This window comes from Streptopelia decaocto (assembly GCF_964273445.1).
Source record: "Streptopelia decaocto genome assembly, chromosome: 1".
NCBI classification, from domain to species: Eukaryota; Metazoa; Chordata; class Aves; order Columbiformes; family Columbidae; genus Streptopelia; species Streptopelia decaocto.
Genome location: NC_138663.1, coordinates 5,003,895 through 5,143,639, shown reverse-complemented (window position 1 = coordinate 5,143,639; position 139,745 = coordinate 5,003,895). Strand labels below are relative to the sequence as shown.

General features: G+C 43.9%; 1 protein-coding gene across 1 annotated transcript; it reads left to right on the top strand.

Annotated features, from left to right (window-relative positions):
* Positions 1 to 28,842: 28,842 nt before the first annotated feature.
* On the top strand, positions 28,843 to 136,682 carry SFMBT2 (Scm like with four mbt domains 2; the record flags this gene model as incomplete). Its single annotated transcript, XM_082076069.1, has 20 exons — positions 28,843 to 28,948; positions 36,651 to 36,745; positions 40,037 to 40,277; positions 71,369 to 71,457; positions 74,549 to 74,795; positions 80,980 to 81,077; positions 93,247 to 93,348; positions 94,012 to 94,159; positions 99,380 to 99,462; positions 102,904 to 103,030; positions 110,709 to 110,822; positions 112,080 to 112,122; positions 112,699 to 112,769; positions 113,950 to 114,089; positions 122,607 to 122,716; positions 130,939 to 131,114; positions 132,614 to 132,786; positions 134,571 to 134,819; positions 134,969 to 135,097; positions 136,512 to 136,682. 20 exons carry the CDS (start codon positions 28,843 to 28,845, stop codon positions 136,650 to 136,652), a joined length of 2,682 nt encoding a protein of 893 aa, XP_081932195.1. The 3' UTR covers positions 136,653 to 136,682.
* Between the last annotated feature and the right edge of the window lie 3,063 nt (positions 136,683 to 139,745).

Genomic DNA, 139,745 nt, shown 5'->3' with positions numbered 1-139,745 from the left:
AAAAAATGCATCTTAGGAAACAGTAAGAAGAGGAACTTGTTCATCACAATGGAACTGAAATACCATTGGCTTTTCTTCTCCTGGCTCACACCTTTTGGCAATCTTGGGCTCACAGATACATGACAAAGGGTTGCAGCACCAGGATGGTTGGGCTTGAGTCCACTTCAAGACTAAACCTAACCAGATAGGCACTGCAAGGACATGGGTGGACTCTTCCTGAGATTTAGCCAGGAGAAGCTGGGCATCTACCTTGAACTTGTTGTCTAGACTGCTCTTCCAGGCAAAGACATACACACCTCCAGCATGTAATTCCTCCTGTGTGGGACAAATATCTACAAGTGCTTGGGATCACTCTCTGAAGCTGCTTGTTTAACCATAATGCCATCTGAATAACCTAGATCAGGCAATTATATACCAGTAGAAGGCTCCAGTGGTGAATTTAGGGTGTAAGCTTGTGTGTGAAATGGTCCTAAATAATCAGGGAGTCTTTACATCACTGAGTGTCATTTCAGAAAACAACGGTTACCAAATACATTTCCACCCTTCAGCCTAGAGTGAAGACACGCCAGCTAGCTTGGTTACAGGAACCAGTCTTGCTGTAGCGGAAATAAATGTCCACATGGGCTCATTTTACTCTGCTTTCAACAGGGAACATATTACAGCTGCTAGATTTTTTTCTGGACAGGTGTGTACGCATTGAGGTGCAGCATGAATGCAAGTGTGAATTTGGAACCTGTACCAAACCTAAGACATGAAATGCAAAGGGGTGGCTCAGGGATGTAGAGCATGAAAAAAGGAGATGTAGCAGCAGAGATGAGTCCCACAGGGAGATCTGAGTGGCACAAGTGTCACCTTTCCTGGGGAAGCCAGTATGGCCACCTTCAAGAAAAGCGTAAAGTTTGTCTCTCCAATAAGCTGCTATTTTATCTCTCTGTAAATAAATAGCATGCCATTCTCTTGCTGTGTCTATACTGAACTCCACAAGAAAACATCCTGTTTGTTTAAGCAGGATCCTGTCAGCTAAGGCAAAAATCATTCCAAAACCGATTTATTTATTCAGAAAGTGCAGGAGTGCTTGTCCCTGCTGCTGTCAGCTCCCATCCATCCCTTTTATTGGGCAGCACCAACACGTGCTCTTCCAGCGAGGACTGTTCAACGGCATACAATAAAATTGATTCATTACTCATTTTCTTCTTATTATCTTTCAATTGCTCCAGCTCTTGATACCACTTAAAGTGGACATTAGCTCTTTGTAGCCAGTGTGTGCCGCTAATGCAATAACACTCCTAGGAGAGAAATGCTTTTCCTCCAAGATTTCATTACGTATATTTTCATTTAGACTCATTACACCACGTGTCTTTCTCACAAACTTCTTACAAAGCTTTTATACAAGTTTGCTTTGCCTGGAGGTAGACCACCATGGTAAGGAGTGAGAACATAAATGCATCATTGGAAAAGCTGGCCCAGGTGCTCCGTGGGTGTAAATAAGAAGCTTTTAGTGATGGGAAGTGGTTTTATTCATAGGAGCTGGCTCTCGAGCTCTTTGGAAAGCAAAAAGGCTTAAACCACTAAAGGTGAAACTCAACTTTTCTGCTCTGCTTTGGCATGGGAGCGAAACTGTTTAAACTCCAGGAGAAGAAACACTTTCTGTTTATAATCAGCCTTGAAAAATGAGGGTGGGAGTTGATAGCTTTGTTTTGGGATAGGAAACAGGATGATTTGAACTTCTGTATGCACTGGGAAGGATTACAGCAACACTGAATTTAAGGTAGTTTTACAGACTCTAGTTTGACTTCCGTAAGGAAAACTCCTCCTAGTTACCAAACTCATTTAGAGTTTAATTCAAACTGGTTCAAAGCGGTGTAGGTCCAGTGCAGCAAAATTCATAAGTACATGCATAATTTTGTCGTATGAGTAGTGACCCTGTGGGGAATCTCTGCTCTTTACTCAAGTCTGTGGGACCAGGATTTTTCCTTGACTTTTGGTTGGATTTAGGACTCTTTTCGCCTGAAGGTCCAGACCAAGGAACTTCACAGGCTGCTTTGGTCCTAGGACCAAAGCATGACCAAAGTGAATATTCAAATGTGGGAGTCAGGAAGTCTCAAGTATAGGTATAACATTGCTAATTACCCAAGGGTGATATGGGTTTCTTATCCAGGGTCTCTATAGTGATTTTAACCACCAGTTACAAAGGGGATTAATACTTCAGATGCAGTCACCTCAAAATACCCTAGTTCAGACAGATGAATAAAATTGTAAACATTCTATCAGATTTCTTTTTAATTAAAGGATCTGTTCTTTTTACAGTAAGAGTTTTATTTATCATCACATTCTTTAGGAGTCTCTCAGGGAAATAATTTCCTGCTACTGTTTTTACTCAGTCTTTGGATCTCCTGTATCTTGTCACCTGTAACAAAGTGCTGTGGGAAGAAGTGTTGCTGTATTTTGCTATCATGTTCTCCATCAACTCTGATGTGGGTGGTTGTTATAAAGCTTCATATATAATATATGCCATATCTTAAAGCAGCCCTGTAAACGTTTGCATGTTTTCTTAACTCAACTAGCCTCCAGCTAACAGCTATAAATAGGCATTTAAACAGATTAACGTTAAAGCTACCTGGTGAGATGAAAAATGGGGAGGTAGAATGGCCTCATGATGGATCACTGGGCTGTGACCAGTCACATGGGAAAGTCACCTTTCTGTGCCTCCAATATGTAAGTGCTGGCGTTAATATTTTCCAGAAATAGGTCTTAAAAGTGCATGGTTTTCCCTCACAGGGGCCACCTTTCTGAGCACACACAGGGAGGATTTTCCAAGCAGCCCAAAGGAAATATTGACCCTCTCCCATTGAGTCTAAATTTGCTCTGGCTCTTTTGAAAATTCTGCCTTTGCTGTACAGATGCCTTTGAATGGCTTTACATGCTGCTTTTAGTGCCTTTTTGCTGTAGCAGAGTGCTCTGAAACAGTTGGAGAAATGCCTTCGGAGGTTGTTCTGCCAGGAGATGGGGTCCCATCCATTCCTGGAAAGCTACTTCTAGTGGCATTTGAGCTGAAAATCAAGTACATTTTAAAGCTTGTCACGAGGAAAATCATATTCCTTCCCTACCTTGCCTTCTCCTGTCAATCAGCAGAGGCGGAACATTAATTCCCTGCCCTGTGCTGTCACATCGATCAGATCAGGATCTCCATGGACATAGCTCTCTACTCCCATCCTACCTCTGGGCTGGAAACAAGTCGTTTTATAAAAGCAGAAGAACATGGAAGTTGTCAAACCAAAGGCCCCAGATACTTCAGTTTCCTGATTTTCCGTAGTGCTCATAATAAATTATGACAATTTGCCCAAATTACTGACATTTCCCCCAAACAGAATCCCAGTTCTTTATTCTGGGATGTGGTCTTGGGTGCCCCAGAAGCTCTCAAAGGTGTTATTGAAGTATATAAGGAGTGAGATTAATCTGAAGAATCAGCCTGAGATGTCTTCGTATGACCTGGGTGCCTGAGCTCCTATTATATTATAACTGGTAGATGCAGCCAGTCAAGTCTAGAGAGCAGTTCAGCTCACCCCTAAGTTGGGTACATATATTTGCTCAGCATTGTTGTTCTACAGATCCCACTGACCAACTGGCTGCTGTATCTGCATTGACTTTGAGCTTGGACACATGGGGAAGGTTTCGATGACCTGAACTAGAAGACTTCCTAGCAGATGTGGCAGAAGACATGTGAGAGATCCAGTCCTTTCATAGCAGTAGTTGGAGACCAGGTGGGACACCCTGAGACAAATCAAATGGCACTGGGTGTCTCCACTGAGGTGTTTGAATCCATCTGCTGACCCACATGGAGGTGCCTACATTGGTGACATACAATTTTGGGTGTGCTAATCTAGAGCTGCACCTAAGGAAACTAGTCAGACTCATTGTCCAGACTCTACAGCCAAACACTGGAGGTAGACAGGCAATGTAGAACAACCTGACCACATCCAGCATCTCCCCCTCTTAGGCACTGCCTGCTCTGCCTTGGTCTCCAGGTGTTCCTAGGACAATTTGGGCTGGTCACGCTAAGAGAAAAGACTTCCTTCCCTGGTTATAAACATGTGAAGCTCGTTTGCTGCTTATCACAGAATGATGCTTGGAGAAACCTTGTTAAAAGGCATCATTATAAACATTGGCAGGTTTTGTAGACGTGTTTCTTGTAAAGCCAAATATGAGTCAAGAGTCCTGGCTGTGAAGCTTGTGTTTGTGCTGATGGAGGGAAGTGAAACCCACCCAAATAAACCTTTCAAACACAGCCATTGACACATCCCAATTATGCGACAGTGACATTACACTTGCCAGTTTAAGAAGGCATCATCACATGAGCTTTCATCCCTGACATTTCTAACTGCTTGCTTTTCAAACAGAAAATATTTGCCCTGGCCCTGCCTTGTTGGCACCTCTTCCAAAGTCCCCCTTTGCCATGCCTTGTGCTTTGTACTTCTGGTTTATGTTAATGTAATGAGCTGCCTTTTGTGGATCCTGGATAAATAGGATATTTCATAGACAGTAACGTAATCAATTAATGCTAGGCTGCGAGCATGATTTGTTTACCTAAACACTACTTTAAGCTCAATGCTTTTCAGCAAGTGGTTCCTCTTGACAGGACTGGGCAACATCCTTTTGTTTAAGGACATTGAGACAAGTACTAAGAAGATTTGTCAGAGCAAAACCTCTCATTTTAGAATGTGAAATTGTACATGTGAACAAGAAAGCCAAAGTTGTTTGCACTGAGCAAAGAAAAGATGTGATTCCCCTGCGTAAAGATACATGTTCTTTCAAACAAAAATTTTTCAGAGTACTAAAACCTATTCATTTCTCAAAACACTATGCCAGGAAGGTTTTACATTTATACCTCATATTTATAATGCGATGTGGTCAAAAAATGGGGAGAGAGGAGAAATTTCTCTTATCTGTTGGTAACACCCGGTGAAGATCCCAAACGAGCCACCTGATGCTGGTGAAATCTCCACCGTAACTTGTACCCTGCTTGTGTCATAGAATCATAGAATGGAATCATAGAATGGCCTGGGTTGGAAGGGACCTTCAAAGCTCCCCCAGTGCCACCCCTGCCATGAGCAGGGACATCTTCACCAGCTCAGGTTGCTCAGAGCCCCGTCCAGCCTGGCCTGGGATGTCTCCAGGGATGGTTCATCCACCACCTCTCTGGCCAACCTGGGACAGGCTCTCATCACCTTCAGTGTCAAAAATGTCTTCCTCATGTCTGGCCTGAATCTCCCCTATTAGTTTAAAATCATTACCCCTTGTCCTGTCACAACAGGCCCTGCTAAAAAGTCTGTCCACATCTTTTTATCAGCCCCTTTTAAGTATGGAAAGGCCACAATAAGGTCTCCCTCCTGTATTTGGAGGTGAAGAAGTATCTCTAAAAGAGGTTGTCCAGGGTGTGAAGTTGGTGCTCATCCCCTTTACAGGTATTTCTAGGCAGCCGGGTTGGGTGTTACAGGCTTTCACCTTCCTGGCTGCCTGACTCTACATGTGGCAGCAGCTACAATTTTTTTTCAAGCTTGGATTTTTTGGGTTTGGCTGCAAATTTGTGACAGACGTAGGAGCTGAGTGTCTCTGTGTGATTTCAGAGCGAGTGCAAATTTCAAATAGAGCAGACGCTGCTGTCAGACCAAATCTTACTAAGGCTCCGTACAAGCCTGAGGGTGCTTGAATGTAACCAGGCGTGTCCTGGGCACGTTTATTGAGTCCAGAAGTGGAGAAAAGGTTATCAATGTCATAATAAAAATAGGCAACTGCCTGGTTACAGCCTTTCATGTTTCTTAAAAATGTTTCTACATTCTTAATACCTATTGTTTACAAAAGGATTTAAACTCTTAAATACCTCTATGGACCCAGCTTTAATTCACCTAGGTTTCCATCTCGCTCAAGATCCTTCAAAATCATCGAGTCCATTAGTTAACCGAACAATTACACTAAACCATGACCCTAAGAACTTCATCTCCGTGTCTTTTAAACCCCTCCAGGGATGGTGACTCCACCACTGCCCTGGGCAGCCTGTTCCAATGCCCAACAACCTTTTCTGTGACAATTTTTTTCCTAATATCCAGTCTGGACCTCTCCTGGCACAACTTGAGGCCATTTCCTCTCATCCATTCTGCTGTGTGTCCTCTAGCTTCAAGTGAGAATGAGAAAGCATCTCATTTAACAGGGATGCACTTTATTTTCTGTTAAAAAAAAAAAAAAAGAAAAGATATATCTACAGGGGCTGAAAGTCGATGTGGGTCATCATAAGGGATTTGAACACAAGCCCTATGGGGAGAGGCTGAGGGAGCTGGGCTTGTTTAGTCTGGAGAAGAGGAGGCTTAGAGGTGAGCTCAGCACTCTCTAGAACTACCTGAAGGGCAGTTCTAGACAGGTGGGGATTGGTCTCTTCTCCCAGGCAGTCAGCAATAGGACAAGGGGGCATGGGCTTCAACTCTGCCAGGGGAAATTGAGGCTGGAGATTAGAAAGCAATTCTGTGCAGAGAGAGTGGTCAGGCATTGGAATGGCTGCCCAGGGAGGTGCTGGACTCACCGGCCCTGGAGGTTTTGAAACTGAGATTGGACATGGCACTTAGTGCCATGATCTAGTCAATGGACTGGAGTTCGACCAAGGGTCGGACTCGATGATTTCTAAGGTCTTTTCCAACTCAGTTGATTCTGTGATAACTGCTGCCTTCCTCATCCTCACTGCCCTCCCTGGCCCTGCACACCTTGGTGAGCTGCCCAGCAGCAAACTTTAGCTAAGGTTGAGGAAAAGCTGGAGAGCAGAAATCACCGTGTTGCAGCTGGGGATTATCGGTGCGTGCAAGTTGGACAGGAATATTATTTTTAAAAATCTTCCTTTTCAAGAAACTGTATTTTTAAGGCTTGTAGGTTGTCAGACGCGCAGGTCACAACGTGAGCACATGACGTTTTTAAAAGCACGTGGCTTCAGGAATATTATATTATTATACTATATTATATATATAATATATAATATATAATATATAATATATAATATATAATATATAATATATAATATATAATATATCATATATCATATATCATATATCATATATCATATATCATATATCATATATCATATATCATATATTTTATAGATATGATATATTGTATAATATAGTATTTTTATATTATATTATATTATATTATATTATATTATATTATATTATATTATATTATATTATATTATATTATGTTATGTTATGTTATGTTATGTTATGTTACGTTACGTTACGTTACGTTACGTTACGTTACGTTACGTTACGTTACGTTACGTTACGTTACGTTACGTTACGTTACGTTATATTATTGTAATTAATATTATTATTATCTCAGGAGGGAGCGGCATGGCCACAGCTCTGGAGAGCAGAGCAAAGGGATGTAACAGGAGAGGGGCTGCAGGATTTGCTTTGGAGTAAAAGGCTCACTGGGCTGACAAAGCTCAATCGCACGATACCAGCATTTTTCAGCAGTAAATCTCCAAACACTTTATAAAGTGGCACTACTCCTCTCCAGTTTAGAGAATGGGAAACTGAGGCACAGAGGCCATCACTTGTCAAAGGTCAGCCAGGGTCTGGTGTCAGTCTAGTGTAAACCTGCAGGTAGGACATGAACTATCAAAGGGACATGGTCTGAAATGAGATTGAAAAATTGACTTCATGAGAAAAACTCCATTTCCTCCTTTATTTATTAACCCACAACCGTATCTTGCTCAACAGAGTCCTAGTAAGGAAAGTATTTATACACCTTCTTTCCTGATCCCTGGACTGAAATACTCAGTCCTGAGCTCATTAAGACCTTAAATATGTTACCTATTACCTTTAATGGCATATTGTAGACTCCTCCGCTTGTACATGTTCTTATTAAATGTGCTTAGCAACCTGGCAGTGAAGAAATAGAAGTGTCAGCTTCTTCAAATTAAAATAAAAAATCAATTATGCTCTTAGGGGCAGATGGAGATTAAGCGGAATACAATGTACATTTACACTATTGTGGGAGCTGGGGCCTTTATGTGCAATTAGTGGCATTTCATTCTTAATCTTCCTCCTTAACACAGAAGGAGCTGTTAAGAAGAGCAAAAGCCATCCACAAGCCTGTTTCACAGCCAGCTTCAGAGAGATGCTTCCAAATGCATCATTTTCACCTTGTTTTTGTCAATTAAAAAATTTCCTTATATGCCCATTTTATTCTTCACTGTTATTTTGGGGGTGCCAGTGAGCCTGGGCTGGAAGGAAGGAGGAGAAAGACAAGCGTATAATTGCAAGATTAGTTGTTTTTGTTGCAACAGGAGATGTTTTCCAGAGAAACTTGAGCACAAAGCGTGTTGTGGATGAACTTTCGGGCAGTTGTATCAATGTACCAGGGCATTTCTCCACACAACCGCTCAGCTCATAAATCAGATGACGTACCAAACCGTGCAAGTGCCTGGTTCGGCTTTCGAGTCTGCTCCTCAAGCAGGGCACATGGAGAGCCAGAACGACCCAATATTTTGCATTGCTGTGATGCAGAATTCACCCAACTGCTCCGATCCCCCATCAGGATCATTTCTCAGTTATGAGAAATGCAGATGTGAGGCAGAATTTACATTTTCTTAATAAGCCATGAGCTCCTGGTTATCCTTGTTGGTCAGAAATTTTAGCCTTGTTATACCATTGGGGAGACTACTGTACTAAGGGGTGAGAGGGGAAATGACCAAATTATTTATTTAGCATCACAGAGTTGGGTAGAAACACGCCTGTAAGTTGAAAGCTATAATATTACCACTCTGCTGTGCTGCACTGCTTCAGAGCTCTGCACCCCTTTCCATTACTGCAGCCTTTCCTTAGGATTGCATGTGTGTGAGCTCAGCCCCTCCTGCCTCCGTTTCCCTAGCCTCCCTTCCCAAAACCAGCTCTTAGAAGCTAAACAACCCAGGAGCTGTTTTCTTGCTGAGAAAAAGCCTGTAAATACTCAAAATAAATAAGGAAGCTGTTAATAGCTGGTAGAAAAGAGCAAGTTTTGGATACGGGAGCGGATCTCTTCCTTAGTGCAGGCGTGATCAATAAGACTCATAGCTCTGTGCCTCAGTATTGACCCTCAGCGCTGTGATTTATTGGACATAACATGTGCTTCCTTTTCATTTATTGCTAAGGTGGAAAAGCTATTGTTTAGCACTGAGAACACACTTTCTAGGCTTTCCTGAGCTGCGGACGTGATGCACTGGTTCAGATTTTCCAGTTCATGTTAAAGCCAGTCATTGCCCCTCTGCTGAATAGTCCTAAGCCCTACACAGCAATTTCTAATCAACAGGCAATGAAAATAAATAAAATTTGGTGAGCAAGCTGCAATGAAGACTGCTTTGGGCTATGGAATTGACATGTGGGTCTCCACATGCTGTGTGGTCAGGGGTCTGCAGGGCAGCTGCTGCTGGATGCTGTGGGGGTGCCTGGCCCTGAGACCCCCCATTCAAGAGGTGATGACGATCCCTTTGCCACGGTGTCCTTTGAGCTGTTGCAGGAGAAGGGGTAAAACAAGGGACCATATTTTTGCCTCTGCAACCTCCGGTGCTGTCAAGGAAGATGTACAAAGAGATGTGAGACTACATCCTGGTGGGCATTTTATAAATCCCAAACCAGTCATATCATTCCTGTTCACAACATTTAAGAAGCACGACTTTTACTGCAAAGTGCAACAAGACAGTTTAAACTTTGGATTAACGTCACTTATGCTAATGTCTTCTTTAGGTCATGCCTTAAACACCTGCCTTTGAAGTGCCTGACACACAATGATAAATCAGATGAAAAAAGGTATCATCTCCAAAATGCAGCCTAAATGTGGTTTCTCTTTCCAGGAGATGGCACTGTGAAACTAGTCTTTCAGCATCTCAAGGCCAGCTTCCAGGGAACAACTTCTCTCTGAATTCGGGTTTATGAATAAAAAGAAGACAAAGGTGTAAGTAAGTGATAACTCTGGCCCAAGACACAATGCCAGCATCAACTGGAATGAAATAAGAGCCTTATGGTGTCTTTTCCTCTCGTAAAGATTGAGTATGAGGTGGGTTGAATACTGTAAGACTTAGAAGCTCAAGGCCACATTTTGCTGCATGGAGGGGAGAAAATGCAGAGTAGCTTCGCTATGTCATAGAATCATAAAGTCATTTTGGTTGATCAAGATCATTGAATCCAGCCATTAACCCAACACTGGCACTAACCCATGTCCCTAAGAACCTCATCTACGCAACTTTTAAACCCCTCCAGGGATGGTGACCTCTTCCCCGGGCAGCCTGTTCCAATGCTTGACAACCTTCTCCATGAACAAATTTTTCCTAATATCCAATCTAAACCTCCCCTGGGTCTCCTCCTGACACCAAGCTCCTGTTAGACAGTGTCTCTGCTTCAGCTCACTCAGCTTTGATACCTCAAACCATCCCCAATAACTCACTAGTGCCAGCTCCACAGCCTTGCTCCTTCTTGCAGTGCCATGCGACTTGATGGCAGCATCTCAAAGCCAGTAACTATCTCCCCAAAGTGGAGCTCCTCTGGGTGTCAGCCTGGCTGCTGCCAAATCACTCCTCCCAGTCTGAGACTGTTTATCACAGGTGAACCTCCAGAGCCTGAATTTTGCCATTTTACCTGTGAAAAGGTTGGCTCAGACCTCACCGTTTGCGCTGCACACAAAGCTAGTGCCTTGTACTCATGTTCATGAACATGTCTAGACACCGTGTACAAATACGGACCTTATCCCAGAGCCGGGTTAAGCTTTTGGGGTACTCTGACTAAATTTGGGCCAGAAACAGATGCCCAAGTGCACATCCATTTACAAATTCTATGGTGTCCCCCAGGGAATTTATCTTTTTGGGCCAGCAGAGAGAAATTCGTCGTGTTCATGTTGTAACGTTTTTCTGTGCATGCTAGTGTCTCTCTATGTAAAGGATCTTTTTACATCCCCACCTCTCCTCCAAAAACCTGAACCTGCTGAAGATGGGAAAATAGAAAGGGTTTTGTGTAGTGAAAATCTATCCCAGAGATCAGGAACTGTTGATATAGGATTGTCCTGGTTTTGTTTGAAACAAGACCAGTTCTCTTTCAGTGAATTTTCCTTTCAGCTACGTTCTTCTGAGGGCGGGTGACACCTATCTAAAGTAATAGGACTGTCTGTTCAGCTATGGAAAACCTGGGATGTGAACAGTTATACTCTTTGGGTGTGATCACTGGAGGCAAGGGCAGATAGACCATCATTACAACTTGGGTACTTGGTGCACAGACAAATCCAGTTTTTTAATCAGTGCTATTTGCATGAAAATATTTTTGTTAAAAACAACAACAAAAAATTCAGATGTGAAACTTCTGTTCCCAACTTGAAACACAATTTTGGGTGTCACGTAGCTGCCAACAGATGTGGCATTAAACAGCATGGATAGCAGTAAAATTAATAGAGACGAGTTGCTTTTAATGGATTGAAGATACATCCTGAGAACACAACGTCACTGGGACTAAAACTGGAGGTAACGGTGGGGTTTTTTTTCCATCACAAGGATTCAATCGATGTTATATCTTGGGATACTGTCCTGGGATAATTCAGTGTTCCTCTGAGTGCTTTCTTTTTTCACAGTGATGCTCTGAAAGGTAATGTTAAAATCAAATCTCTCAGCTATTACTGCAGTTCATGTCCACTAAACCAATTTGTATTCTCAGCTACGAGCAAGATCCAAAGCCTTTGCTGCCAAGAGCTGTTACAGTCATCTTCAGATCAGACCTGATATAAATCCACACCTTTTCATTCATATCTGAAAGTCTTTTTGTAGCAGCCACTCAGGAAAAATTCCAAAGGGATTTTCTTCCTCAGCCTCAAATATTATTATTATTTCTTTTTTTTAATCCACCTCTTTGGACACCATCCACAGAGCTAATTCAGATCTCTTTCTTCTACCTCTCTATGTACAGGGCCAAATGAACTGTCGGTGCTTCAGAATAGTCTCTAAATGAAAACAAAAGAGGACAGGACAGAGAAAACAGAAGCCAGGAGGGAGGAAGAAGCTCCAGAGAGGTGAGTGAAACCAAAGCTCCTGCGAAGAGCACTTAAGTGTGAATGGAAATAAAGCACAAAGGTGTCCGGTGTTAATGGAAAAGCGACGGAGACATATCTGAACTGCTGTGAGAGCCGCTGTGGCTGTGTCCCTAAGCTGGATGACAGCAGTGTCACCCGCCACCAGCTTTAGATCAAAATATGCTGCAGAGGGAGGAATCCCAGTGTAACCTAATTCAGAGCAGGTTAAAAGGAGTGGGAACACAGATATCGTGTTTGCAGAGAGTCTCCTTTTCAAAAGTGTGTTGAAAATCTGAAATGTCACCATGCTGAAAATGTCACCCACTTCCGTGATCATCTGGAGAAATGGGACTTCAGCACTTCCCTGGCACCTGTTGTGTTTTTGGACTTATTTTGAAGTTCTGACAATGTTCCCTTGCTTTTTGGAAATCCCACCCAACCCAAAGCCTTGAAAAATATAAACTGCTTGATTTGTATGATTTATAGGACCCCGGCTGGAACAGGAGGGGCTGAACCCATCTCCATGACCTTTCAGAGATGGACTGGGAACAGCAAGAAGGTGGATTGTGGTGAAGAAATGCGACATCTGCAGTGTTTGCTCTTCTCTTAATTCTTCAGTGTCTTCTCCATAACTGTATCCCAGAAAAAAAAGTCATACCTTTCTTCATCTCTATTGCACTCCTCACTTACCTTCTTGCACAAACTCCCTGTGGTCTGCTAATGTGTCTGTGAGAGGCTGGTAGAAAATAAAGGGTATGAGGAAAGTGGAAAAGAAGGGGACTGGGGAGGTTCAGTAATGAATCCCCAGCAGGAACCAGTGCAAATGGTGCTGGAAACTTCAAACTGTGTCTCAGAAATGACCGGAGAAAAGCAAGTGGAGGCAGCGGTTGCATCTTTGAGATGAAAACTTGACCGCTCAGGCATGGGAGGAGACACACACGAGCACTTGGGGGTGAATTTTACAGGTGGAAAAGACAAAGCCCAGGACTGGTTGTTGCCCTGAAGCACGGATGCCCCTTCCCTCCACTCTCCTCCCCACCTGTTGAATATGCGTGCGCTGCGCCATCCCTCATCCCAGAGGATGCTCCGAACGCACCCGCCCGCATCCTCAGACTTATCAGGGATGCAGCCCCTGCGAGAAGGGATTTGGGGCTCCAAAAATCCACAGTAAATAGTATTATGCAGCCCCTGGGCAGGGCTTTGAGGGAGGGAGCAAAATCCCTGCAAAATACACTCACTGAGCAAACCCGGGTGGGAAAGCCCCAGAGCCGACGGGGCACCCCTGGTTGGAGCATCCTGAATAATCCCGGCTACAGGGGGGACTTTTAACCCCATTCTGCCCCAGGGGATTTTTTTGTGGCATCCCCAGGGGTAGCAACAGTCGGTGCGGGGGGCATAGGAGATGGTGTCTGGCCAGATTTTCCAGCTCTGCATCGGGGCCGATTTTCTCGAAAGGAGAATAAAAACAAATCAGAAAAATCCCGCAGTGTGGTTGTACGTGCGAACACCCCCACACGAGCACAGCCGACGTGCAGCGCAACTCTGCCGTGAATCCCCTGCAACCGCTAAATAAAGAAATAACAACAAAAAAAAACCCCTTCAAACGTGCAAACGACAGAAAGTTGTGCGGGAGGGGCGGAGGGTGCGCACCAGTTGATTTTGCATCTTGCTTTGTGCCTTGCCTTGCTTGTTTTTAAGATTTATTTTATGCAACAGGGAGTAAACAGGTAATGCAGGAGCCTGGCGAAGCGGGGGGGACGGGCGGAGACGCGCTGCATTTTTGTTCTCCCTTCTTCCTCCATCTCCCTCCCTGGAAGTTTCTTCGCGAACACGAAATAAGGGGAGAAACCGAAAAAAAAAAAGAGGTTGGGGAGAACGGTGGGGAGGGGAAGATGGGAGGCAAAGCTCCCACTTTGCCGGCGGTATAAAATGCTTTATGGTATTTCATGGTATTTAACGCGCGGACGGCGAGACCGCGTTACCGCTGCGCAGCGCGCAGCGCGGCGGAACCGCATCGATTTCACGAGTGAATTTCAATATCCCCCGCGGTTATTTAAGTCCATTTCCCGGGCGGAGGCAAAGCTCCGTGCGCGGAGGCGCCGCGGATGCGGAGAGCGGCGGAATCGACGCGATGGTGGTTGGGATGTGTATGTGATTTTTTACGTTTTTATGAAACTGCTGAAAAAGGTCACTGAAGGAGTTGGCTGCTTGAAAAAAAAAAGCCCTAAAAAGAGTGGCAGGCATGCGCACTGCGCGGATGCCATATTGGAATGAGTCTGCCGCGAGTGCGGGCGGAGGGACGGGTCGGCTCCGCGCAGCGCCGCGCACCGCGGGGATCTCTGCGCCGAGGCGCGGAAAATTAAAAATAAATATATTAAAAAACAGCCAAAAAAAGGCAAACTTACCCAGGTAAGGTACCGCGCCCGGCAGCCCCCCCTTTCCCCCAACCCTCCCGGCTGGCGTTTCCCTTTATTTTATTTATTGGGTTCTGCACCGCTTGGGTGGAGAGAGTCGCTTTTCGTCTTCCGAGATTTATCAGAAAGCGCTTTTTTTTCTTTTTCCTTTTTTTTTTCCTGTTTTTTTTCCCCCTTTTTTCTTTTTCCTTTTTTTTTTTTTCTGGTTCCTTTTTTTTTTTTTTTAATTTATTTTCTTTTAATTTTTTTAAGCGGAGGAACTTGAGTGTGGGCGTCGTGTTTTTGTTTTTTTTTTTTCTCTTTTCTTTTTCTCCCCTCTCCAAAGGGAAGAAAAGGCGGTGGGAGTTGTTCCGAAGTGTTGCCGTGCGGGTTGTCGGGGCTGCTCGGGCAGATCCCCCGGCGGGAGCCGCCGGTACCTGCGCTCGGGTCCGGGGGTCCCGCTCCCCCCGCGGTGCCTTCCCGGAGTTACCACGGGCAGGGTTTGCAGTGCCTGTGCAATTAATCCCAAGCGTGCGAGGGTCTTCTTCTTATCTCAGCGTATCGCATTTTAGATGCTCACATTTTTTAAAGTAGTATGTATCGTTTCGGTACTTTCCTAAGAAATGCTTGCGCGACCTCTTTTCACATTTGCTCGGGTGATGCACGTCTCGGAAAGAGTTATTTTGGGTGTGCGGGTGGGTTTCTTCTGAATCTGCAGGGGAGAGTGGGAGAAAAAAGCAAAGCTGCTGCAAAAGGCGGAGGGGGAGAAAAAGAGAAAAGAAAGCAATCAGCTGTGCCAAAATGTGCAGCCCCGATCTGTACATATTTTTCCCGTAGCGCTCCCGAACTGCGGTAAATGAATATTTATAAAGCTTGTCAGTTCAACATGGCGGGTTAAGGTGTCTTTAAAAACTGAAAATAAACATTTTGCGAGGAGAAGAGGGGGAAAGCCGCCGTGCCACACGTTTGGTTCAACTCTCTTTTGTCGCTCGGAGAGGTGCGCTGGTGGATTTAATGTGGAGGGAGAAGGATGGGATCCGTCCTTGGGGTCCCCCCCCGGCAGGACTCGCTGGTGGGAAAAGTGTAGGACATTTGTGTGTGCTGGGAAGGAACCATGAGAAGGGGCATGTGGACTTGGGGGCTCGTCTGATTTGCCTTTGAATGCCAAAATTGCAAACATGCCATGAGAAAGGAGGGGAAAAAAAAAAGTAATAAAATGCCGAGACACACAGCGATGATTTATCTTGCATTAACTGTAGACATGTCGTGGGATGAGATGTCCTGTTGGAGCTGTCAAGCCTTCCCTGCTCGCCTCGGTGCAGTCAACCGGGGATGTGGGTTGTTTTGTTTTAGGGTTTTTTTTCCTGTTGTTTAGCAAAAAAGCTCTGAAATTGCATGGGAATTTGGGCTGCCAAACAAGTGACTTTACCAATGTGTGTCGCAATCAGCGTCTCTTGCAGAGAGACCCTAAAAAGCCCACAGCGATGGAGGCGAATCGCAGTTTTTGCAAAGCAAGCAAATAGGAGTTTGCGAGGAGTTTGCAGGGAGTTGTTTGTGCCCTTCCCAGCTGCTTTTTGCAAATGTGTTTTCCAGGGGAGTGGAGGAGTGAGGCTGTCTCAGAAGCAGGAGAAACTTCCCTTGTTCCCATGCAGGGGGCAACTTCATAGCTGCTGTTTTGGGATTGTTTCTTCATGGTTGCAAGATGTTAGCTTTGGAATGTCTGTGTTTTGTAGCCATGGGAGGTGATGGGAAGCTCCAGCATCGCAGGCTGTCGGTGCCTGGGTGCGGATGGAGGAACCAGAGGGGATCCTGGGGTGATAAGAGAGCTGATGTGCCAACCCAATTCCCTGCACCTCTTGGAGATGCTCTCCAGAAACCCACCATGCTTTTATTTAGCAGGAGAGGTTGGAGATGCTGTTTGCACACCTTGTCACGCAGGTTGAAGTTTCCCCTTCCAAAAGGGCTATATTCCATCTTCCCACCCTATTTCCCCAGCTCCAAGTCCTCGCCAGGACCAAGTTTTGCCACTCAGGGAACCAGCAAACTTGCACCACAGGGTATGGTGGTGGAGAGGGGGGTAGAGGAGAACACCAGGCTGCGGAGCATTGTGATTTCTTATCAAAATATCAGAAAACAGCATTAATTATAAGCAGAGCATCTTGGAAGGCAGCTGTCAAACAGTGGTGGGACTTGGGTGGCAAAATATATCAACCTGTGGGGGTGAGAAGGGATGGAGCCATTGCAAAATAGAAGCAATCCCTCTCCGTACATCTCTCTGTCCCCAAGTTTGCTGCTCCTTGGACAGGACAGCTTTTAAAATCAGTTTGCTCTTGGGGAAGAAGACGTTCTAGAAGATAAACTTGGTGCCTGAGCAGAGGGGCAGCTTTGCCTGGTTGCGTGATGTGGACATGGGGATGGAGGGTGCAAAGGTCCCTGGAGATCCGCCTGTACCTGGGATCTTGCCCATCTTCCCTTGCTTCACTTGTTTTTCTTTGCTGTGGAGGGATCTGCTTAAAAACGGAAACAAACAAAACAGCCTAAAATGGCTCTTTCCTTGCAAACTGCGCTTTCTGACAGGAACACCTCACTTTGCGTCAGCATTGCCTGTATCAGACTCTACAACCGACACCCCACGCAAGATGGGGTGACCCCCCCTTCCCCAAGTCTCCCCCAGCCTTGGCTCTTTGCCAGCCTGGGGACACCCACATCAGCCAAAGGGGCTGTGTTTATGGGACCACTTTGCTCCCCTCATCTTTGCTCTTATTTCTGTCGAAGAATGGGGTCCCGTTGCGGCACGAAGCCGGTGCACACCCCTGCTGATGCACCAGCAGGGCTTCATTAGGCTTAGCTCTGGTCCCACCTGCTGAGGACTTTTTTCCTGCAGTGACAGGGAATTGCTGGCCAGGATTTAGTGCAATTTGCTTCTCGTCACGAGAAATTTAGATACAAACAAATTTGATTTCCTTTGCTGGGGGCGAAGGAGGAGCAGGTGAGGCAGGTTTTCTTTCCAGGGTTGGGACTGTTGCTTGGGTGAGCAGGGATGCGAGTGGCTTTTTATTCCTCTTTTTTTTTCTTTTTCTTTCCAACAGATTATTTATGTAAGGGAAGAAAATATTCTCGCAAGTCTAATAACTTTAGTGCTTATAAAGGATTAGGTCCTAATAACTCCTGTGATAAGATGGAGGTTTGGTGTAATCTGTTACTAAGTGAAAACCTAAAAGCTGTTTAAATAGATATGGCAAAGAGCTATCAGCGACTAGTACATTGTAAACAACAAGGAAATACCTTTTTAATTATTTAAGGGCGTGCACAGGGCAGTACATTCATTATAAGCAAGACAGCATAATTTCAGTTATATATTGAGAAAACATTTACAGATATCCAACAGATGTCATAAGGATGTTGCAGAGGTGGAGTGTTTCACACAGATGTAAGAACATCTGTGGGAGAAAGTATATAGCTGTGAGTATGAGCGATAATTGACTGGCTGGACAGAAAGTTGATGTTTTAATGTAGCATTTATGAAAACTTTATGGTAGTGTTACTAGAAACAGAATAAACGCTGTGACTGTCAACTCTTTAAACTAGGGTTGCTTTTCCCCACACCCTGGGCTTGTGCTGCTGGCCTGTTAAATATGTAGAAGTATTTTGGATCACTGTTTCTGGCCTGTTTGCAGCCATGGGGTTGCTGGGATGATATAATGACAGCATCAGTGAGGGGACGTGACATTTCCTTGCTGAAGGACAGGGCATGATAGAGAAGGTGCTGTCTTGGTTCTTTAAGGACCTTTTGCTAAATTCAGGTTGGTGTGGGGTAAAGGGAGGTGTGGAAAGCAGCTTTGGGGGGTTCAAGGGTGGTGGTGGTTGAAGGAGGTGGCTGGTCCCTGACTGTGTCCACATGACAATGTCAAAGAGTTGTGGAAAGCCCCAAAACCTGGGATAAACAGCCCACACTTGAAGCAAAAGCCAAAGCTTTTGGAGATGCACAGAGAAAATTAATGTGGTGACCAGCGGGACCACATTTTAGGTGACCTAAAGGTGATAGAGGTATCAGAGGTCCTTGCTCATTGACACATACAGAGTATATTAGCTGGTGCAGCAGGGTCCTTAGTGCTGAAAATGAATGTTAATAGTGATGCTGTTTGCAAATACTGACTTGGTTCTGTCACTGTAATGTGCCGGTCTTCAGGAGCAAGTTTTTTTAGGATTAGAGTAGCTGATGGTGCCTTGTCAATATTTAAATCTCACAATTTGAAACTGTTGATCTTTGCACAATAGTCATCTCTGATGAAACCAGTCAAATCCATCTTATGGGTTTTCTGCCAGATTTCTCTTGGCTTTTTGTGTATCTCAGGTGATTAAAAATGTATCTACAGTGATTAAAAATGTTTGAGTTTCAAAACAGGGAAATAGAGAAATAGGAGTAAAGACTCTGTCACTGGCATTAAAAAAACTCCTGAAAAAGTTTATTTTGGCATTGGCCTTTTGCAAGACCTAAACAAAGCATTCTTGAGAGGCCTGGTTTGGAAAGTGTTCTCACAGTTATTCCATTTTTATGAATCAGAAGCATTTGCTCTAGAATGAAATATTAATAATAAAGAAATAGAAACAAAACAGAACAAAACCCAAGCAGGTTTTGACGGCTGACTGAGAGATCATTTCTGAGTAGCTGTGAGGCTTAAAAAAAGGCATGTGTAGGATCCTTGCTATTTTTACTATCAACCACAATTTCTTTCATGATTAATACCTTTAACATCTCTGGGCTGGCTTGTGCAAAGGGAGTCCTATTTTCCTGGGTAAAGTCCTGAGACCCAGTTTGAATGTAAGTTATTGAGAAGTTTTGTGTTTAGTTGCTTAGCAAGGAAGACAGATTCCCTCCACTAAAATCCGGGAGGTGACATTATTGTCTGCCCTTGCCACGTAGGAGATCAGGCAAGATGACCATGGGCTGAGGATCCTTAAAGTCTAAGGAGTCGTAAGTCTCTTGCGGAGACTTTTGGGTGGAAAGCAATAGCTTTCCTGGATGCATTAAAATTATCCCTTTAAAGAAAGAACACAAAGATATAATATTTAACTGTTTCTTGGATGATATTTTGAGCAGGGTCCAGGGTGGGAGCTCAGTGCAGGTGTAGGACCAGGCTCCATGATGTACCATTGTATAAGTGGTGGTGGGACATTAAAACCTGGATGTCCTGGAGCAGCTCACATGTGCACCATGGCACCTCTTAGAGGCCACTTGTGGAACGAAAGGGAGTCCAATTTGTCTTGTCTTAGAGAAACAGGGTGGAATTAACACCATGAATGTGACTTGCAGGGCTCTGGGTTCAGATGTCTTGTGGAATTTGCTTCTGGATGGACCTTGGCAGGGGTCTCCTGGCTGCCCTCATGTGCCCTTGGTAAAGTGAAGGGTCCTTCTCTTTCTGCTGATGTACCAAGGGGTGGCAGGAGGTGGCTGTGAGGGCTGGATATCTTTTTTTTTTGGCATATCCTGCCAGTCGGCGAAGCTGCTTCTGGATGAAAAGTGCTGAGAGGGATGTAAATGTATGTAGGACTAAGCCCAAATGCTGATCAACTGTGCTGCTTAAATGAAGCAAACAGTGCCAAGACCTAAAATGTCATTTTTTTCCTAAAAAGTGTTGGTATCAGATGGCAGATGTTTCCTGGATTCTGGTCTGCATGTTGTGTGTTTTTTTTGGAAAACAGCTCCGACTACAGCAAAACGCCGCAACATAGAAGGCAGAACTGATTGCCCCAGGAGATGGGAGTTTTGGCTGATGAGGGACTTCTGAATTGGGCCCTAAATTAAGTCCATGAAAATAGTGTTTTATGTTTCCCAGTGGGCGACTTCTATCACTTGGCTGATTGGTCCCATTCAGGGGGCCTGAATGATTTTTTTTTTGATTCACATGGCTGGTGTTTGGAGATGAAGAGCATCACATGAGATGTGTAGGGATGATACGTAGCCGTGCATGTTTGTGTTACCCATCTAAGGCTTCCTCATATCAGCTCTGTTTCAAGCATGGAGGTGGGAGAAGACAAGGCATTGCAGATGGTTGATGTTGCCACTGTGCAAACCTGCACATTTTTTGGTCTGTTTTAGAGAGCACTGGGGATATTGATTCATTCTTCGTGCCCTTGATCATATTAATAGAATCACAGAATAGTTTGGGTTGGAAGGGACCTTCAAAGCTCATCTGGTGCCACCCCAGCCATGAGCAGGGACATCGTCACCAGCTCAAGTTGCTCAGAGCCCCGTCCAGCCTGGCCTGGGATGTCTCCAGGGATGGTTCATCCACCACCTCTCTGGGAACCTGGGACAGGCTCTCACCACCTTTGGTGTCAAAAATGTCTTCCTCATGTCTGGCCTGAATCTCCCCTCCTTTAGTTTAAAACCATCACCCCTTGTCCTATCACAATAGGCCCCATCTTTCTTATCGGCCTCTTTTAAGTACAGAAAGGCTGCAATAAAGTCTCCCTGGAGCTTTTCTTCTCCAGGCTGAACACCCCAACTCTCTCAACCTGTCCTTATAGGAGGATTCATCTGAGAGCTTTAGAAGATGCCTAATCTTAAACATGCCATATTCCCAAAGTGGTTGTTGTACGTTCGATCCTTAGCAGAGGTAGAAGTGCTTTGCCAACGCAGAGCTACATCATGGAAATAGCCTGTTGAATCATGGAGAAGGTGACAGCCACCTAGGAGGTGACAGAACAGCTGGAACTGAGACAGTTTAGTACCTGTCGACCTCCCTCTCCCCGGCCTGGCACCTTATGCTGACATTTATATCTGTGCACAGAGGATGTAAAACATCCGTGCTGTGACAGGCAGGGATTTTACAGCTACTTGGATGAGCATCAGTAACACAAGCGCAGGGCAAGGGAGAGGCACCCGCTCGCCTGGCCTGGCAGTCTGTGGCAGCACCAGAGGGTGGTTTTGGGCCAGATCCTGCTGTTGGCATCTGAATCTGGGAGCTTTTCCCAGCCAGGTGATGTGGGAACGGAGGACAAGATTGCGCCATGCACATGTGCTGCATGGGATGCTCGCGGTGGGGACGTGGAGGGTTAGAAGGGGCGATGACGGGGTACAGGTGTGGCAGCAATGCCTTATTGCATTGCTGTATAGAAGGGAAATTGAATGAAAAAGTATTTTTAATTTTAGAGGTTTGATCTAGTCCTTGGTGAAGTTTTTGGCAGCTTTTTGCTTTAAGTCCAACTCTAGATCCTCAGGTTGTATTTAGACATAGGGCAGCTAAGAGTGGGATGTGTACCTCAGTCAGACATCTGTGTGCCTGCCTGTCATCTCTCTCATTTTTTTTTCTTCCCTAACTCTGCAGGGATTTTCACTGCAAACAAGTTACTTTCTGTAATTAGGTGCATTTTACTTTCTGTTATCTTATTTTACTGCTGCTTATCTCTGTGTGTATCCTGGACTCTGGGGTGTGCCAGGTAGGGAGGATGAGAAAATTGCCTTGTGCAGCAGGTCTGTCTCTGTCGGTGTAAAAAGCATGAGGCATTCGGTACCAGTGCAAGAAGAGAGCAGAGCAAGGACCTGCTGAGTTACAAAAGAGCTGTCACCATCTCACATAAACCCTTATCCATCATGTGTCTTCAGAGGAGTTTGGTTCCTGTCTTTCTTCCCCTTAGGGGTGGACCAGACCATCCAGACCTTCCTTTCTCTGATTGTTCCCTAGTTTCCCATTTTTGCAAGTTTTCCCTCCAGGCTTAGTCATTTACATTATGTGCTGCTGCACAAATGAAACTGATGCTTGACTTCAGGAGCAGAAAGAGTGGCTGGAGCAGGAGGGCTGGAAGTGACCTCCGTGGCTTGTATAGACCATCTCTTAACTCAGGGCAGGATTAACTGTGCCGAGATCTGTTCTGGACAGATCAGCTTCCTAACCCCTCCAAAAAGCAAGGCTCTGTGCCCTTCCCACAGTCTGTCCCACTTCTTCACCAGATCCATTATGAGTGATTTCTTCTCATGCCCAAATCAAATATCCCCTCCTTCAGTTTAAATCCAAGCCTTCCTCTTTGATCCACTGAGAACATGGAAAAGAGATTATACTCTTTCCCCGTTCAGCTGTGTTTTACATCATAGAATGGTTTGGGTTGGAAGCGACCTTAAAGATCATCTATTTCCAACCCCCTTGCTGTGGGCAGGGACACCTTCCACTAGAACGGGTTGCTCAAAGCCCCATCCAGCCTAGCCTAGTGGAATATATATTTGAATATTTTGAAGACTCTTGGTTCTCTGGATTAGACGGGATTTGTTTCTTCCACCCCGGAGTACATCTGAACCAACACAGCCCTGTGCAAAGCAGTAATTTGCTCCTAATGAAATCCTGCGGGGGTGTTCAATATAAAAGAAATTGTGACTTGATATAAGTGAAAACATTTGGTGAGGGAAAGTCTCCAATAAATAATAATAAAGAAGGACTGGAATTTGGAAGAAGTGATCCTTAAAAAGTTTCCAACTGGTACTTTGTCTGCAAAGAGAGACAGGCTCTTTCTCTAGGAGGTGAAATTGTTTGTTGATGTGTTCAATAGCCCTTCCAAATGAGCCTCCGTTTGCATTGTGCAGATGCTCAGGGGGTGTAAATATTGTGGCAGACTGCCACCAGCAATCCTGCGTGAAATATTGTTGTATTTAGGGACCTCTGTCTAGGGGACAGGACTTCCTTCTAGCCACAGTGTTAGTCCCGTGCATCCTCGTGTTAAATGCAGTGAGATGATTTGCAGCATTGCCCAGGAAGTAGCTTTTTTGGGGAGCTGGAGACTACATTTATGGCTTTACATTGCCTGCATGCTCTTGGAGGTGGTCTCTGAGCATTGGCAAAGGTTACCTTAATTGCTTAAAGCAAACGATGGACTTTGAGACTCGGCACCACTGTTGACTTGCTTTGAGCTGTAAAAATCAGAGGTTGTGTGTGTTATGATTTGCAATGTGGCTGTTGGGAAGACTGATCTCAGTCTTTACTGGGATCCACTGGGACATGAGTATCTCCAGGCTATGCCAGTGGAGGCAAACAGAGACTGAAAGAGCACAACATTGGGTCAGGCCCTCCTGATGGAGGTTGGAGTCTCAAAAGAGAAAGGAGATGCCATGGAGAAGAACGCTTGAGGGTGGGCAGGATATCAAGTTGGTGTTTTTTGCCTTGACTCTTAGATGATGCCTGATCTCGTATTGTGTCCCATGGGTGAGAAGATGCCTTGGTGGGTCAACTGAGGAGGGAGAGGATGATTCAGTCTTGTGGTGGCCAACTCATGCATCCTAGCTCTAGTTCCAGAGGTCTGAGTTCCCCTTCACCCTGCTCCACATACAGGGTCAGTAACATACGGCATCTGAGCATCTCACTTCTTCAGTTTGTTTGCTGGCAAATTTGGGTATCTAAAATCTTAACAGGTGCTGTGCAAGCCCAGGCACTCCCTGAGGGTCATTCATCTCATCTGAATTTTGGGTGTCTGACTTAGACCACGAAAATCGTCCTTTGGAAGTGCTTTCTCTAGGTTAGCTAGGTGACGCAAATCCCACCTGAGGTGGGTATGTTTGGTGGGCATTGTTTCTTGTAGTGCTGTTCCATGGGGATTTGCTGTGCTGGAAAACCCCGAGGTGAAGTCAACAATGGAGTCAGGACCTGGTCTGGTATCATCTGTGTCCCGTCTAGGCTTTTGCTCCATCTGCTCAGGCCTAGGTGCCTCTGTTTTACCTCATGTAAAGCCATTTGGCCAGATGGGGGGTGTTAGCAGGGACATAAAAAAAGTCACGTTCTGGAAGTAGGATGGAAGAGGAGACAACTGGAATGACCATCTCATCTCTGGGATCAGGTTGAGGCAGGGCAGGTCTCAGCATGGTCCTGTCCTGCTTCCTGAGAGCCTCAGCACCATTTCCTGCAATTTCCTAATTGTTCAGGCTGGTAGATCTGGTCCCGTTTTTTCAAAATGGTTTCACTGGTCGCTTTGCAGTGGCTTTTTCACTCATGGTCCTGCAAAAGGCTTGAAGATGGTAAAGACTACGTGAAATCGCTTGTGGTTGCTCCTGGCTTTGGGGGGGTTGGGTGAAACTAGCAGATTCATTCACCACAAAGGTCTGCTGGGGCCACCCCTACTCAGCTTCCGTCCAACTTGGCGGAAGAAATAAATGCAGAGTCCTGATATCCCAACATAACTTAGGGTTGAGCTCTGGAACCGCGGTGAGCCCTGGAGCTGCCCATGGGCCCACCTTCCCATCAACCACGTCCTTGGTAGGGGCTCTTCACCAAGGACATGGGGTCATGCTGGCAGCCCTGCTGTACTCATCAAGTGGCTCCTTATTGAGAGGTGGGATCATCTCAAATCAATGAATGTTACTAAATATTGGAGGCAGGGGCCAGATCATTGGGAACACGGGGGGATTTCTCCTTCTCTACCATTCAGGACTCAGTGGTACAATGGCACAACTGATGCACTATCCAGACAGGAGCTTTCAAGGATGTAGGAATATTTTTGCATCTTCTCTTCCCGCATCTTGTCTTTTTAATGTCAATCCCAATTAACCAAGCATGCGTTGGAGGGAGAAAGTAAGTTTTTCAGGAATAACAATAAGGGAGATCCCTGTGGTGCTGAATTTTGTGTGTGGGTAGGGGACCTCTCCAAAGGACTGACTTACAAAGGGGACTTACTCCAAAGGAAGGAAAACCAGGATGAAGTCGACAGTAGACGAGAAATGTAAAATGGTGCGAGGAAGCCAACGCCGGCACTTACACAAAGAGCCAATATTGATAGAGATGACAAGGCAGCATGTTTGAGATAATGGTGCGGCTGAGACTGACAGCCATGGGAAGAAGGAAATAAAAGAGGTTTTTAAATTTTTTTAATATTGGCTGGCTTTTTCTGCTTGTGAATTAAGAGTCTGGATCTGAATTAAATACCAGGGGAGTGGGAGCTGCGTGGGGGAAGAATGGGATGGGTTTGAACCACCACTGTGCAGAAAGAATGAACAAGGGATCTGAAAACAGGGAATTTTCCCCCTCCCTGCTCTTTCAAATGCATTTCATAATATTATTTCTTTGTGTTCCTGCCTAGTGTAGTGTCACCTTGAGCCTCTCTTGCTGCTTTTTCCCCTCCCTTAGCTTAGAGGCTGGTAATGTGTCTTGTGGTCCTTCATTTGGTTTCCAGTGGACATACATTTCTTCAGATTGACAGAGAAATCCAAGTACAGTGGTGTGTGTTGCTGGTTTAACGTTGATGATTGTAGGCCAGTCGGCATGCTACTGTTAACAGTAGGGCTGGGGACTCTGTTTGAAGTGTTAATTAGCAGCAATTAATAAGAAATGAAAAATTAATACCGTATGTCAGCTTTCTTTACTAGTTAGTTATACCAACACCAAGACTCAGAGCTATCTTGAAGCTTATGTTTGCATTGGAGTTTTGTCTCGTTGTCACATAGTATTAGGAAAATGCTTAACTAGTTTACAATTTATGATAGGAGGTCATTTATTTCCAAAATAAGAAGATAAGCTATAGCCTCTGACAGATCCAGTTTTCTTGGGATGACATTTCAAAAACAGTAAGTTGTCCACAGCTCAAGCAAAAAAGACATTAAAATAGAGTTAAACAAACCTCAGTTGCCATCCCTGGAGGTGTTTAAAAGACAGGCAGATGAGGTTCTTAGGGACATGGTTTAGAGGTGGACTTGGCGGTGTTGGACTCCATGATCTTAAAGGTCTTTTCCAACCAAAATGATTTGATGAATTCTGTGATTCTGTTAAACAAAAATGTTGATGACATTGCTGAATCTGGCTAGGAGAGTCTGCATTGCCCCCTTCGAATCAAAGTGGGGTCAAGCCCAGCCCAGACGTGGCCACTGAGGATGGATTCCAGCCATGTTGTGAATACCTCAGGTGGTTTTTCCATCCATTTTCTATTTCTGATGAGAAATTCTTTGACCCAGGGGAACGGGCTGTTCTCATGGGCCTGGTAGCGGATTTGGGGCTTGACTGTGTAAGAAACAGCAGATACTGTTGTTGTCTGATTGGACACGTTCAGCTTTTTATCAGTTCATAACTTTGTCTTATCAACATCACAGGAGCATCACAAGATTTAACTACGCTACCAAATAACTTATCTTTCTTCTTGGTGTTTATATTGTTACCCCTGAGTTCTGTTTAAGATTATTATTTGTTGTGTTTAAATTGATCTCTCAGTTTCTATCTGATTTTTGAATTTTTTTTTAAATAGATCAAGATTACCTTCCAACATTGTCATGTCCTAGGCAAAAGTGAAAACAGCTGAATCCACCCGAGGTTTAACTTCTGCTAAAACCTCCCCTCCTCTCACATTTAACGAGCTTCATGTAAGATCCTGATACTTAACCAATTTATTATTAATGATATTTACACAAGTTTTCACTACCAAAGGAGAAGTGGGTTTTTTTTTTTGACTTTCCGTAGACTGATTGCTTCTAGTTTCATAGTTAATTGAAACTTAATATACACTGGGGATGAATGAGATATATGTTCTGAGGTTAGCGGCACTCAAAATACTCATAGTATATAATACACATTAATTCATTAGTAAGGCTTACGACAAAAAAGAATAAAGATGAAGTGCTGTAGTGGCCATTGCAGTGGGGAAATGATTGTTATTATTTATGGAATGCTTCAAGTATACTAAGCATTTTGCAAAGAGAGCAGAAAGCATGTTGCACTGAATTGCTTTACAGTCTCTGTTGTATCACTGGCCTTGGTAATTTGCTTTTACCAGTGATGATTTGTGAAACACCCATGGTTTTAGCGTGGTTTAATTGCAGTCGCTGTGATGCTGTTGTTATCACTCCAGCAAACAGTCCCACCATGGTTCAGTTAGTGGATATTCCACTTACACTTGACATGCTCCTCATCTTTTTCAGTCTCTCCTGTAACCGCTCGCACATGTTCATTTCTTCCTTGCTGTTTTCATTGGAACAGCCTTAAAATCTGTGCTATGACAGAGCAAATTTCCCTCTTTCTATTTTATAACTGTCATATCTAGTCATCCTGAATATGCTTCCCGAGTAGTAAAAGTTGAAAAAACCTCATAATATTTTTACAGTCTTGTTACCTCCTGCTTAGCCTGGCCTCTGGCAGTAAAACTTTTTTCCTGCTTTTACTCACGCTTCTTGCAGGGCATTTGGTGCCGATGCTGCTGGAATAGTCGTCTCTGTCATGCAAGTGGGATTCACTCACTAATAAGCAGTGCCAGTCCTGCACATCATATATTCTGGACACACACCTCCCCTACTATGTGTCTTTGCTTTAGCGTATATTGTGAGAATAGCTTGTTCCCTCCGTGCCCATAACCCGAGCTCTTGGTTTCTCTTTTTCAGTCCTCCTTTGACACCTCATAATTCATCACCAACTCAAAGAGCTTTACTGAAAAGCTCACTTTGGAGTTCTTTTTAATCTACTCCTAAGAGTGTATCTCTGGGCATTGCTTGTCTTGGTGGCTTACTGTAGCTAGAAATATAGTTCTCATTTACCCTGGTGTCTGATTCAGGGTCTAGTCAGTCTGTATTCCCTTTCTCATATCATTTTTCATCTCCGTGTGTTTTTATTCCACTTTGTATTTACTGTGCTCACTCCTTCTAGAAGAATCGCCTCTGGCAACATAACCCAACATGACATAATCTACACCTGAGCTAATATTTGCTACCCTGCATGGTGCTGCCTGGTGCAGTTACCTTAGGTCAGTCATCATTAGAAAAACAGTTGCAACCCATGCTATTTCATGGGGTTATCTGCATTTTGCATGCTAAACTGTTATTTTCTAGAGTTATTCTTGTTTATATCAAGTATTCTTCCTTCAGTGTTTCCTCTGTTTCGTTGTCACAAATATATCCCCTTTGGGAAGCTTGAATATTTATGGAGTGAGATATAAGTCACACAGTGTTAGCCATCGAAAAGTTGGATGCCAAGAGCTGGACTTGCTGGAGGGTGGTTGAGTTGGCCTTTCATGGAATAGGTTGTACCATCTTATGGGCTGGTCCTTCCCTCTGTGTTGGTGATACAGGGAGAAGGACTGAGCTTTGAGATGTGAATCGTTTGTGTTGAATACTGTGGCTTTAGTTTATTACCTCATTATCTTGTTTGTTGTTATTGTTGTTACTGCTGCTTTCATATAATTACTGCTAAGGGGGGATGTCCTTTGTTGTAGTTCCTCATGCAACACTAGCTTCACCTTGGAGGAGAGAGCAGGATCAAAGGGTTATAATTGACATGGGATAATTTGAAAACTGTTAGAAAAGGCCGAGGGAATGAGTTGGTGTGGGTAGAAAAAAATCACTCGTTTTTTTTCTTTCTCTTTTAGCTTGTCCTCTAGGTGCTCGCTGCTGCAGGATGAATTAGGAGGGCAAAGACTCTTCCTCTGAACCATGGAGACAAGGGCGTCTTTCATCGCCACCATGCAAGAGACCCAGCATCTGTCCCCAGAGAAAGGCCAGAGCCCGGCCAATGGTGACATGGAGCAGTTTGATTCAGGTGAGCTCTCTGTCACTGCTGTGGGTGGTCTTCACTGGTACAGCCCTCCAACTGGTCACTGGTAGGGGTGGGAACATCTGTGTTGCCAGAGGAGCGTTGGGAATGGTTGTACAGCTTGACGGCCTTTTTTGGGTCTTATGCATTAGACTGTCCCTTGGTTGATGAGTTGGGAAATTTGAGCTTTTCTTCTGCTGGATATCTTCTACATCTATTCAAAATTTAACTAAAAAGCAATGGAAACCCTCTCCCAGAACATTCCTCCGGAATTTTTTTGAGTGCTTCATGTGAGAGGGCTTCACAAACACTAGACCAGCCAACTGAGAGCTGGTCGCAAGTTGTCCTTCTGCTCGTGGGTTTGACTGGATGCTCTGTAACGCTCTGGGATGGGCACTTAGAGGTGAAGATTCACTGCACTAAATTTGGCCATCATCATGGTAGATACAGAAAAATAAATGCTAACTTTTGGTGATTTCTTCTGGAATTAGGTGCTTTAACTTGTCATGTTTAGCCTTAACAGAAGAAGTCTGTGTCTTATGGTGAAGTTGCACATTAGGGCTAGACCCATTTTACCTCCTTTGTGATGCCAAAATGGGAGACTTGTCTTTATACCATCTCTTCTCTTGCACCACCTCTGCTACCCATCACACCCTGGGCTGAGTCAGTCAACTCTCTAACCCAGCAGGAAGCTAATCCAGAAAACAAAGGTCAATAATTTCTGCTGGCTTTGTGAGTTGAACTGGCTGGAGGAAGAGGAGTGACCAAGAGCACTGCGTTAGTAATTGGGCTCAGCTATAACTTGTAACTTCATCCTTGCTCTGTGTTTGCGTGGGAGAGCTCAACTCATGAATTTGTGGAGAGCAACACTGAGCTATCAGTCAATCTGTACAAAAGGGTTTGGTTTTGCATTATAGTACTTGTGTTTGTGCTCAGATACTTGAATGCTTTTCCAGAACTCACATTTCTGTAAGAGCTATTCTTGACAAAAGGGTCCAGAGTTGTAAATGGCAGATTAAATTCTGTGCTTGCAGGTGGACCTCCTGAAGGGGTGCCTTGAGTCTACTTCCATGGAAATAGGTACCCTCAGCAGTGGTGAATCACTGATTCATCACTCCTCAAACACAACTGTAGCATTGTTGGGGTGACAGCTTTAAAACTCTTAATACTTTGCCTTCAGTGTATTTTGCATCTTTTGTCTTCAGTGATATTCTTTGTGCTTTATTGGTCAGTGCTGTGCTGAAGTCCTTTGAAAAGCTATGGTTTTAATTTAATTTTTACTGTTTTTTCCTCAGCACCTCAGAAATTCGGCCACCCAGCCTTGGGTTTCTTTACTTCTTGTAGTGACTCGGTGATTTTCCAGTCTCCTTGCACACCACCCATTGGAAAGCTGTGGCTGGTCTTTGAATCATTGCCATGTTAACTAGTGAGTTGGGGGACTGGGGCAGAGACTCACAGCAATGGGATACCATGCCTGTTAAACTATAAAGTACTTAAAAGGGGCCTATAAGAAAGATGGGGACAGACGTTTTAGCAGGACCTGTTACAACAGGACAAGGGGTGATGGTTTTAAACTAGAAGAGGAGAGATCCAGGCTAGAAAGGAGGAAGAAATTTTTTACAGTGAGGGTGGTGAAACACTGTCCCAGGTTGGCCAGAGAGGTGGTGGATGAACCATCCCTGGAGACATCCCAGGCCAGGCTGGACGGGGCTCTGAGCAACCTGAGCTGGTGAAGATGTCCCTGCTCATGGCAGGGGTGGCACTGGGGGAGCTGGGAAGGTCCCTCCCAACCCACACTATTGTATGACTCTATGACAAGCTGTGGTTCTTGAGGTGACCGTGGGCTTTTTAGAGTGAGGATGAGCTGTCTTGCACAGCCTCTTGTGCAATACAGCCATCTTCTGCAAATTTTACCATGAAGATAATAAACAGAAGTGGGATACTTGACCTGCAGGTTCCCAGTGATCACCTGGGCAGCTGTTAGCAATCAACTGCATTATGCTTGTGCAGTTGAGATGGAAATGCGGGTGGGTTTCAAGATGTCAGCACAGGTAGGGAAAAATGACAGGGATGTCCTGTAAGTAATGCAGACTACCTGTATTGCAGTGAAGACGTGCTTGAAACGTGGGGTAGTCCATTTCTTCTTACTATGATGCTTATAGGTTCAGCTGGGCTCTTGAGCTCTGCGTGTTAGTTGGGACACAGGCGGAAACTTTCCTGTGTTGTGGGGTTGTTAGCCCAGCCAAAATTTTGGGTTTTTTTCCATTCTATTTAAAGCAGTTCGGGTTGTTTCAAATGGCTTCAAATGGAAATTGGACATGCTCATGGAAGAGATATGCAGTGTACTAACTGCTTAGAAACCGTATTTCTCTCAAGGGAACCCCTGAACCAGAAATAGATGATAGGAACTTACCTGGTGGGGATCACAGATGGTTGCCCTCATCTAATGAATGTCTCTAGACACGCAGGAGTAGGAAAAGCATACAGGAAAAGTGCACTGTCTCTGTGTGAAGGGGAGGATGTGCAGGTGTGGAGGGGTTGTGATGAGAAACCTAGATTCATCCTGGCTAAAGAAAGCAGGACACTCTTGTGTTACCTTATGTAAGAATATAAATATTACCCTGGATTCTCCCATAGACATGAAAGAACCTTCCTTCTATAGTGTGACTCATAGAGATGACCACTGAGGGTCACACAGAATCACAGAATGTTAGGGATTGGAAGGGACCTGGAAAGCTCATCGAGTCCAATCCCCCTGCTGGAGCAGGAACACCCAGATGAGGTTACACAGGAAGGTGTCCAGGCGGGTTGGAATGTCTGCAGAGAAGGAGACTCCACAGCCCCCCTGGGCAGCCTGTTCAGGCTGTGTTACCCTCACTGAGAAGAAGTTTCTTCTCAGGTTTAAGTGGAACCTCTTGTGTTCCAGTTTGAACCCATTGCCCCTTGTCCTACCATTGGTTGTCATCTAGAGTTAAACATCTGAATCTGGAGCTGCAGTGTCTTAAAGCACCTTATAAAACCTGGTCATCTGATGGTGCCTGTATCACCAGTGAAGGAAAAGATACAGCTGCAGGAAGCAGGTCATGCCATTTTAACCAAGGTACTGGGTCGCCTTTGGGTTGAGTTGCCATCTGGAGCTGCCTGTTTCTCCCCACTGAGGATGGAGAAAGCACATCCTGGCTGGAGCAGAGGGGAACATCTCAATTCTTGTTGCTCATGTGATGCAGACCCTCTCTCGATTCATGTCCTCTAATTCAGACGTTTCCAGAGTGGACACCTGCAGCCTCATCCTAGTCACCATTGATCCATTTATATCTATGGGAGAGAGCTAGGAGCCTCTAGGATGAGATTCAGTTGTTTCAACCGTAGACATTGTTTTTGGAATGAGAAGAACTGGCCTGCGGTGCCTACATTTCTATGGATCTGGGTGACCCTCCCAATGCCATACCAGAGGTTTGTGTTTGAACAGATTCCACCCATAGGCTTACTTGGTGTGTCAGCTGCTAAAGCATTACAGTTCTCTGTTCAGTCAAAAAGTCATCACTATATATGGCATTATAGGACAGCTGAGCAATTTTCCACAAATATGTTCCCTTTTAGTGAGCCTGGGAAAAATCTGTGTTTCCAGAGCTACAGGTTTTAGGTATTTTATCCCCTTTATTTCCCATAGCCAAGTGTCCTGGGGGGCTGTTAACAGCTAAAACAGTTGCAATTTTATAGTGTCAATGCACAAGCACTTTAAAGCCATTGAGAGGCTCACAGTTAATGACTTGTTGATTTTATTTGCCATCCTGGGTTTGTTTATACATCACCATATTGCAGGCTGGCCAGCCTTGACTCTTTCATTAAGAAAGAGCACTGGGCCTAAGTGCTAATAAATGGAAAGGGAGCTGATAAGTAAAACACACCTAATGCCAAATTTGTCATCTCACAGGGTGCTCAGTGAAATTTTGGCACCTGGGGTTTTGCAGCTCTCCAGCGGAGCCAGGGCTTTTCTCTTGGAGATGTGACTTGAGGAGCAGCAAACAGATCAGCTTTGTGATAACCACTTCTCAAGTGGACACAACCTTTGTTATTGTATATTAAGAGAGACTTTGCATTTCTCTGTCTGCATTTTAAACAGGGAATCTCCAGGCAATTGAGAGAGATCATCAAGAGGTGTCATCGTCAACAGTAGGGCTTTTTTGATGGATAAGGAGATTTGTGTACAGCCCCATTGCATGCATGGATGGGCTTGGTTCCCTTGGGCTGGTATCATCCCTGGGCCTTGCTGACTCTGCTCTGGATGCCAGATTTCTAGAAATCAACAAAGTCCATGAAAAACATTTTGGAAACTTACAGTCCCTTCAGAATCTTTTGTGATAAAACGAAGCAAATAAAACACTGATACCATGATAAATGAGTGCTCTGACATGATTTTTACAGACCTTGTAAAAGTAATTTCCTGATAAAGTCTGCAGATAAAACACAGTAAAGGAGTCAGACTTGTGATGTGTCAGGGACAAAGGAACTGAAGGGAAGGCTGCAACTCTCATGCCTCTGCCTTCTGGGGTCTTAAGGCCTCTCTGTTTGGGTTTAGAAAGGAAAGATCTGGGTGATATTTTTTTTTAAACAGGTGCTGTTTTGAGTTTTGCTGTGCTGCATGTGGATCAACCTGCTGGTGGGGCTTTGGGAACAGTGGGGCCAGTGAGTGTCTCTGTCAGCATGTGGCCAAGTAGGTCACGGGTAATAAGATTATGAAGAACAGGAGGACTTGTTGCATCCATAACTAGCATCTGTAATGCTAACTTAATTAATGTGCTGTTATAGAATCACAGAATCATCTTGGTGGGAAAAGACGCTCAACATCATCGAGTTAATCCAACACTGACACTAAACCATGTCCCTAAGAACCTCATCACATCTTTTAAAACCCTCCAGGGATGGTGACTCCATCACTGCCCTGGGCAGCCTGTTACAATGCTTGACAACCCTTTCCCATAAGAAATTTTTCCTAATATCCAATGTAAACCTCCCCTGCCACAACATGAGGCTGTTTCCTCTCATCGTATCACTTGTTACTTGGTAGAAGAGACCAACCCCCTCCATGCTCCAAGCTCCTTTCAGGCAGTTCAGAGATCAGAAGGTCTCCCCTCAGCTCCTGTTCTCCAGCTGAACCCCCCAGGTCCCTCAGCCGCTCCCATCACACTTGTGCTCCAGCCCCTTCCCCAGCTCTGTTCCCTTCTCTCAACTCGCTCCAGCACCAAAAGGTCTTTCTTGTTGTGAGGGGCCCAAAACTGACCCCAGGATTTGAGGTTTGGCGTCCCCAGTGCCCAGTATAGAACATTTCTCCCTGGAAAGGCTGGAGGTTGTATTCTTAACTGCCCAAATTCTCTGCTTCTGCTGATCTGTGGAATGACTGTTTCCCATAAGACTACCGAGGAAGGCTGGAGAAAAGGAGACAACTTGCCTGGATTCACCCAGCCAGGTTAAAGCTGAAATCAGGAGTAAAAACTGAAAATATACAGAGAGCAGTGTGGTCTGAGGGAAATACCTGAAATGGATGTATCTGAGCAGAAGAGGGCCCAGGGCTGATGTGGAGATGTCCTGTCCATGTCAGCTGTCCCAAGGTGAAGATGCCCTTGGGGTTGTTGAGCATCTCATCCCAAAACCACAAGCGCAGAAGGCTGCAGAAGCAGGGTGCAACCAGGCAGAGGGGATGCACTTTTAGCTTTTCATGTCAGATGCTTCTGACTTTTAGTGGGACGGGGATTGGTTGTGCTCAGGCTAAAAAGTTACTTAAGCATTGGAGTAATTTTAAACCTGGGATGGATAACCATGTCTGCTCATCTCATCACAGCCTAACATACTTTATTTTTGAGTTACAGCCTTTGAAATCTCTGGACCTGGCTCTTCTCTGAAATGTCAGCTCCACAGGCTTGCAGACATTAAGGCTGAAAAATTTCCCTCATCTTCTAAGTTGCCTGTGTGGATGATACAGATGAGTGAAACTCTTAGCAATTTTTGCACTAAGCTCCTACCTCGTGGTTAAGCTGTGGCTTATCTTCAGTCAAGAATGAACAAACCCCTCGTTGTGGGTCAAATATCTCAAGTAGAGCCAGCCTTTGTGCCTGGAGGTTTTTGCAGTGATTGCAAGAAACAAAACAAAGCCCATCCCTTATTCTACATTGAATTTGTCTATTTTCAGGTCGTAATCATAAGGCTGGGTTATTTCTTGTCTTGCTGAGTTAAAAAGTCATCTGGTAGCCACTGTATTGCAGGAGTAAACATTGATTTACACCTTCATATTTGAGCAGGTTATTTGAGTTTAATGCAAGGAACCATGAACAGTGTTGACAGCTCCGTGTTCCACTTTGAACTTCCAGACAGATCTTTACCCTCCACCAGCTCTGTCTCAAAAACCCTCTTCTTCTCCACTTTTTTGCCCTCACCTACATGTGTCTGACCCTATAGGCAGCAAACAAAACCAATGTCTTCCCCTTTTAATGATGAAAGATTCCCATTGCACAACATAATTTTCTGATCCTGAAAACCGGAGACCTGTAGCAATAATTGCAATAAATTAACCCTGCCTTTTTCTTCATAAAATTGTCTGGGGAGCTTTCTTAATTCAGTTTGTCATGAGTCACTTTAATTACATCATGCCCACGCTGATAAATGTTTGGGCAGGTAAGGGTCTTGCAGAGTTTGCCTGATAAATGCTTATTGCAAAGAGCTCATTGCTAGACTGTAAATATTTTTGCTCTGGGGATGAAACTGGGTTTGCAAGATTACTTGGGAACAGAATGAAAACAATCAGATTTGGCTGATTTTCTGTAAGTAAAAGAAGATTTATTTTTAATTATTGCTGTGTGTGTTTCAGCGATGGTTTGAGGCCTCAGCTCCACTCAAGTCAGCATGGTTATAAAAAAAAAAAACAACAAAACTGAATAAAAGAAAGCATAGTAATGCCAAAAGTCCTTCACTGCGGGGAAGGATTGTGTGGGGGAGTGATGTACATGGGGTAGGTGGGATGCAGAGACCCAAATCTGAAATGGGGCAAGAACAAGTGCAGGGAGCAAGAAGGCAACAGTGGTCTGGTGAGGGGTGCTGAGGGATTTGGGTGGAAAGCAGCAGTAGTCTTGGAGGAGGAGGGGGATGTGAGGACCTCAGCTGAGATTTCTAGGTGGAGGCATGCTAAGGAAGAAGGGGAAGGGTGGCTGGATTGAAAATGGGGTTTCTCATCCCCCAGTGTTGGGGTTTTTGTTCTACACACTGCTGAGCCAACAGAAGGAACTTCTAATATTACCACTAGGACACTGCGGTGATTAACAGTGCTGGGTGACCCACTTTTGGGGCATGAGCGAGGCCTTGTGATAGTGCACAGGCAGCCACCTCCCTTGCAGCAAGAGAGTCATCAAATGCAAAATAAAAGACCACAAGTGCCTGTTGCTGTGTGACGGGTTTGTTCCTCCACTGCCATGAAAGCAGAGTAATTTCTGATCTCAAAATATTGACTGTTGAAGTCCCAAAGCCTGCTGAAAACATAGTAAGAGTTGCTCAAAACAGATAAGCACAGATCTTTAAAACAAGCTGTCTGTTTTCCATTGTGTTGATGTTTATACTGGTTGCTATTCTCACCCTGAACTCTTTGACACAACTTTTGCCTTCTTTGGCTGTGTTTTAGGCTGCTTTTCTTTCTCTCTCTTTTTTTTTTTTTTTGGAATAGATGAGGGCTCCAGCTTTGAGGACGCAGACTTCAACTGGGATGAGTTCCTGGAGGAAACAGGAGCCAGCGCTGCTCCCCACACCTCCTTCAAACACGTACGTGCTTCGTCTGAGCCTTGTGGGCATTGCACACATTCCCTCTTCTGGTTTTCAGGGGGTCCCTGGAGAACTGACATGGGGCCTGATCGTTTTGGGGAGAAATCATCTCTCTGTGCATGCTGCACCCTGCTTAGGAATGATCCCTGATCTGGTGTTAGGTGAACTCTATGTATTTGCATCATCTACAGTTGTAGCTCAGAGTACTGTCTATGCCACTGCCTTGTCCTCTGCCTTGGGTTCAAATTTTTCATTTTTGAGGGTTTCTGTTTCTCACCTTTTGCTTATAATGCACTCATGGTTGGTTTTTTTTTTCCTCTTCATCTGTTTTTTCTTCTCTATTCATTGCTGTCCGTCCCAGCCTGTAGAGATTCATCTCACAGAGTGCCTTATTTCTCCAAAGTTGTCCTCTTAATGCATGATTTACTGACTAGCAGGGCCCATAGGAAGCCATCTCTCAGCCTCCAGCCTGGAGATCTTGTCTCAGGAGCATGAGAACCAAGTATTTGGGTGGGTAATACCCTTGCAAAATGAATGTGGCTCATATAGGCAGCCATGGTAGTGACAGCATGGTCTGTGGCTCTGGTCCATGTTAGCAAAAGTAGCGTCTGAAATCTTGACTGATGAAGATCAGAGCATCGCGTGAAGAAAGGACTCTGTCTCCATGTAGAGTCCATCACAGTCAATGATACTGTTGTTTGGGACCAGCTTCTCCATCCACCACCAGCTGTTTAACCTCTTCTATTCAGCTACATGTGTGTGATGTCACATAGGACATGGGACAGAAATGTAGTTGATGTATGAGTTCTTCATCACAGTCAAGGGCGTGCACATGTGACCACATCAGTAGATTTTTCCAGGACATCTTTTGTCATTCAGCCACAAGACGGTGTTGTGAGAGATGTTGGGGCCTAATGGGGAGATATGATGATGCCTTCATCTGTGTCAAGCCGTGACAAGTCATGCTGGTTCTCCGTCCTGAGCTGCAAGTTCCATGAGGATAGTGCTACTCATCCTCCTACCTGCCCCATCAGATGTAGCAAGGAGCCTGTTCTGATCAGCTGTGCCGGCTCTTTTCCCAGCTTCACTTGGCTGGTCTGCGTGCTCCAGAGGATGTGGACATCTTTGTCATGAAGAGAGGAGTTTTAGCTGTGGTGCTCTGGGTTGCTCTACATCAAGTCTGTTTGCTGGCAAAGATATCCTTTGGGAACAGTGTGGTTGTGCTGCAGTGAGAAAGCTTCCTGAAGAATCTGTTGCTACTTCAGGTCTTTATTTGCATGCTTGCTTTCATGCCAATAAACTACCACTGTCTCCAGGTGATTTCTTGGCTTGTTTTGAAGGGGTGAGGAGCTGCAGTGATGAAAATTCTCTCTTCCATCTGCATCCAAAAAAATAATAAAATCCTTCATTCCCTATTTTGCTTCCATTTTAACAGCAGTGGAGTATTGCAGGATGAAGGACCATAATTCTCTATACTGGAGAATTACAGGGCAGTACTTATTGTAGAGTGTATCCTTGATCCAGCAGCTCTCTGCAGAGAACATCTTGTCCCAGGTTTCTGCTCCAGGCCTGAACTGAAATACACGTGAAAATTTTGTGCTTCATGAAGCCCTGAAGGATGCCTTTAGGTGTGTGGAGATGCCCATCTCATCCTGCTGATCCTGCTGACTGTGGTGTCTCACAGACCCTCAATCCTGGGACTACTGATGTGACACAAGTTAGTGCTGGGAGCGGTCTTTAGTGACTATGCTTTTTGATCCTCAAAAAACCCTGGGTTGGCCAGGAACCTGAAAGCCGTCGGAGAAGATAATGTTATCTGTCTGATTCCACTCTTCATGTGATTTTCAGTCACGAGTCCCTTGCCACTAGAATACCACTTTGATCCACTAGAATACCACTTTAATCTTTACTTATGCTGAGTGTGAGGAGAAAAACTACGAGTGAACATGTATCCTGGGTTATTTATGAGGACCTTAGCATCGCAAGGGCTAAGACCCTATCTTATGACTAAGTAGTAAATGTCACAGATCTTCAGTCTTAGACGATCTTCAAAGGTCTCTTCCAACGTCAAGTGTTCTGTGGCTCCGGGCGTTGATACTGATTGTGTCATGCCCTGGAGTGAGATGAGTGAGGGACTGCTGCTGACACACCAGAAGAGTGTTTTCTCTCGAACCTGGCAGCCCCAAGTCTGTGCAGTCATCAGGTTGGCCAAAAAGACCACATTGTATTAATCTTTGTGAGTAAAAGAGTAATTTTAACCTGCCATTTAAATGAGAAGTTAATCATAGAAAGGCTTAAACCAGGCTTTGCAATCTCTCTGGTTTCAGTAGGAGATAAGGTACTAAGAAACCTTTAAGAACCCATCCATAAGCATCTCATAGGAAGTACAGGCTAAGTTTTGGATGGTCTTCTGAAAACAAGTCTGGCAGCTGAAACAGTAGACTGGCATCCACCTCTTCTTCATCAACAGCGGCTAGAGACATCCCACTGGCCCTTGGAAGACATCAGATGATGTGCCCACAGCAGGCCCTAGTGTTTAGCAACAGTCCTTGCCATGTCCTAGAAGAGCATCACTGGCATCTCCAGTGTCCTGAGAAGGCAAGTTACATGTGACCTGTCACTGGTGAGATAGACGGATGTGACATCTCCATCAGATGGCAAGACAGTGACTAGGACCATTTTTCTTCTTTCAGCGATGGATAATTATACCTTATTTACTGGGGCGCTCGAGGCTCTTGAGCTGCTGGGTATGGATTTAGTGTATATGCTCTCCTTGGTCTGCTTGGTACAGCGTTCAGCCTTTGGTGCTTGTCAGGCCTCAAGAAGTGCTTCACTGTTGTTATATGACTAATAATTGTGGTTGAGCTTAACTCCTAGAGGTACTTAGTACCTGCTTTTCTACCTTGCATGTGTCCTGTGATTTACGTGATGGAGCTGTGCAGTGGGAAATGCAACTTCACTTGAGTTATAGTGCCTTTTCCAAGGCATTAGTGAGATTTATGATGCTAAGATGGGTACTAAACCTCTCTCAGATGTAGTGCAGCTGCGGTTACTGCTGCTGGAGGGGTTCTGTAGAGCATACAGGACCTTGCATGATAGAGTATATTCCAGTGAGGTAGGAATGGTCCTCTCCAGACAGATTGTGAAGGAGGTAGTTGGATTAAGGAACACCATCATGTCCTATCCTAGAGCTGCAATTAAGGGCAGCATTATCTTGCTCCTCTGGGGAGGTGTGGGGGGGTCTCCCTGCAAAGAAGAAAAGGTAACACCATGCCTTTCTCATTTTGTAAGGTTGAAATCAGCCTTCAAAGCAGTTTCCAACCAGGGATGAAATTAGAAGTGGCCAACAAGAGCAATCCGGACACATATTGGGTGGCTACGATCATTACAACGTGTGGACAGCTCTTACTGCTTCGTTACTGTGGCTATGGAGACGACCGGAGGGCAGATTTCTGGTGTGACGTGATGACAGCAGATCTTCACCCCGTTGGCTGGTGTACGCAGAATAACAAGGTCCTGATGCCTCCAGATGGTGAGTTGTGTGTGTTTTATTAAGGTCATGCTCTAGTGTTGGGCTGGTGGTTCGTCTCCAGACTCCCAGTCGATCTGGAATGGATGCTCCAGATCCTCAAGTGGTGTTGGGTGGTGCAGTCAGGGTCAGGTACCCACAGGTCAATGGGTGATTCAGTTTGCCAGTCAGCCTCTAGAAAAGATGTTTTTGCCCTAGTTGGTAACAACAGAAGGCGCTTCTATAGGAAGCTGTCTTAACAAGGAAGCGTACTGCTAAATTGTAAAGCTGTGATTTTCAGTTAGGGGAGAAAATTGTCCTATTCTTGTAGGAAGGAAGGATGAAATTCAGAGTGAGAACAAACTGAAATAAGCAAGATCAGCTTGGGTGTAACCAAACTCGGAAGTTGGCTGTGCACTCAAGTGTTTTGCCCTGAAAGTTTAAAACCTTCCATTGCCAGATTCTTGCAGCTTTTGACTCCGATGGTAGATACACGTGATTAAAGGCAAGAAAACTTGGTCATTATAGGTTAGGGCACGTACTGATTATCAGCTTTTAGGTGCATAAAAGCTAAATGCAAGAGCAGTAAGTTACGGAGTTGCCCATGTGGAACAGGTTGTTAATACAATTTGATCGTCAGTGTGTAAGAAAAATGTGTGGGGTTGTTTTCTTTTGTTTATTTGTGGGTTTTTTTTCAGCTGTAAACAACAACAGAACAGCTGTGTATCCTTACCACTACGTAGCTCCAAGCAGAGCTATGATTGTCACTCTTACTTATGTGCATTCCTGACTTATATCCTATTTATTCTGAATGAAGGGAAGAAGAGATGAACATTTAGCCTTCAGCTTGTGCACGCATTTAAGAAAAGTCTCATTTAAGGATTCTGCTGCTGAAGTTATTCTTCTACTTTCTGTTACATGTGACCATTGATAAACGTATATGTGCCAGAGTGTGCCATGTGTGATTTCTCCTGGTGCAGGTGTTGCCTTATTTCCCAGTGAACTGTAGACAGGGTCTTTGAGTCAGAACTGATATTCCTGCCCTGCATAAGCCAAACTCTGAGCTAAGCTTATCTTTTTGTTCTGGTCTGTGTATTTTGAATAAACAGGATTGTTTGCTTAAAATAAAAAAAGTTGTCTTGAAGACAAATATGTCTAAGAAATCTGTTGCTTTAACACTAGTAAATCAAGCTGATGTGAGAGAGGTTAAGTATTTTATTTTATTGGTCTCTTAAACTACATTTTACTATGTGGATTATAATCAATATTACCAGTAAGGTGTACAGTGCTGTAAATGAAGTCTCAAAATGCCAGGGTCAAGGGGTAAGAGATCTTATCAACCATTGTAATAGAAAATAACGATTGTCTTATAACCGGAGGCAAGTGCTTTTCATGGAAATGTTGGAATCTGCTCTTTAGGTTATGGCGACTTTGTCTGAATCGTCTTGCTTGAGTGACTGCAAATGTGCAGTGCATCGTACCTCCTTTTTTCTTTTGCTGAGTAATATAACTATACACCAGGGTGTTAAATTTGATCAACTGCCTTTTTTAAAAATTTAATTTAATTTAATTTTATTTTTGTTTGGTTTTGGTTTGTTTGTTTGTTTTTTTTTTCCCCACTCTCATTGTTTAAGTCCTTCTAAGGAGCCAACGCTCAGATCCTTCAGTGAAAGCTGTTCATCCACTTGTGAAAGATCTGCACGTTTAGGTTATATAACTAAAGAAAGTTCTGGTTTGGTTTTGACTGTTTGCTCTCTTCTTCACTGAGGAAATAATTCATTTTGAGGTGAACTGATTATCTGTGAAATTTCATAACCAAAGGGCAAAAATTCAGGTTTATAAATAAGGAATTTGAGAGCCAGATTTTCCAGAGTATTCATTTCTAGCTGCAGTTAGTTTCTCAGAGTTTTGAGTAGCCAGTCCCAAAACCTATCTGCTGAACTGTGGGGTTGTCATATGCAGGGACAAGAGTTGGACTCGATGATCCTTGTGGGTCCCCTCCAACTCAGGTCTTTCTATGATTCTATGATTCTCAGTGAATAAACTCTGCTGAATATGTTTTAGCGTAGTTTTCAGAAAGAATAAACTAAATGCGTAGGTTGTAATTTGAAAATATATTTAAGCATTTAAGAGCTTGAGCTGTATTTTGAAATGAGGCATCTAAAATGCCCAGGAGGATTTGACTCTTCAGGACTTTTCTCACCTGGAAAAGAGAGAGGTCCTAAGCGTGCTCATAAATCACAGAGCTCCTCTGGGTGTTTGCCCACAGGGTTCAGCCTGTGGTCAGAGGTGGGTTTTCTCATAGCTCCCATTGGGACCCCACAGGGTAGAAGCTGCATTTTCAAGAGTGCCCTTTGTCTTCTATAGCAAGAACTGAGCTCTGACCAGCTTTAAAAAGTATCTTGTGAATGCTAGACTTACTGTACACAGATATCTGGATTTATCCTGTGCTTAATTGCTTTGCTGATCAGTGAAGGAGTCAAATTTATTGTAGTGCTGAGAGTTTTAGCTTGTGAAGGCTGCAGGATCAGACTTTACATTGGTTGTACAGAAAGTGATCTTCAGTATGAATCATAGAATAGTTTGGGTTGAAGGGACCTTCAAAGCTCATCCAGTGCCACCCCTGCCATGAGCAGGGACATCTTCACCAGCTCAGGTTGCTCAGAGCCCCGTCCAGCCTGGTCTGGGATGTCTCCAGGGATGGTTCATCCACCACCTCTCTGGGCAACCTGGGACAGGCTCTCACCACCCTCAGTGTACCTCATATCCCGCCTGAATCTCCCCTTCTTTAGCTTAAAACCATCTTGTCCTGTTGTAACATGCCCTGCTAAAAAGTCTGTCCCCATCTTTCTTATTGGCCCCATTTAAGTACAGAAAGGCCATAATCAGGTCTCCCCAGAGCTTCTCTTCTCCAGGCTGAACACCTGCAACTCCCTGAGCCTTTACTCATGGGTGTAGGAACTCCGTGGAGGTTTTTTGCCGTTTTAGCATTGCACACTATTTTGTTGTCAAACCTTTGGAAGAAATGAAAAGCCAGCTCCAAATTGCACGAACCCATTTTCTAAGGGCCTTAGTTACGTGCAAACAGCGTGACCAGAGCCAGTTATCTGTCGTCAGGATTTGAAGGCTTTGGTTAAAAAGCAGATAGGCCAAGAAAGACTTGTTTAATGGGCAGAATACCAGCACTGAGACAATGCTCTGTTTCTGCTTACGAATCATATTGCACTGATCGACGCTTGTCTTGTAACTGTAATGCCAGACAAGAATGGCACAGAGTGATAGGATGAAGAATTTCATTAGATGGGAGAGAAGTGCAAAAAAATTTGGTGGTTCAGTTTAGCTAATCAATAGAGCTTGATTTAATGTTCAGCAGACACAGAGCTTTCAAGGGGCAGCTGCCAAATAGTTATTGTTTATGATCCCAATAGAAGGAAGTAACTTAATTTACAGTGTTGCATGATTATTAATTGGGTGACGTTAGTATTGCATCACGGTGCCTGTGAGTATAATGTCAAGTCATGTTACGTCCTCCCATGCCATTATGGTGCTATGCACTAGAATAGGACTGCTCAAGCCAAATAGTTGAGTTTGCAATATAATGTATTGGCTGATGAAAGAACGGTGTAAGTGCGTGTGTGTTGGTGAGTTTCACCCTCCGCTCCCTCCTTCCCTGCAGGAAATCAAAGGAATAAAATTGTAGTTACTTCAAGCTTTGCCATTAATTATATTTTTCTCATTACAAATCGGTGTGTAATTTGAATTGCAAACTCAACACTATGCTGGCAGAATAGATCTGTTTACCATTCAAAGCAAAATGAAAATTATTTAAATGAGTTAATATAGAACTCGTTTGAATGAGTTGGATGTTTATTCATGAACTAGCTGAAGCAAGTGTGAAACTGTCCTTATGGTCTGTAGCTTTGGCACTGATCAGCTCTAAAGTCACGTCCTGGGACAGAAATTTGTATTTTATTGCATATTAGCTGTGGTGTAGACCTGTGGGTAACTACTGTCTGATGTAGCTCAGTGTGAAATTTTCATCCTTATTGACAAGGCCCCTCAGCAGCTGTAATTCATATGAGGAAGGACAACTTGCTTCAGAGTTCCTTGACAGTGGCCAGGCTGTGGTGGTGTAGTAGGATTTGTTTTCTGCACTATATGGATGGGATGTAGCATTAATGTTTACAGATATATAAAGGGTGTGTGTCAGGAGGATGGAGCCAGGCTCTTCTCGGTGACAACCACTGATAGGACAAGGGGTAATGGGTTCAAACTGGAACACAAAAGGTTCCACTTAAATTTGAGAAGAAACTTCTTCTCAGTGAGGGTGGCAGAGCCTGGACCAGGCTGCCCAGGGGGGTTGTGGAGTCTCCTACTCTGGAGACATTCAAACCCACCTGGACACCTTCCTGTGTAACCTCCTGCTCCGGTGGGGGGATTGGACTGGATGAGCTTTCGAGGTCCCTTCCAACCCCTGACATTCTGTGATTCTGTGATAGACTTCCCATCAGTTAGTTAAAATTTCCCCATTATATTAGCCTGCCTGGAAACAGGGACAACCTTAATCTCCTCCTATGTCTTACCCGAGTGCTGTCCTCCTCCTCAGCACAGAGCTGATGGGGCTGTTTTTTCAACATCCTCCATCCCTTGGGATGTTTTACTCATTGAGCATTAAAAATTAAAGTCTGACTTAACTTTCCCTTACCAGCAATTCCTTTAACTGTGAAAGAAAAAGAGGTCTCTTGCCTCCTTTAGCCTGTTATTTCCATGTGCTGTTTTCCTTTGTTGATGACAGTTGGGTCCAGGAACACGTTTACCATCGAGTAGAAGAGCAGCGTGGAGAACCTGACAAGTGTAGTAGCTAAATTATGCATTGTGAACCACGCGGAGAGCAGGAACGTCTTTCGATTGACACTTGGGTGTTTTTTTGTACAGATTGCGAATTTACAGCTGAGCCAACAGAGCCGAATCTCTCCTGGCACTATCTTAATGCAGTCTGGGATGCGCTAAAGACACTGGACGACAAGATTATTGTGTACACTTGTAATTGCCGCGGTGGTCCTGCTTTAATGTTATTGACAGATGGAAATTCAAATAGGGCATTTCTGTGTGCAGATCTGCATGGTGAGCTAGAAATACAACAAGGAGAGAGCCAGGTCCGTATTTTGATTTTACAATGAACTGATACAGATGGGAAAACCTCTGAACACCTTTACATTTGGTGATCAAGATGATCAATTGTACTGTGATTATGTGTAGGAAAGCAGTCTTCTCTGTTACACTGATATAAGGAGGGTTAAAGCTGAAAAGTCTGATCCTGGGCTGGTGAGAATCCCTCTTGAATGGAGCTGACCTTCATCAAGTGAAATATGCCATTGGGAGTGGTGGACATAAAGCATTTTCTTGCCCAAACTTTCTGCGCATATCATCATTTGATCACCATTTGAAACAGGTTTTTGTGTTTTGCTCAGGTCAGGTTAACTTTTAACCTAGATCTAGGCCAAAGGAGGGGAATTCCACTCAGATTCAAAGTACTCTGTCTGATTCTGGGCAGCATATGGATGAGAAAGGAGATAAAGCTTGTGCCATAGCAAGCTGGGTTGCCTTCAAATGACAACATGTGTTTTTGTTGTTGTTTGTTTTTGGTTTTAAAATATAATTATCTGAATATATCACCGAGCCAAATCCTGCTCTATTGAGATCCCTGGTGTAAAGCCGGGGAGAAGTGGATCTGGTTGGCCATGCCAAAACTTTTAGCATCAGGACTCACCAGATTCTGCATAGTCAATAGATGGTCAGTTGCATTACACAGCCTATTTGTGTGTCAGACAGATTGATAGGTAGACTGAAGGAATAAGTTAACTTTGAGACAATTTTTCCATTTTGTTAGTGCTCAGGTGAACTCATCCGTGGGTGTAGTAGTTAGAACAGAGGCTGGGGTTGAGCTACAGCAGAATGCAGTGGGATTGAGACAAAATACAGCACAGGGGATGGGAACAGGAGCATTAAGGGAAGATGGAGAGACAGGAGCGAAGAGAAGAGCAAGCCTTGGCCTTCAAGATTCAAGATTTGCCTTTCAGCATCATTCCTGGAGATCACTTGTGTCTGCAAAGCTTGTCCACAGGTTCGTCAGAGAGTGACACAGAGGTAATGTTTCTGAGAATAGATGAGGGCCTCCAGAGCTTCTCAGGAAATATGATCATGGCTTTATTTTATTTTATTTATTTATTTATTTTTAATTTAACCAAAGCCAACTTTCCCCAGGTAATTTAATCCCAGAGGAAATAAAACTATGCCTGCAGGTCTGTGGTTACAGTGCAGGTAGAGGGATCACATGGGCAGGGTGGGCTTCTTTTGTCCTTGTATGGAGTTGGCTCGCCTTCACCAACTTAGATCTGAGATGAGTTTGCTTTTCTACTGGTATAATTGAGAGCAAGTCTGGCCCCGGTTTAGCTGTTTCACTGAAGGCTCACCTGAAATATTACTTCCTAAGAGCTTGAGGCTGGAGAAAATCAGTAGACATTCACTGAGCTTATGGTGTTTTACATCAGCTAAGAACTGGGCCCTCGAGCCAAGTAAAATGAAACTCGGAAATCTTCTTTGGCACGTTGTACTATCAAGCACTGTGGATATTTCTAAAGTAGTATATAGATTTTTTTTAATGTATCTTCTTTGCTCAATCTGTATCCTCTTATTCGATCAAAACCAAGTTTAGACTAACCTAATGTAAATAGATTGCAGGATTTCTTCATTTCAAATACTGTGAATGACTCCTAGTGCAGTGTTTTGTGTGCTTTTCAAGTCGACTTTAGCAGAGTATTAATTATGCAGGGGTGACGTTAGCATAAATAACTAGTCAGCAAATAAATGTCAATTAAATATTCTATTAGCATAGTAGGCAGCTTTATGCATTGGCGTAGAACATTTAGCAGATTATACTTAACGAGCACATAAAAAATAGCTTTATTTTTTCTTTGCTCTCCTAGTGATGGCAGAGAAGGGGAGAGAGGAAGGTAAAAATAATGTCCTAGTTTGGCTGAAGTGCCTGGGGCGTTTGGGCTGAAATTTGCCCTAGTAGGAGCTGTGCCAGTTGACTTGTCTCTGGGGAGCTGGCAGAGCTGAAAGCACTGGAGCACATCGTGGCTCAGCATCCCCACCAGCCCATATAACCCCTTGCAGACTCGCTCCTGAGAAGAACGTATTTTCCTTACAAAACCCACAGTAGTTTTTCCTCCCCTTCCTTGACGTGACTCAGAATTAGTTCATTGCTTGTGTGGCATCGGTGTAATGCTTTCTTGATAGGGAAAATGTTTTTTTCACTATTGTGTGAAACTGCAGATCTTTTGCATGTGCTGCTGGCTTTAGTTACTTACAAAAGACTTAGTATTGCTAAGTGAGGCCCTTTGGGGGTAAACTGAGTGTACCAGGCCACCACGTGTCTTTCAGGAGTGTGAGTAATTTTTGAACTACTGTCCAAATGTGGCACAGCCTGGCCAGTGGGACATGCTTTGCAAAAGGTTTTTGAGTTGTAGACTATCAAATGCAGACTTTTTGAGGATCTCGAGGTCTGCTGGGCTTGAAGTCAAGCTTTTCCGTTTTGATTTTCCTTTTAATACAGTTTTTCAGGTCTAGAGGCATAGTTGCAGGGGGCCTTGCAGGGCTGGGATGCTGGCAGGTTTGTCAGGTGGGCTTGGGAGTAAGTGATTTATCTCGGTGTTCCTGTTGTGAAACTCGTACGAAGAAACACTGTGTGAGTGGGAAATTCTGGATGTGTGCTGCTCCGACTTTATCTGGAACCACCATGAGTAATGGAGGCTATTGAGGGGAAAAATCAATGTTTGGTTAAACATAGGTCCTTTTGCTTCAAGCCTTTCAGGAGTGCGGTAGAGGTGGTCCTTAGGGAACGTATCTATCACGAGGCTGCCAGCTTTGGCTCTGCAATGTCCCCATGGTTTAGGTACATGGCCATGGGTGCTGTCAGGCTCTCTGCTAAGGGGAAGATTTCCCCTGAGGTGAAGGGGTCACTCTTTGTGCTTCTCTATTGAGTTTTTGGTGGAACTGGCTTAGAAAAGGTGTTGTTCCCCTTCACAAAAACCATACATGTGAATCCGCTGCTTGTTCTCATCAGTGTTTTCCTTTGGAATAAAGTCATTGTTTTTCCCCTCAAAAATGTCAGGACAGTTGTTTCGGGGATTAAATACTCAAAACATTGACTTGAGTTGCAGCACTGCCTTGTGGGATTCATACCTGGGTGCTGGTGCCTCCTTGCTCTTTTGCCTGGGTTAGACTTCATCTCATGAGGGTCTGGTTTCTCCTTGTGGAGTCATCATGAGGTGATAGAATCGTTTGGGTTTGAAGGGACCTTCAAAGCTCATCCAGTGCCACCCCTGCCATGAGCAGGGACATCTTCAGCAGCTCAGGTTGCTCAGAGCCCCGTCCAGCCTGGCCTGGGATGTCTCCAGGAATGGTTCATCCACCACCTCTCTGGCCAACCTGGGCCAGGCTCTCACCACCCTCATTGCAAAAAATGTCTCCTTGATGCCCTCCAGGGTGCTCTTGTGCCTGGGGAACCCAGCCCTTTCTGAGGATTTGAAAAAAACAAAGCCATGTAAGATAGTTTAGGTTTCCAGGCAAAAGAAAATAAAGGCCCAAAGCTTTCACATGAAGTAGGCTCTGTTTATTAAAAGCAAGAAAAGTACACACTTTAATCAAAACCTAATTTTCCAGTAAGAAGCCGTTTCAGCAGAAACATACCCAGCAAGCCTAGTTTCCAGGGACAACGACATCTGCTTATGCTGTATTTATATTTATTTATTCTTGCAAACAAACAGAACAAGGGAAACAGGAGCAGGGCTGGCCAGACAGCCCATGCTCCAATGAGAAGGGGATGCACGCAGTGGCTGTGGCCACCAAAACTGCACAGGACCCCGCATTGCACCTGAAGTGCCTGGTCAGCATCTGTTTTGAGGTGCTTCTTTTATTACTGAGGATTATTTGGGGAAATTAGATTTGGCCTGCACCCAGAAGGGGCATTAGTGCAACTTCTTAGAGACGTGACAGTTTCACTGATGCAATTGTCCCCACACAGTCCTAATGCAGATCCTATATTTTCGCACACTTATGGGCGGAAAGTGCTTTCATTTGTATTTCTAGGTATAACCACTCCTCATCCCTGTACTGGACTGAGCTATAAAACTAGCGAAACAAAATTACATATGCTGAGGATAATATAGCACGGTTTACACTAGTGTGTTATTAACCCAACGTGGAGTGTGGGTTTAATCTGCAGGTTGGCTGATGGCCAAGGAGGGGTTCAAGACGGGGTTTCACTAATGGAGTGAGTTTTGATAACAAATGACTCGGACATACCGATACTGAAATAAATGCACTTTCTGACTGCTTTTCCCCTGCTTGGGTGGACTGTGTGTCCTGACTTTTCTTTCCATGTATTGCTACCGGTGCATGGTGCCTTCCTCCATAGATGAATGATGTTGCCATTCCCTTGGCAGGAACACACAAAGCAGCAGTATGGTTTATAGCACTGTAACAGTCCCTTTTGGGTGGTACAAGGAAGGCTGAACTATTTTAACTACAACTGTCTTGTTGTGATTGAAGAAGCAGCACCTTGTGTACAAGCAAGAGTGGAGCTGAGGATCAGGCTTATTGCAATGAAAACTGAAAGCCTAATCCTTTTATAAACAGTCTGGAGGGGGTTGGAGGTGGGGGAAAGAAAAACAGTGTGTTTGTTTTTTTTTTTTTGTGGACTTTGACAAGTTATAAATATATCCTGAGTGAAACCAATAGTGTGGAGCTTTATGAAAGATTTAATGAATAAATATTTCATGCCCACATGGTGCTTCTTTGGCAACGCATGCTGTTGGTAAAAAGCAATAAACAAAGAACCTCCTTCAGGGTTTGTTTGGGCTTTTAAATTAAACTAATTTAATCAACTTTTTCAGTCAAGCTTGATATTAGTTCATTTCTGTACACAGCACTGTACTCGAATCTGTTTGTTTTCTCCTGATACCTGTTCTGTTTGGAAGATGCTTGAATATCAAAGAACGATTAGTTTCATCCAGCCCCTCTAGTGCACATCTGGGTTTTCAAGGCAGGGAGCACAGTCTGACTTTCTCCTTATCCTACAGTTGAAGAGTCAGCCATTCTCTACCATCCCATCCATAGGTGTTATGGGACCCTAGCTGAGGTTTTCCTTATCCAGCAGATAATTAAATGATCCAGAGATCACTTGCGCATAATGGTTATTTCTGAATGCAAGTGAGCAGGCAACTTCTGGGTTTTGAAAGTCTTCAGCACGCAGTTTGCTGCTTGCTTGAAGGACCAGAGTTAGCTAAAAGTGCTCTGGAGTCTGGCCCCATGTGGGAAGCGAGGCTTGCACACTTCTGCGATGGATTGCTGCACAGATTTATGCAGGGAAATTGAAATGTTCCTCCAGCTCAGAGACATGATTTTTCTTTGGGAACACAGGACTGTAGCCAATTTATTGTTTCACAGCTGGACCATGCAAGTGAAGAGCAATGAAGACACAATAGGGAGGTAAAAGCAAGGGTGGTTGGGGCAGTAAAGCGGTCTTTGGGAAGGCATCTGTGGGTAGGGCTGCTAAATGAGCTGAGGATCTGCTTGAACTTGGACACTGATGCACCTTGCATGGGCTGGTGGAGTCAGACACAGGTGCATGGAATGGGGCATTTCTCAGCTTCTTTTGCCATGAAAATGAGTAAAAATGCCTTTTCATTTTATTTACTTTTTTTTTTTTTTTTCCCCACAACCACTGATCTGGAACCACTTGATTTTGTACTGAGCAGCCGAGGAAGGTTTGATTGTCCAAACCCATGTAGACCTATGTTCTTTAGTATGTTTTTTTAGTGTCAGGCAATATGTGAGATTATGTCTATATAGATCAAAACCCAAGCAGAAGGGTTCATCTTCAGCAAAGGCTGATGGAGCAAAACTCCTTGCAGGAGTTCTGAGCTGATCCAGCCCAAAGTGTTGGCAGAACCAATTTCTGCTGTGGCTCCTGAGCTCCTGCAAGGAGAGAACATTTTGGTGGAACTCCGGTTCCACTCAGGATGCTTGAAGGGCTTAAGATGAGGAGTTGAGACCCCACAGCTTTGCCTTCTGCTGCTTGCAATCCTGGTGACAGTCCACAGGATAATGCTGCATCCTCTGCTGTCACAAACCCATTGGTTTTGGAGCTGACATTTAGTACACGTTGTGCTGGAGGAACAAAGATGCAGGAGGAATGGAGTAATTGCAGCGTGAGGCAGAGACTGTGAATGAGAAGCAGTATTTCCAAGGAAATATTGCAGGAAAAGGTTGTGAACAGACATAAGGCTTTTTTGTGAGTAGAGATATCATGAGATTTCCCTGTTCTTTAGCAGCAGGTGAAATGGGGTGGATTTTTGAAAGGTACCTTTGAGACCATTTCAAATAAAATCTGCCCTTGATGATTGTTGCAAAAAACCTCTTCCATCCATTGCACAAAACAGCAAACTCCTTCTAAGACACTTAAGTGCTGAGCAATGGAAATACGTAAATTATTTTACAACTAAAGTCCCGATGAGGCTCCGAATAAAAAATGTGGCTGAGGAGACAGTAAGTTTTAGAAGTACTGACCCTGTTGCTCCGTGTTGAGCCACCGTTTGACATCATCCAACTATTTAGTGCAAATCGTATAAATACAGAACAAAACGTAGGACAGCTGAGGATCTGTTCACCGTCAAGCAGAAGACTTACAGCCCCATTTGTAGACTTGGTGAGTTATCATTGAAGAGACTACAATGTCATTATTCAAGCAAATACCCCTGAAGAATGTAATTATTCAAGCAAATAGTCCTGAAGTGTGTGCCTCACTCCTGACTCAGGAGATCTCCACACCTTGAATATCCAGCAGTGAATATCCAGAGTTGTTCTTCCACACTCATACCACTTCCTGGGACTTGTGCTCCGAAGCTTTGGAGATAGGAAACCCAGAAACTGTGAAATAACGGGAGGATTGACCCTGAAAGCATAACAGTGGATGCAAAGCACTCTTTTTTGATATGGTCAACTTAACTAATGTCCAGCTGAATGAGCTTTTTACAAAATGTTCTTTAAAAATTATTATTTTGAGATATTTTGAGTAGACATTGTTGGTAATTGGATGTAATTTCCCTTCCCCTGTCTCCTATAATTTCCACCAGAGGAGTTTTGGAATGGAATTCCATCTCAACTATAAGAATAGGCCTGTGTAGTTAATGCGGTGATACAATACGTAAAATATTGACACACTTAAATAATCACTATTGGAGACATCTGTGGAGACTTAAAAAACCCCCTGTGATTCATATTTTAAGTTAGGCCTGGTTTGGGGTCTTTATATCAGAGAAGGAGGTGACTTTCTATGCATTGCTGCTGGAGCTGGGAAGAGTAAATAGCACAAGGGACTTGATCCGGAGTATGCCAAAGCTGATGTACATGTTCCTGCAGTGGACTTTTTTTGTTCGGGTTGAAGATCAAATTATATCAAATAGAGCTGAGCCGACAGAGGATTTTCTGTGCTCTTTTAGGGGAAGGACAAGCCTAGTATCATGTCTTCAGTGGTGTTCCTTCAGATGCACAGAGGGGCACCTCAGATTTTGCTCATGAGGAACATGCATATAGAGAACTTGGGTAGCTGCTAGTGGCAGATGCAAGCGCCAGCATGATCCCAAGCCAGCTGTGACTTGCATTTGATTTTTCCCTTGTTACACATGATAATATGGGCTTCCAGTCACCATGGAAAGGGCTTGCTTCCTGAAGCAGACCATATGCTCCTGGTGCACGTGGAGGTATCTGTTGTGCAGTGCAGAGATTTAAGTGATGCTCCTATAAATAATTTTCCTGATGGCAATTAAAAATCAGTTCCTCTAACCCAGATTCCAGATTCTGTGTCAATTCTGACTCGTTTGCCTGACATCGGAAAGCTTTTGCTCTGAATTGCGAAATGATTTGTTTCTATGTCTATGTGTGCGCTCTCATTTCTGTTTGATTTTGGTCACAAAAATGCCCAAACACCACAACAAGCAAATAAGCTTAAGGACATGCTGAAACCCTTCCTGATTAATGGTTTATTTTGTGTTGTGAGGCAGAGCATCCACCTCCTGCGTTTGTAGCAAAAAAAAAAGCTTTTTCTCTCACTGTAACTGTTGGAAATGGATGAAGAAATGAGGGGAAAGTCAACATTTTCAGGTCGTGATGTAAAGATGCAGCTACTTCCTGAAGCGCTGGAATTAATCTAGAATATGTATCCCAGGAAAACTTTGCCAAACATAGGAAAACATCCTGCTATATATTGTACAAGTTCTAAAGAAGAGGCTGTGCCATGGTGAGGATAGTGCCTAAAGAGAAATTCTGTAATTCTCCCGTGCTAAGCAGCCCTGGGAAGGTCACTGGCTGTGTGAGGCATCTATACCCTGGGCATTTGGCTACTGCAGCTCTTCCATAAGGTCTTGCTTTGCTTTAAGCCATTCTGCTGTTGCCCTTGAGCTTGTCAGCCTGCGCATCAGGAGGTGGCTCCATTTGGAAGCCGTCCTTCCTGTAGAACACCTACAAAATTTATTTAGAAACAAAGAAGTAAAAAAAGATCTTGGAGGAAACGTGTGCTGAAGATGAGATGAAGAGCTCACAAACCAGCTGAATGAACCGTGGCTCTGCGCTAATATTTGGGAGCCCTCAATTTAACAGGGAAGGCACTTGGGTTCATCAGAGCGTTGTACATCTCCAGTCAGAGTGTCCCAGAGTGATGGAGATACTGAAGTTGTAGAATTCAAAGGAGATTTGGAGCATTGTGGCAAAGCTGCTGGCATTTCAAATCCCACAACACGTCCTTATTTTCATTTCAGATGATGCCTTGCATGGTGTTCCACGTTGATTTCCGATTCAGACCATTTAGGGGGATTTTTTCATCCTTGGATTTATAGTTGAAGCCCTTTTCTAGCTTCAAGTAAGGAAAACACGTTTAGCAAGCGCAAAAGGAGCCTTGATGGGATGTTTCTTTGATGGTGTTGCGATGATGATTATGAACGTACATCTTGTGCATAGGATGTTAAGCACCTTATGGGGCCTGGCTGTGCTCAGAGTGTACCACTGATTTTGGGAAGGGTGCGTGATGAATGCCCCTAAGTCCCCCATAGGTCCTGATTTGTGGCACTTATATCATGCAGCTGAGTGGATCCAAAATGATTATATGGGATTCAATCATTAGAAGCTGGCAGTATGATTCTGGTGAATTAAGGAACGCATTGCAAAGCGCAAAATGAGTTCCTTGTTTGTTTGCTTATTTTTTGTTTGTTTTGTTTAAACATGTTTCTGCTTCGTGGGTTGTCAGAAGGTGAAGTCGTGGTGAATGAGGCTTGTTGGCTATTTCCCTGACAATTCAGGAGTGTGCCAGCTCTCTCTTGGGTCGTGATGATGGTTTACTTCCAGTAGTGTCCCATGCCCTGTGAGATTTGGGAAGAACCATGGTCAAATCCTTAAGTTAGTGCATCTGGCTTTGCTGCTTGTACCTCACAGCACTGTTCTTCACCAGTTTGACCACGATGGCCCAAGAATCCTTCCCGGGTCCCACCAGGGTTTTCCCACCAGGTATTCCTCATCTCCAAGGTGCATCTTCATCCTTGGGTTGGGGGGTCCAGGCTGGAACTAGTAATGGCTTTTTCTTTCAAATCACTGCTGTGTCTTCAATGTGAGACTAGATGCTAAATATTGGATAGGTTATGTAGGGTGTAGTGAATCTAGACTTGCCCTGGCTGTTTTAGGGCAGAAAAAGTGAAAAATGTGCTTTTGGCTATTTGCTGGGTCTCATGCATATCCGATAAATTCAATAATAGAAAACAAACAAACCACCTTTAAACATTAACCAAAACTTGTGTCTTTTTAAAAATTTTTAATTGATGTTTCCCACTAGAGCTAAGAAGTTGTTTCAATTATTCTTCTGTAGTGTATCAAACAATACAGTGCGTATAATAAACTGCAAATATCATCCCCACTAATTCTCATATTTCTGTAGAAGATGAAAAAAGAAAAAGGCAAAAAACCCACAACAAACAAAAACCCAACAAACTCAGAATGATTTTCTTGGACATCAGTTCCTCTATATGTCTTCTGTGTTTTGGTGTTTTTATTCATAGTGGATATTTTCTGTAGACTATCGGCATTGCCAGGGAAAAAAAAGTAATTGTGCAGTGAACTGGTCGATGCTTTATATAAGAACATTGTGCTGCTGTAAATTTGTTGCGTTTTACAGAGCTGTCTCCAAGAACAGCCTTCAGAAAGTGACCGCGGGATTTAGAAGTGAGAAAAGGCACTTAGTATGTGAGATAATTGGATAGGGTTTGGAGGCGTGAGGTCAGAGCCTTGGGCACAATATTTATACTGCGATAACATCCCCTTACAAAATGGCCCATAACTTTTGGATGTTGTTATGCCACAGAATCCATTTGGGGCTGGCCTGTGAGGTCCCAGAGGGCTAGGACATAAAAGTGCCTCTTGTGTCCATTTGCAAGGGCGAGCCAAGGGGAGAGCATTTGGATCAGGATCAGGTAACCTCCAGACCTTCTTTCCTTCACTAGCTCCACTTTCTACCATCAGAGAGATCTGGTGAAATGCAGTATTATGTGAGAGATCCCTGTACTAATTCATAACAACCCCAGTGTGTGGTCAAAGATGTCAATTCGGAGTACGAACTATATTGCAATAGTTCTGGCTGTGGTTCTGAATGCTACTTAAATGGGGCTTTATCCAGGAATTATTGCATTTTGCTGTGTAGACACACCTTTTTTTTCTCTCTGTGTGTTTCTCTTCTAGAGATACTACACAGGGAGCACACGGAGTGCTGTACGTAGGCTTTACCAGGGTGTTGATGGGCAAGCAGCATGCGTACATCTTCCCTTTTGAAACCCTTAAATCAGGATTTTATAAAGCATCTGCAAATGTCTTCATGGAAAGGGCTGTCGGGCATTGGAACAGGCTGCCCAGAGAATGGTGGAGTCACCATCCCTGGAGGGGTTTAAAAGACACATAGACGAGGCTTTTAGGGACATGGTTTAGTGATGGACTTGACAGAGTTTGGTTGGACTCGGTGCTCTTAAAGTTCTTTTCCAACCAAAATAATTTATGATTCTGTGATTCTGTCTCTGTCTACCTGGAACAGCAAAAAAGCCTTCTTCCTTTTCACCCACAGAGGCTACAACTTGGAAGGAAATATCTGAGCAGCTGCTTGCTAAATGCAGTTTTGTGCAAGGAATCGTGTGTTTGTGCCTGTGTCTCATATAGGTGCACACATAACCCATGTCCTGCAGCCACACTCTGTGGTCTGTGACCTGGGTTGCTTCTAACATTTTGGTTAATGTGCTGATTTTGCCTGGAAAACAGAGTTCTCATAATTTTATTATTATTACTTCTTTATCTCCGTGGGATAAAAATGGATTTAGAAATTACAATCAAAATACCGGGTTCCCCCCCTCCCTGAATGCTCCATAGCTGCTGATTTCACAAGGCATTCATTAAGACTCTTGGGTCTGAAGACAGGGAGTTTGAGCTCTCCTCACACATGATACGTCTCTTCTGCGCACTGAGCGTGGTCCTTAATGCAGGAGGAGTTAAAAAATAATCAAGGAACGTATGTGGAGGCTTGGGGTTAAGTGGCGAGAGCAGTGGAGTTGGGATGCTCATTTTCACAGTGAGCCGTCACCCTAATGGACATTGATACTAATGATGGAGGAACCCCTGTGGTTATATAGTTTGTTCAGAGCTTTCAAACCCTGGGCATTGCCTGGCTTTCAGAAATACCTTTCTGAAACTCTTATCTCTGTGTGTACACAACTGAGACCATTTAAGTCGATCGTTCCTGTTTAATTTTTAAGACTGTCGTTGATAGAAATGTAATTTAGTTACCTTGTACCTAGAATTGCATTGGACAGAGAGCAATGTTATTGCTAGCTGTAAAGGGTGTACAATCTCTGTGGAAGTAAGAAATTTTGGAGAAGTTAAAACCACTTGCTCTGAGTGAATCGCCTTTGTGGTGATGCATCAGGTTTCCTCTTAACTTATTGCGTAGGTAATCAAGAAAAAGATTCACCCTTTTTTGCTATGTTGGATGCTATAGCAAAATCAGAATATAAGTCTTCATTCATGCCTGAGTATACAAGAGAACAGATAACTGACCCAAGTGAAAATGTTTACGTCTAGAGGATCTTTTGTTTTCCTGAGTACATCGCCAGATGGCTGCTCTTCCCAATTCAGGGCAGTGTAATGAAGCTGTTTCTGGTTTTTGGTACCTAATCTGGATGTCGAGGTCTGAGAATTGTGCTGCAGGTGAAATTAATGTGAAAACACTTAAAAAATAAAAAAAAACCCAACATGGCTTAGCATGGTAAATACTCTGAACATATGAATGTTTCATCCTTGAATACCACTCTATTGAGGCTGGGTAGCCACAGGTGAGTTGGCGCTATGTTGAAGGACCAGGTGAATGAATTGGTTGGACCCCTGCAAGGTTAAGGATGCGAAGAGATGAGTTTCTATCACCTCTTGTCATCTCCCACCCGTGTCTTTCTCTCCCTCCTCCTCAGGGAGAGCTGGGCTGCATCTTGGTGGTCCCTGGCTGTGCTTGCATCAAGTCTTCTTACAGCGAAGGGACGTGACAAGCACAAATAGAGCTGATAAATTTGCCACTGTTCTTTATCTAAGTAATCTTATTGCAATTGATAGATAATCATAGAGTCATAGAATCATTTGGGTTGGAAGAGACCCTGAGGATCATTGAGTCCAACCATAACCTCACTCTAGCACTAAACCGTGTCCCTAAGAATCTCTTCTGAACACCTTTTAAACTCCTCCAGGGATGGTGACTCCACTACTGCCCTGGGCAGCCTGTTCCAATGCCTGACAACCCTTTCCATGAAGAAATTTTTCATGATATCCAATCTAAACCTTCCCTGGTGCAACTTGAGGCCATTTCCTCTTGTCGTATCACTTGCTACTTGGGAGAAGAGACCAACACCTTCCATGCTACAACCTCCTTTCAGGCAGTCGTAGACCAAGATAGAGCAGAGCTGCTTCCCACTATCAACATACCTCTCCTTTTTATCCTTTTGTTTGTTTCTTTTAAATAACTCAGTACAAGTAGAGTATTGACTTTAACTGAGGGGAAGTGATTAATCACAGTACTTACGAGTAGATAATTTATTGCAGCTTGCGCGCAGGATGGGTACCTGGGGCCGTTGTTCTCAGTCAATCAAGGCAGAGTGATAGGGGTTAATGGCACCCAGGTCACCATGCCATTGGGATTTATTAGGCAAATTTCTCTTCTGATCCTGGGCAGTTTAACTTGTAAGCAGAAAGCCATAGCAACACACTCTCAAGAAGAGTGGGTGTTTTTTTCCATAATGTTGTGTTGGGGTGAAGGCAGCTGAACCAACTGCATGGAAGTGTCTCAGCAGTTGCTGGCGGTGACTGTCCTGCCAGTTATTTCTTGCTTGGCAAAGAGTCTTGCTGGGCTTCCTGACCTGTGCTGAGTTCATAGAGAGGATTGCTGCAGGGTGTTGCATCATTAAAAAAAAATAAGTTAATTTTAATAGCATCCACTCAGCCTGGTTGCACAAAGACACACTTTTCTTCCATAGCATCCGACCTCCATGTCCCTTCCTTCTTCCACCCCTAGTTCCAACAGCTGCATTGGAGATGTAGCACGGGCTGGGGCAAGCTTGAAGAAATGAAAAGCAACTCCCAACCCACCCGCTGCTTTTTTTTATTGTTAAAAAGATAATGGTTAATTAAGGACTAGAGAAACCTGAGGGGAATATTGTGTATGTCTGTGAGGGACTCAAAGGATGTTAGTAAGTGAAGCCTCCTGTGGACAGTAAGACAATTTTTTGCATGTGAAGTTGCTTGTTTCAGCTGAGAGAATATAAGTGGATCATTTCTGGAAACTTTGAATGGCAGCAGGAAGGGTAACAGTCGCATTATACTCAAGTTCAGTGTAATTGTATTGAAAAAACTAAAGGCAATTCTTCACATGAGAACGTAAAGCGCGTGTTCGCGCCTTTCTTTGTTTTTACTCCTCTTTTTCTCATCAAGGGGTGCATGCAGAACTGTGTGTACCAGGATTAAAGTCTGCACATTGGCCCTTTCTTGGGTCAAGACCATAAAAAGAGCAGCATGGGTAGTTTTCTCTTAGAAATGGGATCAGGGTGTTTTGGGCAGTCTGAAAGACCAGAGCGCACCAAGTATTTTGAAGACAACTGAAAAAACATGCAGAATATTTATATTATATGAAGTGGCTCATGTAGGCTAAACAAATAGCATTAATTTGAAGTTTACCCATTTCCAGTTTTATTTCTTGAAATTTATTAAATAATTTACAGTTATAAGAGCTAGTAGATCAATTGATAGCTTAAAGCAGCATCTTCTAACAGTGTACAAGAGCTACTTGTTCTCTGACAGATATCACATTTCCTCCTAACATCTGTTTATTGGCCTGTTGTAAATTCATATGAAAGGCACCACAATGTTCTTCTGACTGCAGAAATGTATTTTGAGCACATATATTCTTTGATGGACAGTTGCCTATAACTTCTGGTTTCCATGTAAATCCCCTATATATATAATATTTTCTTTGAAGGCTTTCCATGTTTAGGGCAGGTATACAGAAGGTGATGGCTGAGCTCTGAATTGGATATCTCCTGATATTTATGGCCACATCACTAGGAAATTAGATCAACAGCTTTTGATGGTTTCCCTTTTTTTGGACTGCATTTTCATTTTGTGATCTGATTCAAGCTGCAGAACTCTGCTGGTGTGAGAACAGATGATTGTTTGAAGTTTTAAGTAAGAAATTTGTTTGAAGATGTCTCCAGCCCCGTTTGGCTTTTTCCAGGGAGCTCACAAAAGAACCCGAAATGAACAGTGCTTTTTATAGAAGACGCTGTTAAATCACTAAGTAGCTTTTTAAAAATTTGGTTTATATTTATTTTATTTTGGAAATGCCCAATGGGGGACTTGAGGAGGGTTCAGAAGCAGCGTGGACACAGCCTGAGCCCTTTATTTTGGGGCACAGGGGCAGGGACAAGACTCAACCCCCCATCCTGTTTTCACATCCAGTCTGGTTCACAAGGGCACATACGGTTCAGCAAACCGAGTAAAAATGTTTGGATTCAGCCATTTTCTGTCAAAATGCTGTTTTATCAAAACAGAAATATTTTGTGAGAACGTGTCAGTTTTGATGAATTGTTTTGATGGGTGAAGTCTAAACAAATTGTTTTCGCATTCTATGTTGTTTTGATATAAAGACATCTCATTTTGACTCTGTCATTTAGACCTTTATACATAGTTCTAACATTTATATGTTATGACTTCTATAACTCATAAATATTCCATCAAATGTGTGACAACTTTCAAATTAAAAGAAAATATCAATATGATAAGGTTTCTACATTTTTGCAATATGCTATTTACCTTTTAAAAAAAGCATATCTTAAATAAATATATAACATATATATAACATATATATAAAATTTTGAACATCTTGAATTACGTGTTTATAATTTTATTTTGTGAGATCCTGGTATTTTAGCATATTTCGTAATGGAATGACAAGAATTGCCCAGGTTCTGCCCAGCTATAATTTCTTTAACTGTTTTTGTTCATTCCAGTCCTTGGGAGGAGTTAAGTTTTTAATAATAAGAATAGTTGTCACAATGAGAGTGTTGTCACTTAGCAGATTTATCCCAAAGATATAAAGCTGTTTAAGATGCAGATCTTCACGTATGAGAAAATTGAAACTCTGTTGTTTAGAGGTCAGTGGGGTCCAGGGGAGATTATCCAGTAGAGGTGTTGACAGGTTGCTGGTTCTTTTGTTTTATTAAAAAAAAGGAAAACCAAAAACACCACAGAAAAAACCCAACAACATGAAGAACATTGTTTGGATTTTCTTTTTTTTTTTTATGGTAAGGACAAAAATGAACATAATTTGATGTTATTACTTGTCCTGGGCCCTGTTACTGGTGGCAGCAGCTCAGGACCTCTCAGATGGGCTTGTGTTAGCTTGTCCTGATGTCTGCAAGTTTATACGGAAGATGCTCAAATGGTAGATAGATAGATAGATAGATAGATAGATAGATAGATAGATAGATAGATAGATAGGCAGGCATAGATATTGAATCGTGCATTATGTATTATTTTGTATTTTCATGCATTATTTTGCTCGGTGGTCCCAGTGGCTGGAAACTTGGACTTGGCCAGTTCCATCTCTCTTTGTGCTTCTTCTGCCTTGTATTGTATCTGGGAAGGGCAAGAGAATCCACTAAGTACATAAAGGTGTTTCTGAGATGCTGGAACTGCATAAGGCATTTATGCTACTATTAGTTTTGCTAACTGATTGCAGTAGTTTGAATTCCCGAGCCTTGCTCTTGTCAGTCAAGGGAGTGGTTTGGGGGTAAAAAAACCCCCAGAAATCACTAACAAGCAAAAAAAAAAGCACTCATATTCTTTCCACTGTCCTTTTCATCTTTCATATTTCAAGGTTTTTCTTGCATTTTGCAGTGTACTTCCGAAAAAAAAAAAAAAATTAGAAATTGAGGATTTTCATATAGACACATGACCCTGGAAATAGTGGCTTTAAGAAAAACAGCAACTACAAGGAGACTAGATAAAATCCCAAGAGTTGGTAATGTGATAATGGTATCTCATATTCATTGAATGGAGTGCTTGTGACTCAGTGCTTTCATGGAACTGTAAATGTTCTTTTAATCTCTTATTTCTCTAGATAGGCAGATAAATCTGAACCCATTATGTCTGTGGCTGAGGCAGGACACAGGGATTTGCAGGACTGCAGGGGTAGCCAGTTGTGTGCTGGGAATGAAGCCGCTGTCCTGGCTCTCCAGTTAGTGGGATAACGAGGATGCAGTGATGCAGGGGTTGCAGTATTCTGGCCTTTTCTAACCACTATTTGCATGCTTTTTGTGGTCAGTATAGAATCACAGAATCATTTTGGTTGGAAGAGACCCTCAAGATCATTGGGTCCAAGCGTTAATGTAACACTGTCACTAAACCATGTTCCTAAGAACCTCATCTCCGCATCTTTAAACCCCTCCAGGGATGGTGACTCCACCACTGCCTTGCACAGCCTGTTCCAATGCCTGACAACCCTTTCCGAGAAGAAATTGTTCCCAATATCCAATCTAAACCTTCCCTGGTGCAACTTGAGAACGTTTCCTCTCATCCTGTTGCTTGTTCCTGGGGAGCAGAGCCCGACCCCCCCTGGCTCCAAGCTCCTTTCAGGCAGTTCAGAGATCAGAAGGTCTCCTCTCAGCTCCTGTTCTCCAGCTGAACCCCCCAGGTCCCTCAGCCGCTCCCATCACACTTGTGCTCCAGCCCCTTCCCCAGCTCTGTTCCCTTCTCTCAACTCACTCCAGTACCTCAAGGTGTTTCTTGTCATGAGGGGCCCAAAACTGAACCCAGGATTCAAGTACGCACAGTGCAATGGGAAAGGGCTGTTTTTGAGCAACTGATGGCTAAAAGCAGGGAAAACCTGGCACACGGTGAGAAGCGCTAATGGGTACTTTGCAAATCAAACAGGGGTTGCAGCAGCCCCTGGCCCTCAGCTGCTGCCGCGGTGCCCAGGTTCATTCATGCCAGGAGCATTCAGGTCCAGCCACAGCCCAGGGTCGTTTGCTTGGGAAAATGAGACAAATGAGTAAAAGTGAGAAAATGGCAGGGAGTTGAAAGGGGAGAGAGGAATGGCAGTCAGAGAGGTTGAGGGCAGAGTGAATCAAGCAGAGAAAGAAGTGGGAAGAATTATTATTATTTGAGGGATATTGGGTGTGATCTGTTTTTTGATTTGTGATTTGTTTTTTGAGTTCAGCCTTGTGGAAGGGGAGCTCAGTTTTACAACCTGTACCATCACTTCTGTGGAAGTAAATAGAGTCTTAATGTGGAAGGGTCCTTTTTCTTTCTAATTTAAGAATCTGCTGTAATATCTGTCAAACTAGAAGCTGCTCTCTGAAACGAATATTTCTCATTGAAGGAGGCAGGAGGGCTTTGTATTTTCCTGCAGAAGGCACAAAGGTTGTGTGCCACAAAAACTTCAGAAGGGCAGGGATAGTTGGTTAGTGCTTTTCCAGGTGTGGATAATTTCACTGAGGTCTCTTAGGAGGAGGCCAAGCCTTGGCTCAACCTCAACCATCCCAGTCTGGTCCTGAGTCTGGGAGTTGTTGCACCACTACAGCTGCTTCTCAGGAACTGGAGGGAGAAGTGTGGGATCTTTCTCAGGTCTTTTTGTGGTGATCTAGATCCAGATGGCTTTTCCTCTCTGTGCATTTAGTCCTGCATGAATGCAATCTGGAGCAGAGCTCTGCTGTGGATACACTTTGGCCCAGCACCATGCAGATCTGGCCTCTGTTTTGGGCTGCTTTGCTCTGAGGCAGGTGGTTCTGTGGCATTTTTATGGCAGGAAGATGCTTTAAAGCCTTTGGCCTTGGAGCTGCAGAGGTGTGAAACCACTCACCCACGCCAGCACCAAGATGAACTGAACCCGACCCAAAAGAAACAGGCACATCTGCGTTCACAAGCTGCAGCTCCAAATGGGGCTGCTAAACCTGGAAAGAAAAGCAGTTACAGGAGCACTGGCATTTTGGGAGCATCGCTTCGTGTGATGCATGCCCCATGTTTGGGTTGTACTGTGTCTAATATGGTGCAATCTCCGACTGATGCTTTTTCCAAGGTGAGATCATTGCTAATGCCTGTCTCTGCTCTGGATTATTTACTGTTTATTCGTTCAGTTCAGCTCACACTGTGGCCTTTGCATTGGTGGGATCACTAAACTGAGTCTTTTTTTCTGCTACTGTGTCTCTGCTTCTTTTGAATCATTTCCTCTCACTATGATGAATTTGAATGCAGTTGGTCCCCAGGGTCTCAGACTGTTGCACCATCTCCTGCTGGTCACTTCTCAGACCCCATGCAAGACCACGGGACTGGCACGAAGATGGATGTGTTGCAATATTGGGACTCTTGGTCAAGCTGTGACCTTGTAGAGCATCAAAGCCTCATGCTCTAGAGGACCAGTCAGTGTGGTTATGTTACAGTAGTCTTGGTCAAGCAAGCCATCGCTACATGGGATATGATTTCCAAATTAGCCCCAATATAAGTTGAATAACTCAAATGCTTTATTAGTTATTTGGCCTGTGTGGAGCCCCACTGGGGTGTGGGTGACAGCCCTTTCAAAGGTTGATGGAGGTGATTCTCCACCTCCACTTTGCTCTGGAAAGACCCCACCTGGAGTACTGTGTCCAGCTCTGGGTCCTCAGCACAGGACAGACATGGACCTGTTGGAGAGGGGCCAGAGGAGCCACAGAAGTATCAGAGGGAAGGGACACCTCTCCTGTGAGGACAGGCTGAGAGACTTGGGGTTGTCCAGCCTGGAGAAGGCTCAGGGGAGACCTTATTGCAGCCTTCCCTTACTTAAAAGGGGCTGATAAGAAAGATGGGGACAGACCTTTTAGCAGGGCCTGTTGTGACAGGACAAGGGTTGATGATTTTAAAGTAAAGGAGGGAGATTCAGGCCAGACATGAGGAAGAAATTTTTTACACTGAGGGTGGTGAGACACTGACCCAGGTTGGCCAGAGAGGTGGTGGATGAACCACCCCTGGAGACATCCCAGGCCAGGCTGGACGGGGCTCTGAGCAACCTGAGCTGGGTGAAGATGTCCCTGCTCATGGCAGGGGGTTGGAACAGATGATCTTTGAAGGTCTTTCTGGCCTAAATTATTCTGTGATTCATGGAATCATAGAGTTGGAAGAGACCCAGAAGGGTAATCGAGTCTAACTCCTGTCCCTGCATGTGACAACCCCAAGGTTCACACCACATGTCTGAGGGCATTGTCTCTTGTTGAATTCTATGATTCTACGGTGCTGTCTTCACAGATGAGCTGTGCCTGGTGAGGGAAGGGTTGGTGTGCAAAGGGACATGTAGTTTTCAGACCTTAGCCTTTCTTGGAGAGGGCTTTATGCATTGGTAAAAGTCTTTCTTGCAGCTTTGTCAGCTCCCTGGATTGAGAAGAATGAGGAGTGTTTCCTCCCTGGATAAGGAGAAGAATGAGGGATGTTTCTTCCTGTGCCATCCAGGCAGAAGTACCAAGGACTGTCTTAGCATGAAGATTTCTTACCACCTTTTGAGTCTGTGCAACTGAGTAAGAGCTAGGGTGGTATGAATTAGGGTGAGATTAATCACGTGCTTGTAAATTAGTCCTTGTGCCCATCACACTTTGTGGTCGGAGTGGTCTTGTCAAGAGTATTTTCATTTGAAGGTTTGAACGACACATTTTCTCCTCTGTGGATTTTGTCTTCTGTAGAGGGACCTACCTCCCTCACGACATGGATCTCTTTGAAGGGATTTGAGGAGGACATTTCTTTTGCTTTATTTCTTGTGTTTCCCCTGCCTCCCATGATGTTAGCTGATGTCCTGAAGCTGCATTCAGCTTGACAGGTTGTGGGTGAGGGAAGTTCACAGAAGTCTTCTGGGAAGATGGGTCCATTGAAAGAGAGAGAAAATATAGATATCTGAGCCCCATGGGCTAGTCATGACTCACCGAAGTTATTTAAGGCAGGAAAAAATTGTTTTGAAAGTAGCAATACTAGTGGAGCTTAGGTCCATGCGGAAAAAGGATCCTTTGTCCTATCCATCTTCTCATCCCACCCGTTGGAAATGAAAATGTGAATTAGAGACTGGACATCGGTGCTTCAATTCGCAAGTGCTGAGCGTGATCTACCAGAGAAGCACCAGCATTTCCTGTGATGGATGCTCAGGTTGGGCACCCCTGTGTTACCCTGCCAGCCATTCCCATTTACCCAGCAGATTTTCCTTTGTTTGAATATTCTTGTTTAACATTTTTCTTGGTCCTCAAAGGCTTTTCCAGATACTGTGATCATTGAGATTCACTTCATTACTATCAAAAATTAATATTTACATTATAATGACTTGAACTGTAGTACTGAGAAGCCTGAGTGTGCCCTACAGGCGCACAAAAAAGTGTAAATCCTTGTTCCTAAAACTTCCAGTGCAACCTGTTGTCTCCCAGAGGTTTCCACAGTCCTTTTATTGACACCACAAAAGAAGAATAAAATAAAGCAAAACACCATATATGAGATTTGCTTGGTAAGGATGGTTCTGAAAGCACTCAGAAAGTGGGAGTAAGTTTTTGGGTTTTTTTCCTGTGTTTTTTGTTTGTTTGTTTGTTTTGTTTTGATTTTTTGTTTGTTTGGTTTTCTTTTTTGTTGTTGTTTAGTTGATTGGTTGGTTTTTGTTTTGTTGGATTTTTTTTAGCTGAGTCTTTTTAGTCTGAAAACAAACTTCACCTTGAGACTTTTGGACTTTGGAAGACCATAATCCATATTTGAATGTGGAGAGGGCCTGTGGCAGGATGCAAACCCCCCTCTCTCCCCCTCCCTCCTTCAGTATGGAAGGAGTAGGCACATCTCCCTCTCTCTCTGCTACTTGAGGCCAACAGCTTCTTTTGTTTGGCCCCAGAGCACCCTGGCCAGGACCATTAGGAGAAGGGAGTGCCGAGGCGCCACTGAGACGCTGGGCACCTGCGGCCAGTGTGGAGGATGTTTGGAGGCTCCAGGGGCACCCATAGCCAGTGTGGGGGTGCAGAGAAGCTTCTAGAATGCCTACAGTCAGATCTGATCAGCCAATATAAAAACGGGATTCTCATCGAGACTGCGCCCATTGTCGCGGGTCTCTCGGAGCATGAGCAAGATGCTGCTGCTGAGAGCCCCTCCCCGGGATGGAGACTCCACTTGCCTTGCCACCACGGGTGTCAGTAAAACTTCTCGCAGGATTGCGAGTATATTTATACTTTCCGTGCACATACGCACGTGTAACTTTCCATGCTCAATATGAGCACGTGTAAAATTAATCCTCGCATAATCGCGGGTGTATTTTCCTCCCATGATTCCACATAAGCACGTGTAACTTTCCGTGCACATTTGCACGCTTACTTTCTGTGCTTAATACAAGCACGTGTACTTTCCGTGCACAACACGAGCACGTGTATAAATTATTTATTCACACAATCGCGAGTGTATTTTCCTCCCGTGCTTCCACATAAGCACGTGTAATATTCCGTGCACATTTGCACGTGTAAGTAAATTAACCCTTGCAGGATTGCGAGTGTATTATAAATTTACTCTCGCAGAATCGCGAGTGTACACTTCCCGTACTCACTACGAGTATGTGTATCTCTTTTAAAATAATCCCACACTGTGTTTAGGCAAGTGTGTACTTCTCCGGGACTCAGGGACCGCTCCAGCATTGTTTTGGGTGAAGCCACGTGCATGCACTCTGTGGACCGCCTGTTGTATTAGTTGCTGCCCCTTAATAATTTTCCTCAACTGATATCCAAACCTGTATTTAAGTCACTTTTGGAGCGCTAAAACCCTGTTTCTCACTGGTTTAATAAAAGTTGTTTTGGACCCTGTTGTCCCTTAAACTAACCTCGGGGTGCCTCTGTCACAGGGCCCCATCTTATCTTGGTGTCTAAAAGCTGTGAGGTGCAAGTCTTTTTAAAAAGGGCAAGATTTATTTTTCTCTTTTTTTTTGAGAGGCATTGGAAGGGGGACTGACTGACAGACAGAGAGATCTGTGAATTGGGCACATAAGACATCTCAAATTGGGCATCTGGAAATAAAGGAGCCTGAAATCTGTTGTCAACTTTGAAAATCCTACTTCCCCCTCCTTCCCCCCTGCCTCCTGCCAGCTTTGGAACTTTGAACCGTGTTCTTTTTATCACATTTGTCATTCCTTAGTAATGAAGCTCTGGCATTCAAAATTTGGCTGACAACTTCATGAGTATGAGCCAAAATGAACTTAAACTTGCACCTTTCTCTGATGCACCCAATGCTATTTGCAGCAAGAGGCAGAAGTCTGAACTAGAGGGACTCCAGCCTCATTTATTACAGCAATTACTGTCTTCTTGCTGATGCCAAAATTAAGCTTGTGTTCTTTATTCTAATGTAGATGGACAGGAACCGTTGAGGTGAATGCATCAGGAATGTTGAGAGAGAAAATGCCATGTATAAACCATTTATTCTCAGGCTATTCCTTCCTCTTAAATAATGTAAAGGTCATAAATATTCTGGAAATCGTGTAGAATCAGTGCTGCAAAAGACTTTGAGCAGTTCCAGGCTAGCTTAGGTTTTATTTTATAGAGGCTCAAGTCCAGCACTTTAAAGTTTGTTAATTTTAAATACATTTAAATGCATTTTCAAGGTAATTTAGATCTATAAACTGAACGTATAGTTCAGGTGACACTGGGAAAACTGGCTTTGGGGGAAAAAGCACAACTCAGAAATGAGGTCTGATGTATGGTCTGCTGTGCATTAGCTTGTGTCTTTGTCTGTGGCCAACAAGGTATTTAGGGTATGAACTGAGCATGGGGCAGAGTCCAAGTGTGCCAAGTACCCGTGATCTGGAAGCAAGCACAACCATGAGCATGTTGTGCCAGGTTTTGTGGCCATGTCATGTATGGATGACCATGAGCCAGCACTGGGCCTTTGTGTCCTGGAAGGCAAATGGTACCTGGAGTGGATTAGAAGGGGGTTGATTATTAGGTTGAGAGAGGTTCTTCTTCCCTTCCACTCTGCCCTGGTCAGACAACATCTGGAATATTGTGTCCAGTTGTGGCCCCTCAGTTCCAGAAGGACAGGGAACTGCTGGAGAGAGTCCAGTGCAGAGCAACAAAGATGCTGAAGGGAGTGGAGCATCTCCCGTGTGAGGAAAGGCTGAGGGAGCTGGGGCTCTGGAGCTGGAGAAAAGGAGACTGAGGGGTGGCCTCATTAATGTTTATAAATATATAAAGGGTGAGTGTCAGGAGGATGGAGCCAGGCTCTTCTCAGTAACAACCAATGATAGGACAAGGGGTAATGGGTTCAAACTGGAACACAAAAGGTTCCACTTAAATTTGAGAAGAAACTTCTTCCTAGTGAGGGTGGCAGAGCCTGGCCCAGGCTGCCCAGGGAGGTTGTGGAGTCTCCTTCTCTGCAGACATTCCAACCTGCCTGGACATGTTCCTGTGTAACCTCATCTGGGTGTTCCTGCTCCGGCGGGGGGATTGGACTGGATCGAGGTCCCTTCCAATCCCTGACACTCTGTAATTCTGTGATTCTGTGATGTGTCCTTGGGCAAACTCAGTGCTTTCCCTTTGCTTTTCTTTAATTCAATTTTTGGCTTGAGGATGCGTTCTGAGAAGGCTTAGGTTTGGTTTGGGCATAAAGGTGTCAACATTTGTGCTCCCATTGCTGTTTGGATTTGCAGTCCGAAGTCCTCCTGCTCCAACCACAGAGGTCGTACCTTCTCAGAGGTCCCACAGCTCAGGTTCTGCGTTGTCGAGGCATTGCAGTAGCTGACACCCATCTCTGGGAAGGGCTGCAAACCACAGCCACTGATCTTTTAAAACATTTAGAAATCCCACCCTTATCTATGTGAAAGCATAAAGTGCTTCAGACTGGATTACTCTTGAGTGACTAACATGACATTTCCCCAAAGTGCGGAGCAAAGGACTCCGCTTCCTTTGAGCAAAACATAAGGACTGCTATAATTTAATTATTTTGGACCTGTGGTGGTTAATTAGAGCCTTTCCTGGGCTCCCCTGTGGGTTAATGGTCTTTAAACCATGTATCCAGTTGTTTGTTCAGATGAAATGTTTTAATTTTCAAATACTTGTGATTTTTCCCTTCCATAAGCGTTGCTATGTTAGCAACATCACTATACCACTGTTGGTTATCTCACACAAAAGTAAGATTTTTTGGGAGAGAAAAATGTTTGTTTTGAAATTTAATTCCCATTTACATGCAGGTAGAATTGAAGTCTGGTTTCTGGGTTTTTGATTTCAAATGCGTAATGTATTTGAAGTGGCATCGGAATCTCTAAAGCTGAGGTTTATTGAACTGCCTTTTGATGCCCAACTTCAACTGATTTCAACGGGAACTGAACCAGAATTTGAATCCTAGAGGCAACATTTGTATGTAACAGTTCAAATCTTAGAAACTGTGTGGATACAGATCCCTAAAGTGACGCACGCTTGCACTGTTTAGCTCAGAAGTTATTAAAACATTTTTTTGAAAATAAATAGATATTCCTGGCAAATTCTTTTAAGTCTTTTTTCTTACAAGTGTATTGACATGGTAGCTGACATATGATGTTGTGAGGGTTGATTTTTGTGCTTTGTGAGGGGATGCACATGGAGTTTCTGTTGTCCCATCCAGGAACTGAAAGTTTGCACAGGGCTTTTTTTTGCTTTCTCTGAGTTCATTAGTGAACAGACAAAGGGACCTTATGAATCATATCTGAACCTATGCAGTAAGCTGGATACAAGTGGTTACACAAGCAGTGGCCAGTTTTGAATGGGGGAGATAGAGATGATAAGGCACACTGTTGTAAATCACTGTCACTGTCAAGTGGAGCAACACCTTCCCTTCTTTTAATGGAATCATAGAATAGTTTGGGTTGGAAGGGACCTTCAAAGCTCATCCAGTGCCACTTGAACAAGTGTCCCTGAACAGGGACATCTTCACTCAGATCAGGTTGCTCAGAGCCCCGTCCGGCCTGGCCTGGGATGTCTCCAGGGATGGTTCATCCACCACCTCTCTGGCCAACCTGGGCCAGGCTCTCACCACCCTCAGGGGCAACAATTTCTTCCTCATGTCCATCCTGAATCTTCCCACCTTTAGTTGAAAACCATCACCCCTTGTCCTATCGCAACAGGTCCTGCTAAAAAGTCTGTCCCCATCCTATTTATAAGTCCCTTTTAAGTACTGAAAGGCCTCAATAAAGTCTCCCTGGAGCTTTCTTGTCTCCACGACAAACAACCCCAATGCTCTCAGCCTGATTTTGGGATGTAACCATCTGCATGGGTTGCCCAAGTAACTGGACCATAAACTGTCTTTTATTCTGCTCTGGATTACAATTGTATCTGAAACTTTAGAGCTGGTAAAACCTGAACAAAATGTTTCTAAAACACACAAGGCATGTTCATTGCAGTGTGCTGTGCTAAGCATTTCTTTTCTTTCCTCTCCCTCCCCAGCGATCAAAGAGAAATACATGGACTGGACGGAGTTTCTAATACATGATCTGACTGGCGCCCGGACTGCACCTGCAAATTTACTGGAAGGCGTATGTATTAGATTGCAGTTTCTATCCGATAACAGTGTCACGATGTGCATGCTGCAGCCGTGTTTGTGCTTCCAAAGTGTCAGGCTGTGTGTTTGCAGCGTCTGTGTGCTGGCAGCGTCATCGCTGGCCAAAAGTTGGTGGCAACGTTGCCTTTTATTCTGTTGGATCTGTTTCCTACCCAGTGATGGGTAGTTTGTCTTGCATTGAAGCTGGAAAGTGCTGCTTAGAAAGCTAGGTATTCAAAAAAGGCTGGGTGGTGGAGGAGAGCATTGAGGGAGTCCGTAGGAAGGACACAACCCCTTAGTACCCCTTAGATCCACTAAAATAATGAGCTGAGTTTTCAGGTCAGGACATAGTTTGAAGAGGGTTTAGCAGGTTGATGGGGATTTATGTGTTGTGGAAATACCTCCCCCAAGGACATTTTCTCCACCTAAACAGAGCAGTCAGATTTAGCAGGGAAGTCAGGTGAGGTGGCCTCAGTTGTCAGTAGTCAAGAGAGAAGAAGAGGCTGATTTTTTTAGATTCACCCCTATGGCCAAGAGCCCAGTCTGTGCAGTATATTCACAGGGGCAACTTGCACCTGGGACAGCCTCAGCTTGCCTTAAGATGTTGGACAAAAATCCTGCAGGTTCACCTTGAAGCTGTGGGAGCAGGGCACCTTCTCCATCAGGACCTACCCTGCTCTTGCATGGATGCTGTGTAGGCATTTGAAGAGGAGACAGCCCATCCTGCAGCAGATTATTCTCTCTGTGACTCTGTATTTAGGCCGGGAGTGAAGGCATACAGGTGGTTTACCTTTATGTACGCACTCAGGTTGCCTTTTTGGAAGAAAGTGTGCATCCAGGCACTGGTTTTGATCATTTTGTCCCTGGTCACTCCCACCTGCCATGACTGTGCCCTGTTTCCATGCAGCTTTGCAGTACGAGCTGCAATAATAGTGTACCATCAGGGTTACTTTTTTCCCCCAACCTGTTAGCCGAGCATCCCTTGCACACCCAAAATAACGCACATCCTCAGGCTGGCTGCATCCTTGTTCCTGGACCGCTCCCAGGTGGCACATGCAAAAAGCTATTGTGTCCAACACCCATCACGATGGCAAATGCCACCGCCAATCTCTCCATTGCCTTTCTGCAGGCAGAGAAAAGAGGCAGCTCCAGGCAGAAATGCAGAGAGGGAAAACAGTGCATTGGCTCGGAACAGTTTCTGACCTTTTTCTGGTGTTTTATGTAATATACATGCTTAGTGCTGTCTGTGTTGTGTGATGTATGTAACCTCCTGTCGACAGATTTGCTGCTCGTGAGTGCTGCAGATTGTTGTTATACTGTTAAATCAATATGTAGTGATACCTTTTTTTTTTTTTTTTAACGTGCTAGCTATGCATATAAAGAGTTCTTGCATTATGGTAAATGTTAATATTTCATGCAAGCCAATTATTAATTTTACCCGTTCAGTTCTCAGGGGTAAGTGACAACTCATTGGCTTAAAATTTAGCACACAAATCAGAGAAACAATATTCGCTTTTGAACAGCCAGGGATTTATTATAATGAGTTAAATCATTACACCATTGTTTCATATTAAAGAACGTTTTGTTGCAATGAAGCAGTTGTATGAGGGAAAAAAAGAGCATTGAATCAGTTATATTATTCAATTTTTACACTGCGTTTTGCCATGAAATAATATTTGAAGGTCACTTACATTGTAGAGGAGTGGCTTATAATGGCAAATACATTGTTTGGAGAAATAGCTATTAATCATAAAGCTGGTTAAAACTGTACATGTGATAAGGTTATAGTAAATTTTAATTACATTTTTAACCAAATTCTCATTCTGTTGCCTGCATTTTTGGCTTAAGAGAGATGTAATCAAAATTGGTTTCATTTCAAAGTCTTGAATATTTTCAAAATCCAATATGAAAGAGAACTTTTTTGAAAAATAAGGCTTTTTCCTCTCTTTTATTCCATAGCCACCCCTCGAAAGAACAATCCTAGACTTACTCTGATTTACAGAATTAATATTTTTAAAAAATACTGTGAAATGTTTATATTGTTTAATTAAGTAGGAGTGGGAAAAACACACACAAAAGCCCTTTTTTAAAAATATATTTTGCCTGTGCTTAGCATCTCCTGTGGGGACCAATGCTTCCAACTCTTGAGGTGTTTTTTCGTGCTGCTTTTAAAACCCTGGAATCAAGAAATTGCATAAGAATTGGCCTTTTTTTTTTTTTTTTATTTGTAAAGAAACTTAACCACTACATTAGTGGAGAAAAGCTTGACAACACAGAGATGCTCACAATCACAAAACAAAAATACTAAGCCCCCAAGGTATCATTCTGCAAAGCATCTCATGGTTTTTTAATGCCTGCAGTTGGCAGCTTTGCAGGTGTAAAGTTAAGCACATGTGTAGACTGTTGCAAAACTGGGATCACAGAAAATACTATATGTAAGGAAATAACCTCATTTACTGGGGTTTCTTGGGCTTGGTGGCTTGGTCCAGCAAATCCTGTGCACCTTGGACTTTGATCCCAAGGCCATTTGTGCTGGTGAGAACCTGCCCTTGGCTTTGGAGTAACCACCATAGACTCTTTCATCCATGTTGGTGGGGGGTAATTTGCTTTATACAACAGTAGGAATGAGATAAAGCTTTTGGTGGGACTGATCTGCACAGAGGGCAATTTTACTGTCATGCCCAAAGTAATTGCCTTTTAGGTAAATGCCAGTGTCCAGTCCTGTGATTGGTTATTATCAGCTGCAATCAATGAGAATTTGGTTTGAAATCCTCCAGCTTAACTGGGCTTCAAGTTGTTCAGGAGCAACTTAAGTGAATGTGCATTATGAGCTGTTCCACCTTTTATTATTCTTTTTTTTGTTGTTGTTGATGATGTCGGTTGAGAAATTAGCACAACTGTTGTTTTCTGTTTTACTTCTGAATTTGCACTTGGAAGACATTGGGTAAAATAGAAGAAGAACAGACTGTTTGCTGATCGCTTGGATGATGGTGTGAAAAACAAAAATAATCTTCTGCTGTCATCTGTTTCCTTGAGAAGTCTTCAAATAAAGTTTAAAATAAGGAGTTTTGCTTCTATTCAAACAGCCTCTGCGAGGAAAAAACCCTGTAGACCTCATTACAGTTGATTCCTTAATAGAGCTGCAGGATTCCCAGAATCCCTTTCAGTACTGGATAGTTAGTGTGGTTGAAAATGTTGGAGGAAGATTACGCCTTCGCTATGTGGGATTGGAGGAGACTGAATCCTATGACCAGTGGTTGTTTTACTTGGATTGCAGACTTCGACCAGTCGGTTGGTGTCAAGAGAATAAATACAGAATGGATCCACCTGCAGGTAAAGAGCCTCCTAAAAATATTGTCTCTCTTTTATGCTGTTTACTGATGTTTTGAGATACTCGTGCAACCCTTTTCTTCTTCTCCAGTATTCACGTTGCTTTGGCAGTAGTTTCTAGCTGTGACACAGATGACATGTGAGAGTCACCTAATTTACATTCAAAATCAGTCAGGTGAACTGTATTAAATGTATTTAATAAATTCAGTTTGGCTTAGCTCACTCCCGGAAGGAAGCAGCATCTAAGAAAAGCAGTTTTGTGCAGTTTTCCACCAAGAAGCAGACCCGATGGGGATAGTCCAAGGATGTTCCTGCTTGCCCAGCCCTTTGCAGTGGTGTTTCAGTGGCCAGGTCTTCCTGACCATACTGTAGACATCCTGGTGGAGGCCTCACTGGGAGCCAGTCTTCTACTGCCCAAATTAAGTCCTAGGTGACACCTCTGAGCATATATTAGGCCCTGTTTTCTTTCCTTTCACCCAAAGACCTCTTGCCCGTTTGTCTTCTTGTGGTCACACATGTTTCTCTTGGGTAGCAGTAGACCTCCATGAAATTTCCCAGGGCTGGAGAAAGTGTTTTGGGACCCTCATGGTCCTTCTAACACAGGTTTTTCATATTCTGCTGTAACATCGCTGTACAGCTGCCAAGTGAGACCCATCTTGTGTGTAACCAGTCAGAAAGTGCAGTGAGAGTGCTGGGTTTGTCCGTCTGTCCATGTCAGCTCACCCATTGAGGAGCTATGGGATGCCTGTTGCTATAAAGTAAGAAAATACTCCTTTGAGTAAGTGTAGATGGGGTCTTTCAGATTTAAAAGACCAAAGATTTTGTCCTGCAGTTTCTCCAAGGGACTGGATTCTCTGCGAGTAGTCAGACCAGATTCAACATCAGGAGATTGCAGCTCTCTGGAGTTGAGTTTAGTGTTCAAACCAGCTGGGAAGAAGGGAGATAGGGACTGCAGTTAAGTCAGTCTGAGATCAGGAACTGGAAGTCCCAAATCCAGGAGTGGGAGAAGTTCAAGGAACCTGAGCTGGGCCGAAGAGTCGGGATCAAGCAGGCTGGGCCAGGAGGCTGGGCAAGAACCGAGTTCAGGGGTCAGCTGGAATCAGACTCCAAGCATTAGGACTGGGTTTGGCAAAAGGAGCAGGATCACACCAGCAGTGCAAGGAGGAGTGCAGGGCTGAGTGGGGGGGAAAAAATAAGGTTTACTAAGGTTTAACAAGCAGGATAAGGCCAAGGGACCACAGGGCACAGCAGAGGCTCAGCTGCTTGCAGTGTCTTGGAAAAAAGCTTGCAGAGGCATTCACTGTCAGCTTCTGGGGCTTTTGGAGTTGTGCTTCCATCCAGGTTATACCCCATTACAGCGGGGCAGGTGAATTATCTCCACCACACCAGTAATAGTGGTCAAAACCTTGTAAAGGTTTCTGGGTGATTGCATTTCTCTCTTCTCAAGGTGTTTGGCTCTGTGTTGGTCTGACTTGAGTTGGCTGGATTAGTTGAGTCAAGTTGGTTGACTTGACTTCTCTTGGAGGCGGGGATCTTGTTAAACATGACAGCTTGGGCTGTTGCATGGTCTTCTTTGGTGCAGAAAGTGGGCAGCATCTCTATTTTTCATAAAGCTTTGACTTATACCTGTGGCCACAAATCTGTTTGTTAAGTCCTGTGGAGCATGGCCACCAGTTGCTAGCTGTTTGCACCTCCAAGCTAGATGCCCTAGGACTACTGTTTCCCTTGAGAGATGAAGTCCTTTCTTGGTTAATGCACAAGTTTTGGCCCAGCAGACCTATTCCACCTTTTTCTGTGTAGGTGAACAACTTGTCCAGCTCCATGACTTGTTTTTCTTGTGTCACGGGTGAAGTTTTCCCATGGGTGTCAAATGATAGCAGAAAGGTAACCCTCCTTTGGGTGGATATTTCTGCTATGACTGCTGTCCATCACATCTGTCCTTCACAGAGCAGTTAGCCCAATACTTGCAGTTGTTGTGTTCACAACTCTATCTGGGTCTTGGGTCCAAGTCGGGATCTCAAATGCTTTTTGGAAGCCTGTGTTTTTCTTCACTAGTTGGTAGGAATCAATGTTCCACATCACTTCTTAATTAGATACACATGCTGGAGAGCATGAATATCACTCAGTCTGTTACTTTACAGAGTATTTGTGTTACAGAGAAACGCTTTTTCATTGACTATCTTTGAACCCTCTTGGCCTGTATAGGTTTGGTGAATCAATGCAGAAACAGCCCAAATGAGATTTGTGCTTCCTCTTTGTTTATTGTATTGTCTTTCTACTCTTTTCTCTTTTTATCCAGTTGTACTTCCTTCTCTATGGATTCCTTCCTCCACCTTTTTTTTAATGTTCAGTTTTTCAGTTGTCTTGTCTCAAAACTTCTTATTGGACTCTTTGCTGAAGTTGTTTATGTTTCTTCTCCTCTCTCCTTGATTTAACTGCTTTAAAAATTTCTTTCTCTTGTGTTCTTATCTGTCTTCATCTGATATCTGTTTCCTCTCTTTGTCATTTTCTCTGGTCATTCACTTTTTAGTGAACATTGTTATTAATAAATTCAGTGCCTCAGATCTTCTTCCTGACTTCCAATGAATTAAATAGGTGGTCATTACATCTCCTAAAGTTGTATCTCACAGGAGTTGGCTGAGAAAAGACCCTTTGGGTCTGAACCTTTCCATTTCATCACAGGTCTTCTCATGAATGCTCCCTACTTCTGGTCTACCCAGTTTTCAGGCTCTGCGCTGCAGGGAATAGCCAGTCAGAAAAGGGAATCTGATGATTTTCCAGAGGCAAGAATGCTGGTTGTGCCACCTCTGACTTTGTGGACTATATCAGCTGTTTGATGTCCACCCAACAACAATATGTTCACAAAGCACAATGGATGAATAAAGCTCATGAGACAGTTGTGGTATCACATTAACCCAGAGGAGCAAGAGGGAAGAGGCCAAGTGGCTGTCTTAGGGGATCTATTTCAAATTAAAGGGTCTGCAAAAGAAATCTGGGAGCAAACAAGTAGGCAAGCAGTCGTGAGTTGTCAGGATGAGAAGGTGGCAGCAGAGGGCTCTAAAGAAACTCAGGGATGAAGCTATTAAACCACAAATTGTCAAAGGATGCAATTTCCTATGGACCCCAGGCCAGGAGAGTGTGCCAGGGACACACCTCTGCCTGCTTACATCCTATTGACTTCTGTAGTAAATAGAATATGGACTAGGAAGACCTTCATTGTGTGAAAGACTTCGTATGGACCTTCTTGGGAAAGAGAGGTAGTGTGTGGGCAGTATGTTGGCTTTTTACACATCAGGGATTAAATTCACCTGCTGTAGTGTAGACCTCGAAAAGACAGCTCAGCATGAGCTATTGCTTTCTCTTTATGATCAGTGGAGAAAAGGGGATGCCTAAGACATGTCTAGCACAGGCCAGATGAAATGACATCTTCATAAGCCTGTTTTTTCCCCTTGGGGGTTGAAAGCAAGGAACACAGACCCCGTTGTCTAACTTGAACATCTGAAGCCAGCTGAGTGATTCCTTGATTGATAACAGGAACAGCCTTAGACTGCATATCAAAGCTGTTATGAATAGATACCGAGGACATGCAGTTCCTCCCAAATCAGGCTGTGTGTTCAATTGCTGTCAAATGCAGATGTTCATCTGCAAGTCAGTTCTGCAGGTTGTTGCAGTGCTTTGCCTGCCCTTGACTTGGGTGCTGTGTGTTCTCCTTTATCTTTATTTCCCTTTGTGTCTGGGCCGTGATTCTTCTGTGTTGATCGACCTGTAGAACCTTCTAAGTTGGGTTTCACTTGGCACAGCTGTTTGCGGTCAGTCTTTTCAAGATTTCAAGAGCATTTCATATAAAGGAGATCCCATGGATCCAAATGTCTGCAGTATTTTGGGTGGAAATGTCTCTTTTCTGAAAACTGTCCACATTCCAGCCCCCACTTAATGTGCAAGAGGGTTCTGTCTTCTCCAGATATATATCTGAATCCAAAATAAGCCTCCTTGCTAGTACAAATTAGCAGAGGCCGCTTGACACAGACCCACTGATGGTCTTGCCTCGACTGCTTATGTAGGAAGGGATCGTCTAATTTTATGTTACGTTCTATTTAAAGACAAATTGGCAGTCATTTTAATTGCTCACTCCTTGTTAACCTAAACACAAATTGACACAGTACACTTTGTTCAATTACCTGCAACCCCGTCACTTAAGCAAAACGCTTTATGCTCTTTTAACTGTGTGATTTAGTGTCTATGTACTTACCAACCTAAGTGAGCTGCGAGTAATTAAATGCACGTATGATATTGCTTGCTGTTTATTGAAACCATTGGAATTGTCTTAATCTCTCAAAGTTTGTTCACACTTCCCAAAGAAGTTGCTGCTTGTTGTCACTGGTTTTGAGCAAAGTCACCCCAAATGCCACTTTCTTCTTCTTTCCTGTGCTTCACTGCCGTCACGATAGAAATCGAAGGTCTGTTTTTAGTTTGCTGTGTCCAGGGAGCATACAGCAGGGTTTTCCAAAACTCAGACTTTTTGTTAGTTGAAACAACAGGCTGGCTGCAGCTTGGGATAAAATAATGTTGTATTATTTCCCTGTTTGGCATCATTTAAGTCAAAAAAGGGAAAAAAGTGGAGTCGTTGCTTTCCATGGGCTTCAAACTGATCAGAGCTCCTAAAAGGAAGGGGGAACTGGAGCAACAAGGCTATAAAATAATGAACAATTAGATAACGAGTGCACTTCTTAACACTTGTGACTACTGCACACACTGTAAACAAAGACTTGAAATGGATATTCCCATTAATAACTAGGCAGTTGATGAATTAAAAATATAGCCCTGAAAGGTTAATGTTTCCCTTTAAGTGTGTTTAAATTCATATGCATATCCTTGATGTCTGCTCTGAAGTAGTGAGGTTTGATATAGTGGAAGTATAAATACACCCACTTCCACTGAGTGATTCTGCAAATCCTGTTTTGATAAGGTCTTAAATCTGTTGAGATCAGAGCATAAAATTCTCTTGTACTGTCAGTGCTAGGTGAAAACAGTGCTTGCCAATTCCTTTTTTTTAATACATATTTTTATTTCCTCCTTCGGAATTGTAAGATACAGCAGTAAATCTTTGGTAGCTAGTAAATATATACGGTTATTAGATGTACAGAATTTAAATGCAAATTGGGCCAAATTGAACTGTGATCTAAGTGCATGAAGCTAAACTGACAGAAGAAGAACCTCACACTATTCACTCTCTGTCAAGGTTCAAGTTTATTATTGAGTGAATGTTCATTTCCATTTTAATAATTGTTGCAATCTATCTACCTATCTTGTCTCTTTAAGACCTTGATATGAATGTTCTGCAATAACTTGTTATGTGCAGGATAACAATATGTTTTCTAGGGCAGAAGTAAATCCAAGACAATGTTCTTCATCATGGCATTGTTTCCTACATTGTTTCCTTTGATTATTCGTAGACATTTCACTGTACTGAGCCATAAAGGGCTTGTTAATATAATGGTTTAATAATATTAAACCTATTTAAAGAAACATGCTGAAAGCAATGTGAATCTGCACGAAGATGTTGCCTGGAAGTATAATAATGAAGATTCATAAGTGTTTGAATTGGTGTGATAGTCTGGTTTGAGTGTGTGGTACCAACAAATAGTCCTGGGTAGAGATGTAGCTGAAATGGTCCTTCCCACACTTACCCCCACTACAAAAACCCCAACCCTGCAATAAATAATAATAATAATAATAATAATAATAATAATAATAATAATACCCTTTCAAATGAACAGAAGCTTTGGTAAAGGTATTTCTGGTTTTGTTCAGATATAACTAATACTTGCTGAAGACCTGAGGCTCCTCAAACTGGAAAACATCATTTTTTTTGAGAACTGAAAATCAAAGGAGAGTTTTTGTTATTTTCAAGTAATGAGATAACACGGTTGTCGTTTCTTCAACAGGAAATGAAGGACATGTATTTTTCTGGGGTTTACTTCAGGATATAAAGCACAATCTTCCTCAAATGTGGCCCTGCTAGTTGCTTTTGTGTTGAATTTATCCACGCTATACAGCTCAGAATTTACACACTGTTCATTTCACTTGTACTATCCATTTTTATGACATAGGAACTTAAGTCTTTCAAAAACGTTTGATCCCCAAACAGTCACCTCTTGATTTTATTTTTCTTCTGTCATTGCTTTAGATATTTATTCTCTGAAGACTATATCCGAGTGGAAATGCGCTCTGGAAAAATCCCTTAACGATGCAGCAAATTTTCCTCTTCCAATGGAAGTGTTCAAGGTAAAAGACACACGTTTTTCCTTCAGTTACAGAACCTGACAATGAATAAATATCATGTTTAGTGGTTTATGTTTAACTTCTGCAGTAATAACAGTTGCTGCTTTAATGCATCACCGTGAAAGCCACAAGTGAGATATTTGTCTAAAATGCAGTTTTACTCTCATGGAGATGTTCATCTGAGAACGGATTTCTTGCAGTGTTTTATAGGGGCTGGGGGTGATCAGCACTGATTTCTCCAAGGTTATTTTTAATGTGTTCTGACTCTGTTAGACCTGTGCAAAGGCATCGTCTACAACTGTGAAATTGTAGGGCTACAAATGTGAAAGTTGTCGTCAGCTACGCAGCTTTTTGTGAGCCTTGCACCAACATTTTCATCTGATCATGAGCCACAAGTCAGAGAAACCTCCTTCAGGGACCTGTAGTGGAAGTGGGAGATCATTTTGCTCCCACATCTTTTAATCTTTTTTTCTTTTTTTCTTTCCTCACTCTGTTTTTTAATAGTTAGAGATGTGCTCCAGCCCTGAGGCAGCAGCTTTAATTTCCCATCTAAATCTGCACTGCTATTAATTATGACGGCTCCAGATAATCCCAATTTCTAGCTGTGCCTGTAAGGTTTCTAACAGTTACGTCCTCGCTGCGGTGAGATGGGCAGCATGGCCGTGGGTGCAAGAGGATGCTCAGGGAGGTGTGTACTCTGTCTCTGGTGTCACCTCCTGCTTGGGGACCTGGTGGACCGAAGTGTCTGTCCCCCCTGCCATTCCTGGCTCATCCAGCATAGGGTCCCTCTGGGTTCTTTCCCTGCCCATAAGCAACATTGCACTGGGACACCCCAAAACCTCTATGCAACTAGAGGAAGACATCCACCACGTCCTGAGTATCCGCCATGCGGCCACAAACATCCACCATGCGGCTAAATATGAGCCAGCAGTGTGCCCAGGTGGCCAAGAAGGCAACCAGCATCCTGGCATGTGTCAGCACTGGTATGGCCAGCAGGACCAGCGCAGTGATCATCCCCCTGTCCTGGGCATGGATGAGGCCAAACCTCAAATTCTGGGGTCAATTTTGGGCCCCTCATGACAACAAAGCCCTTGAGGTGCTGGAGCAAGTTGAGAGAAGGGAATGGAGCTGGGGAAGGGGCTGGAGCACAAGTGTGATGGGAGCGGCTGAGGGACCTGGGGGGTTCAGCTGTAGAACAGGAGCTGAGGGGAGACCTTCTGATCTCTGAACTGCCTGAAAGGAGCTTGGAGCCAGGGGGGTCGGGCTCTGCTCCCCAGGAACAAGTGATAGGATGAGAGGAAATGGCCTCAAGTTGCACCAGGGAAGGTTCAGATTGGATATTAAGAAAAGTTTCTTCATGGAAGGGGTTGTCAGGCATTGGAACAGGCTGTGCAGGGCAGTGGTGGAGTCACCATCCCTGCAGGGGTTTAAAACACGTGTACACGATGTTCTTAAGACATGGTTTAGTACCAGTGTTGGGTTAATGGTTGGACTTGACAACCTTGAGGGTCTTTTCCAACCAAAATGATTCTATGCCCCAACCTGGCTGACATGCCACAAACCCCTGGTGCCACCTTCACCCTTTCTACAGGGACATGCTGGCATCTTCCCGTGAGGAATCCTGGCTCCTCACCCAGCTGAGATGCACTTGAATTAGCAACGTTAATTTAGAACACTTTGCTCATAGCCCAGGCAGCATCTCGTTTGCTTGCAGTGTGAAAGCTGTGCTGGGCTGGGAGAAATGGGAATATTTGTGCCTTGGCTTTTGGCACGGATGTGGGTTTGAGAAACCCCGTGTTGCGATGGGAGTGGCGTGCGGAGAGTTTTGATTCTCTGCTGTTTACTTCATATAACGCTTCAATCCGCCAACTCTATAAAAGTTTGCATTTGCAGTTTCAAGATCAAAAATACATTGTGTGGGGCAGGGATTAAATCACAATAGAGAATGCCTAATGTGTAAATTTTATTCCTATCTATATGGAAGAGTGAAGAATGTTTCTGATGAGGCTCGTAAAACATCTTTTTTTTTTAAAGTTTATAACTAACAGCTGTTTTGCTGCCTCTTCTCAGCACGCCATGCTTATACCCCCTATTTTAATTATTGCATGAGGGTCATAAATTTAAATTCAGCAAATCCCAGTTGCCATGCTGTGTGTATGGAGCTTGCAAAGATGTTCATCTTAGAAGACAATGTAAAACATTGGAATGCTTGAATGGCCCTAGAAGAGAGTTACTTTGAGGCCAAACATGACAAAAAGGAAGGATTAGGTCAATAGGGCTTCTTTATTTGTAATGTGAAAGTTGAGTGCAAGGAGAGCTGAGTTCAATGTCTGGTGTTATCTAAGCCCCAGGTTCTGGTGCTGGGAAGGCAGGAGGCTGAATAAATGGTGTGTGTGTAGGCATCACTTTATTCTGCCCATGTAGGTGGAATCAACCTCATCTTGTGCCTGTTATTTAAGGAGGAAAATGTAAGAGCTTGTCCATGCCTGTGAGCATGTCTTCCTCTAGTAACGACTTAAACATGACTTAAGGAGAGGCTTTAGGAGACTATGAGATACAAGATAAGCTGGTATTTGTGTGTGGGACCTTCAAGGAGAATGCCAAATCCCAGCAAAAAGAGTTGAATCCAAAGGTGTCTTTTTTTGTTTTTCAATTTTTTTTGCAAAACCAGCACAAAAGTAGTGTTGCTGTGTGGCACCTGGGGCTCCATGCTACTGTAACTGTCATTTGTTAGATGAGATATAAACGCAAGGTTTGACAGCTGGCAACTGTTAAAGATCTTCTGGAAAGCTGGAAGTGTTTACTCTGATGGACATGGTAAACTGCACACCGAGCAATTATGTTCTGCATTTTCCACGTTTCCCTGCAGAAATCCATTGGTGAGGAGAACATAAGTGTGTTCTTGCTCCACAGACATGAGCGGTCCCCAGGGTGAGCATGTGAACATTTGACTGGATTAAAATCAATGTTGTCCTTTGACAATGGATGTGGGCAGTGTCACTAATGTGCCATCAAACTGGACCCAGGTGGTGCTGCCAGGAAAGCAGATCCACATTAGTAGTGGGAGAAGTGGCTCCTTCGATGGGCCCATCAGCCCATCATTGCTGTTGATGGTGGAGCTCTTTGGTTTTGGTGTATTAGGGTTGGGTTCTGTCCGAGACTTCATAAGCCATGGATCCTGAATTACCAATGCTCAGAAGTGCGGCAGAGCTGAATTTGTACGTGGTGGTCTTCAGCAGCAGATCCAAAAATCCTTTGCCAAAGTGTAGCCCTCTTGGCGTCCAAGGAGAAGAGCACCAGACCCCATGAGCTCATTGCAAAAATCAGGGGGAAGGCTGCAAACAAGATCTTCATTTTTTTCCTGGTGCTATTTTACACTTGTCCATATGTTGAAAGTGTTTGTAAAATGCTTTGAGAAGGAACGTGATGTGCAACTGCCAGAAAATGCTGCTATTATATAGCTACTAAACATAGTGTTTTGCAAACCGCACACCCTGGAATAAGTTTTTTCTTCACAAAAGCTTTTTGCAACACACCCGCTATTTTGTCATCCTGTTCTTTTCAGAAAACATGTTGATCCTTGAAGAAAATTAAATACAGACAGGATTTTCAAGGGTGTTTGAATGGTTTAGTAGCACAAATCCTTCTGAAAGGCCACAGCCCACAGAGATATGTCCTTTGCTGTCTCTGCTCTGTTTTCAGGGTGCTGTAGGGATCCCCCATGCTTGTCTGGGTACTGGTCATAAATGGTGGCTTAGGCTTCAGAGGACACCTTACAAAATGCCCAGGGATTGCGTATGAATAAGGGTGGTCAAACTGTTACTGGGGCCTGATTTCAAGTTAAGTGAGACAACTTCAGCAGATGCTTCAGTGGTGGCATCGCTGGTGCTCTCTAAGAGAGAGCCTTCCCTCAGGAAGCCAGACTCCAAACTCAGCACCTTCTAGCCCTAATATTTATGAATCAATGCATTTTTTAGAGTTACAGCCCTGTAGCTTGGGTGGGTTGAATGCTGGAAACAGATAATGGGATTTAGTTTCCTAGAGAGAGGCAGATAGTGTCCTGGGGATCTTCTTTGACTATGCTCCCCCTGGTCTCCTGTGCCATATCTCTGGATCCCTTTCAGATGTCGTGGATCCCCAGGTGTCTTTCACCTCTGTTTGGGCAACTATATCCTACCTAGGATTTAGGGCAGTCATCATCTTTCTGTAGATGTTGCATATGGGCACCCTATTCCCAGGTCCCTCTGATTGTTATAAAGTGGGTCCTGACGAGTACCTTGGGTGGAGCTGTCACCAACCACATCGCTAACCCAAAATTTGTTAAACGGCTTGAAGAGCACAGATGCTTAGGAGGGAGAGGTGTTATCTAAGACAGGTGGCAACTCCTGATTTATAGCCTTTGGTCCCATTCCTCTTGTCTGCACCTTCTGGTCCTCTTTTCCTAATGTTGTGGTTGTTTTTTTCCAGCTTGAAATTGTTCTCTCTCTGGCAAAAAAACACCAAAACCAAAACACCTGCTGTTCAACACTATGCCCAGCCCAGTGTTCCCCTATTTCTAACTGGAGCTCTTGGATGTTTCCTGTGATCAGTAATTGTATTAATTAATGCTTAGACTAATGGCATGGAAGGAATCAGTTGGGACAGATGTCTCTTAAGGAGAGTGATGGAGGACCACCCATCACCGTGGTGAGAGCTGCCCCCTGAAATTCAGGGCTTAGTTTAAGGTTCGCCTTCAAAAGTTTGAGGAGAAATATTAAACAGGACTCCCTGGCCCCCTCTCAAATGTGATTTTTCTGTTAGATGAATTGTGAATTTTCATTATAAGAGTAAGATGAACTATTTCTCCAAGACTGTGATTTTTATTTATTTATTTTTTTTTTAAAGAGGACAACTTCTCCCTAAAGTTTAATAAACCCTTCAAGTGATTTAGGGTGTTTTCTTCCATTATTTGGTATTCTGGAGGAGTTTAAGTGTGAGACAAAGAAACCCAAGGGCTACTTTCTGCTCAGACAGTCCTGAACTGGCTGGATAAATAAACTGGAAGTCAAACAGAGTTTTTCTGTCTTCAGCCCCCTCAGTAGATGGGCATGTGCTGATACAGTAGCTTAAAACGGACGTGCTTGTGGTTTCACTTGGAAGCCAAATCCCAACACAAGCAATCTCCAGCCCCTGCAGGTACTTATGGCTTGGCTGGTCCTCGTTGCACACACTGTGATTTAATAACCTGTGAGTCACCCTGTTTGCAGGCTGCCACGTTATTTATACTCCATCTATTCTTGCGCACCCATAGCACTCAGCAGCCCTTCTCCCTGACTGCTATTTGCCTGACTGGGAAATGTGCACAATGTCAGAATCCTTCTGTTGTTCAGCTGCCTTTTGACTCACTCCTTTCCCAAGCTCATTAAGCCATTTATCTTTTTAATACCTAATAACCATTGTTAGGAGTATAGTTCAAAGGTCCTTATAAATGTAGTTGCCTTTATGGCTCTTGGGAACAAGGATGTCTCCGATATCAAAGGTGCCACTTGGGTGAGATGGAGTTTGGTGGTCCCTCTGTGGACCAGGGAGAAATTTTCACCTCTCTACAGATCCCTCTTGACTATGGGCTTGGTAAGGAAGAGGGTGGGGAGAGCATTCTGAGGAGGAGAATGAAGCCAAGCCGCATCTGAGATGCTTCAAGGGTCTGTTTGGCAGCACTGTTTGAAAGTCAGGGTTGGAAGAGAAAAAGCCAAAGACAGTTCAAAGCAAATGGGCTGAGTGACAACTGAGACCCTCAGCCTTCCTTCTCCCTCTGGTTGTAGAATCATAGAATAGTTTGGGTTGGAAGGGACCTTCACAGCTCATCCAGTGCCATCCCTGCCATGAGCAGGGACATCTTCACCAGCTCAGGTTGCTCAGAGCCCCGTCTAGCATGGCCTGGGATGTCTCCAGGGATGGTTCATCCACCACCTCTCTGGGCAACCTGGGCCAGGCTCTCACCACCCTCAGTGTAAAAACACTGCACGTTCAGCACGTGTGGTTTTCTTTCTCTGTTAAGTCCCAAGGGTCTCTCAAGATGGTGAGTGGTTTGCAAAAGGACCTGATCCAGTTTATGTACTGCATCCAGGCTCAGTATGGGTGAGTTTGTGGATGATGACCTGAGCTCTTGCCTCCCTTATCCTTGGGCATGGCCGTGTTTTCCACAGACAAGGGCTCATCTGCACATACAGCAAGAGTCTGCCCCAATGCAGGGACCGTCCACCTAAAGATGAATTATTATTCTCAGATAAAGCCAATACCAACTGTGGTCCATAGCTGTTTTGCAGGGTGGTTGCAGCCCAGAGTGCGCACTGAATTTATTCTGATCCTCTCTCCTCTAACAATTTCCCATGGATTTTTCAGTAGCGATTACTGCCATGACGTTACAAAGGGCAGAGTTGGTCCAAAGAAGTGCCCGTGAGGACTCAGTCCCGCTTTGCAGCTGAGATACTTATTTAGGGGTGTGAAAAGAGACACTGATGACACCTTTTGAGCACTCAAGCTGGCGTTCCCACCTGTGTTTTCCACTTGACTTCACCACCTGTGAACTGGGACCCATGCAACAAGGATTCCTTAGCAAATGCTTGGGGAGTGCTGTGGTAGTGCTGAATGCTGTAAGACGTTAAAAACCCCAGGAAACTAATGCAAAAAAATCCCTGATTGGTTGCGTATCTGTCTCTTTTACCTCTTCTGCCCATTTTTCCGCTGCCCGAGCAAATCAAAGCAGGCGCTGCGTAGGAGGGGATCTTTGCCCTAATGCCATCTGCAGCAGGCCAAGCCATACGGAGAAGGTGTATTTGGATTTAGACCGGCTACTCTGCTATGTTGCCGTTTCTATGGTAACTCTTTTTTATTCAACAAGAGAAGCTTAAAAATCTGTAGGGCTAAATTTGATCCTAGGCAGATGCATCTGCAGTTTTTAAGGGGCTCTTTAGTAGGTGCAGTTTGTAGCTGGCTCTCCTGCTCATTACTTCAGGGTCACGGTATCTCTAAAGCTTCATTCCCGGCACCCATTCCTCTTCATCCCACGCCACATCTCTACATTTTGGTCTTCCCATGACTGCGTTTGTCAAATCGAGGGACAGTTTGCTCGAGTTGTGTCTTACCAGGGCATTTTTGTCTCCCCGCGGTGAGTGTGTCTTCAGGGAAAATTGCTCCATGTTTAGCAAAGGGAGCTGATGAATCGCAAACAAGACAGATTCATCTGAAAATAATGCAGAAGATTGCATTTGGGAAGGTTTCTTTCTTTATTTATTTTTTCTCAATTAAAAAACAAATGCCAGATTCCTGTAGAGGCAGTTTAACCACTGTTATTAGTGTGTTTGTGACTGGTTACCACACATGAGCTTTGTGATTAAAATTAGGCTATTAGAAGCAGCTAGTTTCTTGGAGAATTAGCGAAAACACTGGGGGAAGCAATTTCTTTGAAAACAAAAACTGAATCAAATAATATGTTTCCAATCATACCAGATGGGGCCCACTTCTTCTGTGCCTTTCAGTAGGGTAAACCAGGAGAGATGTGACTAAAAGCAACAGCATTTCACACTGTTACAGTTGGTGAGGATTAAAGGAGGCTCAGGTCAGTAATTTATTAAGCACTCAGTGTTTCTTATCAGCTTCTCATCTTTGCAGCTTTTCAGCATTCAGACTTAGTTCTGAATTTTTGCAGAAAGTTGCATTCTTACAGTTGGTGTGAATCTGACTATCCTGGACCAAAAGAGCGCTGAATTTTGGGGCATTTGAAAATCAGAGTTCAAATTAGAGCCTTTTCCTCTTATCTGTACACTGTGTAAACTGCTGGGTTTAAAATGAGGTGACTCCAGTGTTGTATGTTGAGCAGAATGGGCTAAAAATGAGCATTTCATAATCTGAAGGCAGTGTCCTTCCTTGGGTTTGTGGATGTGGCTTGAGCAACCAGCCCATAATGTGGCTTCCCTCAATGTCGACAGCAAAAGCAGCTTAGCCAAGTCCTCCTGCTCTATCTGCATTACCCAGTGCACTGAAAAATTACCTGACCTTCACCCTTTGGTGGTGAGAATGCTGCTATAACATGACAGATTTGAGTTTATTTGCTCTTAAATTGCTTTTGTTGAACAGAAATACTCATAAGCCATATTTAGCAAGGTGTTTCGATACCAAAAGGGCAAATGACTATGATGATTTTTAAGTGTATCTTTTTGTGTTCAAGACCTAAAGCAAATGCTTGGTGACTTTATTATTAGGACTTCAGCATGTCACCCACACAGGTACCTCCCTGAAGTCTCTCTGCACCCTTAATAGTCTGAGTACTTTTGTAAATCTAATTGTGGATCTCATTTGGAATGACATTTAGGCTCCCAAGTCACCTGACATTTTTGAAACCTGTACTGCTTGTGGTTCGTTACCTATAAAGGATAAAACTATGCAGCTATCTCAGTACCTACAGAAAAGGATTGGGAATTAGGAGCCTGGTTCTCCTCCCAGCAGCATTGCTGACTTGTTTTTTGACCTTCAGACATGCCAGCTTTCAGCTCTGCAGGTGATGCTGGTTCCAGTGAGCTGTTGCAAAGCCCATCAGGATTATTGCAGAAAGGTCGCAGAAACACATGGTGTCTGAAGATAGAGATAATGATGCAGATGCGTATCGAAGCGGGGCTGTTTTTCAGGTGGCCCGAAGGGTCTCAGCTTGTGCTTGCTGGCAAATTTGCAAATGCAAACTGCTCTAAAATGATGAGTGTGGGGCTGGGTTTAATTGCTTCTTGGAGTTTGTAGTGAGAGCTGTGACAGGTCTGGCTTTTGCCAGTGGGTTTGGGCTGTACGTGACAGACATTCAGAGCGGGGTTATGCAATTTTCCATTTATTACCTGTGAGTGCCATCACAGGCTGTAATCCATCATCTTAGAGATTGTGACCCTTTGAATGAGCGACTGCGGTGCTTGTACCTCGTTAATTCGTTGTACTTTCCTTGGTACGGTTTTTCTCTCTGCTCCGAGGGATTCTTCTGCATCCTTGTTGACTGTTGATCCAGCTCACTGGATTGTTCTCCAGCAGTCAGAGGGTATTTTCCATCATCTGCTCAGGGCTCCTGAACCACAGGACAGACAATCGGCTTGTAGAAATGAGGAGGAAATTATTTACACTGAGCATGATGAAACACTGGCCCAGGTTGGCCAGAGAGGTGGTGGATGAACCATCCCTGGAGACATCCCAGGCCAGGCTGGACGGGGCTCTGAGCAACCTGAGCTGGTGAAGATGTCCCTGCTCATGGCAGGGATGGCACTGGATGAGCTGTGGAGGTCCCTTCCAACCCAAACTCTTCTGTGATTCGATGACAAATCCACGTGGTGAGTGGGGCTGCTCCTGGGAAGCACTGATCTGCCAGTAGAAGTGAAGTTTCACCAAGCACGAGGCTGTAAAATGCTCCAGGTGGTCAAAAATATTTTGCTTATTCATCTCCATTTCAAAGAAAACTGAAACTCATTTGGAGAAGTTGCTAGAAAATAATGGCTGATGATGTTCTTGTAGGTGTCTTTGAATGCTGTGGATAGTGGTGAAGGGTGGGATTCTGCCACCCGTAATTGTTTCAGGCATTTCTTTTTGTTAACTGCAGAGCCTGGCGATGACGAGGGGAACGTCTCACCCCTTCAGTCCTATTCTTGTAGCTGCTTTTATTAAACAGGCATCTTTCCTGTCAACATGAATAAAGGGAGGAGAGAGCAGTTCATTATCCAGTGTATCACTTTGAGTCTAATACTAATTAAAAGCTTTGCCTTCACTTGTGTGTAACCTATTCTTAGAAATTATGTAAATTAATGGGAGTTTTGAAGAGGAGCATATGCCTAATCCTGAGTAATTCCCTGCTGGCTGAGGCAGCTCCAGCACTGGAACGGGAGAACAGCATCGGGATTTTTTTTGTCCTTTTGTGGCTGCAAAATTCTAAGGCTGCTTTGGTAAATTTTGCTGCCTCTCTTTAGCAAATACATGAGAGAGATCAAATATCCAGACTCTGACCATTTGCCAGAGGTACAATACAAAGGCTTTTTCTCCATGAAAGCTTTCCCATCTCAAAAATGACATTTAACACAGACAAGCTTTTTACTTCTGCAGCCCTTCTCCGAACAAATGTACATTCCTGCTTCAAAGAGGATTTTGACCCTCAGAAAGGAGAAATACCCGAGATCCCGTAACTCCCCTTGCGAGTTCGCTCTTGCTATTAATTTAATGAGGAAGATATTTACATGCTATGCTGAATGAGAAAGGATATTTGATCCTAAAGTACATAGCATGTGGAGAAAACGGGATATGCTTTTGAAGTGAAATAACTTTAAATGTTGTTAGCTTCCCCCCCCCGATTATTTTTTTCGTTTGAAAAAGGCCAAAACAAGCAGAACCAAAGAAACGGATTCAAATAAAAATGAGACGCAATACGGTTTGGTCTCGATATATTTTGGTCTCAATCAACAAATCACTTAAAGTTGATGAAACTACTTGCGTGTTTAAAGATAAACATGATTAAGTGATTTGGTGCATCTTGGCTTATTATGTATCGAAGCTGGATATGAGCGTGAATTGAATCCCAGAACTTTTGATGGGAAGATGCTGCAGTCTAAGCTTGCTTCCAGATGTATATTTTGCAAAGTTGCCTTTTCTTTACAACCTCACCCCAAGATTTAAGAGACGCTGGATGTGGATCCTCATGCAGGACACCCAGACTCCTGAATATCTGCTCTTTCCTCAAGGTTTCTGGGCCTTCGTTGCTGAATCTTCCTGAGTTTTCCCATCAGTGCTGTGTTAGTTCTGCTGTGTGACTAAATTCATAATGATTTTTTTTGGCTGCTTTTTGGTTCTCACTTAAAAGGCTCTGTCACACTGCAGGTTGGTAAGATGAAAACAATTCATTTAGCCACGGTTGGGGCTTGTAAAAATCCTTATCTCTAATGACAGCAGGAATGTGAGGTCCCAAAATAGAAGTCGTTAAGTCTACGAGGGAAGGCACTTCTTGGGAAAAGAAAGCCTAATGACACAGAACTTCAGATCAATAGAAAATCATTTTAGAACAAGAATACAACATGTAGCAATGAATGTAGATGGGAATGACATTGCTAACGGTTTATGAGATAGCAAGGTTTCTGCCTGTAGTTTGGAATCGTCTGTATGTGCGTGTTAAATATAACGTTATTTCTTTTTAGGCTTTTATTGGCTAATGCACAGGTGATCCAGAAACACTGTAGGACATTTTAGTTGAATGAACACAAAATATGATCATTACTCTGGAATTAAGACTCCAGCTTATACGCCTATTAGACAGGGATCATGAGGGATGGAATATTTTGATAGATGTTAAACACTAAACTAATGGCCTGTCAGGGAGCTGAATCTAAGTTTCTTCTGAGTCTTGGGACTTCATCCTGCTGCCATCCCCAGCACTTGTGTGTGCAGCCAGCTTTGATCCCAGGTGAAAGTGTTGTGGTGGGCATGTACTTGAACAGAGTTGCGTGTTTTCCCACCAACATGTTCTCTTATTGCCCACATGGGTCTGAGTTCATCGTTGCCTTAGTCCACCTTTAGTCTCCTGTCTGGAGAAAAGACTTCATCTTGCAGCACATGGAAAACAGCCCAGGCCCTTGTTTTGGTGCCCAGAAGAGGCTGGACATCCATCAGGATAAATCAGGGCCATCCTCAGGTGTTTTCACCCATGCTGTGCATTACCCTGGGGGACCTCAGGTTGAGTCCTGGCACCTCTGGACCTCTGTTTGCTCTCAGATGGTGGTGGTTGTCAGAGGTGAAGAGGCTCTGGCCAGGGGAGATTTTCCAGGAGCTGTGTCTCAGACAGGTCCTCATTTCGGTGAACAAGATCTCCTTGCTGACTAAGTTCAAATTAGATGCTACTGATGAGGTGGATGCATGTTGTGTTTTAGGTATGATGGGCTTGGTCCTGCAGATCTGTCCTGTAGGAGCGAGGTTGTCCCCTCTCTTTCTGTGAGTGGGTTGACATGAAAAGAACATAGGATCAGGAGTACCCAGCTGGAGCTGAAAGTCAATCTGGTAATCAGCTAAGTGGCAAAGTTTCAATCAGCGAAGTGACACATTTCAAATAGATTTTGAAATTTATCAACCCCTCCTTGGTGGATGGTGCTGACACACTGTGTGTTCCTCTTGCCCATCGCTTTGACAGGACCATGCTGACTTGCGGAACCACTTCTTCACTGTGGGGATGAAGCTGGAGGCGGTGAATGTGAGGGAGCCATTTCATATCTGTCCTGCATCAGTGACCAAGGTGAGTTCCCAGAAAGGCCGGATGAAAAGAGCCTGATTAGGAACCTCTTACTGATCTTCACCACATTTAGGCAAACTCAAGAGTGGTTCATCATTGTCTGGAGAACACAGTGAGAAATATGTTTAAAATCCTTGGTTGTTCCTAATTAATGAATTGTTTCTTTCCCACAAGCCTCACCATCTGATGATGTGCACTTAGATCAAATGGGGATGAGCATGTCCTTCTACCACTTCTTTGCAAAAATAAAGTTACCCCTATTTTATCTCTGCGTCCCCTTCATGTGTCTGTATTTTCCCTGCACATCTAGGAAACCTTCTGAAATGCAACAGCTGGATGGAGGTGGTAACTGGGTATTTAATCCACACTCTCAAAGGCAAGAGGGGAGGGCTGTGGGGACTCCAGGATCACCTGCAGTCCCTGAGCAGCTATGGGTACCCTGAGTGACCCTGAACCCCTGCACTCTCCCTTGCCTCAGTTTACCCATCTCTAAAACTCAGGCTTTGGTGTCTTTGCTAGAAGCACTTTGATGAAAAGTGTTAGGCAAGAGCGGGTTATTTTCAGGAGTAGTTTGATTCCAGAGCCTGTCTGTTTCAGCTTTTCACGTTGCCTAATATTACTGCAAAGTTAACTTCTGGTTTTGTTTTCTTCTTTTTCACCCCTTAGGTTTTTAACAATCATTATTTACAAGTGACCATTGATGACTTGAGACCTGAACCCAGCAAAATCTCAATGCTTTGCCATGCGGATTCCTTAGGGATCTTGCCAATACAGTGGTGCCTTAAAAACGGAGTCAATCTCACACCTCCCAAGGGTTCGTATTCCTTCATGGTGGTTTGCAGGCTTCCTCTGAAGGAGGTTTTTGTGTTATTATTGCCTTTAAAACTGTGATGCTGTTCACTGCAGAGCTTCACCCTAAGTTTCTTGGGCCAGAATAGCTCTTGAGTCCCTGGGGCTGTTGTGGCTCATACCACCCCATGAATCATAAAATCATAGGATAGTTTGGGTTGGAAGGGACCTTTAAAGGTCCACCTAGTCCAACCCCTGCCATGAGCAGGGACATCTTCACCAGCTCAGGTTCCTCAGAGCCCCGTCCAGCCTGGCCTGAGATGTCTCCAGGGATGGGGCATCCACCACCTCTGTGGCCAACCTGGGCCAGGCTCTCACCACCCTCAGTGTAAAAAATTTCTTCCTCATGTCTGGCCTGAATCTCCTGTTTTTAAGTTTAAAACCATTATCCCTTGTCCTATCACAACAGGCCCTGCTAAGAGTCTGTCCCTGAGAACATCTCTGCAAACGCATCTTGCTGGCGAATTGATGTCCATGTGCTTTGTAGTCTGAAGGAGGCTGCAGCAAAACCTGGTGAATTCCTGTAAAATGCATCTTAGTGATGCTTCATGTGTGTAGAGAGCAAAAGGAACATTAAATGTCTTTATCATACTAGAGGGAAACCAGGCAGTTCCACTACAGCATCCACACTGGTAAAACACTGAGCCAAAGGAAAGCTCCTGAATCTAAATGTCTTCTGTATTGAAACCACCTTGTACCCTGCCAGCTAAACTCAGAGCTGCCCTGCTGCTTGGGAGAAAAATAAATACCCCCTCCCCCCCAAAAAAAATCCACTAAGTTTTGTGCATGCGGATTTGTCTTAATTTTGGAAGAAGTATGCTGCTGCCATGCCTGGGGAAGACAGGGTTATTCCCTAACACATTCAGAGTCCTCTTATGTATATCCAAAGTGTCTTTTCAACATATGTAATTGGGAATTCCCACCAAAGTCCTGGAGTCTTGTGCATGCAGCTGCTTTAGCCCCTTCCTGCTTAAATCCAGGTGTAATGATAATGTCTCTATGAGTGCTCAATGATATTGGCCAGAAAAGTGGATAAAAATGAAAGTACATGGAATTATTTTTTTTGGCCACATGGTGGGATTTGTTTGTTTGTTTGTTTGGCATGGTTTTTTTATGTGTGGGGTTTTTTTTGTTTGTGTTTTTTTCATTGTTTGTTGTTTTTTTTTTTTCCCCACCCCAACTTCACATGCAGCATCCCTCAGGCCAGCTAATTAACTAAAGATCATAGGCCAGACATTTCTCTTTACAGGGTCGTGGCCTAATAATTTCCAATCTGTGCTGGTACAAAGTCTGTCTGAGATGGTGTTTTACAGATCAAGTACATGCACTTTTTAGAAGTGGCTATAGCATCTATCATATGGATATTTCTCAACCCAGCCAGTAAAGTCTAAGGGGCAAGTAGGTATCTGGTGTGATGTCTGGTGAGTAGGGTTCACTTGGCCTCCTGATAAAGTCTTGGAAGTCTCCCTTTATTCCCCTGATGAAAACAGAATTTGCTTTCTGCTGTCAGATTGGAAATCCTGGAGGGAAGCTATTAAAAGGCACCAAGCAAGTGGCGGATAGACGCACGCTATATATTCCTGTATTTCTTACACTGGGTATGAGGGCTGCGTGCCCAAACTACATATTAGCACCTTTGGTGTGAAATACCTCTTCTGTTGGCAGACACGCTCTTTGAGTCACTGAAATGTGATCAGACATTGGAACAATTTTTTTGAAAACAAACAGTAACAAAAAAAAATGACAAACGACCAAAAAATAAAGCAGAGGGAAAGTGAAAAGCATCCAGACCCCCATTGAGTGAGCCGGTCTTCTCTGAGCAGAATAATACCAGGTTTGATGAAGAAATAACCGGTACTTATATGCGAGGGCTGCAATGCTGTGAAAGTGAGGAAGGCTGTGGTGTGAGCTGGCTGCTAATGAGCAGGCCTGCAGAAATCCCACCATTTCCACCCAAATCACAGGACAGCTCTAACCTGCTGTGGGGTGTCCAAAATTGCCCCATCTCACACCAGAACTGACCAGCCTCCTGCTCCCCCAGTGCTCACGCATTCACAACCAACATTATCCTTAACAGATAACATGTTGGCAATATTTAGTGTTGCCCAAATGGCTCTCACTGTTGAAAGGCAAGAAGTGGAGCAAAAGAACAAGAAGTCCTTTTTGTGAAAAAAAATATCTTATTTGCTCTATTGTATTTCTTTGTTGGCTTTTTTGGTTAGTTTGTTGTTGACAAGGAGGTTCTTTGAATTTAAAATGAGCCGATTTTATTACACTGGAACAATATTCCAGGTTGGGGTATTTGGGTTCAGAGTCCTTTATTTCTCCAATATCCATTCTCTTGCCTTTTTGCCTATCAGGCCTTTGTTGGAGCCAAACATACAGTAGATGAGTCATGAACAGGAGGTGCAAACATTTGCTACTAGAAATAGAGAGCAGTGTTTTCCTGTACAGTGCCAAAAATGAATACCCATTTACTGCTGCTGTATAAATATTGAACAAGTGCTGTTTATATTTTTTAAAGCTGGATTTGTAGACCGCTTCCCTTTAGAGTAACAACCATTGTTCCTTTTTATCAGCTATTTAGAGGGGGGGGAAATGTATCGGTAGCGTTCCTAGTTGTAAGGCTTGCTAGGAAAATGACACTTGCAAAACTTGCAATACATTTTTATTTTTATATTTGCTCCTGATTGAACTGCTGGGCTTCTCTATGCTGAGAGTCGAGATAGAAAACACAATGAGTTTTTACATGTTTGGTGGATCACTCAAGCAAAGCTTTGCGCGTTGTCACTTGGGCTGAGCCTGAAAGGATCGCAGTATGTGAATGCCCTGTGCTAGTGGCATTTGGTTTATACCATGGTGCTCCATGGAAAGGCCATATACAAGTCCAGGCTTGCTTGAAGCCAGTTCTTGAGTATGGTCCTCTTGGAGTTATCCTCGTTGGGCTGCTGAAGCGAGTTGTAGCCAACTCTGACTGCCCTCCTGGGTTTTGGTCCTGCTGAGGTCATCAGCAGAAGGTCTTCCAGTGATTTCAATGGTGTAGGGACAAGCCAACAGTTGTTGTGACAACTCAGCCAAGTTTTTATACCTCACTGAAACCTTGTCAACGTGCCTTTTCCATCCACTCTGCCAAGACTTTGCGTAGCTTGCGATTAAGATTCAAAACCTGTCCGTAAGGGGTTTAAATCATAGATATGAGAGTGTGCAGGGTGTAGGAGGGTTTTTGGGTCCCTGAGGGCACCGTGCCCTGGCAACTGGGGTGGACCACAGGTCATTTAATATAGACAACTATGTTGTGGCTGTCCCCACCTCAGACCATCACTTTAGCAGCTTTTGGAGTCAATGGAGAGTGAAAGGGACTTTCATATGGCAATTCTGCTCCTTGTGCAGAAGGACAGACACGTGGACAGACAGGTGGCCTCTAGATCTCCCCGTATCTATGCTGAATCTTTAGGGAATCCAAGGAGACGTCTCCACTGCAAAAATCTGTAGGCAATCAGATGAATCCCCTTCTGATGTGATGTGCACTTCTCCTGTTTTCCATTTCATTGTATGAAGCTGAAAAATATCTGGCAAACAACTGGAGAGCAAAAAGGAGATGGAGAAGAAGCAAGAAAGAAAATACTGTTGCAAAAACTTGTTAAAAAACAGTACAAGGATATTTTTTTGTATGAAAAATGTACATTATAAGTAACTGCCCTTTTTTACTTGCCTGTGCATGTTTCTTTCTAGCTTCTGAATTATTGTGCACTTTGATGCCCCACAGAGACAGGCACCTTTTAGGACCCTCTCTGCTCAGAGGCTTTATCTCAATTTGTTTGTATGTGTGCAATCATTAGAAGCAGAAGTTCATCTTATCCCAGATACTTGCACTGTAGCAGTGTACCTGGGATTTTTATTTTTGAATTTTTTACCTCCTTTTTTGGATCTGTGTGACTGACAGGTGACTCCACTCAGTATTCCAGTCCCTTCTTGCCTACCAAAGAATTTCACGATTTTCATTGTCATAAATGATTCATTCCCATCTGATCTCGAGTGTTCCTTTTTGACTCTCAATGAAAAAGGCATTGAGGGATGTTCTGTGAAATGAGGGAGGCTGAGACACCAGGCAGGGAGATGAAGGGGAGAATGTGGCCGTTAGGTGACTCCCGAAACTTTCCAGTGAGAGTTCTTCAATAATGTTATTGCAATGTCAACAGGATCATCACAGGGCCCTGGACTTTATTAGCACTCACTGGTTTCAAGCACCTTAAAAACAGACTGAGACAGACAAAAAAACATCAAACCAAAACAAAAGGCTAAAAAACCCACCCTCTTTTTGTCCCAGATTTTATTGCCTAAATAGCCAAGTAAGAAGAATCAAAGAGCAGAGGTCTGTTTTGTCTCTCTGTGATGGAACTGTTTGAAAGATGCCCATATAAGTAGAAGCTGAAGGGATCATCTGGCTACTGATACATTAGCCCGGGAGCTGGGAAATCTGGGTTATTTTCCTGCTCTGCTCTTCATTTCCATATAACCTTGGATGACATGCTTAGTGTGATGGGATTCAGCCCTCGTACACTGAGCTGCTGGAAAGTCAGTCATGTAGGGTACACCCCTATCAATGAAGAGAGAGTAGAATTTATCTCGTGCTTTGAGGGAGAGGGTGGACACTGTTGTCTCTTGCACAACCTCCCTGGCAGGTTGGTCCATTTATTTCATGGCTGTGAGCGGCTCTTTGATAGAAGGTGTTTTGCAAACACAAGCTTCTGACTGCGCTTGTCCTCCCCTGTCCACTGCTGAGGGACCCTTGATGTCCAGCTCCATCACCTCATCTTTTAGATAGCTAAAGGAAAGAGAAAGAAGTCTATGATTAGTCCCATCTGGAAAATTAGGTAGTTATGGGTTTATTAAATTCTGGGAGATGCTCACAAGAAGGGGAAAATAAGGAAAATAAATATGTTTTGTTACTTTTTAATGAAGATGCAGAGTTTTCAAAGCAAAATGCAGAAGGTGTGTGAGTGGGGGCTGGAGAAGCGCTGGCTCTCATGGTGTATAAACAGGCATCCAGAGAACTGATCGTGCAGCGGTCACTGAGGTGGGATGGGATGCTGGAACACACAGTTGTCTCCTTGGGGCCCATTCCATGCTCCCTCTCTGGTGTGAAGCAGAGGGTGATGACATGTTCTGTTTTGTCACCCTGCAGGTTACTCTGGCCAGGACTTTGACTGGGCAGACTACCAGAAGCAGTGTGGAGCGGAGGCGGCGCCTCACCTGTGCTTTAGAAATGTAAGTTCTCTTTTTGCGTTTGTGTCGCTCCTGTTGATCACATGAAACACGGTCGCTTGCACAGAAAAGCTGCAGCAAGGCTTTGGGAGGTTCCCCTGGACCACTATGAGTGTCTCATAGGAAGGAAGCTGGAGAAATGTTTCAGGTCTCCATCCCTAAAAGAGAAAAAACACTATCTTGCTCTTTATCTGATTCATTTAGATTTTCTGCTTCTCATCTCCTCCTTGATTTTGTACAGCACTTAGCACAAAAAGGATCTCAACTGACTTTTACAAATAATTCAAGTCCTATTAAAAAAAACAAACACTGGGTAAAGAAAATTGCATTATATCATCTGGCCCTTTTCACACGTTGGGTCTTTTCTCTTATTTCTGAAGGGATATGTTTAACCAAACCAAATGTGTTTAAAAAGCTAAGGTTGCAACTGTTAAGCTTAGAGAGCGAGAGAGTGATAAACGTGCATGGATACTGTGGTCTTGGGAATGGTTCATGTTCTCCTTGGTATGTCAAGAGTGATGTGAGTGAGCAGCACATCATTACACTGTAGGCCATTAAGAGCTTTGGAAATAGTCTTTTGCAGGCTTTTTTATGGCAATGGCAGTCTGGCATGGCTTGATCCCACAAGTGTTTGTCACTTGGTGAAAGGCAGATGTAGCCTCTGTCTTTTACAATAATGTGATGCTCTTCACGCTCCCATCAACTGATGGAAGTTGAGATCCCATCAATAACTGAAAATGTGGTGGTACCTAAAACGAGTGAAGAAGGGTTTGCAAAATAAAGCGGTGTTTTGAACAGTGGATGGGCAGGTTCGTCTGGGAGTTACGTAGCTTTTTACTGTACTCAGAAGGTGTTTATGAAAAGCAGAACTGAGACTGTCTCAGAAGACACCAGCTGTGTTTTCACATGACCTTCCTCATCTATGGTGGCCCGAGGGCAGCCTGGCTTGGAACAGACCTTTGACAGTGAATTGGTGAATGTGAACACTTCTTGTTGATGAATTCAGAAGACCGGTGTCATGAACAGAGTTTGACCTGGGAATCCAATCAGAGTTGAGATTTCTTTGCCCCATTTATTGTGTTGTCCTGTACAAAACCCTCTGCCTCAAGGAGCTTTAAGTGAAGATTTCTGAAAGTGCTGAGGAAAGCTGGACAATGCTACATCACACCAACAGAGTGAGACAACTGCTGCATTTCTTCTCTTCTGCAACCACCCCTCCCTTTTCTTTATATTTCTTCTCATTTTGTCAAGTAATGGATCTATGCTCTCAACACTGGCAGCTTTGACAAGAGTCTCTGCGTAATATCCTCCAAAGATTAAATCAGGTCTAAGCACTTTTTTCCCCCCCCCTTTTTTTTTTAAGGAAATATTTATCAGATGAACAAGTGTCTGTTATTCTTTCACTCAATGACACAGTTCTCTGCAGAGAGATGTAATCTCACTGTTGTCCCTTGCACAACCTCCCTGGCAGGTCGGTCCATTTATTTCATGGCTGTGAGCGGCTCTTTGATAGAAGGTGTTTTGCAAACACATCTTCCATCTAGTGCAGCCAGATGAGGTGCTGGAAGTGGATATGCTGTAACTGTGTCCCCAAGGGGAGATATTTAACAAGGAGAGGCATTTATGAAATGGATCTACATGACCAAATGCTTAGTAAAATAAACTCCCAGCTAACTATTTTGCCATTGATTCTGTGTAAATTAGCCTCCAGCACCGAATTGCAATGAAAGGAGCCGGTGTGATGATAAATGACATTTCCTTGTTAGACAACATAAAAGGCATTTTAACAAACTCACCCTGCTTTTCTGCAGTCCTGGCCAGAGGCAGCTTTTACAGGGTGAAGCTGATCCATGTGCTGAGCAAGGCTTGTGGCAGTCCAAGCAATGTTTGAGACTAGCAGCACATTCTTGGAAGGCCCCTTGATGAAAAAAAGACCAAATCCATAAGTTTTAGTCTCACAAAGAGCTCCCAGTGATTGGTCAAGGTGAAGTGCCTATGACCAGAGGTGCTACAAATAGCAGAAGGACTTAATTTGAATCTGGCTTCCAGTTGTTCACATGGGGTTGCTAGATGAGATGTTGATGTCATTTTGAGTCGGTGACAATTATTACCCATCCTAATTATCGTTAGCCAAAATCTCAGCTGCAAGGGGGAACCTTTTCATGCTGCTGTGTGCAAAAAGAGAGATGCAAGTGTTCAGAGCTGGTGTGTTGCAGAATAGGTGGGACAAAGGGGACGAAGGTGCAAGGAAAAGAAGCCATGGCATGGCCACAGGTATTGCGTTATGTGTTTTCTGGTGGTGGAGATGTTGGGAAGGGACTGAGCAGAAGTGAAAGGAGAGGGGACACTGGAAGGGACAGAAGGTAGGGATGAAAGTGGATAAAGAGTAGCTTGAGGCTGGTGGGGAAGGTTTTGGAGAGGGTTGTAGGGTTTTGGGATCGCTCTGCACTTGGGATCACCTGCAGTGGCTGCAAACAGGAGCTCTGGTTTGTTACGTTGTGGCTCAGCGATCCTGGCTCTGGCAGGTGCAGGAGGAGCTGGTCAGCTTCTCTTAGGACACCCAAACTCTTAGTACAATGGGGGATGCTGCATTCTCGCAAGCTCATGACCCCACGTTTTAGTTCCATGTTTTGTAGTTGGGGTGATGACCACTTGTTTGGGGAGCATTGCTCTAACATCAGACCTGGCTTTGCCTTCACTGGAGAAGAGTGAGGGGGTAGTGGGAGCCTCAGATAACCTGTGAAAGACCTGTTTCTTTGGTTTAAGTGCATTTAGGTTGTATTTAGGTTGTATTTAAGTGTTCAGAGTTACTGCTGTAGCAGTGAACACAACTGGCTCCATCTACACCCACCTGCAAACTGATGAACTTGTGTACCTGAAGTCAACAGAGAAGGACTTTGTACATGGAGCTTAAAATACTCCATGAAGAAAAACATACTTGAATAGGTTACTCAGATTTCTCCATCCTCAGTCAGCCTGGGCAACTAAATGTCTGAAGAAGTTTCTCTGGTCTCAGGCAAGATGGGTTATTTACTTTACAAGGTTTCTCCTAGGAAGGTGAGAGGTGCTCAAGCACAGGAGATCTGGGAACCCTCTGTGTAATTTCCCATCAGCAATGGTGAACAGCAAATGCGTCACTAGCAAGCATTCAGATATACGTGGAGCTGGTGTAGAGTAACCTCTGAGTCTCTCAGTCTCTGAGAGTTAGGGGTTGGAGTAAACCATGAAATACATTCCTTCCTGATTTGTTGTCATCATTTTTTTTTCATATGGGTGTCGAGGGCAGGTCCCTTTTGAATCTGGACGCCTTTATGTTCTTCAGTGTATTCTGCACTTCCAGTGAAAAGCAAACCATGTTGAATTTATGCTTCTCAGTGGACAGCCTAGTTAAAGTCATGCAGTGCTGCAGTGCCATATTTCAGTGTTGGCTCTTGACTCTTTCAGACATCCTTCAGCCGTGGCTTTACTAAGAACATGAAGCTGGAGGCGGTGAACCCCAGGAACCCTGCAGAGATATGTGTTGCTTCTGTCACCTCAGTTAAAGGACGGTTAATGTGGCTTCGCCTTGAAGGTACGTGGTATAAAGTCTGCTTGTGTTTGTGTGGTTCACTCAAACACTCTCTGAATTTTATCCTTCATCCTCTCCACAAAACTGCTTTCTCCAGCCTTTCCATTTTACACACATCAACCAATAGTACGTTATTAAAGAACTATCTTACCCTGCTCTCTCCCTGAGGGAGCCACAAGAGCTTCCACCTTCCCATCCCTGTGGATTCTATCAGCATGGTCTCCGTTGATGACAGAAACCTCTTCCTTGCCATCATGATAGATCTCCATCTGGGAATGGACTCACTTGTGCAGCTGAGACTTCCACTGTGGTTCCCAGCATGCTCTCATGGGATCTCCTGTCCCCCTACAAACATCCTCCTTCCCTCCCTCATTCTTTCACTCCTTCTTTGACCTAGGTCCATGAAACTTCTGCAATATATGCTCTTCCTCACCATGACCATCACATGCTCACATCTCTCCCTCCTTTGATTGTGTAATTTCCTTTGCTGATCTAAGAGAGCTCTTGCAGGCAGCTCTATTATAGAGTGTTTAGAAAGCCATCACCCCATGGAGAACATCACCACGGTACAAGCGGTATTTAGGACAGTGCTGTAAAACTAGCAGAACATGATACCATAGCAAAACTTCCATTTCCACCTTTCTTGAAAAGAGGTGTAGATGAGCTCATTTTTATGTGGTTTTGCTCTTGGGACTTTCTTTCTCAATTCAACTGGGCAGAGACTTCTTAAGTAAGTGTAATTTAGAACAACAGAGAGATTCTTCTTATTATGGCTTTAAAGCCAGTGTTATTTTTAAAGCCACAGAGAGCAGAAAGCCACACACAGGTAAGTGTTTTGATGGGCACTGTTATAAACCATAAAGTTGTTGTAGAATCCATCGTTGTCACAAAATAGGTTAATTTTTACCCATCAAGGTAACATACCATTTTTTGAAGCTACTGGCTTCATCTGTAAGGGATATAAGAGCTCCACTTTCCCTCTGAAATCAATAGTAATTGAGTCAGCATCAGCTGCAAATGTAATATGCTTCGTTGCTTTCTTCTGAAGAATCATGAAAATATCAAAGGCACTTCTGGTGGCCCGTAGTCCTGCTCATCCCCAGTCTCTGTAAGATCTGTGTTTCTGCCTCTTGATGAATGCCAAGACAGACATGCTGCTAGCCCTGATACAGACCAAAATCAACATCTTGCCAGAACCCTGCCATTTGCAAAACAAAATGCATTTGCCCAAGTTACCCTGATGGTTCAGGGAGGTGTGATGTTAAAACACCTCCACCCCTTTGCTTGCGGTCACTTGCGATTGATACTGTGCAGCTCTGCTTATGCCACTAGATATTTCAAGGCATCCTTGAGATACTGGGCCGATGAAAGAGCAATATCTCTTAAACACTTGCTACGTACAACCCCAAGACATATTACAATAATACAACGGCATGATATCTTGGTGACCTGGAAGGAAAGCAAGGTGCAGTCATATTATAGAATCATAGAATCCTTTCAGTTGGAAGACACCCTCAGGATCATCGAGTGCAACCATAACCTAACTCTAGCACTAAACTATGTCCCTAAGAACCTTGTCTCTGTGCTTTTAAACCCCTTCAGGGATGGTGACTCCATCACTGCCCTGGGAAGCCTGTTTCAATGCCTGACAGCCCTTTCTGGGAAGAATTTTTTCCTAATATCCAATCTAAACTTCCCCTGGTGCAACTTGAGGCCATTTCCTCTTGTCCTATCATTTGCTCCTTGGGAGAAGAGATCAACACCTTCCGCAGCTCAGGGAGTAGTGTATGATGTTTTTGGTACTCCAGACTCCTAAGAGGAGGAAAGGTTGGGGAGAAATGAAGCTTGTGCTGAGCTCCAGCTTACAGAGTTGCCCTGCAGAGAGCAGAATCAAAAGGGAACAGAGCAAGTCTTCCCTTTGCTGAAGTCAGTGACACCTGCTTGCTCCATGGGAGCTCTGTAGCAGGGGGAGGGAGGAAAGGAGTCACCCATGTCTTTTCTGCTGGTCCATGTGGTCAGTATGCTGGCTCATGAGTAATTCTGCTGAACTGCATTAAATCTGGTCTGCTGTCAAGATTGTTTCTGCAAAAGCAGTTTGAACCCTAGTTCTCAGAGCTTTATGAAGTTTATTTTGACCTTTCCAGGGTAAAACAGTTAGGAAAGGTTTAATGGGCGTGCAAACCATAGTCTAGCGTAGGATTTCAGGAAAGGACAGAGGAACAGGGGTCTTGACAAGAGGTTCTTGAAGAAGTCCCATGTGAGATGAAGGTTCAAGTTTGATCTGCACAAAAGGTGCAGATCCTTTCTCTGCCAAGTACTCAGATCTCAGTGTTTTATTGCTGGAAGATGGTGGAAGCCAGATGGATACTAACTGTATTGCTTCATCATCAGCCGGCACATCACCTTCAGCATCATACCACATTGATTATAATAACCCAAGAAGTATTTCAGCGGCTGGCAATGTGCAGTGCCATTTGTACAACAGGAAAGGTCTCTAATCAAAGCCCTGAAATTTAATAAACACATTGTCAGGTAGCCCAGAGTACCTCATCTGTGCTAGCAGCTTGCTCTAAAATACAACAGAAGCAGATGTTGTGCGGTGTTTAGCTCTATTCTATGGTAGACAAAGCTTTCCCGATGCTTTTGCGATAAATTCCATTCTTGGGGGTTTATAACTCAATTGCTGCCTGAAGAGAGATTCCTCCTGACCTAAAGCTTGGCAGGGCAGATCATTTGTGCTTCTTGTGTCTTCGCTGTGAAGCCTGGTGGTTTGGGCTGGATGGGATGTGGGGAGAGCAGAGCTGCAGGTGTGTGCCCAAATGCAGCAGAGGTGGGAGATGTAGGAGAGCTGGGCTGTCATCGTCTCCATCCCTGACGTATAGCTGTCACCCCACGCAGTTTGTCACCTCTGGGTGAGGCCCCATCTGGAGTACTGTGTCCAGTTCTGGGCTCTCTAGTTTAAGAAGGACAAGGAGTTACTGGACAGAGTCCAGCAGCGGCTATGAAGATGATGAGGGGTCTGGAGCGTCTTTCTGATGAGGAGAGACTGAGATGGGGCTGTTAGCTGGAGAAGAGAAGCTGAGAGGGGATCTCATCAATGGTTATAAATATCTCCAGGGTGGGTGTCAGAGGATAGACCAGACTCTGTTCAGTGGTGCCCAGTGACAGGGTGAGGGGCAATGGGCACAGACTGAAGCACAGGAGGTTCCATCTGAATATGAGGAGAAACTTCTTTCCTTTGAGGTGCCAGAGCCTGGCCCAGGCTGCCCAGAGAGGTTGTGGAGTCTCCTTCTCTGGAGACATTCAAACCCACCTGGACACCTTCCTGTGTGATCTGCTCTGGTGACGCTGTGTTAGCAGGTGGGTTGGACTGGATGATCTCCAGAGGTCCTTTCCAACCCCAGCCACTCTGTGATTCTGTTTATGTCCAGTGTACAGGGCAGGTATGACATTGCATCTTTGATTTTAGTAGAGCTACATGCAGTAGCAAGCTTTGTTTTTTTTTGTTGTCTAAGATAACTGGTTGACTTGTGACTCAAGGTAGCAAAAGCTCATCTGCAGCCTGGTCTGGACAGAAGGCAATTATTTTGGTGAAGAGCTGGAATCAACACTTGTTTGAAATTGAGTTCTTACTAAGGCTCTTACCAAATTTATACACATCTGGTCAAGGAATCTGACCTGTTCTGGCAGCTCCCCTTCTTAAATGGCGAAGTGCCTTCACTTTCATATGCACATTTTATGGAGTTTGGGAATCCTTGGTGTTCAATAAACTTTTACCCATTGCAGTGAATAGGCAGTGCTGTTTCTTGGGTCTTTAAATCAACTAATCCTCCAAGAGCCTGGATAGAAGGGAGAAGGCCACACACTCCCACCTTGCACCCCTCCCTCATCTCTTTCTCCCTGTCTTTTAATTACTTAAAGAATGTTTCTTACAACTTGTCATTAAAAAAGCCCTGTGTGCATCTCCTTGTCTTTTGAATTCTGATACATAGATGATTTATGCCTGTTTTATATCTCAAACAAAATGATCTGTAGTAAAAGGAAAGGATGCAAAAGACTGCAAAAATAAAAAGAAGTCTTAGCTGCTGTTGAAATACATGACCACAGTATGCACAGTGTTACACTAAAACTAAGCATTAAAAAAAACCACTCTGCTTGCAGAGTTGTAAAATAAATGTGGCTTGAACTGTGGCATTTTTTTTTTTTTAGTCCATTAATACACTATTGTTTCTAACTGGTTATTTATATTCTGGTAGTACCAAGGCTCCCCAGCTACCATGGGAGACCATCGCTGAAGACCTCGGGTCCCAGCATCCATCATGGGCACGTCTGAAGCTTTCATTGTCACCCTCCCATTTTCACTGTTTGACAGCCCAAGCTGCGGCCATAAACCAGGACGCAGTAGTTAAGCAGTGTCGAGTTAGATGTGAGGGAACATTGCTTAATAAATCACGCTTTGTACAGTAGCAGAAGTCTGTAAACTTCAGGGCGAGCATTTAATGAGCAGCAGTATAGTTCCCCCGTGGTGGAAGAGAAGCGCAGAGCTGATCCAAGGCTGTGCTCATCCCATCACTTCCTGCTTCTTTATTACTCATCATCTGCATTGTTAATTTTTACTGGTTCATTTTAGATTTTAAAGCCGAAGCGTTCCTGGTATGAATTTATACAAGTAATAATGTTCAGTCTCTGCGCAGCTTAGGAATTTGAGGAAAACCCTCTTGCTAATCACTTCTCCAAGGAGGTCTTCCATAATTTTCCCTTTGAGAGTTTTCCAGAGTTGCTGCTCTGTTCTGCCCAGGATTTGTAGCAGGAGATGGATGTTTTCCTCACCCTATTTCCAGTCTCTCCATTCTCTTCTTTTCCATTTAACATCTCAAGTCTTACAGACATTTCCTAGTCTGGGAGAATGTCAGCATAAAATGAAACTAATGAGTCTCAAACGAGCTGTTTTCTGCTTATATGAGTGAGGCCAAACGAATCAGTAAGATATTGGAAGTGGAAGGCAGGGCTGTCGATTGCCAGAAGGAAGAAGCATTACCAAGGAGGACAGAGTAGCCGTATATTGTTCAAGAGGAGTAGTGATGTTGCAGGAGAACAGACATCATGGTGCTTCCTTCCTCATTTGGGTGGCTACAGCTGTAAACTTTAAAATTTTCCTGTCACATGAATTGTTGTTTGCAAGCAGGAAAGTACATTTCATCTGTTTATTGGGTCAGAATGACACCATAGAACAGTTACAGTGATGAAAATGGTGGATTTTGCCACGTTTGGTGAAATTTTGGTAAGGACTGTGTTGATGTGTTGCTGTGTTTAGGGCTTGCTCCATGTCTTACTTCATGCACGTCTTCACTGACTTCAGCAGTTCTCACATCAGCTCCTTGGCTGGATTTGTGGTGTTAGCTGAAAATATTCTGCCCACTGGTGAGTGCAGCTTTCATCAGGTTCAAATTGAGAAAGTGACCTCTTGATGCTTCCTCGTGGAGGCAAATGGTTTTGCAGGGAATACCAGGGGCTGAGACTTTGCATTGATGCTCAGCTGCTCATATGGGCAGGTTGTGTCCTGTATCATGTGCCTTCATCCCTTCCCCACCTCCCAGTGAAACAGAGACTGTATCTTCAGTGAACAATGTGTGAACACAATGCAGGACTCAGAGGAATACCATGAAGACATCCATGAATCTGTGCAGACACCATTATTAACCACCCCAGGTTCCAGTATAAGTTGGAGAATGATCCATTAGAGAGCGGTGTAGGGGAGCGGGACCTGGGGATCCTGGTGGACAGCAGGATGACCATGAGCCAGCACTGGCCCCTTGTGGCCAGGAAGGCCAATGGTACCTGGGGTGGATTAGAAGGGGGGTGGTTAGTAGATCGAGAGAGGTTCTCCTTCCCCTCTACTCTGCCCTGGTGAGACCACACCTGGAATATTGTGTCCAGTTCTGGGCTCCTCAGTTCCAGCAGGACAGGGAACTGCTGCAGAATGTCCAGCGTAGGGCAACCAAGATGCTGAAGGGAGTGGAGCATCTCCCATGTGAGGAAAGGCTGAGGGAGCTGTGTCTCTTTAGTCTGGAGAAGAGGAGACTGAGGGGTGACCTTACTAATGTTCATAAATATACAAAGGGTGAGTGTCATTGGGATGGAGCCAGGCTCTTCTCAGTGGCAAACAATGGTAGGACAAGGGGTAATGGGTTTAAGCTGGAACATAAGAGGTTCCACTTAAACTTGAGAAGAAACTTCTTCTCCGTGAGGGCGCCAGAGCCTGGCCCAGGCTGCCCAGGGAGGTTGTGGAGTCTCCTTCTCTGCAGACATTCCAACCCGCCTGGACACCTTCCTGTGTAACCTCATCTGGGTGTTCCTGCTCCGGCGGGGGGATTGGACTAGATGATCTTTCGAGGTCCCTTCCAATCCCTAGCATTCTATGATTCTATGATTATTTCATTTTTTTAAGTTATTTCCTCCAGCCACACAAGCACCAGCATCTATTTTCCTGCTTGGTTTGGGTTTTCATACAACCACGCACACTCAGAGTGCAGCAAGTTTATTACTAGAGACGAGACGGATCCAAACACTGCGTCTCAGCCTGGGTGCCATTCGCATCGCAAAGTTCAATTACTGTTTCAATTACACCGTAAGCCCTTGATGAACATTCATTAGTGGGAAGTTCCCCATAGTCGTGTAGCTGTGTGCAGCAAACACTGCTGCATTAAGCAGGAGGCAAAGATGCTGTAAGAGATGCAAAGGCGAGGACGCTGCAGGGGAAGCTGCTGATCATTTAGTCTCTTTTATTAGATTATCTCATTCTGGTGCTGGAGCTATCGGTCCTAGGGTGGAAATGACAGAGGGGGGTGAACTTGCTGGCCAGGCACAGAACTAGAGTAACTAAACAGGATCTTGACTCGGGATCCAAAGTTGTTTTCAAATGACCTCAAAGCCAGTGGGAATATTTCCATTTGCTGCAATGGGCTTTGAGTGCGAGCCACGTAAACCAAGACAGGAGAGTGTCTTCTAAAGGATAATAACCAAACTGGAAGATAATTGCTTGAAGCAAAGGTTTTCAGTGGAATTTTGGAGTCAGTATTATGCCAGAGATATTAGTGCATCTGTCTCAGTTATATTGTTGCTCCCTCTGTGGGTGATCAGCTCGAGTTTCATGTGCAGTGCGGTGCCCTAGAAGAATTCATGGCACCTTTAGACAGAAGAGTGGCCATCGCTCGCCCTTGAAAACAGTGACTCAAAGGGCACAACTACACAAAAAAAAATGTTTCAAGGTCTGTCACATTAGGTACCATCCTGTTGAATCCCATATACACCCTGTTACCATTAAGAGCAACCACCCAAAAAGTTCTGCTAAATTGCTTATGCAAAAAAACCTGAGAGTCAATCAGGCCATCTTGGTGGGGAGATTCATGCATGTTTAACCATTCTAACTTTTGGCTGCTTCACTGCGCACCCTTAGAGTGCTCTTAATGAGGATTTTCTCTGGAATCGCACTCTAACTCAGACAGCCTTATCATCGCTGTCTGAAAAATGGAAGTTGAAATGATGCCTGATTTTGATGCAGGGAAGCAGATTTATTTTCATGTGTTCCATCATCTGCTTCCCTTGGTTCATGATGAATGCTTGAATGGCTCTGAGCTCAGTATTCCCATGTCTAAATTACATGATAAATTTGTATTTATAGGTTTACAGATGCCCTCTCCAGAGTACATAGTTGATGTAGAGTCTATGGACATTTTCCCTGTTGGCTGGTGTGAAGCGAATGCTTATAACCTGACTCCACCACACAAAGCTGTTTGTAAGTACATGGAAACCTCAAGCAGCGTAGATATTACATCTACAGATTTATCAGAGAGTTTGTCTTATAGCTATAATCCAGTTCTTGAAACCACCAACCTAACTAGCAGACTAGTAACCAGGCTGTAAGTGTACTGTAATAAATAGTAATAAATCTAGTTAGTGACCAGACTCTGCAGCACTGGTATTATGCAATTTCTACTTGTCTGAGGGATCAGTCCCTCTAAAAGTGGGATTGTTTGCACTAGGAAAGGCTGTTAATGTGGTTTGGGACTGCAGTGTGGCTTGTGGGCTTGTGGTGGGGTTGTCAGACCAAAACCAGGTTTTGTTGTGCTGAGCCAAGTTCACCTGGCCAGTTGAGTGAATTAAGGACACAGGACCTCAAATTAGAAAAAAAGAAACATAAAATATAGGGTGGAGTGGACATAAAGAGGATCTGCTCCATCTAAACGTAGAAATATTTGCTGGCCTCCTGTGATGGAGTTTCTGCCCCCTCCCAGCATATCTATCCTGTTATTTCACTGCTCAGAGGTTTCCCTGGTGTTTAATTTAAATCTCTCCCAGAACAATTAAGCCTGTGGTGTTTTGTCCTGCCTCCAGTGCATATTAAGACCAAGTTCTTCCCTTTCCATTTGCATTTGAAGGCAGCTCATGAGTGCTCAGTGGCTGGGTGGTGTTCCGTTCCTCACAGAAACTATCCAGCCCCGATCTTAAGCCACCAGACGAAAATTAGCCTCTCTGTTTATATTAATTAACATTTGAAAGGCAAATTTTAAAATGTGCCAACCCTTTTGAAGAGTTAAATATGCTTAAGTTAAAAATCAGGCAGCCGGGGCCTAATTTGGGAGAATACTGCTATGGCAACATTATGCAGCTTTATGGCAATTTATAGCTAGGGATAAATTATGCTGGAGGTAATCATGCTTGTAAAATGTAATTTTATCCATATGTGTTTCTGTATGGAAAAATATTTGTGTTTTTATTTTAATTTTTTATACTGTTCCCATAAAACATGATATTAGCATTCCAGAGGAAAGATTAAGTGTATTATTACATCTTTAAAGTAGGTTTTAATGATGTAGTGACTTACTTAAAAAATACCAAGAAAAGATGGAGATAGTAATTAAGTACCATTTCATTGTGTTAGAAGTCATTTTATAGTCAGCGCATTTATATAGCTTTTTATGCATTATGGGTATACTGTTTAGGATGGAAGAGTACAAAACTGGTTATTTTCTTCCTTGCTTCATTTTTGCAGTGCGAAGGAAGAGAAGAATTGCAGTTGTGCAACCAGAAAAGCAGTAAGTTTTTTGTTTTTAAGGTGATATTTTTACAGTGATGCATCAGGGCTTCCAGGGGAGATAATAAACAGCAACTGAGTGACTTTGGTAACTACTACCCAGGTACCACAGGAGAGTTGGCAAGGGGATTATTTTAAATTGAAAATATTTGTAAGCATGGTTAAAAGTCTCTGAAATAGAAATATTTTACTAGGTGCAACTGTATAGCCAGTGTCTGATGGCCAGTAAGGGATGCTTATGGAAGACGGACATGCACCAGGAGGGCATTTCCCGATCTAGGCCTTGCAGTTTCTAGAAACTAGAATTTAAGAGATTTAAGTGTGAATATTTGCAGCCTGAAGGGCTAAAGCTCACAGACCAGAGTGTATTTTTGGAGGAGGGCTGGACCTGGCTCATTCTTCGGCAATATGCTGGCCCTGGGCTATGATAAACTGTGTGGAAATGGGGTTGCTTTTGAGGCATCCCCATTCCTCGCTCTGAGCAGGTCTTGGTGCATCTCTTGGTCCATTCTGAAGGCTGTTTCTGCCCGTTTACCTTGTCTGACGCTATTAAATACATCAAATTGCTGTTTAACAGGTTACCATCCACAGTGCCTGTTGAGAAAATACCTCATGACCTCTGCCCGATTCCTCAGCCCGACACAACAGGTGAGGTTGCTGGGCACCAGCAGGATCCTTATTTCAAGGACCTGTTGCCTGAATGGAGGGGGATGACCCCAAAAAGGGAATGAGCATGTCATATGGGTGGGGAGATGGGACCACATCCTCAGGGGATGTAAGGCGGTGTGGACCCACCAACATTGCGAAGAGTTTCTGATGGACAGCATGTGAGGGTCTGGTCCTCCATGTGTGAGCATCGTATCTTGCTGGGGTTATCAGAGTTCCCCTGCAGCGTGCCCATTCCAGCTAACGATGTTAGGACCGGGCTAATGAAACTCTGGTGGAGATGGATGTGACTTTTTAATTGGCATCAGTGAAATTGCTTGCACCAGGACTTAATGGGTCCCTATGTTAGCATCAGGACTGTGTGGCATGGCTGCTACTTCTGCTAAAGTAAATTTTTTCTCCCCTTTAGCTCTGAGAATGCAATATTCATCCAGTTAATTGCATAGACTCTGCAGGAGGGGCAGGATTTAAGTCACTTTATTTCGCAGACTGCAAAGCATGTGTTGCCATCTGAGCCAACATCCCAGGGCTCTGTTACAATCAAATGGGGAGAAACGGGCCCTTTTTGGGTATGATAACCAAAAAGTGGATAACCACTTGGATAGCACATGAACTGCATTTAGAAGTACCCATTTAGCTTCCTGGGCTATAAAGAAGCCCAGGGTAATTACCCCAGACAAAGAAAACTGCTCTGTAGTTCCACGTTGGGTCTGGGCAACGGCACCTCAGTGCTTACTGGGTTGGACAGTAGATGAAGAGGGGTTTGTTGAGCCCTCCACCTGAATTTTCACCCTGAGCCGATTCCGTATTTGTGAGAGGCAGCCAATACATTCCCTGTCTGGCAAGTTGCAACTTAGTCTTTCCCATTTGACTCCAATACAAGCTATGGAAGAGCTTCGGGCCATGTTACGAATGAAATCCATTCCAGATTCTCCTTTTGGGAGGGTCTGCAGACAAATTAGTTCTTACTAAAAGCAATCACTTTTCCCGTGTTGGATGGATTTGAGTAGCAGAGGCTTCTGTACCTCCTGCCCCAGGAGAGACTTCTTTGTGCCTCATTTACTCTTCTTCCCTCCTTCCCACATCTAGGAGGAAGAAAAAGGACTCTCTATTTATTGTACAGAAGTGCTACATGCACGTCAATGCTACTTTCTCCTTGCAGGCACCATCAATGGGAGATACTGCTGCCCCCAGCTCTACATCAACCACCGCTGCTTCTCAGGTCCATATTTAAACAAAGGCAGAATAGCAGAGCTACCTCAGTCTGTCGGGCCTGGCAAGTGCGTGCTGGTCCTCAAAGAGGTATGGATCAGCTATCTTTTGGGGGGATTTCAGGAGAAAGCATGGATCATGGGTTGCCAGGTCCAGAATTTGAAAAAAAGGCACCTAAAATTGTCCTGGAGCTATGTAGTGGTTTCCATAACTCAAAACTTCAAGCTGGGAAGAGAGGGTAGGTATATGCTTTGTGGGTTTTGACGGGAGAGGTGACATTTTTGAAATGTGGGGAGTTTGTGGTTGGGAGCAAGTTTCATCTAACTGTGTGAAACAGTATTAATGTTCTGACCAGAGTCATCCCCAAAGAGGACCTCTGTGATTGCTGACATCAACCTGTTCCTTCGCATCCATGCTGCTGTTGCGCCATCAGATTTAGAATCATAGAATCATTTCAGTTGGAAGAGACCTTTGGGATCACCAAGTCAAACCATAACCTAACTCTAGCACTAAACCATGTCCCTAAGAACCTCATCTAAACGCCTTTTAAATCCCTTCAGAGATGGTGACAGCCTTGGGCAGCCTTTTCCAATACCTGACAGCTCTTTCCCTGACAAAATTTTTCCTGATACCCAATCTGAACCTCCCCTGGTGCAACCTGAGGCCATGTCCTATCACATGCTACTTGGGAGAAGAGACCAACACCCTCCATGCTACAACCCCCTTTCAGGCAGTTGTACAGGGTGAGAAGGTCTCTCCTCAGCTCCTGTTCTCAAGGAGTGCTTGATGTGAAGGAAGGGCTCCTTCTGCCCTTGGGGGAAAAGCATGGGAACTTCTAGGTCTCCATTTATCAGTTGTGTTTGCAAGACCCTCAGTGCTCAGCTCAGGATGACTGCATTTGTCTGAAACGAGATGAATCCCAGCCCTTAACCTAAACGCTGAAAAGGTGAGATTCCTCCCACATCACCCACCACTTTTGAAAGCACATCTGTACTGTACTGCAGAGTGACTTCTTTGTCCCCATTCACCTCCACATCACCTATATGCACTGCTTCATCCACAGCAGCGCATGAAGAGAGCACAGTAATCCAGCTGCCTGTGAAGGTGGGACACTTGGGTCTCAAAGGAGCAAGTCAAAAGTAGCCCGCAGCAGAAAGCAGGATAAACTGGTGGCAGAGCAGGAGTTGACAGCTGCTAGATTTGAAAGCAAGTCCATAGTGTCTTGCTGATGGGGAGTGTTAACAATCTGCTGCCACTTGAAAAACAGGCAATGAAAAAGCAACATGAGGGAAACATGAGGCAGGCACAGGCAATACTTATGCTAATGTTTCTTCCTCCTTTCCTCATGGAATTTGGATTTTGAAAACATAAGCAGTGAAAAGCTTCTGCCAGGTCCTCCCGTAGTATCTTAGGACTTTGCTGCATAGACTGACCTCAGCTTCTCTAGATTCCTAACAATGGGACCAATTACCAACTGTGGAAAACAGCCTGAGTTTCCTACAGAAAGCCTGTTTTCTTTTGCTGTGCCTTTTCACAGGTACACCTGGGTAATATACCTGGTTCATATCAACTACTGATGAGATGAGGGAGGTGTCAGCAGCTCAAAGAAACATGGACAATGTGGAGGATAGGGGTACCCAGCACATGGAGAAGGGAAGAAGTGGCAAAGATGACCCCCCTGCATTGATACCACAGAATCATAGAATGGTTTGGGTTGGAAGGGACCTTCAAAGCTCGTCCAGTGCCACCCCTGCCATGAGCGGGGACATCTTCACCAGCTCACATTGCTCAGAGCCCCATCCAGCCTGACCTGGGATGTCTCCAGGGATGGTTCATCCACCACCTCTCCGGGCAACCTGGGCCAGGCTCTCACCACCTACAGTGTAAAAAAATTTCTTCCTCATGTCCAGCCTGAACCTGTCGTCTTTTAGTTTAAAACCATCACCCCTCATCCTGTCATAACAGGCCCTGCTAAAAAGTCTGTTCCCATCTTTCTTATCGGCCCCTTTTAAGTCCAGAAAGGCCACAATAAGTTCTCCCTGGAGCTTTCTCTTCTCCAGCTGAACACCCCAACTCTCTCAGCTTGTCCTCCCAGCAGAGCTGTTCCAGCCTCAGATCATTCCTGTGGCTCCTCTGGCCCCTCTCCAGCAGGTCCATGTGTGTCCTGTGCTGAGGACCCAGAGCTGGACCAGCACTGCAGGGGGGTCTCACCAGAGCAGAGCAGAGGGGCAGAATCACCTCCCTGACCTGCTGCCCACGTTCCTTGTGATGCAGCCCAGGACACCATTGGCTTCTGGGCTGCAAGTGCACCTGGCGGGGTCATGTCCAATCTTCCATCCACCAGCACATCTAAGTCATTCTCCACAGGGCTGTTCTCAATACCTTCATTCCCCCAGCCTGCCTCGATACCAGGGGTTGCCCCAGCCCAGGTGCAGGACCTTGCGCTTGGCCTTGTTGAACCTCATGAAGATCTGTAGCAGCTGCCAGAGCACCAAAAAGGGCTGCAGAGCTGAGCGATGAGAGCAGCACAGGAGACGTTTCCTCCAGCCCAAGACCACAGCCACAAGGCATTGCACAGTTGATGAGTTCACAAGGGTCCGCAACCTTCCAAACCCAACCTCAATGCTGAGCTTGATGCTTTTGTCTTGCTTTACATCCGCTGACGATGTGGCACCAAGACTGCAAATGCATTATAATTATCTCTCTTCCACTATATAGGAAAAGTTCAGGCCATTGTAAATTATGCATCAGCATAGCTAGTTTGGAATAGATAAATTATACATGTGCTTTACTTTAGTAACACACAGGGGAGGGTGGGAAAGACAACTCAAAACAACAGCTATGAGGGAAGAGCAGAGTCAGTAGTGGTCTGACGAGAGCTGTTTAAATCACCCTGGTCTCCAGCCACAACTCACTGCCTTTAGAGATGGTCTAGTAAAAACCTGTGCTGGTCGCCAGCAAGTTCACAGTGGGCAGCAGTCTCCATGGTGGAGATGCTGCTCTCTTTGGCACTGATGGAAACTCCAGATTAAAAACAGCTGGACAACTTAGTCCTACCCCTTTCCTTCTCCTGGATTACCACTAAAGCAAGAAAAGAGCAGGTGTCTTCTCCCCACTAGCACCAGGTGGTGGGAGACCTTGGTCCTGGCTGGGTGCTGAGGGATTATTATAGCTTCCCATCCTCTGCCTTCCTTCACACGCAGTCATGAGGGATGTAACAAAAAATGTGGCACAACTGGAGTTCATGATGCTCCTCAGCCCTCATTTCCCACAAAGTCTTGTCCTTAGCTCAGTCACTGGTGCAGTGAATCACAGAATCATTTTGGTTGGAAGAGACCCTCAGGATTGAGTCCAACCATTAATCCAACACTGGCACTAAACCATGTCCTAAGAACCTCATCTGTGTGTCTTTTAAACCCCTCCAGGGATGGTGACTCCACCACTGCCCTGGGCAGCCTGTTCCAATGCCTGACAACCCTGTCTGTGAATAAATTTTTCCTAATATCCAATCTGAACCTCCCCTGGTGCAACTTGAGGCCATTTCCTCTGGTCCTGGCGCTTGCTACTTCCGAGAAGAGATCAACACCCCCCATGCTCCAGCCTCTTTTCAGGTAGTTGTAGAGAGCGAGAAGGTCTCCCCTCAGCCTCTTTTTTTTGAAGGATCATCCTGGATCCAGCTCCAGACAACCTGGTGCTACTCGCCTGCATGCTGGTAGTGAGATAGCTGTGGGTCACTGCTACCTGGCTCTGGATTACACAAGGTTGGGAGATACCCTTGCAGTGTGGAGTAGGAACACCTTCCATTTGAATAGTCTGGGCTGTTGTCACCTGGGATGTTGGGACGAAAGCAGAACAGATAGGTTTGCTTTTGTGCAGCGCCTCTTTTCCAAAAGAACAGGCGTTTCTCCCGAGTTCTGTGTTGTTAGTGCATCTCCCTGATTTCTGCCCAGTTGCTTTGTCCTAGTGTTGGGTCCAGAGGTTGTGAGCTCAGCAAAAGGAAGCTGCTAAGGTGCCTTCCAGAATGGCAGCCTGTGAGCAACATTTCCCTGGAAAATCTTGATAGCAATTGAACTTATTTGGTAGTATGTTCAAAAATACTGATTTAAATTCCCTTTGTGTTCATGTATCCTTGCATCCGTAAGCGCCTTAGGTGAGCGACAGGTAACTCTTGTATTACCTAGCACCAAACTTATTTTTTTAAGCTTGGCTGTTCATTATTCCTGGTGCCAGCACAAGTCTGTGCTGAGACTGGTGGTTTATTGTGGTTTCTTTCATCCCAAGAGGCAAGTGAGGTGGTAATTCCTGTTAATAGCTGCAAAGCTTATCTCATTCCTGAGATGCTTGTTTGGAAAATAAGTTGAAACTTAGAGCCAAATACAGTGAAGACATCAGCTATTGCCATCCAACAGCTGCAGCTGGGCTGAGAAATGGTGACTGTGTAGTAGCTAAGATACAGAATAAATGCTAAATCTAAGTTAAATTAAAATAAACACATTGTCAACTTTAGATTCAGTTCTTGGATCAGAATGTAAAAATAAAAAGTCTTAACAGTTCTTCCACCCATGCCAACAACTTACCACGGCAATGCTGTTTAGCCAAAATGAGACATGTTTTTAAGACTTCAGATGATCTATAACCCACCATATTTTAGGGGAATATGCTGTAAGGATTGATTAGCCTCACTGCTTACTGTTCTTACTATTTTTAAGACACTTTGTTCATTCTCTATTTAAAAAGTAAATGGGCTTAAAAGTAATGTGACTGTCCGGCTGAAGCAAACAGGAGAAATCAGCCAGCATTTGTGAAGGCAGGCTATTGCACTGTGCAACTGGATTATTTTGAAGCACAGCATGACTTCCTATGAGAAATTTGCATAATTAAATCATGGTGCTAAGAAAATTAAGTAGCTTGTGCTGAGCCTTAGGTGTATAATTGAGCCAGGCTGATAGCGTTATCTTCAGTGATCAGGTATGATGTTGGAATGGCAGAAACCTTCTATAGTCTGGAAAATAAATTGCATTTCTGAAAGAGGATTCACTAACATCCTCTTTAAGACTGCTTTGTGGACTTCATCTCTAATGGTTCCTTCAATTAGGAACTGGCTATTGATATTTTTGAAATGTCATGGACTATTGTAAACATGTCAACAGTCCTACAGCCTTGACTATGGCAAAAGCTCTGTTCTGGGTGCTCGACCTTCTAATGAAGAAATCCCAAAGAATTCTTCTTTTTCTTCCCTCTCTGTCCTACAGGCACGTCATTATTCCAAGGAAAATAAAATAACTTCTTATTTTCCTGCCTGAGGCTGTCCTGGGAGTCAGGGTCTATCCTGATAAGTAAAAGATGTGGGCTCACATCTCAGAAAGAGGAGGGAAATTTAGTTTCTCCTCACAAGGATGCTGATCTTGAACATCAGGAGAAGTGTAATGGTATTTTAAACTGCAGTTCATCAGTGATATCTCCTGAGGAAGCTTCATCCAGCGTTGGGACCATTAATTAATAGTGGCGGAGAGATGGGAAATGTGTGAATACCAAAAACCTATGATGGGAAGAAAGGTGCTGAACTGCCCGATGGCATCAGGCACGTCTAAACCTATTATTGGCCTCTGGAAGATCCAGTTCCAAGGCATCGACAGTTGGACTTGATGATTTTAGTGGTCTTTTCCAACCTTGATGATTCTACGATTTTATGACATGCTCAGAAAAGGGCCCTTGTGCACTTGAAAATCTATGGCATGGAAATCTTTACAGCTAAGATGCCAGGTGCTGTAAGGTTGGGTAGAGGCTTGTGGTGGTGCTGTGTGATCATTCTCACGTTTCATTCTCACTGATGTGACTCCAGCCTACTTGACCCTGAAAATCCAAAGTTCGACTGTGTCAAAGCAAAACCTCATAGATGCGTAGCATCAAATGCTGATGTTGTCTTATCCATCTCTCTGCTCCAAGGCATCGCTGGCTGTTCCTGATGGGGAGGGCTGAAAATACAGCTACCAAAATCTCAGACTGGTCACACTCCAGCCAAAGGGAATTTAGTGAATCAGATCAAGATTTGACCGGTCTGTTGTGGGTGAAGTGACTTTCCCTCTCCAGAGAAAGCTGGAAACTGGTTTCTTCACTGCTTTGCTTTAATCACAGTTATTTTTTCCACAAGAATCTAAGTGTTCTTTTTTCTCCCGAGTGTTTAATAGTGTGTAATATGAAGTGATAATGTTGTTAGAAGATAACACTGTTAGCATGGTGATGGACTCCTGCTGCAGGGTAGAATGCCAAACTCAGTGACTTTTTGAGATACAAGAAGAGTAAAAACCAGAAGTTTGGTGTGGTTTTTTTTTTTTTTTTTCTTAAAAAAAACCCCACACGTTTTTTTTTATTCCTTTAAAGGGAAATTATTGTTCTTACAAAACAGTCTTTTGTAAAATGAGTTTAGAAGTTTACAGAATCCTGCTGCTGACAAGCCAGCTTTGACAAAAGTCCTGGTGTGGGTGTCTTTGCAAGGCTGGGGTTGATTAGGTGTCTGGGAGAATGCCCAGGCAGGGCCACACTGTTGTTTGCAGGGTCAGGTTTTATTTTCTTGCTCATTTCCTAACTGTTCTGACAACTCTTACAAACACCATCAACCTGAAAACAGAGCAGGGCAGCCTTGTTTGTGGGAATTGGTCAGTAAGAGATGCTTGCTTTCTGCTCCTGGGTGGAGAAGGATTCTGAAGGAGAACTTTCCCAAGAAGCTCCCATATAGGCATTAGATGACTCCCTGGATGTGCTGTTCAGGAGGAGAACACATCTGATGGGTTGTGAATGAGCATGGGAGCTATCCTGGCATGTGATGCTTTTTTGAAAACTCATCTTTGGCTTCCCTGCATCATATCTCCGTGTCATAGAATGATAGAATGGCTTGGGATGGAAGGGGCCCTCAAAGCTCATCCAGTGCCACCCCTGCCATGAGCAGGGACATCTTCACCCAACTCAGGTTGCTCAGAACCCCGTCCAGCCTGGCCTGGGATGTCTCCAGGGATGGTTCATCCACCACCTCTCTGGCCAACCTGGGCCAGTGTTTCACCACCCTCATGTTAAAAAATTTCTTCCTCATGTCCATCGTAGTGTCTTGTGTCAGAGTCCATTGCCCCATCAGTTTGTATGTTGAGTAGCAGGCAAGAAGGCATGTGGATGAACAACTGGATGGGCTCACTCAGAGCTTTATTTTTTTCTCTTGGGAATCCATGTCTCTTAGTAATCAGTATAGTGGGTTGTGTGATGAGATGGGAACCAGATGAAGAGCTGTAGGTGAATCTGTGTTGTAGTTTCCCCCTGTGTGAGAAAGGGAATATGCTCCTACCCTTCTTCATAGAGTACTTGAGATGTACAGGTGGTCAGAGCTGCATAAAACACTGGTGCTGTTATTGGGCATTGCTTTAGGTGTCTCTAATTGCACTTTCTTAAAAGTGGCTCAAGTAATGTTTCCAAGGGCCCAATGATAAATGAGAGTTTGCTTCTAATAAATAACCTAGACAGACAACTCAAACCACGGCCATTTTACATGGTAGTATGCAGCATTAAATGAAGCCTTTGCCTGAAAATAATTAATCCTATGAGGTTTTCAAAATACTAGAAAATCCTCAGGTTGCTGAATTAAAAAAAAAAGTCATAAAAACCAGGAAAAAATGCCCAAAACATGAACACATTGCTGTTTTTGCTCTTTGCAATATAACCTCGTCAGGTTTTCATTTCTGATGAACCACATTTATGGGTTCTGGGGAAGCTTAAAGCTCATCCTACCGACATCATTTGTGAGCCTCCGAAGAATTAAGAACAGGTGTTAGGTAAAGAGCTAAATTATATCAAAACCAATCCAGACTCGCTATGGGGTCATTCACATACATACGATGCAGAGTGTTCAAACACATGGTCTGGTGCTGCTAAGAGATTTGTTTTTCTTGTATTTATCTCCTTAGGCCAAGTGTAGACTATAAAAGCTGGGATTCCCTGAGCCAATAGTAGGAATCATTTTTATTCTCAGGGGCTTTGGATTAAATGGATTGGCACGTTTTGTTGTACGGAGTGGACACACACTGGGTTTCAGGGACACCTCCTGCAAGCTCTTTTTGTGTAAACTTGATTAACATTCTGTTAATGAAGCCAAGGCACGCAGCACTCAGATGCTTAAGCATATTGCTGACCTCAGGTGTGTGTGTGAGTTTCCTCTTTAATAGTCAGTGTGTAATGGTACACGTGACTTTGTACCTGGTTGAACCATCAGAATTATTTTCATTTTTTATTAAATTGAGCCAGTGCGGATGCAGGGAATGGAATCTTCTATGGGTGAGAAGGTCTGTCTCAAAGGAAAATACTGATTATCAGGAGATCTTTGGGCTTAGCTGGCAGCACTTAATGCAGTCACCGTATCAGATCAATGTGTTATCTACAGTACGTTTAGCACATTGATCCAATCTGGGACCTCTTCTCTTTGCATCTAGCACTTACCCTGTGCAGCCTTGAACATAAGGTGGCACCTGGAAGCTGCTCCTGCCTATGCAGCACCTGGGATCATATTCAGTGTGGTCAAGAACGACTGTTGAACCCATCGGTGTTGTCGGTTTTGTCTCTCAATAGGTTCTCAGCATGGTGATCAATGCAGCTTACAAGCCAGGGAGTGTTTTACGAGAATTGCAGCTTGTGGAAGACCCTCAGTGGAATTTCCAAGAGGAAACACTTAAAGCAAAGTAAGTCTTCAGCATGTATTCTTTTTTTCAGAAGGGTTAAAAAATGGAACTGGCTGGGCAGAGAAAAAAAAAAAGGAACAAAAGATTTTTTTTTATTGTGAGAGTTTCACTTTTCTAATTGTCATCTTGCTTCATTGAATTAGTCGTCTCATTCTGTAGCAACTTAAGCAAATGAAATATTCACCTGAATGGTTCGTTTCTATTGTGTTTCTCTAAGCATCCATCCAGATTTTGATGAAAAATGCCATGTTTACTCAGGGAAGTCCTGAGTTCTATGATAAGCTGTTCCTATAAGCTTGGCTATTGTTGAATTAACTCAGTTCCTGGCTTCCAAAATGTAGGAGTATTACTGCTTTTAATATAGAGCCTGTCACTCTAGTGCAGAAAAACCTGACAAGAATGAATGCCACAAAAACCAAGTGCAAACAAAATAGCTGGGGAACAGTTTTAAGCAGGAGAGGGATTAGGACAAAATACTAGGAGATCTGGGATTCAGATCAAGATTGGAGGCCTTTCTAGAATATATGCTTCAGTTCTCATCTAAACAATGTTTAAGAAATCTGTATATCTAGAAAATACTCAATTTCCCCTTCCAGCTTCAAAATTTACCCATTTATGTCTTCTTTTTATAATGGGCACTACACTTAGGATGTATTTCAACAACCATTGTCTTTCTGAAGGAGAGGAATCTCACCTCTCTCCAGAGTCCCTCCAAAGAGCAATTCTTCCCCACTTCAAGTTGGATGTCAACAAATAGTTCTTTGAAGACATGTCTCCATTGACTAACTTGGTCACCTTGACTTTTTGAGTACTGAAGTTAAATGCAGTGAATCTCATCCTTTGTACTGAGCACTGTTACTCCTTTTCAAATAAAAGCAATTTTCTCTTGGTTATTTGAAATGATTGGCTGTCAAATATGGCGCTGTTGATTGCTATTGTATTTGATCTTTGGCCATGCAGATCTTGCAGAAAACTCATGTGTGCTCTGGTTGAGGGATAGAATTGAGAACCTTTTATTCTGCGTACTCAGAAACTGCTTTTCTAAAGGAAGATTGTAATCAGAAATGAAAAGCTACTAGAAAATCTTATTTTTAATTTGCTTCTTTCACCTATGCAGAAAGTCAAATTTTTGTGTTTTTATGGATGGAACTCTGAAAGTCATCCTTGTGCATGCATTTTTTCATTAAAAACAAGTCATTGTCCATGACCTGTTCTTCATTGATTCCAAGCTCCCACACCTTGTACTGGCAAATAACAGATAATGCACTTCTACAAGTACTTAGCAGTTGTGAAATCAAGATGTAATGCCCCAGCTTAATGTCCTGTCCTGCAGAGAATTGAGCTTACAGGCTGCAATCCTTATTTCTAATGGGAGACAGCCTGGAAAATGTTCAGCTAATCATTAAGTGCCGGGATGTCTTGTCAGCTATGTCTACAGCCCAGTCCACTGAGAACCCCAGGTAGCTTGATACACCAAGACCAACTCAGTTATGAGTACGTGGGCCTCTAGAGATTGTCACTAGTCCGTATCACATCAACCACTTACTCTCTCTCACTGTTACCTGATGTGCTAATCATCCTGTAATGAGCATCTCCATCCCCATTACCTCCCCCCATGACCCATTCATTCCTTTGTCTGCCTCCTCCTCCCATCTGTTTAGCGGGGCAGCCAGCCTGCTGCGATATACCTTATATCTACATAACTTGACAGCTAAAAATATACCAATGCTTTCCAGCAGAGAGGTTTTGTATTTTGTGTTGGCCAGCCAGCCACAGACTGTGTACATGTTCCTGTGTGCTGGCTAGCCCAGGAGGCAGCAATCTCAGCTCTTCAGTGAGTCAAGCAGCCTCTTTCAACTTCATCAAGCCACAGAATGGATCATTACAGGCTCAGAGCTGGGACAGCAGGTTTTGGAGTGACTTCTAAGCATCCAAATGTATTCTTATTCAGTGTGGCATTGTCCTCCGAGGAGACAGAGCTCACGGGGCTGGACGGCAGCTTGTTGCTGTTGAGACTCATAGAGTGGTGCTGGCTGGTCATACCAGCTTGCCTGCGGGTAGTTTGAGTACTTCTAAGAGTGGGTGACAGAGGCCAGACATGCCCTAAGACTGTTTGACTACACTAGGACTTTGTTCTTTTATCCTTCCTGAGTTTTGTTCAGCAGCTCCATCAAGAAGTGTATTGGGGGTTTAATTGCATCAGGTTGTGCAGAAGCAGAAAAGAAAACATGCTCGTGAAATCAGATACCCTGGGATGTGCAAACGGCACATGACACATGACATCAGGTATGACAGACAGTTGTGCTCCAGAATCTTAAACAGAGACCCGTAACGAGCAAACGCCTGTCTATACCAACTTCCACCTATACCAGCTCCCGATGGTGTCTTGCTGCTAATGATGACAGCTCAACAGCCAGCTGGAGCGTCTGCGCTGTGATGTGACATGTCGTGTCACTGCTGCCCTTCTGATGTAAGCTGACAACTCCTTGGATCTTGACAATGTTGTTGTTTGTTTGCAGTGACGGCTGCAGAAGGGGAGGGAGGAAGACGGTGAAGAGAAGGTTGTTTTTCCCCACTGTCCCAAACGGCAAACCGTGCACTGCCAGGAATGCATTATCTCAGTCCTAGGGCAACCTGCATTTAGTTTACTCCGCTGTCAGGTGTGACCAGTGCAGAATCAATTATACTAGCCTTGCAAAGAAGATAAACAATTTAGATTGTCCAAAGAGATGTGTCTGCAGTGTGTGATGGCAGTCGCTTCCCATCAGTGCTGCTGGCACTTTGTGAAAATAGTCAAACCTGATTTATTGGTGATGATGAGCTGGAAATGTCAGGCCTGATCCTCTGAATTCCCATGAGGACCAGGCAAAGCTATAGGCGTTCAACCCTTATAGTTTTGATGCTTTAAGTTCAGTGCCTACATCTAGATTTGACTTTCCAATTTTACATAAAATGCTGGAGGGACTTTATGCTTTCTAAGGGCTGTTTCTAAGGGCTGTAAGTGGAGTTGTCTGGACTTACCCATTTTTTCAGGACTTTGGGCTTAAACAGTATCAGTGTGTGCAGAGAGTTATCTCCCGGGTCTTGTATGAGGCCCAGTTCATCAAAATAAGAAAGATGAATATTCCTGGACTCCATTAAATGAAATTTTGAGAGCTGGCCAAATCTAGTAGCTGAACTCAGGAATGCTTACCCCAATCACAGACAGCATTGCTTATTTATGAGGCTGCATTTCAAAGGAAGTATTTTCACTGTGGATGCTTCAGAAGACTGCCTTGCACTTGTGATGGGTGATGCTGAGGTGTTTGAAGTCTCCTTTGCCTCAGCCTTTGCTGACAAGGGTTGCTCTCAGGCCTCCCAGGTCCCTGTTACTGTTTGAGGGAGTGAAGTGTTACCCACAGTAAATGGTAAAGAAGCTAGAGAGGTGATAAGCAAATGGGATGTGTGCAAGTGCATGGAACCAGATGGGATGCAGCCAGATCTGCTTGAGAAAACCATCCAATGTCATTGCAAGGCCACTCGCTGTCACATTTGAAAGTTTATCATGATCAGGGAAGCTTTCTGATGTCTGGAGAAAGACAAACATCACACCCCTTCTCAAGAAGAGCAAGAAGGAGGATCCAAGTAACTGCAAGTCATCAGTGTAACATTCCTGGGAAGGTTATTAGGCAAATCCTCCTGGAAGCCATTTCCAAGAACATGCGGGACCAATAGGCGACGGGCAAGAACCAGCATGGATTTACAAAGGGCAGGTTGTGCCTGATGTGCTGAGATAACTACTTTGGTGGTTGAGGGAAAAACATTGGGAGTTATTTGTATTGATCTTACCAAGATTTTTGACACAGTCTCCCTTAGTGTCCTTATAGCCAAGCTTTGGAGATGTGGGTTGAACATGTGCATGGTGGGTGGACTGGACAACTGAACCCAAAGGGTTGTAATCAATTATATGAAGTCCAAGTGACAGCCAGTTCTTAACGGTGCTCCTCAAAAGGTCAATACAAAGCTACAGCTCATATGATTTGGATTGCCTTCCACATCAGTTCTGCCACATACTTCCTGAGGCACCGTGAGGGTGAATTAGTGTGACCAGGTGGCCTTCTGTGTGAAGTGTTGGAGGTAGAGGTCATTAGCACCAATGAAATTACTTAAACCCTTTCTTTCCTTAATCAGGAGGAGACTTAATGAGAGATGTCCTTAGAACCAGAACAATTCCAGAGCCCTTTCTGAATCCTTCAAGAGTACAGAATGTCACTGGGTGATTAAATAGCTTTAGAGGAAAATAACTTCTCATGTTTGGCAGACTTTAAGCTAGTAAGACAAATTGGATTTTTTTTTTTTTGCAGAAAAATAGACATTTTTTGGTCCCTCAAAAGGAAATTGAGGCTTTTAGCCACTGAGTTGTTCAAACTGATCTCAAAGATCGTCATAACTGACTTTTGAAAACGAGGGTAGTCTTAATTTTCTTGCTGTTTGAAGTGTCTTTAGCACACAACTTTTCGTGGCATCACACAATGGTCCCTCACTGGGGCTCCTAGAAGTCATTTTGTTCTCAGGAGCCTCTGATCTATTTTATCACCAAAGGAACCTTCAACAGTAGAATGATATTGCCAGCAAAGTGCTCTTAGCTTAATACTGTCACTAATGGATCAGCAAAGATACTGTGTCTATTTTTCATGGAAATAGTTTCAGCTATAAGAGTTTCTCCAGTTTTGGGATCTGAGGGCGGAGGAAGAGGAAAGGAAGATTTCTTTAGCTTTAGCTGAAAAGCATTTTTTAAAAGAACAGTAATTTCTAAGAAAACTGAAAATGCTATGCTTGACACAGCTGTTTTCCAAGTTTCCAGTGCTTCCATGCTGTGCGTGCAGGTTACTTACTGCTTACAAGTGGTTGGGAAGACAGGAGTCCTAGTATGAAAACATGAATAGGAATACTAGTAATTGGTAATTTTTCAAGCAATGCTAACAGAAAAGGGTTTTCTGATTATATCCAAAGGAACTCTTCCCACATGGCTGTTCTAGAACAGCTCAGATTACATTTGGTGGTGTTAGTGTTGAAAACCTTTAGTGTGTGAGGAATATGGAAAATATTAGTAGAACCTGGTTTATAGTTGCAAGAGTTGCTGCCAAGGCTAAAATCATGTAAAAAAAACATTATTGCGGCCAGTACTAACACCTTGGGTTATTGAGACTGATTTCTGCTGTCGTGTTGATCTCCATTTTGCCATCCATTCTGTTAATTAGTGTGTGTGTTGCGTTCAAACCAGATTGTGAAATCAGTCAGTTGTTCGTTCTCCTAGTTTCACCTTTTTCTTTCACCAGGCACTTCAGTACAATGAGTCCTTTCTGGGCAGCCAAACACAATAGGAAGCACAGTTAGAAAAAGTCAGCCATCCTTGAATAATACCCATCAGGCAGCTTTCTTAGCTCATAAGAAAGAAGATCAAGAGGCAATTTGATTACAGTGCTTTTGCAGGGAAACAAAACCAGATGCAGTCCTTTCATCCTAGTGGTGAAAGTCAGAACAAGGACAAATAAATGTAAGTTAAATTCAGACACATCCGGACATAAAATGAGGCATCAGCTCATGAGGTTTAGGTACAGGTGGTCCTGCTGCTGGAATTCTTCCAGTGTGGAGACCCTTGAGGAGAGGCTGGTGTTTTTTTGGAAGTGATGCTTTAGCCCAGCCAAAGTTGTTTGGGTTGAGGTGAAGGTAACACGATGAAATTCTGCAACCTGTCACAGGAGTCGGACTTACTGACCTAACGATCTAGTCCATCATTAAACTTGATGGCTCCTGGAGAAGTAATAAAGGCAGGAGTCTTTTCAAACACATTGAAAAGAAATGTAAAATACTTATAAGTAGATATATTTAAATGACTGTGGAATTTGCTCTTTTGGTATTAGGTATTGCCAAACCCTCTTTAGCCAGCCTGTCTATGCAGCTATTTCATAGGGAAGCTGGGATAACAGTGCTCTGTACCTGGAAGGAACACTTTTTCCATTTTACATCATCTGTCCAGGTCTGCCAGAGAGCATGAAGAGTTGACTGATTAAGTAATTCATTCATCCATTCATTCATTCATTCATTCATTCATTCATTCAGATCAATTAAACCAGGATTGCCTCCATGACCTGGAGTCCTTGGTCAGCCATCAAATGGGGTATCAGATCCTGGTGCCTTGCAGAAATGCTCATGTAGGTAATGGAGGAGTTTCATGTTGAGGTGATAGTTTGGATCAAGTCTTTTGTGACATGGGGTTGGTTGGACTGGGCTGTTCTCAGACCCATATTTCATTTGGATACCCGTCTATAACACCTCATGTGCCACAGTTTCCAACCTTTTTCCCATACCCCAGTGTTTCCAGAAAGAGATTTTGGGAGGGAGAGCAGCAAAAGGTGGTTTCTCAGTTGCTTTGTGCAACTCAGTAAAACCTTTGGAGAGGTAAAAGACTCCAGACACACGCTGTGTATTTTACCTGTCTGGACACATCTCCTTTGTTTCATCTTCTTCTCCTCTTCCATATCTGACTGTCAGCAGCTGATTCCCTGCTAGAGAACTGTGGCTTTTAATACACTCCCAAATGTCTTGTCTCATTTTTCCTGATGTCTGTATCTTTGTCTTTCATTCCCTCCCATCCACTAATCTTTCTTTTGCTGTCTCTCTCTCTTTTGTGTGTGTTACTTTTCTCTCCTCTAACCACATTTATAATTCCTTAGCACCAGCCTCTTGCATGATTGTCTCTTGTGTTGCATTCCTCAGGACGCCTAAGAGATGTTTTAAAAACCTTATCTCCCTGTTTACAATAGCTTGGTGCTGCTGTTTAATAAATTATGGGGATAACTGGTTTTTCGGAGTTCACATCTACAGTGTATTACAGCAGGGATGTAACTGTATCTTTCTTAGCTGTTTATCACTCAGAAACACTTCATATAAAGCACTGAAGTAAATGTTTTAGTAGCGCATGGATGGCAAATTTAAGACAAACCTTTCACTGCAGATTTCTGCCCTGAGCATTCCCGGTAGGAATCAGTTTTTAGAATCATAGAGCAGTTTGGGTTGAAAGGGACCTTCCAAGCTCCCCCAGTGCCACCCCTGCCATGAGCAGGGACATCTTCACCAGCTCAGGTTGCTCAGAGCCCCGTCCAGCCTGGCCTGGGATGTCTCCAGGGATGGTTCATCCACCACCTCTCTGGGCAACCTGGGCCAGGCTCTCACCACCCTCAGTGTCAAAAATATCTTCCTCGTGTCCAGCCTGAATCTCCTGTTTTTAAGTTTAAAACCATTATCCCTTGTCCTATCACTACAGGCCCTGCTAAAAAGTCGGTACCCATCTTTTTATAGGCCCCTTTTAAGTACAGAAAGACCACAGTAAGGTTTCCCTGGAGCCTTCTCTTCTCTGGGCTGAACACCCCAACTCACTCAGCCTGTCTTCATAGGGGAGGTGTTCCATCTCTCTGATTTTTATGGCCCTAAAACAGACCCTTTAGGGTCTGTTGCTGTGACTGCATTAAACAACTCAAGAGACTCCCAATGAGTTCCTCAGGTTTTGTATTGCCCACATCTCATAGCGGTGAAGTCATCTGGTCCCCATATGGCAGTCAGTACAGTTTCCCTTGGATGCTTCTACACGATGTCTGTATCCCAGGGACCGCAGCTGCCCCAATGAAACTGTGGCCTTGTTCTGAGCTGGAACATGGTATGAGAGCTGCCTCGAGAAAGATGGCAATGAAGATGACCAAAGGTATATTGGGGGCTTATAGAGACAGTCTCCAATGCAGCTCAAACACACAGTGGTGACCACAAAGCTCTGCAAGACTTAAAAACTTCTTATCACAGGTCAATATATGAAGAGAGGCTACATCCCTCTCCCAAAAACTTTGCATCAGTTCATGGTATGAGCTTGCTGTCCTGTGTAGTATCCTCACCAAGTCTGCTGTGATGTTTTTCATCTCTTGCCCTATCAACAGATCTGTGCAGTCTGCACATGCATTCCTTCCTGAATCATGTCCACACCTCTGATTCATTTCACCCTGTCTTTCCTTCCCCAAGTCCCTCTGAAAAGGAGCCACTAAGACAAGTAGACCTGTTCTGCCTGCCTTCCCAAGAGAGATGCTCTCCCAAAAGTCATTAGGGAAGGTATCTCCCTAACAGAGGAGAGTCTGGTCTGTAGCATCAAAGGACATTGCGTGATTGGTGACATGGGATCTTGCACTCTTTTCTAGATACAGAGGGAAGACATACAGGGCGACTGTTAAGATTGTGCGGACATCGGATCAGGTGGCGGATTTCTGCAGAAGAGTCTGTGCAAAGTTGGAGTGCTGTCCCAACTTGTTCAGTCCTGTGCTGGTGGCCGAAGTCTGCCCAGAGAACTGCTCCATTCATACTAAAACCAAATACAGTGAGTATCAGCCAAAACGCTTCTTATCACTAGCTGGGAGTCAGAGCAATGGCAGACTGTCCATGAGCTAGTGATGAAGAACAGGAGTTGTGTAACACATTGATATTGAGTAGGATTCATCTCATCTAGGAGCAGTTATTTAATCCTGACCAGACCCACCATAGTCTCCCTCAGTATTCTGTACAGAGAGACAGATCTCTCCATACAACTGTCTATCTCTCTCCATCCCAACATATCTGTTTTAAAGTCATTACTTTTTGGAAGTCTTTACTTTTATTTATATGCCAAGTTAATATAAGGAGCACATAAAAGGAAAGGAACCTGCAGTGGCCAGCTGAGATTTAAACTTTTACATCTGCGACAGCTTCATTGGGTGAAATGAAACTTGTCCCACTCATTGAAGAGTTTCCAGCAAATGCACCAGCACAGGCCAGTATCAAAATGCTCAGGTGCTGGGCACAGTTTGGGAGCATTGAATCTCTCTGCTTAGAGTGTTTAATAATTAAACATGTTCATTCCTATTCAGGAAGGCTGAAGTTAGGCGTGTGTTCAGCACTTTTTGTTGTCTGTGTTACTGATATTACTGACCCTTAAGTCAGGAAAGTGAAAGCGAGTGCTGTCCTTCTTCCACAAAGGCTGCAAGAAAAGAACACGATTGATTCAATGGAATTATCTTCTGTTTGGTGCCAGAGAAGAAGGAGAAATGGGCTCAGGGAGATATTCAGGTCACTGAATGTGGGTTTACATAGAGGTCTGCACCTGAGCTAGACCCCTGGCTCCCACTGGTAGCAAATGAAGAGCTGGAGGAACACAGCTAGGAGAGCTTCAGCTGAGATTGTGTCATCTCAAAGTTGATGGTTGTGTGTGGCTGGATGAATTGTTCCTCAAAACTCCATCAATTGGATGAAAGGCTCAGTTCAGTTACGAACTTTGACATGGGTGCCAAGTGTCATTTTAGTTGTTACCCTATCTGGGTAACACAAGCAAGAGTCAAAGGCCTCTCACATGCTTAATTTCAACTCGGGCCACAAAGTAGTTGAAGGTTGAAAGTTGAAGAGCCTGTTCCTCCATGCATTCAACAAACATACATAAATCAAGGTAGCTGGCCCTATTCACCCTTTGCTGAAAACATAAGAAACTGAAAGTGTCTCCAAGACTGTTAACTCATGCAGAAGGGCACTGGATCAAATCTGAAACATCTTGGCCTCTCTCCTTCCAAACCACTGCTTGGCTTAGTGGAAGCTTTGCCTGAATACATATTATAGGGTTAAATTCTGAACTCCTCACTCATCACCAATAAAGGTGTATTACACGAGAGCTGTAACACTCTTGTGCTAGTCCAAGATGACATCTTATATTTACACTGCACATTTTTTCCAAATCAATGTGTTTTAAAGTGTCTCATAAAAGCGCATCTAGAGTGCAGTACTGAATCAGGAGCAAGAAGCAAGCCAAAGTTTCCTTCTCTTGGCGGGTAAAGTTTTGCTTCTTTTCTCCAGCTTATTATTATGGGAAGAGGAAAAAAATCATTAAGCCACCAATTGGGGAAAATAACAACATGAAAAGTGGACATGTCAAGCCAGCCAGGCGCAGAAAAAGGCGGAAATCTATTTTTGTGCAGAAGAAAAGGAGGTCGTCAGCTGTCGATTTGAATGCTGCAGGCTCTGCAGAGGTATGTGTTGCACTGGGATAAATCAGCTAAAGACCCTTGGTGCTTTTCTGTCCCACCCATCTTCATCTTCCTTTTGAGGGAGTTCTCAGCAAACCTCAACACTTCCATTTTCCATTTTGAATCTCTCCTTGCTACTCTGTTCTTTAAGGTCAGACTGGTTTTATTGGTGCATGTTGGCGACTTTTACCTTTGTCTATTCTAGAGTTAACTAAAAGGAGTTTTTGCTTCCACCTTCATAATGCTCACATGCTGTCTAATATTACATCTGTGTTTTCTTTTGCTTCCTTACAAGCCCGTGGGCAGGCAGATGAGCCTGTTAGATGCTTTGCACAGCATCTAGCAGAGTGAAGGAGGTTTGCGATTCATGTCTAGGATCTCCAAGTGTTATAATAACTCGTGGACCGTTGTGGTTTCAAGGACTTAAATTTTTTCATTAATCATTTGTAATATTTTCTGGTTCACAACATCAAAGCAAGAGAAGTTCTAGAAGCTGTAGAATGCGAGCAAATGGTTTGTGTCCCAAATGTATGGTATTTGAGGCCTCATTCTTTCCAGTGTGCTGGGTGACACGACAGGATCCCAGCTTCAGCAGTGGTTCATGTCCAGATGCAACCTGGAGCAGACTTAGTTCTGTGTGGACCGTTCCCAGGTGGTTTTCCCACGATGCTAATGACAAAGTTCAGGTGTGGTTTCCTTGCTTTAGCTGAGTGTCAGTGATTTCTGCCCTGTGCAGTGTCAAGCAAAACTGATTTACTTAAAATCCCTCTAGTTCAGCTGGAAAGGGATATTTTAGTCAGCTTCCAGTTGATTGCTTGCATCCTCATGACTTGGTCCTCATTTAGGTGCAGTTCTGCTTCATTTCCTTAAATTATACGTGCTTCAAAGGAATTTAAACTCACGCTAAGCCTAAATCAACCATGAGCCAAGTTTTTCAGCCTTTCAGCCAACATAACTAACTTCGTCTAAAATTGCTCTTTCATTTAAGACCTACGCGTATGTCTTGGATGCGTGCTCACACTTTGATCAGAGCTAAGCTGTCGAAGCCTTTTAGGCCACTTATGTATATATAAAGCTCAAAATACACAGTTTCCATCAGTTTGCGTGTGCTTGCAGCTTCTGTGTGACAGAAATAACAAGAATCTGGTATAATATCCTCTAAATGGAAATACGTGCTTCACCTTCAGCAGTTAGCTATTGGGCTGAAAGCAGATCTGGGTGAAATCCTTTGTCCTGGGTTTTACAGAAATACCAGCTAAGAAATTAAGTACAAATATGCACTTGTGGATCTAGATATTTTTAAGAGGCACTAAAATTTCCTTCCTTTCAACAGCAGTGACACCCATGACAATTTGAAGCAAGGTGAAGGTTTAAATTCAAGCCTGTTTCTGATTGTATTTCATCTTGAGTGACCTGAGTTTTGTTTCATACTTTTAATATTTTAATTTCCCTTCCTCGTGCACATCTGCAGCGCCACAAGGTTTGAGAGACGAGCCCAGCAGAGGAACATTTCATGCCAGATGAGTGATTGCTGTTGACCTTTTGTAAGAAACAGAAAAAAAGGATTTGTCCACCGTGGTTTTCTTTTTTAGTTCTACATTTTGTAACAAATCTAAATTGAGGGCTAATCTGCTTAGCACTGTAATGAAAATGAGGTAATTCCATTAAAATAAATGTTACCCTGGACTGTCGTGGGCAGGGGCATGCAGTTTGACCCGGTGCCTTTCGATTTGCTGCTGTATTAATCTCCGAGCCCGGACGCTGTTTCTCTGGTGGTCCTTGTGCAGGAGAGCGAAGACGACGAGCCGGACGCGATGGAGGACGAGACGGGAAGCGAAGAAACCAGCTCAGAGCTCCGGGATGACCAGACGGATACCTCCTCCGCCGAGGTCCCCTCCGCCAGGCCCCGGCGAGCAGTCACCTTGCGGAGCAGCACCGAGTTGGACAGACCTGCTCCCACGGAGAGAGCCCGACGGAGCCGGAGACCGCAACCCCACTCCTACGGCGAGACGGAGAAGTGCGTGCAAGTCAAGGAGGTGAGTATGAGGCTCCCCCTCCTAATCGATAGAATTATTCTTCCTAAATTAACCTTCGGTGCCAAGCCTTGCTCATCTGAGGAGGACATCCCTGCCCTGGTTCACCACAAACATAGTTTTCTTCATGAGAGCTTTTTCTCTTTTTGTAGGAAATGAAGCAAGAAGAGGAAGAGAAGCTCATCCTGGACAGTAATCCATTGGAGTGGACTGTGACTGATGTTGTGAGGTTTATTAAACTGACTGACTGTGCACCGCTTGCCAAAATATTTCAAGAGCAGGTAGAGGTCTTAATGTAACTCTTCTCTTTGTGTCTGTGGTGCTTATTCACATCACGAAAGAAAGGGCAGCACATACTACCTTGCTGGCTGGGCCTTGAACTTTGACAGAGAGATTAGGATCAGACTTTAGATCCCCTCAGACCAAGCTGTAGCACAAATATTGGCAAAGCATGGAAGCCCTTGCAAGCTTGAGTCAGAGCCTTGCCAGATCCTCAGAGAGAGCAGAAACACCCCAGATGGAGTGCTTGTGAAAAGCAGGAGTCTTGGACCTTGCACATGCCAAGGTCCGCAGCACCATCCTGGTGTCACACAGGCACATTGTACCAACAGGTAGTGGCTCTTTGGTGCCTAGCAAGCTGTCTCTCCTGGCCACATGGATTCCACCCTGGTTTAAAATAGCAGGCTGGGAAACAGAAAACTACTTCTTGAACCCCAAATTTGCTGCCCGATTTTTGGCACCAACACCTAGAGGCTCCAGTTATGTAGACACCTACTTACTGTCTTCATCCCTCTGAAGATCTGGTAGTCAGGTCCTTGGATGATCTAATTGTAGGATATGCCAAGCATCTCCTCATTAAGCACGTAAGTTTGCAGGAGCAGAAGCCAATGCTTTTTATCTCAAGTCAGTGTGAACGTGTAAAATTTATATAGAAACAGCCATTCCTTGGCTAATGAGTAACAGCCACTGCTGAAAGTAAAGGGCAGCGCAAAGAAATCATAGTTAGAAGGAAGCAAGTGTGGTTAATTAGGCCATAGCTGATGGCAGTCAGTGAAATGGCCAACTACACATTGAACTATCTCTGATTCTTCACCATGAATAACTCTGTGCCCAAATGCAGCTGCTTTTGCTGGGGGAAGTTGAAGTGCGAGTCTAGAGCAAGGCTGGAACAGTCCGTAGCAAGATGCTGGAGTCGTGGTGTCGCAGCGTGCTCCAACCATTTCTTAATCAGCCTGGAATAACGCCCAGAGCTTGAAAGCCAACCCCATCTCTCCTTTGCCAAAGAGTTTTATGGGGACTCTAATCAAACACAGATGACTGGAGCTTTTCCTTGTGATTTGCGAGGAAGCTCTGGTGCAATGGGCCATGACATCAAGCTAAGGTGGAGGAAGAACCTGAGCTGTAGACAGTCCTGATCAAAGCAGGGCTTAAGGTGTCCAAATCCCCCTTGTGTTTAATGCAGCCCTAATCAGGGCTGTCCTGGGAGTTTATGTTGCCTGTGAGTTACAGTGTTTTTTCTGCACTTAGACCTTGATCCTCCCTGTGCTGCTTTTGGCTGGGATAGAGTTAATTTTGTTCATAGTAGCTAGTGTGGGGCTATGTTTTGCATTTGTGCTGAAAACACTGACCTGGATATGCTTTCTGCTTTCCAGAGCCCACAAACAAAACCGTTTTCCCTGTCTTTTCCTTCCCCAGGACATCGATGGCCAAGCCCTTCTGTTGCTGACACTGCCCACGGTTCAAGAATGCATGGAGCTGAAGCTTGGTCCGGCCATCAAACTGTGCCACCAGATTGAGCGAGTAAAAGTTGCTTTCTATGCACAATACGCCAACTGACTGCACTTCTCCATTTCTTTCTGTTCTCCTTGTTCCTTCTCTTTTTTAATATTTCAACTTGTTCAAGGTGGTTTTTTTTTTCCCTTATCCCTTTTCTTTTCCAAGAACACATGGAATTGGAAGCACTGGGAATTAATCTGTAGGGAAAGAAAAAACAAAAACACAGCAAAAAAACTAGCAACAAATTGAACTAATTTTTCTGTAGTTGTAAAGCACACTGAAAGACTGCTGGCATCTCTCCTCATGAGCCAACTCGTTATGCAGCGGTGCAAAGCCAGCATGGATCAGATGGTTTGTTGTTTGTTAAAACAAAGCCACCAATGGCAGACACATTCCCAAGAAGGGTCGGACATTTCTGGATGATGATGGTTTGTCTAGGTCAGTTTCTGGACTTGAACAATTCTTTTACCCCACTCTGACACACTTCTTTCATATTGAAATACAAGTGATCATTCGTAGCATTACCTGGGCTTTACTGCGAATTTGATCTTAGTCATCAATGTTGGTTTTTTTTCATGCCTCTCCAATCCTACAAAAGGAAAAAGTGTTAGACCAGTCACACACTGATTATTATTTCTGCGTGATTTATGAAAGAGGAATCAACCCATGGTCTCTGTACAGTATCAGACAAAGCTTCAGTGAACTGACAGGGGTACAGCAAGACCTGTTGCACAGGAACATGTCCCGAGCCGTGCTGGCTGTGCACAATAAGCTGACTGTCCTTGTGATGGGGTCTGTACAGTGCTGCTGTCTTGTACAGAACATACATGAAAGCTTTCATAGTCAAGCCCATCCTCTTAAATCCAAGTCACTTTAAAGACCTGACTCTGAGCCCCACGGGGTAATAAAAAAGAAAAGGTCTGTTCAGATTTAATGATGAGACTGTTGGGTGAATTCTGGTTTTATTCGCACCTTCGTGAAACTGGTTGCTAGGTGGGTATGAAAAGCATCTGTCTTTTTAGGCGGCGTACACCATGGTGCTTTAGACCGGCTGAGGATCCAGCCCAACACAATAAAGCCCCCAGATTGTCCTGTTGCCACCCTTGGCTAGTGGAACTGGGGGATTGCTTCATGCCAAGCAGGGTGAGCACCAGAGAGGGTGAAGAAATGGGTTGGACACCTTGAGTTTGATTCAGTTGTATTTATAGGAGAAGTATTTCACATTTACTTTACAGGGTTATATGACCCCATTCGTCTCACGTGTTGAGTCTGAATTTGTTATAACTCAGCAGAGGGGGCAGTGTCCCGGTGATGTAAAATTCTCCCAAAAGCAAGAACCAAACTGAGACCAAATCTGAATTTTGCTCTCACTTTAAGGTACAAGTGAATCCTTCCCTCAGAAAGTGAATGGGTTGGTTTGTGCTGAGTTTTAGCCTGATTTCGTAGGAAAACACTGATTTCGGCAGACTTTGTTTCTCAAACCATAAACAGACCCGTTTCCTGGCCTCAGGGAACTCAGCCTGGAAATTGTACAGAGTTGTGTTACCATGCTGTGATGCCAAAGCCCACTCGGTGAAGACCTCTTCAAAAAGAAATGTCATTTCTCGCCCTCAATCTGAAAACACTGCTCATGGCCACATAACCCCCACCTCAAGCACGTACCATATGGTGACAGCAAACTTGGATCAGATAATCCTGGTGACCACCGTGTGCTCAGAAGAACCCACTGACTAACATCAGGCTGTAGCTGCTGCTTTCTCCTTCATCAGTTTCCTCCTTAAGTTCTTTGGATTAAAGTGGGAAAGCCTCAGAAATAAATGTTGTGGACTGCATCCAAATCTGCCCTAGAGCATGTGTTAGGCAAGAAGCATTGACTCTGTTTGCCACGCATCACTGGGGAATTTCTAGTCTGTTTTTCAGTGAGTTTCTGAGGAATGTGATGGGTGCAACCACTGCAGGCTGGGCCAGGAACTGCCAGTTCCTGAGACTTCACCAAAATTTTCTCACATGGGGGTCAGCAGGACTGGATCTGTTCTCAGCTGTTGTCTTGTACTGAAGATCTTGTTGCTCAAGTTTTAATCAACTGAAGGGAAAAGTAGTCACCTCTGCATCAAATGGTTTTCTTTCGTTTCTCAGAATTCCAGGAATAGGGTTCTGTAGTGGTGTAGACACTCAAAAACTGGGCTTCAGACTGGCTTTTCTACGGACAGGAGCAGTGGGCTCTGTGCATCTGGTTTGGTAACTATTTCAGATTACTCTTAAGAGTCCCCTAAAAACATTGCTCCCTCTTTCGTCTATGAAGACAAAAGGATTGTGCCCAAAAAATGAGAGCAAAATGAGTCTCCCAAAAGACTGCTGTCGGGAGAATGGGCACAGGAGGACATTTCAAGGAAGGGAAGAAGAATGGCTGTTTGCTAAACAGCATCCCAGCCCTGATCCTTTACTTACCGCATCCACCTTCTTCTGAGCATCCTTGACTGCTCTGATGTTCTTAGACTTTCTGGCCACTGGGATTTGTCAGAGACATTTGACGCTTCCTGGGACACGTTGCAAAAACATCATTGTTTTCTCCATCAGCCTTGTAACTGTAGATATTCCTATGGCAGCTAACTACTCATGGAGGCACGGTTGGGAAGCAAACAACCGCAGACTGAGAGCAACCAGCTCTGATGTTGACCAGGCAGGGGATGTGTGAAGCGTGGAGCCCAGCACATGGGAGTCTTTACTGGTTGATTGTTCAGGGAAGTTAAATCATATCTAAAACTAACCTATTAAACAAAAAAAAAAGAGTTTTAATTTTATCTTGCGCCGGCTCTTTTATTTCCTCAGGTTTCTCTCTCCTCATTGTTTGTCTTTCAATTTATTGTTCTTCAGTGTTGTGTCACTTTCTGTCCATTTAGAGAAGATGATAACCTGAAATCTTTATCCTAAAATTACCTTGGGTGGTAAACGCTTTATTATTTCTTTAGTCTGCAGGTTGGGAAGAAATAGGGGATTGGGCTACTGTTATCTGTTGCACTGATTGCCTTCCAGAAAAGCTGGAGCTGAACTTCTTGGACAACTTATTAAGCATGTGGAAAATGGATGGTCCATAGTTTAACTGGACAGTGTGCTCGTATTGTCACTTACAGCTTGAGCAGAGATCAGAACAAA